Source organism: Hakea prostrata, chromosome 10, assembly GCF_041222555.1.
Source record: "Hakea prostrata isolate BN-2017 chromosome 10, UWA_Hpros_2, whole genome shotgun sequence".
In the NCBI taxonomy this organism is placed as follows: domain Eukaryota; kingdom Viridiplantae; phylum Streptophyta; class Magnoliopsida; order Proteales; family Proteaceae; genus Hakea; species Hakea prostrata.
In genome coordinates this window covers 39,426,574-39,546,876 of record NC_142609.1, presented here as the reverse complement: position 1 = coordinate 39,546,876, position 120,303 = coordinate 39,426,574, and the positions used below count along the sequence as shown (strand labels likewise).

The window sequence follows — 120,303 nt, the reverse complement described above, 5'->3', positions numbered from 1 at the left end:
TGGATTGAACCCTCTAATGGTACACCAGGGAGTTTCATTAATGCACCTCAAAATCAGTTCTTTTAGTACCATATATAAACCCTAATCAGGTTAAACCTGTTCTCATCAACACACCTTCCTTGCCCAAAAGTTAAAATAAAATAAAACACTTCACGTACTTACTGACTTGTTTCATACCTCATGGCATCACGAATCATGAATGCTTTTCAGAAGGAAGAAAGTATAATTATGACATGTACACTAAAAGCTGACCTATTTGTAGGGTACGTACATGACATCAACTACATGGATGTTGATGCGCGTGTACTACCTACTCCTACAGTATACACAGAACTATCACAGTTGGGAATTCAGAGTACTGGCCAACCAACCTGCAACCATTTCAGATTTTCAGAGCAGCTGGTCCTTCTCACGGAATCCCTTCTCCATGTGTAAATTTTATACGTACAAGTTCAGTGGAACTGTGGCTTCTGTGAGAGAGCAATGAGAAAGAGTAACCCACCAACAACAGTAGCATTTAATTAGGTAAGGTGGAGTAACAAATCAAAAGAGAGATGTTGGTTGTTTTCTGTCTCTTGTCCTCTTCTCCCAGAAATTTGAAATACAAAGCCATGGTGTAACTGTGTAAGTCTATAAAAGACTGGCACTGAAAGCGAAAAAAATAGTATTGTAGGGTTAGAATCTGAGACCCAGACCCACGCAACCTTTCTCAACCCATTCCCCTTTACCCGCATTGCTGCTGCACATATGATGCATGTCTGTAGTTTTTCAAAATTTATATTTAAGCTCTTCCTTTGTATTGTTATGGGTTTTTCTATAGATTTCTCACATACGGTTTTGTTTTTGTTGCATGTTTTTGTTGGGTTTGGGTATACTCTTATATTATGCGGGTTCATATAATTAGAGTTCGTTGTATTTTTAATGGAAGTGGATTTTCTGTCGATTACTAGTATAGTGTAGAATACTAATTGTATGGGGATTAGAATTCAGGATCTTCCTTAAAAGAAAATCTCGATGTGTTAATCTGTGAGAGTGGTGAAGTTTTCATAAAATAATGTAATCTCATTCTCTTGGATTCCTTGATAGTGTTTTGTTTTTGTTTTTTTTCTTCTTCTTCTTCTTTTCGGTGTGGTGCAGTCCATCCCTGAAGTTCTTTTTGCTTTATTTATTTATTGATTGATTGATAAGCTCTTTCTTGCTTTATTCGATCTAAGGAAAATCTAAAGACAACCTTATCAAACAACTTAAATCCATTTATGCATTACTTTCATTCTTGTTCTCTGCATTTTAGGGTCATGTCTGAGTTCCGACTCTCAACCCAGTCAGGATTCAAGAACAGTGTATGGGGGCGTGTGGTTCTTTAATTGTTCTGAGGAAGAAGATTTGGAAGTGACGGGGAGTAACAAACCAGTGGCCAAAAAGACATGAGGAATGGCTTTCTGCTTGAACAGTACTTTCTATCCTTTTCAATCTTTTCAAGTATCCAATCAGATCATTCAAATCTATGATACTATGGCTTCTTGTACTGCTCTATAGTGGATCCATCTACAGTACTTCACAAAGTTTTACTTTCTTTCAAATCTCAATTCAATTCCTTCACTCTTTCTTGTGTTGCTTCCGTAAGCTTTCTCTTGTAAGATGATAGGTATAGGTTGGCTCAACTGTGCAGTAGTGAGGAGTGTGGTCCAAAGTCCATTTACTGCTGTCCAGCACAACTAGGTTTGCTTCTTGCTTTCTCTTCTTCTTTTTCTTCTTTATATGGTTGGGTATGGAGTCCCTCCATCCCTTCATGTGAATTTATTGATTGGGGTTTTTCTGGTGCAACTCCGATGGGTTTGTGATTCCTCATATCATGGGTTTCAGGCTTCTTGTCTAGAAATGTGATCTTCAAGCCAAATCTCTCCCTTCCACACACACAGAGAGAGAGAGAGAGATTAATGGGTCAGCTTCTATTTTTCCACAGCTTTCTTGAACTTAAAGACAGCAAAGGCTAAGTCGTCTGCAGTTGTTGACGAGAAGCTTGCATTAGGCTCAAGAAAGCTGCGGAAAGATATGAGTTGATGCAAACCCAGATCTTCTACTAAACAGTTTTCTGTGGTTCTTGCCGTAAACCTCTTCAGAAGCTAAGAGAAAGGAAGGTAAGATCTACTGCTAACACGCATTTCAGTGGTTTCTTATTTCTTATTGCCACTATCCATCTTCTCAGATTCCAGAAGGTATGAAGACTCCAACCCTTCGTCTCCATTTATTTTATGTTGCCATGCACGATACCTGTTCTTAAGGTTTTTATCTGATTCAAGCTCATTTGTTGCAACGAAAGTTTTATATTTTTTGAAGGGATGGAGCCCTTAGATCACTGTTCCAAGCATCTTATGGTATCAAGTAGGCGTAATAATGCTTTTCCAATTATGGTTTCCAAGCATCTCATGCACTTGATTTCTTGATACCCAAAGGTTAAATTTTTACGTCCCTAGCCTCATGAACTGTTTTTCTTTTTTTCTTTTTTTGGGTACAAAGGTGTAATATCCCACCAGCAAGGGTTGAAACGCGACCCCTCTACTAAGAATGAGTTTCTAAATCATTCCATTAACCTCATAAACTGTTTAGATAGATCCTCTCATTGACGGAGAGGACAGCAATGTTGGATGCAAAGGCCAAAACATGATCAGTTTGTTTTCAAAAGGCGTGATTCCATTTATAATGGTTGCCATCCTCTCTGTCCACAAGTCTGCCCATCTGTCTGACAGTCTGGTGGATGGACCAGACGGGCAAGAAGCTTAGATGGAGAGATCCGAATTCGAACTGTTGTGGGTTTCTTTTTCTTGTACTCCTTGGTTTCGATTTGTTGCTTGGTTCACTCTTAACTAAAATTTCCATATGAGAATTTTAATATAAATGTATATCTATTAATTTTGGAAAACCAATCTGAAAATTACAACGCTTTCTTTGCTTGAACAGGGGAACCCAACCGTACACACAAAGGTACGTGCCTCAGGGACATAATCATAGACCAAGGGGGCTTGCAGCGTGCCTCAGGGACATAATCATAGATCAAGGGGGCTTGCAGCTCTTGCCAGAGGTGCAATACTCATTCTGATGCACAACTTCTTAAGATTGGAATGACAGTATAGCGACTATGTATCAGAATATGGAAATCTATAAAGGGAATGATCAGTCTTGAGATAGCTCTAGCTTTTGCATTGTTCCAGTTAGTATATATGAAATCTATCATTAATCCAATATGAAAATAGAGAACGCAATCCTGAAATAATTTCTGTTCTAATGGATCTTTTGGCAAGTATGATTTTGTTCAAATAACAAGTTCCACAGAATCTTTCACTGCAGGAACTGCCGTGAATGATGTGTGGAGACCTGAAATAAAGGAAGTCATCTTGTGGAAGACAAAACGAGCAAATAGGTCATCTGCTTCCAAAAGTTTTGATGTAGCTGGTGATGGGGCTGTTGATTTAATGATGTACCTGTTGGGATTGAAAATTTTGCAGTCAGAGAACAAATAATGGATGATAAATGCAGGACACTCAAGAAAAGGCCTTAAATCATGTAAGAAGGAAATTATGTTCTTACATTTTAATTTCAGTAAGAGACAGCTTGAATAGTATGATCCTCATTCAAGTGACGATTCATAACCATCATACACCGGCGTGTGGCTCTTAAATCTGTAAGGAGGAAATTATGTTCTTCATACTTTTTAATTTCAGTAAGAGACAGCTTGCAGAGTATGTTTGTCTCTTATACATTGCAGCACAAATTGCTTCATGCTATAATGGTCTCTCATGAACATCTATCAGAAGATGAAATAAAAGCAATCTATGACAAAACATCTGTTAATTACCAGTAACAATCCAATACCACCAGTAGCGTTGAAAGAGTTGAGTCAACCTGGCAATAGCTGAGCAATGGCCATTCATATAAACCTGATTTCCATGCAGAAGGAATGACAGCAGAAAGAGCAGAAGATACAATGCCAAATAAGAGCAAACTAATCACTTTGCCCCCTAATTTTGGGATATATAAACAATTGTATTCTGTATGTTACAACAAAAAATCATATTACAATAGTTACAACTTTGATGTAGCAAAACCAGTACAATATGAGTAGCCCTTCATATCATATATTTAACACCAGATGAATAAGCATTTCATATACAGCCCATCACAGCTAGGTTTCCCCACATGAATTTCAAGTTTTGTTAATATCTCTTACGGCAGATCTCCATCAAGATATCAGTAACAGAAAAAGGCATATCCCTCAACATTATGGACTTCTTTTCTCATTTCCTTGCAGAAAATTTTGGAGAAGGCAACCTATCAAACATCCATCAAGAGCCTAATTAACTGCCAGAACACGGATCTGCATGGTTGACTTTCCCGTGTGCTTCACCTTTCTCAAACATCATTCGCAGTCTGCATGATTGTTCCACAATCAGTTTATAAGTAGCTGGGTGATCTGATGCTACAAAGGAGAATTTGTCAGTGTAGCCCCCCACTCCTTCAACAAGTAGCTGCCAAATCAATGCTCCTGCTCCAGCCTCTTTTTTCTTTGCCGACTCATATATTTTATCATAAATAATCTTCAGATAAAAATCCGTATTATTTTTTCCTTTGTTGTATGTGTGCACTGAAGAACCAACCTCTGTGAAAAGGACTGGTTTTTTCAGCAAAGCGTCCGCATCATTTATGTGGTAATCCACCCATTGTGAAAGAAAACGTGTTTTTTCTGTGGAATCTGAATCAACAATCCTGCAAAAGGCTCACTGTAAGAGTTGAGAAACAATGTTAAAAATATTTGATGTTGAGTTATGTAGCCTGCCAGGATATTTTGGGGTTTTCCCTCATAGCCTGAGTAATTAGAATCAAGCTATGAGGGGAGCAGTATTGTAATTTCTCTTTTATTATAAATAAAAAGGCATTGTAATCTTATTAGGCACTCAAGCAGTAGCACCTACTGGCTGTTGATAGTACTTGATGAAACCTACTCAAAATCCTCAATGGACCCTAAGTGGCGCACCAATCCACTAAACCTCCTGTGAAGCCTCCTACATGAGACTTATTATAATATGGAACTACCATGACATTTGCTAGGGCCAAGAAGATTAACTAGTTCACCTGTACCCTGAAATACCTTTTGGGGCCTATCCAAGTTAAGCTCTACAAAGGAAGTCTAAGGTCCTCTTCTATGAAGGGCTGCATCAACTTTAAGTGAAACCTCACCTAATTGAAAAATCCAATCAGCAAAAGCTTGTGGTACATCACCAAGGTTCCTTGGTTATAAAACATCCTTTGAACTGAAATTCAGTCATAAAAATTGGCTCACCAGCTATCAGGGTATGCATGAACAGAAGCAAAATCAATATTTTCAATTGCTGAGTTCTGTATAAAATCTGATCCAAGCAAAGCTGCCCATTCCCCAGGATTGACCCTAGATCTTTCAGTTGTATTCGGTCCATAAAACCCTTCGAGTCCAATAGTCACCAGATGTCTATGGTCCAAACTCTTGATAAATGAGGCCATCTCTGTAATCCACATCTGTTTCACAAAATGAATGGGAAACCAAGCCAAAAATTAATTGTAGCAAAAGGACATGAGAACGTGTGAAGTATCAATAGGTCTAGTATAGAAGGCCAGCCTACTAAAGGGCATGGCAAACACGGGAAGGAGGGATCCACCATTTCCAAGTGCAAGGGTCAAGCATCAACCACATTGGATGACAAATTGTGAAATCTTAAATGTTAACTATGTAGAATGTCCAAAGGGAAAATATGTTGATCATAGTTTAGAACCGTTGGCAGCATTGTCAAATGTCTAAAGGAACAAAATGCCAAATATATATATAAACCAAGACACTGGGGTTTGGACTATTTTGCACCTGAAGAAGAGGAGCAGACGAACTAGATGTGCAGCGTGGCTCATTAATGAGTTCCCAGGCAAATACTGCTGGGTCTTCAGAATATCTCAGCCCAGTTATTGAGTTTTTTCTTGTCACAATTGCCTGAAACATTTCAAAAGAGATAATGTCGACATAAATATATACATATAGGAACCTGCACATCTCATTTACTGACATGAAAAACTGGACTCCAAGTGGAGAACATGGGATGAAGCTGACATTGGGGTCACCAGGATCCAGGATCAACTCAAGAACTGGCTCAAGTTCTCTATAATTTTGTCATTATAAAATAAAAATTAAAGGTCGTGATAGTATGGTATTGCAGTTTAGTTTTAGACTTTTAGTATAATGTAGTTTCTTAATCTAAACGATATTACAACTGATCCATTCATTCTAATAACAGATAAATTGTCTGTCCATAAATTTACTTCTATAATTCACGGACAGGATAATGCAAATCAGGTCACAATTTGATACATCCTAAAGTACACTAGTGTCTTTTCTTTTTCTTTTTTTCTTGGGGAAAGTAAGGCGTCCTCTGAAACAATTTCAGCTTTATCCCAACTTCATGGGCTCAGCTACATGAATCCTTGCTCTCCTTTCAGCTCTATTCAAGGTCATATTTGATAGGGAGTTTAAAGTATGCATGTCTTTCCTCATCACTTCTCTTATGGTCATTTTTGACGTGCTTGACTCTTTTCATTTGTTCAATTTTAATTGAATCACTCCTATATGCTGGAGCATCCAAAGGCCGTCATAGCTATGCCACCTCAAGTTTCCTTCTCCTAGCTTATCACATACCGGATGTACTCCCAAATCAGCAATGATGTGATCATTTCTTACTTCATCATTTCTAGTTTGTGACTCATCCATCTCAACATCCTCATCTCCAACACACTAAGTTTATAGCATATATTTCTTAACTGCAAAATATTCTACACCATACATCATAGTAAACTTGTATCATCATAATAAATGTTGAGTTGATGAGGCTTTCAGGTAACATTCACACCATTGGATCTTGATGAAGGCTTCAATGAATCCAACAATCTAAACCAATATCTCAAAAACTAAATTTTTATCTGAAAGTAGAAATGCTTAAAGACTTTGTATACAATGAAAGAACAGATAGACCTTTGTACATCCATTAATACTATAGAACTGCATATCCTGAAGAAGTACCCAGGGGGTTGGGGTAAAATTGCCAACAATAATGGGACAAAAAGAGAGAGTTTTTTTTTTAATTTCTATTTCGAGCCTCAATGACCAGCCCTACAAAGTAATCAATGATAACTGAGGCAACTTTAGAAAATCATCCAGTGATACAAGGTTTGTCTATAAAGTAATATGAAATGAATTTCTGGTGGCCCAATCTAACTTTTTTCATTTTTGATAGTTCAAGGTTTAACAACACATTAAAGTTTTAGTTGAGTTGATTTTCAATAAAAATGCCTGGATTAGCACAGTAAAGTAACAGAGGGAAAGACAAGTTGGTCAAAGAAATCAAGCACCTTAACAGGCAGGGTCATGCATAAAATCATAAAAAGCACTGCAAGTTGTAATATGATTTGAATCCCCATGCTCAGGACTGGGTTCAACTAAAGCTGGAGAACTATTGCATGGCTGACTTTAACCTTTACCTTAAAACATTAAAAGAAACACATCTCTGAGCATGAAATTTGTCTGATAGAATGCTGACCTGGAGGAAACACTCGTTATCAAATAAGAATATGTTTCTTAAATAAACTTCACTATATGTATCATTTTACTTCATGGTTTTAAAAGAGAAGATTTTAACCTCCTATCAAATTCTTTTCTAGTTGACTGTTTAATTCAGAAACTTGCATCTCTCAGATGTCCCCACATTTTTCCACAATCATTAGCTACTTTTTTCCGGATATTTGATACAAGTGCATTATATTAAAGGATAGAGATCCACTGTTTGATAAGAGCTATCACAGAGATGGCTATTTTAATAATATCATTCCTACCCATCAAAATACTTGCTTACTTTTGGAATGGTCACAAGTATTATGCTAAACTGTTCAAAAGAAAGTCCAGCATGACAGGATTACTAAATTTAGTTTCTAAGCCTCAGTGTCACACATGAACTAAAAGGGTCCATCCAATACTTGAATGTTTGGTACTGAAAATTTTCCATCTACTTTCGGTGCAAAGAAAATTTAGGTCCAGATGCATGAGCCAGAGCAACAAATCTGCTTATGTTTGCCACAATTCCCTTGTGATTACTGGATAAAACTGACAGGATTTTCACATACCTAACTATCAGAATAAGCTCAATGAGTAGGAAATATTTGGAATGCAGATGCTTCTTTAAGCAGAGGAAAAATATATATTCCCAAAAACTTGCAAACTAATGTTCACACGCATACCTTAACATAATCCTTGTAGTACTTCTTTATAGTTGGATGTGAAAAAAATGAATCGGTTGAGGATGAGACATTGACTCCAGCATCTTGTGCCCATTTTACATATTGAGCTTTTCCACCAAAGCCATCCAGGTTGTTTACTAGACTAAGGATTAGCCTGATTCTATGTTTCCTTGCTTCGGCTATCACAAAATCCAAGCCCTGAAAATAAATGGAGTCGATCAGTTATAAACCAAAAATAAGGATGCCTCAAACTCTGTAATATAGTGAAGCTACTAAATTTAAAGCCTGGATATGTCAAATACAAATAAAATGGAGCAGATTATAAAAGATACAATTAAGTTGGGGACAATATGTGCGGTGTATGGAGCTATGAGTTCTCCTTCATCACCATTGGCAATCATATAGAATGGCAAATGCAACCAAAAAGTTGCAAGACTAGCAAGTTTCTTTTGTAGGTATACCACCTCAAGCAGAAAAAGGTATAAGATGCTTCAACCATTCCAAGTTGCGAAAGGTTTAATATGCTTCAACAACTAGTAACGGTTAAGGTGCTTTTCAAATAAAAAGGGATAGACCATATAATTACTTTGGGAGTTTCATATAATACAAATCAGGGCATATATGATAAACAGAATTGCAAGCTTGGGAATATTTTGAGAGTTCTATACATCAATATGTTGAGGATATCAAGTACTTCCTTACATTTTAAAATGCCTTCAAAAAAACCACCCCTTTCCATCATTGTGACCAACATGAAACTCACAAACATTACTTCATCAGTCCAAAGGTTAATAACTCTTATCAGTGAAAATGAAAATGAAAATGGTAAAGCACAGCTAAATGGATGGATAGTTGGATACACCAAAAGGAAATTCCATAAGAAGGGGATGGTTTACCTTTAAATTAAACAGATCCCATGTTTCTTGCAACTGAAAGAGTAAAACCAGTTCACAAAACTGAGCTAAATGGATGGATACACCAAAAGAAAACAGCAAAGTAAAAAGGGAAGTCTGGATGTGCATTCTGTCCCATTTCTATTATTGGCTGTCACAAGTTAGTTGGAATGAGGGTTAGCTGAATTGACTTGTATTCTTGGCCGTCCAGGTGGATAATGTGGTCATCAGCCCAACTAGACCCAACTTCAACAAAGAAACAACAATAAGAAGGGCACAGATTGGACAAATTTCTCCATTTTCTCAGGAGATAAAAACACAGCTATAGATAGTCGACGCTAGTGTAACTACACAGCAATTCCCCTCAATCTCCTTAATGTTCACACCTTTGTCAGCAACAGGAAAAAGGATATCCTAAGTGATTTGGCTAGAGATTCTTCTAAAAGAAACCCCTCCCATCTCCCCTCTCCCCGTTTCACACTTTACCTCCTCATATAGATTGGAAATCATGTCAGAAATTCAGTCATAAATTGGTGAAACCACTAGCTGATAGGCCCCGAGATTGAGAAGTCAAAATTCGACGGTTCCGGCTGACAAACCAGGCACCAATTGAACCTTCTTGACCGCCAGAACAGGGTTGCAGGATTCTGTAATAATTCCTACTAATTTATCTAATTGGGGCATCAATCAGAAAAATCTTTTTGTGCAAACAAAAGCTAAATTTAAGAAGCCAATCTGAAACTGAAGAAAACATGAAATTCATTAACGCAGAACAAATCAGGTCAATTCTACAGTCACTATCACCATTTGGGGGAGGGAGAGAGGAATTGGAAATTGACATGGAAGCTTGAGAAGCCTCAACGTACCTTAAAAACATTTTCATTGAAGAAACCAGGTGCGAACTGAAGAGCATCATCACGATCACCATCACTGAATGCCCATGTTCGACAAACAGTCATACCCATTTGGGATCCACTCTTGAGCATCTCAGAAACCTTATACCTCGAAGTGCTCCACACACTCTCCTCCATCAACCAGTACGAATTCCACCCATTAACATAGAATACAGATTGTTCGCCATTCTCGTCGTTGATGACGAATTGGGTTGAGTTAGTGCTAACAAAACTCATCTTTGGCTGCCATAGAATCGGAAATACAAGCCTGTCGCCGTAATTCAGGTAAAGAAGAACAAATATCGACAGAATACCGAAGAAGGGATACGTTCTTCTCTCCCTCCATAGAGCTTCCATCCCTTCTTGTGACTTACCCAGCCATGGAGACTCTTTCTGCAATTTACATAATAGAAATCTAGTAGAACCCCACAAACCGACACTGCATGTCACACGCAAAACTGCAAGTTTCTTTCTCACCTGAAGGTTAACTTCTTTTTTCTTTTCTTTTTTAAATAATCTTTATTAGGGTACTCTGCCTGAAAGGTACTTGCAATGACTGAGGTGGGTTAGAACTTAGAACCCAGCGGTTTAGAGAGGGTTTGAATGAAGCAGCTTTCGACGTCTTACCTACCCAACAACTAGCAGATATCTCTGCGAGTGGAATCATTGATGCCCGTTGTCCTTTCGATCGGGTTTCTTCTAAACAACTCCATCACTAGTAAAGTTCTACACTTCACCTTCGAAATGTGTATCCATTGGTTTGGTTTGATTTGGCGTTTAAGGTCACTACCAAGCCAAATCATTCATGCTGCGTAGTTTGCTGGAATAAAGTAAGGGTGGCAAAATAGGGATGAGAAAATTCTTGAAAAACAAAGTTTTTCTTTTGAATTTTAAAAAAATAGTTTATTTGGTTGATGGAAGTGGGGAAATTAGAGTTAAGTTTTCTTAAATTAAAAAGATTTGTGTGGTGATATGGCAAGTTAACTTTTCCCGCCCAAAACCCTTTATAGGACTTTGAAAAAGAAATGTAAAAACAAGATTAAACCACAATTAATATTTTTCTACAAAATCTTTTATTTTCCTTTCCTTCTCATTCACCTCATTACACATAGGGCCCACATTTTTTTCTCACCTTTATATTTCCACCCCACCTATGCAAACAATGCTGGCTGAACATGCGTTGATCTGGCTCAATTCCATTTTTATTCTATCAATTTTCTTTGAATGAGTTACATTATCAATTTGTTCATAGCATTGATGTCATTTTTTTTGTTGGGTAAAAGGTAAAATTCACGAAATATCGTCAGAACTTAGCGATATTTTTCGATTTGACAACTACCAAAAAGAACTCCATCAAAATCTCATTTTCCAAAGTTCAGCACTATATCATCAAATGGTCAAAATTTCAATGATATTTTGGTGATTTCTAGCAATATTTTCAACTACTTCTCGCGATAAATTCGACAATAATCTTGAAAATTCTCTAAAAATTTGAAAATACGAAGAGATTCCATGATGAACTTCGGCAATAATCTTCTAGATCAAGGGACAATTTTACAAATTATGTTCCAATGATTAAAGCCTTATAAGACAACAAGCCAAATATAGTTAAGGAAGAAATATGAATGAAATAATTTATGGAAACAATTCAAATTACAAAAGAATTTTGTAGCAAAATTTTCTAAGTCAATGAGCAAGCTTTGAAGGTTATGTGCCCATGGAACAAAATATCACCGAGATTCGGTGATATTTTGTCAAATTCGGATATCGAAGGGACGAATCTCCCCTGCGAGATATCACCGCAAATGAAATCTCTGAGATTCACAAATGGGACTCATGAGGGTTTTTGCTGCGATCTTAACTTCCATCTCTCGTTGCCTTGTTCGTGATGGTTTTGGCCATTGGAAGCTGGAGATCGGAGAACCCATAAGTAGTTAAAGCCGTAGGAGTTCATCGCCGGCTTCGGTGATTTCACCGGCATCTCGAGGTGCGCAGAGTAAAATCCTGAGATAACCAGGCGTCTCTGCATGGTCTTCATCTTCTTCGTCCTCTACTTCACAATGACTATTCTTATCTTCCACGCTAGTTTCAAGTTCAACATAGATAAATGATTGCATGCCATCAAATCATTGCAGCGACACTAATCCTGAAATTCGATTTCCTTTCTAGATAAAGGGTCGGCAAGCAGATCACTATAGCTATCCAGTTTGCAATCCATACGACCCCTTTGGGAATCGCATCCCCAAATACGATTTGATCAAGAGAGCAAAAACCCCCCCCCCCCCCGGGCTTCTTCCCATCGACTCTATTTATTTACAGGAACTTTCCGGCATCACTTCATCGAAGAAATCTCGCCAATATATCGGCAAAATTTCGCCATATCGGCCGACTCACTACTTCCGTTCCTCGAATGTGCCATATGTGGATATGGAAGAAAAAAAAATTGAACGAATTTATAGCCAAACTCGGCTGAAACCTGATCCGAACCTCGCAAATAAAGAGTGGCAGGTGTTGCACTATCAGGTAATTTGCCCACTTTTGTTATGAAGGAAATTTCCTGTGTATGTCGGTTTACGCATGGATAATATCATTTTGTAACCCTCCATTTTTTTTTAGGGATAAGGAAAATTTTCCTCTTTAAAAGAAAAACCCTTTTGATTACACACCATGCCATCAGCAAGAAAAAAAAATGATGACTCTTTAAGTATGAGTTGAGAGTAAAGGCATGGAAAGTAATTCGCTACGCCGGATTTCGCCCCCGGCGGACGGGGAAACGGATTTGTTTAACGCGAAATCGACGATTTTGGCGATCAGCGGTGCGTGGGTTGATTTCCGACGAATCACAAGAAAATGGCCGTGAAAGAGAAGAAGAAAGAAAGAGAAAGAGAAAGAAAATCTCCGGGCTCGCCCAAAATCGGTGAAACCGTGCTCCTGTTAGCTCGAGTCCGGGAGCTCGTCCCAAAACACCGAACTCCATCCGCACAAATGCATTTGCCTTTTCTTTGATCCATCACGCGGTGTCATCTCTCGTCTGAATTCTAAACTTCAAATAGTTTTTATGTTTCGTTTCCTGGCAACATCGTGGTTTTGGTGACCATGGTTCTAGTAATGATAAAATAAATATTAAACTAAACATGAGCTTGATTGGCGTTTGGATTTTCATCTTATTTTATTAATTTTAAATTTTATTGGGTGTGTAATATGAGTGTACGTGGCTTTGTGATGTGCTCGTCATTGGTAGACTGTAAGAGAATATTTAAAATTTTAAGAGGAAATTCAAATTGCTTGTGATAAAGTAAGGGGTTTATGGGATCGAGAATCGGCGTCAGGATTCGGATATCTCTGGTAGGAACCAGGTATCAACAAATCTGACCTTGAGTAAAGGTTAATAATAATAAGATGTAAAATATCAAGATTTTTTTTTTTTTGTAAAAGTACATAAAATGTGGACAAAGACCAGAAGAACCTACAACAAGATACATCAACAGCGTCTCTTACAAGTAGTAAGGGGAGGATCGAAAGAATACCAAAGAATCCTTTAATAAGACAATTTGACATTTAATAAGCGATATTATTACTTTGTTGGTTCAATCAGATAATCATAAAGATCTCTAGAATGTGAAGAATCGGTTAGGGCATTCAATATGGAGGTAGTGTCATCTACAAACTGCTAGGCGAGGGCCGAGGCCACCCACGTAAAACCTTGCGAGTGGAGGCAGAAAATCGCCTCTAGGGAGTTGGATTCAAGAATCGAGGATCAGACACCTCCTAACCGTCAACAACAACCCCTCTTGATAAATAAAGAGTTCAACTTCAAGAACTGAAAATAGCAAGATCAAATTCAATCATATCAAGTTAACCAGGCAGCTCTAGAAGGGATCAACAAGGCAACAGAGGGAAATGCCAGAGCAATAAATCAACGTAATAACTCCTGCTTGACACCCAATTCCATGAACAAATGGGTCACCATAGTCAAAAACACCAATACCTAGTTTTCATTGACCAATAATCAAGCACCACAAGCCCTAGTATTCAATTACACTAGCCTAACTAAACCTGTAGTTGTCTTGGTGATACAAAACCCTTCCTCTAGATTGCTTGGTGACTCTCATGCTTATAGAAATGATTTCTCACTTGCTAAAAAATTAGTAAGTTTGCAGAAAACTGTCCATGCTCACATGGTAAAATTATATCAAATTCCTCCTTCCAACCATAGAATGAGTGAAGATTGAAGGAGACGGACAAAACACAAATTTGCACCCGAATATTAGAAGAACCCAACTAGTCTAATTCCAAACTAAGCCTATTTCCATTAAAGATATTCAACAAGGGAAACAATTAGATCAAAAACTGAAGGAAGAATTTAATTCCATAACACATAGCCCATATAGCAGCACCAGACCACTAGGACACCCATCTCCTTCACAATTCAAGAAGTCTCAAAACAGCTTTTGGCAATTGATGAATATATCAAATCACACACAAAATGCAGAGCAATCATTTTCCAACATCACTTCAACTAGAATTCCAGCTAACCAAATACAACACTGCAGGTTTTCAAGCTAACTGTATAAAAGGGGAAAGATTAAAGATACCTAGAATGGAAAGGATCCTGGGGCGAACCAACCCAATAGCAAGATCAACTTTAATCATATCGTGTTTAACAAACCAAAAGGTGACAGGGATCCGTAGCAAATAGGCAAGTAGACAATCCAATATCATCACTGTGCTCTTTTATATAATGTTCTCACAAGAACGTATTGATCACTGCAATACCAAGATTTAGCTGCTGGAGATTACCACCGAGACAACATGGTTTTTAGAGGAAAGGCATTCAAGGCTCTTTATTTAATCGCTTGTTGGTTGTTCAGAGAGATGAGAGAAACCCAAGTAGCTAACCGTTCATGAGGTTACGAGTCTGTATGACAAGGAACAGACTAGGAAGACAATGCCTTAACCTGGTAGCTCTGCAGGGAGGTCAAAAGGCAACAGAGGGAAGTGCCAAGCAATAAACCAACTTAAATACTCACTCAAACAATAATCAAACACCACAAGCCCTAGTTTTCAAATACATTAGCCTACCTAAACCTGTAGTTGTCTTGGTGATACAAAACAGTTGCCCTAGATTGCTTGGTGACTGTGTGCTTATTGAAATAAGCTCTCTCACTTGCTCAAAAATGAATAAACTTGCAGAAGATAGAGAGTGATACAAATATTACTATGATGAAATGAAAACTTGACTTTTCTCACTGGCTCAAAAATAACTTTGCAGAAGATAAAGAGCTATGCAAACATTACTATGATGAATTGAGAACTATCCATGTTCATATGGTCAAATTTAATCAACTATTCCTTCCAACCATAGAAAGAGTAAGATTGATGGAGAAACACAAAACATATATTCGTCCCCTGAATATGAGAACAACCCTATTAGTCTAATTCCAAATTATGCCTATTTCCTTAAAAGATATTCAACAAGGGGAACACCTAACACAAACTGAGTGGAGAATCCAATTCCATAACCCATAACCCATATAGAAGCCTACCAAACACCTGTAGGATAATCATCTCCTTCCCAATTCAAGAAGAAGTCTCGATTATGAAGAACAGTTTTTGGCATTCGATATATCAATCTCTCAGAAAATACAGTGTCAATTTCCAACATCAATTCAACCAGATTCCCAGGCAACCACATATAATACTGAAAGTTTTCAAGCTAACTGTATTAAAAAAGGGGAAGATAATGAAAAGGATCCGGAAACGAAGATCTGATTTACCGTTATTTTCCTTCCATCCAATCGTATCCGAGAAAACCCTAAATTCCATCGGATTGGATCCGGAGAAACCCTAATTTCATTCAGTGAAATTCTAATAAAACATTTGACATCCGTAAAATTCACACCAAGAGGAGGCGGAAGTGGTTGCGAAGAGCCTCAAAAGATTTTATATCCAACATACTCCAGAAGAGGAAATAACAAAGATAAAAGAAGAAATATTGCAAACCCTAGATTTTATCGATGTCTTCGTCCTCAAAATCAATATAACCGTCACCGGCTCCATCTTCATCTTCGTCAATTCCAGCGGCGATACCCTCGTTGAGACGAGTGTTCTCTGGAAGTTCACCATAGGCCTTCAATAATCTAGCTTCATCGGGCATATACTTGAGAATCACATCAGCCTTATCGTCCTGATAATCACGAAGCCCAACAAGTATGATATCGCCAGCAGCAATCCAAACCTTCTTGTGCATCTTACCTCGAATATGGCATAGACGTTTTGTGCCATCGATGCACATAGCTTCGCATCGACCGTTCCCAAGCATACGAAGAACCTGGGCGTATTCTTGCCCATCTTCCTTGAAAACTAGCTCACGCTTCTCGTCATCGGCTTCGTTCTTTCCTCTCTTTCTGTTCTTACCTCCCTTACCCTTGTTCTTCGGCATAGCTGTTGGCTACTTCTTGCTCTTCTTCTTATTGTTCTTCTGCCAACCCTAACCAAAGAATCAGAGTTGCTTCGACTCTCTCTCTTACTTCTTTTCTTTTATCTCTCTAAAAATGTGAATGGATCCTCTATTTATAGCTTTGGAAACGTAGAACGCGACGCCACTCGTTTTTGGAGAATGCGTGACTCGCACGCGTAGTTAGTATAATCCAACCCTTATTAGAAGTTACTCGCATGGTATTATTCTGGATATTTTAAAGCTATCAACAGATTTTTCCTTTCTTAGGTTCAGTTTTATTAGTAGATCCTTAAATGTACAGGCGGACTATCTTGCCAGGGGCTCTAGGGTCTTTCAGCTTAATAGGTCCGGGTGTGCATCCCCACCAGTTTGCATTGTAAATTCTTCTTTGCTTGTCTCGGGTCTTCGGCTTGAGAGCTTAATATAATTTTAGCATTGTTCAAAAAAAAAAATCCAACCCGAAGTGACCCGAACGAAACTGCATGTAATACGGGTCAGAATATTTCCACGATCCGATTCCAACCACATTCATCTGCCATTTTAAGGTGTTATCATTTCCACTAGTGTGATATGATAATAAGCTAATGTATGATACATTTATACCATTTGATATATGGAATGTATAGCCAAGATGATATGAATAAACTAGTAAGCTAAACTGGCCCAAAATCAATAGGTTCAGTTCAGCTAGTGGTTTAGACTAATTAGCTGAGCTGAACTAGACCAAAATCGATAGGTTCTTCAATCCCAACTTGTACCTTGCTCAATTAGTCTTGGGTTGACCAGGTTAGGCCCTAACGGGCCGATTTGGTTTGGTTTCACTACATATCCTAGAATTGACACCCCTAACCAATATAAGGTAGATGTATTTGACAATATAAGGCTGCGTTTGTTTGCAAAAGTGGGGTGAGAAAAAATGGGTGGGAAAAAAAAATATGTGGGTCCCATGTGCAGTGGGGTGAGGGAGAGGAGAGGAAAGGAAAGGAAAGGGTTTTGTGAGAAAAGTGATAGGGGTGGGTCCCACTTTTTACTTTTCTCAATTTTTCCACAAAGTCCCACCAAATATGTGGGGTTTTAAAATAGTATGGGGTGGGAAAGTTGGGCTGCCACATCATCAGACAAGTTTCCTTCTTTCCCACCCCCAAGCAACCAAACAATCTACCATTTTGGGATTTAAAGGAAAAGTAAGAAATCTACACTGTTTTCAAGAATTTTCCCACCCCACCTTTATTCCAGCAAACAAACGTAGCCTTAGTGTTCAAGTGTTGACCAAAGTGGTTGAAATTTTGACCAGAGTTCAATTTTTTGCCAAACCAAGGTGAAAACCCCTATAGCAAAATTTAATACTTCGGTTTTAGTCCAAGAACAAAGCATCTCCCTTGTTCGACCGAAACAAATCTTGAAATGCTTAAAACTCAACTGAGTTTAGTGACATTTTGTAGAAGTCATTCAAATTTCAACCGAAGTTTCAATTTTTTGCTAAACCAAGACAAAATCTTACGGAGCATATGGTTAGAGTTGTTGTTGGCCCCTTCTTTGTGAATGGTAGGGGAGATTATGGGGGAGTCATTTAATGCAAGTATGTATGCACATGGATATGGGGTTTGATTGGGATTTAATGTATCGTTTGTGGACTCCATCTTGAGAAATCCATCACACTCAGTTCATCTATTGTCATCTTATAGTCATTATGATGACACATTCTCTTGGTTGGAATATTCAACTTATGCTAACAGTGACTGACACCTATAGATTCGCAATTATGAATTACTTGAATAGTTGGTTTGACACCATATAATAAAATATTTTTGTCCACTATATAAAGAAGATAAGATACATGCAGTTCATGAGATGGATCCCCGAATAAATCATCTTGGATTTGAGTGGAGATGTCAACAAAAGTTTGTTCCCCTTTTTTTCCCTTATGATTATTTACTTCATAGATATTGTTTCAATCTACAATTCTTTGTATTTATCCACACAAACACGTATGTCTTACAATTGGAACCATACAAATAACTATTTTTCATTGATTTTTTTTTCTTTTAAGTATATGTTTCATTGTGCATTTATGTTTTAAATAAAAGCAAATTGTACTGGCACCCCAAAATTGAGGCTTTAAAGCATTGATACTCCACTTTATGTTTGAAAAACATAGACACCCCATTCATTAAACATAGTAGCTCTACCAAAAAAAAAAAAATAAACATAGTAGTTCATTCTATTAGTAAAACCATTAACCCACTATTTATTTTTCTTTAATTCTAAAAATGCCCTTACCAGAATCTGAGGAGAAAAAAATGGGCCAAATCTATTCTCTCTCCTCACTCGGCTCTCCGTTGCTTCACCCTCTCCAACTTTGGCTCCAGCAGTGCCAATGCCGCCTCTTCACCCTAGATTGTTCTCCTTGTGCACTATTACTAACCTTCTTAAAGCTGAAAGAAGAACCAAGCCCGCCTAGGTGTGAACAACCATGAGGAAATGAAGAAATATGTAGAAGTAAAAAGCCCTAATATATCAATTCCAATTCTCATTACAAATATAGCGAAAAGATTACAAAGAGAGGAAAGAAAACACCTTTGGTTCCCCGACAAAGACAAGTGAGTCGATGGTGGAGGGATGGTTCCACCACCGCCTCTCCTGCCTCCTGCTAAGAAATTCCTCTCTGTGATAGAGCTCCCAAATCGATTAGATTTTATGAACTAGGACTTGCTCTTCTCAAACCTAGATTGATTAGAGGACATAAATCCGAACCCTTGTTCCTCTGCTATTCTCTGCAACAAACAACCACAAAGCCAAGCCAAGATGCGATCCACCGATCAAACTCATAAAAGGACCTTGCTTTAGTCAATGCACAGGACCATCAAGTGAAACATTTCTGGCCATCGGATCGAAATCTCGACCGAAATTTCAGATCCAACAATCTGAAATTTCGCATGACAGTCCTGCGCATTAAATGTGCAAGATTGAAGCAATTTCCCTCATAAAAACTAACACAACCAAATCCCCAATCAATCAAGAAAAAAAAAAAAAAAAAAAGAAAAGGAAATCCAACATGGAAAACAACCAAAATCCAAGACATTTGACTGAAAGATATGGCGAGAGAGAGAGAGAGAGAGATTTAATTGGTGGCTTTCGTGCACTGCAAGCTTGTTGGGTCAAACCAAATCCAAGTAAGATTGAAAAATCCCATTAATATTTTTGCATTTTAACTTTGGAATGCGAAGTTTCAACCTTCCCGATTGACTAAAGTTCCCGGTTGAAGACTTCTCCGGCGTCAAACGACAGTGGTTGGGGTTGTTACCAGTGCATACTAGTGCAATTTGAAACTCTTTAGGCTCTATAGTCTTCCAGTCCGGAGGCGGTAATGGTGGTGGCGGTGTCACTAGCGCTGCAGGAGCCGAAAGTGGAGAGGGTAAAACAGCAGAGAGCCAAGTGAGGAGAGAGAATAGATTTGGTCCATTTTTTTCTTTCTCAAATTTTAGTAAGGGCATTTTTTAAATTAAAAAAAAAAATAGGTTAATGGTTTCACTAACCGAATGGACTATTATGTTTGATGATTAAGGTGTCCTTATAAGATATAAAGTAAAATGTTAGGGTTTTAAAACTTCCGTTGTAGAGTGCCATACAATTTACTATTTAAATAAAGTATATGCAAAACCTAAGTGAAAAATCCATTGAAACCACGGGTCAAAACTTGCTCTCAAAAGCTCCCAAGTTCCAACCGAGTCGATCAAAAATTTGACTCTGACTCATTAACTCAGTTTCATCAAAACCAACAAACCGAAATTTTGAACACCTCATACTAGAACTGCATCAAATCGACACCTTTATTTCCACCGAAGGATTTATAAATTGATTAAATGAACCAATTAATCAAGCATGAGACTAGAAAGTAGCTTGTAAGTAGAGGATTATTGTACTAATTAAATTAATTTCTCACTATTATACAATTTTGCATCTTCAACTCCACACAAGAAGGAAAATAGCATAAGAGAATCTTATTTTCAGAATCTGTAGAGGATCTTAGCATTACCTCTTCACGAGGGGAGAGAGAGAAGATCAAAACCACATAGTATCTCGTTTGTACAGGATTTCCTCTTCTAGTAGAGGAAAAACGAAATTACGCCCCACGAAGAAACCTCTCAAAGCACCGGAACCCTAATTTCTCCGCGCAAAATCTCTCCATTTCATCTCCTCCCTTTCTTCGACACACATCTTCCTCCATATCTGCAATCATCCGATCCCAACTGCCGAGAAAACACTCAGGATCGCCTACTCTGGCGTCCGCTACTGCATCTAGGATCTCCTGCAACCCCACCACCCGACGGCTCACCGTTCTTCGCAGCTCTCGCACCGCCGGATATATACCTGGCACCGAATCAAGCTTCAGCAGCAAAGCCATGAGCGACTCGTTCATTCGCACCTTCTCCCGTTCGTCGCTTCGGATTGCATCGACGGTTTCCTGCCGCTGTATGAGCTTCTGTAACCGATCTGCCTCTGAATTGACGATTCTGATCCTCTTCACCAGTTTCCGGATCATGAATGCTCGGTAGGCAGATTGTATCTTCACGGCTGCTTCAGATTCCAGAGGTTGCAGAGAATCCGGGACGTGGACATCGATCTGAACTGGAATTGCATCGGAAGAGGAATCCACGGGAATCTCGGTTGTTTTGAAGTGTGTTGGAGAGGCATTTTGGTCATCGTTGTTGATGATCGTGTAACTGTAAGTAAAACTGCTGTATGAGGAGGAAAATCGAGACTTCGGAAAAGATTTCATGGCAGGTTTTCCAGAATCTTAGCTCTTCTGGATATCAAAAGGAATTCTGGAATAATCTTCTTGAACTGAACTAAAATCAAGAATTTTGGCAAGACATACACTTGGTGTCCGAGCAGAATTTAATGGAAAGACAGGTAACCCGGATGATGGAGGTCCCACAAACTTTTTGACAAACCAATCGACTTCAAATTCCCATGATTACTGGAGAAATTTGGGTTCACATCCTCTAAAATTTCCACTCCCTCTAAATCTCTGTAATTCCTTTGCAGGATTGTAAAATGTCACAACAGTTATTTAGGGGTGGCGGCGGTAGTTCAAACCGCCAAACCGGCTGGGTGGTGTGTTTGGGATCGTCCCAAAATATTTAGTTAGGCCTTCGTGGGCCTCCCCCCCCCGGGGCGCCCCGCCGGGCAATTATCCAAGGACTAAGATTTAGAAACTAAATCTAATAAATTTCTAAATTTTCTTTCAATTTCGTCTCACTTTTTTTCCTGAGACTTAAATTCAGGAATTTATTAGATTTAGTTCTTAATTAGAAACTAAACCTAATAAATTCCTAAATTTTTTTCCAATTTCATCTCTCTTTTTATTCTTGAGGCTTAAATTTAAGAATTTGTTAGATTTAGTTCCTAATTGAAACTAAACCTAATAAATTCCTAAATTTTCTCTCAATTTGTATCTCTTTTTTTCTTGAGATTTAAATTTAAAAATTTATTACATTTAGTTCCTAATTGGGTTCTAATCTTAATCATAAAGAAAAATCGAAGGAAACTCAAGTTTTGACAGGGAGAAAATGGAAAATCTATGTGGGAAACTGGGAAATTTTGAGAAAACTTAAGATTTTTTCGTGCAAGTTTCGACATCAAGTTTTGATACGTTTTAGAGAGTATTTTGGGGTAGGATTCTGCATTTAAGTTAATTAGAGTATAAAAAATACATTGGCACATGCATTTTGCTTAAAAAAATCAATGTAGATATGCCATTCAATGTACATAACATCAATGTAGAGTTGCCCGAAAAGTACACTATTAAACTTAACTACTTAAATACATAAGATTCAATATATAATTTCTAACTTCAAAACATCAAATAAAAAGTAATTAATAATAAAAGGAAAATACAACTCAGTGTCAAGAGAACTGCTTCAGTGAATTCATCCTGTGAACTGAGTAGTACTACCTGTAACATTATCTCCTCCAACCAACGAACAGAGACACCTCCAACCAACGAACATAGATACCTCCAACCAATGAACATAGACATTTCATAACATTTTATGCCTATGGTTGTCAAGGTAATCAACAACTGCAACTTTATAAGTCTAGTCATCAATATGCCTAAGATAACCAGTCTGAGGGAATACACAATTTGGATATGGAAGTCTTGATAGAGGGGGGTATTTGTCATGGTATTTGAGAAAACATGAAAGAAAGAAAAAATTGAAAATTTGTGAAAATTATAAAACTTGTAGGAAAAAGTTTCAGGTTTATATGAAATTTCTATGTTTTCACAAAATTTCCCAGATTTTCATGAAATTTCTCTAGTTTCCTACAAAATTTAGGAATTTTTTTTTCTCATGAACCAGTTGGTCCAGCTGAGTTGAACTAGATTTCAACAATTTTCAATAGGGTTCGAGGTTTCAACAAGTTTCTCCAATTTCAATCGAAACTTGGGATTTTTTTCGACCCCCCATTTTTTCATATCAAGATTTTAAAAATGGAAAATTTCGATCAAATTTTGTTCTATGATCCTAACCCTTAGATAATTAACTGCCACATGTCGCAATCCTACATAGGAATTACAGGAAATTGCAAGGTAATAATTATAGAGGGTGTGAACACGAGAAATCTACACTTTTCCCACCTGAGTAATTATCCCTATTTTCACATTTACAACCGATTTGACCAAAATTCATACGGATAAAATAATTTTTTGAAACAAAGAATTGGTATCTGAATCGATCAATTTGCAACTCTAATCGACTAATCAGCGAAATGAACAATAAAATTACTTTTAAAGTTCTATGGGGAGAGAGACGCCCAACCCCCTGAGGGAAAAATACTACATACACCACCAATTTTATGTGTTACAACAATAATTGTAGCAATCAAGGCTATGCAGTGCTACAGCCTTGTTCACAACATTTATTTAGACAATCTTGGGGTCAATGAGCTTCATTCCCAGATTCAAGTTTGAGATGAAACAGAAACAAGGGCAGACAATTTGACCTCATGGCATCATTGAGCCCCACGGAGCATCTCTCTCAGCCCAGAAAGCCCATTGAATCAGAAATATGAAGCAGCCTGGTTCACTTACAAAAGCAATCAAATATGTTATGGATTTACAATTCCTATAACTCATATCTCCCTTGCCAATGAAATCCCAATTGGATACTCCATGTGGAATCTTGTTCTTGTCATCACCACATTTTTGACAGGCTTGCTTTCACTGTCATTTTGTAATACTTTGCTCATCTTTGGACTTTCTACCTTGCCTGCCTCTTTAGCATCAACAATGAATTGTAGTCCCTGGAATAAAATAGATAAGGCACACTATAGAATAGGGAACCAAAACCATCCACACTCAAGGATAGTAAGGAACAAGAGAAGTGGATAGGAAATTAGAATAAATATTTTTCCGGCTTACCTTGAGCGATGGATTCTCTTCATAGGTTAATGGTGCACGTTCTGGTGGAGGCTTGACACTACCATCCTGTGATGATAGAAAGTAATAACACATCACCAACTAAGCAGAATAATTAATTTAGTAACCATCTGATTCTACATGTATCAGTTCTCGAGTGGCTTGCAACTTCTCGGGGGGGGGGTGTTGTGGGTTGAACAGGGATTTTGATTCTTGTTAGTTTAGAAGGAATGAGCGTTCTGATTTGCTAGGTCGCTAGACGTCTTTCTCCTGAAATTAAGTAGTTGACTCAAGTGATTAGGTGCCAACCTTTTCCCCCAAATTGCTTGCCAGCACCCCTCCCTAAGACAGATCACTTTGGCACTTCCCTAAAAAATGTCAAATGTACACCCCTCTATTTTCATGTTTCCAGTAATATCCCTCCAACGCATGAAACTGCACACAGACTTATCTAGCCTCTAGTGAACAAGGGGCAGTTCTGCCAATAACTTTAAGAGAGCCAACCATATGGGTGGATAGGTTTGGTTTTTGACGAAATAAATGTTAGGACTTTGTGGTTGAAAATCATACTCTCTTAATGATATTTTGGATATCAAGGATATGTAGCCTAATCCCTTTGGAGATATGGGATGAATTTCTTAAGATAGGAACTGGAGTCTATAGTCGTCAAAATGGCTTGAAACCTGAAGGAAATACAGGTAATAACAAAGGGATATGATCCCCCGAGTTTGGTTGGTTTTGGATGGTTAATTAAAAGACATGAGGGTTTTTGTTTTGGGGGTGTTTTAGGAAGTACGGAAGTTCAAAAAAACATCGTATCTTGAAATTGAATGGTCAGAATGGGGGTAAAACTAGGATCTAAGGTCACTAGGATTTGAGGGTAATGTACCTAAAGAGTTGACCAATTTGACGGCTACATTGGTGTAAATCTGACCTTAAAATTTGGATTTCGTGATAAGTCCAAAAATTCAAGAGAATTCTAAAAAAATAAAAAGGTGATATGAGAAGGGTGACGGAGTGTAAGCCACCTCATACCTGGATGAGGAGCCTTGTAGAAGTTTGGAATGAATGAAATGGCTTCCTTAAGGCTGCCTATTCAGCCATAGCAAGGATTTGGCTTGATTTCACCAAGAATCTCAATGGACTACTCAAATCTTGGACCTTCTATGACCAACGTTGACATAAACCAACACTTGTAGCATGCTAGCAGCAATGCAGACATAAAAAGCACTCAAGGCTTTAGGGGAAAATAAACTACTAATCAGCTATCGTCTATTATAATCGACAGGAGGCTATTTATAGTGTTACATGAAGTCCTGAAATTAGGAATTAGAAACTGACTTAAACTAGGAAAATAGAAATTAACTGACTTAAGACTTAAAACTAAGATAAAACATAAGGAAAGGACTATTCTGTCCTAATAGCTTAAATTGCACAGAATTTACATAATTAGACCAATTTTACTAATAAATTAACCTGTTTTTGTACTTGGCCTAGATGCTAAACTTGGCCCCATTACCACAAAAACACATTAAACAAAGCCCCAACCCCCCATATCTATCAACCCTATGTTGATTTCAAAGGAAAACAGGCCGATTCGGGGGTGGACCTGCATCACAGTCAGTGTAGCAGAACCTCTCCCTTAAACTTCTAGGAACTTTTACCACCAAAAGCGAAGTCATCCAACGATTGACTCGCTTGGAATAGCTTGCTTATAAGATGCTTAAGGGATGAAGTTCTTTCAGTTCAACTAACAACTTGAAAACTAACACCACTTACAGGATGTAAATACCAAATGACTGAGTCAACATAGTAACTTTGATCTAACAAATAAACAACTTATTGAGCTTCTAAGTAGTTAGTTACCCAATTATTGATAAAGTAGTGATTTAATCTGCAAATGGATTAAGTAGGAATGGAAAAACAAGTGGATGCTTTAACTCAAATACCAACCAATGAGAACTTCTAGCACCACTTAACGCAAAGTTAGTTACCAAACAATTGGGTCAATGCCACACCTTGGATTTGTTATCATTTCCTAAGAAGTTTATAATTCCTTATGTCCTCCACTAGAGCTTGCAGCTAAAGTAACATGCAATTCTTCAGTTGTAATTCTAACCCATTCGGTTGAGTGGTGGTAACCCTAGCGAGTCAAAGCCTCCCAATACTTTGTTTCTCTAAATAAATACTCTCATTTAGCTTGTCCCTTGCTCTTTTGACTCTAAAAGAGAGAGAGGCAGGCCTAAAATAACCACAGGAGAAATGGTGAGACGAGACAAGCTCAGCCTAGGCTTTATATCATGTATGACTTTGAACAGAGCTTTCTGGGGAGCACAGATCCATGTGGCCAACTCCATTTAGTTGGCATAAGGCTATACTGTTGCTGTTGTTTATGCGCTCCAGTTTCTTTATTTCTTTCTTTACCATGGAGGGTTACAAAACAAAATTTGCAGAAGTGATTGCTCTTATGAGGGCCTGGACTTTATTAACAAATGAGAAATTTTCAGAACTAACATCCTTCTGCTCTTTAATGCCAATTTTTCCAAAGGTTTCAGAGAAGGGAATAAGTGGCTGACATAGGGATTCTAGTAATCATGCATGCAGCACGGATTTGGTTTTCTTAGGCTACCTTTATTTTTCATCACATCCTCATATTTATCTGTCGAGGGACCCCATTTTCTATTAGATTGATATTGGAAATTAAAGCACCACGCCACCATCATATTGTGTCTTAAAAGAGTTCCACCAATGTACTTGATCATCCTTACTTAACACACATTGTCATTACAGCCATGTCCTGAAGTTCTGAGGTTATAAGAGAAGGCATGCAACCTACATAAAAAAGAGCACACACAGTGCACACAACCTATATCTGCTTTTAAAACGATAATAATGGTAAAAAGAACCCCATTTCAATATGTGATTAAACCGAAAACAAATAAAATGTCCCTACCTGCAAAGGTTTAGCACCAAAGCCTTCTTTAATGCCTCCAACATATTGACATAGATACCAGAGACCAGAATTAGTAACATCCTGCACAATATTCACAAAAGGGAAACAATCACTTCCTAATCTTTTGGTGGGTGAAAGAAACTGAAAGGAGAAGTGTTCACAATGAATGTAACGTGGCTCATGGAAATATTCACAAGGACTGCAATCTGATTTACATATTACCTGCTTGCTTTCAAGTAGTCCAATCTTTCCTTCCTGCCCAGTGTAACAAAAACTAGATCATCAGTTAGATGCACATCTTATTGGCCTACACTACCTTCAGCATGCTCATTATTGTTTATTTATTTATTTTTTGTATTTAACTTACCAGTCCAGAGACCATTTTCTGGATTGTTTCAATATCATATCCAATTAGAGAAAGATCTGACTTGACTTCAGTTACCTAACAAACAAGTTGGAAATTCATTAGAATCAACTGGTTTAAATAACACTGAGAACAGAAACAGTGAACTTCCCAATTCATAATCAATTCTCAATCTCAAAGGCAGGAACCACACAACTCACACATGCCTATTTGTCATTTCCAAGCAATTATGGTATGTATCACACACCAGGATGTGTATCAATTCTAGCTGGATACTTACATTTATATAGTTGTCTCCAAAGAGAAAAATAAGATCAAGGGGGGAAAAGAAAGGGTAGATAGTTTTTAGAAACAAAACATAGGATAGCTGCAAAATAAGCAACTGCAATTGTTCTTATCATGTTTTCATGCTTGCTGTATCAGACCTTATTCCATGTCAGCTACCAATGTGCATCCATGTCGTTTATAATGAAAGTTTCTGTGAGCACACAACTTCAGCATGTGATTACCAAAGAACCATGCAATCATTCTTTCTGTTTAGATTGATCAACAAGTTTCCTTTATTAACACTCAAATTTTGGGAGTTTTCCACTATACAGGTATGAGATAAAAGTTGTCAAGCTCATAGAATATCATAATCAGCATAATATAATTACACAGTAAATAAGAAGCACATGGGTGTGAACGTGTTTCTAGCTCAAAACAGAAAATTATGTATAATCTACCTCATTCATTATAAGCTTTGATGTTTCCATCTGCTCGTCCATTTTTCCATCCAAGATCTCAAGCCTCTGGGACAGATGTCGTTTTGTTGACTGTAAAGATAAAAGTGAAATTCCTGAGGTTGATATAAGAGAAAGAAGGCAGAAAATATTACTAAATCATAGATCAAGAAGATAAAAGGGAGAAATGATTCTTCAGTTAGTAGGATTATTGGTTTCCAACACATACAGATAAAGCTGCCGATACTTGCTCCAACTGCTTAGACACATTTGCAACAGCATTGGCCATATTACGTTTTGTGACAAACATGACATCAGAAAATGACAAACCCTGCAGAGAAGAAAAAGCATGGAAATATTTAAAGACGAAAAGGAAGTAGCACCCATATCCAAGCCTTAAAATACCGAAAACAGCCTCTTTAAGTCCATAAGATCATCAATAACAGAATCTTGCCTTCCACCACATGTAGCAATATCCCATTGCCCCAACTGCAGCAGCCGGCAGAATGTACGATGCAAATTTCCCTAAGCAGAAGAGAAGATGATAATCATGAAACCACCTGTTACCAATGTCCATTACAATTTTTTATGGACTGCAAAGAATCTATGAAGACATGAAGATTGCGAAACACATACCATGCACGTCACAACAATTGATTTCCACTACCCAACAAAGCGACAGTAATAGAGTAGGTATCGAGTGTTTTTTAATAGAAATTTAAATCCATTAAATATTGGTCTTCCTAACTGCAATATCCGGTGAAGGATGCATAGGAGTGCCTTTTCACAATAAGGCAGAATCCTACAGGTTGAGGCCAGGCCCTTTGCTAATATAAAACCCAAGCCTACCCTCATGAAACCACAACAAATTAGGGGCTAGGGAGGGGAGCTCCAGTTTTAGCCACCGCGTTGCCATCCCAAGTTTACTTTTGTGATGAACCTCATTAGGGCTGAACGGACGAAGATTTTTGAATCAAGTAATCCAGTGCAGCAATGGGGAGATCCTGAGGATGCATAGGAGTGTCTTTGAGAAATGCACCATCAGATGATCATAGAGTCCAAAGCAATAATTTTCTTCACTCAGCCAGACTTGTTTAAAGGGGTAAAGCAAGAATGTAATAATTTGGTTAGCTACTTTCGTCCAATCAAACTGATCAATGTCATGAGTAATCCCTGGCTGCAGCCCCTAGAGTGTTGAATCTCAACTCACACAGGATAAACACCATGAGTGCCAGTTTTCATTAGAAGTCTGCGCACAAAATTCCAGAGTTTTCTGTGCTACTGCTAACAGCAATGAAATGTATAAAATAATTAACATACATACCAGAACCACTAGAATCATCATTTCTGTTGAAAATGGTCACAGGATTAGACAATGTCAATTCCTTGATCTCCTGAGCCAGCTGTCGAATCTGAAAGTGACAGAAAACAATGGAAAAAAAGATAACTTCATGAAGACCAGGGAACTTGTAAATTTACTTAAACTTTCACATGGTATAGAAATGAAACAGCATGGCAAGGCTATGTGTATAATGGAAAGGAATATCAACACAGTGAATATTAATCACACTTGATTGTTCTCTCTCTCTCTCTCTCTCTCTCTCATCACACATGCATGTTCCTTTCTACTGGAACCAAGGGAACTTGGGATTGCATTACTATAGTCATTTAGGTTAACAACAATGTAGGAAGCAGGAGCCAAACCTTCCCCTGCCAAATGGCAGGCCAAGCCTTTGATAGCCTCTAGGTTTCCTGCCCAGCACCTAGGACTGCTGCCCAGTGCCCATCAGCACTTGAATAAATTGACAAGCTCCATCCTTAGTTTCTATTTTATCTTGTTTAGTGTAGTTTGATTGGGCAGTGGCAGTTTTGTAATTCTTTACAATCATAGGGGCAGTATAGTCCCTTAAGTGGTTAAGTTAAAGAGTTTCTATAAAGGCCTAGAATTATGGGTACTGGTCGATTTATGGGTCTGCGTTATAAAGACCGCATTAATTCTTCTGTTTCCTAGTCTACTTCAGCAAGAATCCTAGAGAACTCCTTTACTTGTTTGATAGGAGTGCTAGTCCCACTAGAACCCCTAGTTTTTGCTATAAATACCAATTCTCTCTGAGGCTACCATTCAGATTATAAACAAAATTTCTCAGCTTTAAGTCCCCTTTGTAAGTGCTGCTGTTGCAACTATAGTTTTGCTCAATTTGGGCAAAGATAGGTCCTCAGAATAAGATGATGGCTAGATCCTTGCAGTAGCCAAAACTCGAAAGGACCGTCTTCTACACTATATTTCCATTCAATCCAAGCAACTACAAGGGCCCCCATCAATACACCTGGCAGTGAACCCTGATCCCCCTTCCCTGAATCCCCTCTATTTCCTGTTTTACACCTACCTCAGATTCGATCCATTCTTCGTTCCAAAATCAAGAACCCCCACATCTCCCAAATAACCCCCCCCCCCCCACCTTACAATCCACCCAAACTCAGCCCTAGAATCCCCAACAAAATCCCCACCTATGGTCCAAGTTATAGACAAAACTAACCAGCAAATCCCAACTTATCTCAGTTCTTGATTTAAAACCCGTCCTTGAAATCCCACTAAGAAACTTCATAACTTTCACTCCACCCATCAAAACCCTTCTAAACTTGGAAGGAATAACCTGGACAAAAAAACCCTAAACTTGATCCAAGTTTCACCCAGGTCTGACCTCTTTTGACCAGGTAAGAAAGGGAAAAACAAAGATTTTCCTTCCATCTCAGCCCATAAAAAATTTACACTTAACTTCTTGAACCTACTATAATTACTTTGAATTCAATCAAAACCCCCCCTTTTATACCCATTCAATCTATCACAAACATAGAATAAGAAGTCACCAGCTCCAACCCAACTGAGACTGTACCCAATCATCCATCCCATAAATCATACAAATTTACCTTAACCCCTATTCTTGGAGCCTGGAGTTAATTTTGACCTAGAGATCTTGGCAACTTGGCTCTCATTCAATCGAGGCTACAACAATGTATCCCCCCCCCCAAAAAAAAAATCATACATAAAAATAATAAATAATAAATTTAAAAAAAGGGGAAAAAGAAACAATTTGCCCAGAAGTAAGAAATACTTTGTTTTTTTTGGATGAATAAATAATTAAATTAAATGAAACACCCAACTACAAGAAGGATCCAAAAAAGAGAGGATCAGAGAGAGGGATGGAATTAGGAGTTGAGCCCCCAGGAGACAACAACGAGCCTGTTCCTTGGGAATCAACAACCATGGGATGGGAAATAGAGGTAAGTCTAGCTGAAACATCAAAGTGGATAGCATTCCAAATCAAGTCAATAGAACGGGATTTGGATGACCAACGTTTGAGATTACACTCCCACCACAGATGGTGGATCATGGCACAAAAAACAAGTCTACCAATCCGATCACAAATGGAGGTACCTGAAAAGTTACTCAAAACCCAAGAGCAATCATGATCAAACCCAAATAAGCGACGAGAGCGGGGCCAAATGTAAGCAATGGCTTTTCTCCAGAGGGAACTAGAGAAAGGGCAAGAGAAGAACATATGCTCAATGTCCTCAAAACCATTCCAACACAAAATATAGTTGGGGTTTACAGGGATATGGCGGCTAATAAGGAAAGCTTGGGTGGGGAGAGCTAGGTTAAGGGCACGCTAGAGGGTTAGGGAATGACGGGGGATATGACCTTTGAACCAAACCAGGGGGCCAAGGGGGGGATGGAGAAGGGGTACGAACTAAGTTCCATGCAGAAGATGTGGAGAAGGACATGGTGGAGGAGGGGAGCCAAACTAATGTATCATGGTTGGAGGAAGAAATGGGGGGAAGTGAGTTCCAAACTTGTGTGAGACAATGGTGGGGGAGGTGGTCCCAGGAACCATTAGAGATGAAGGCCGAGAGAGGGGTTGATTTGAGGATGCGGTCTCATAGACAAGTGTAGGGAGGGAAAAGTGTAAAGAGAATACCCATCAAATGCCACAGATCAAGCCAGAAGGATGTTGAGGAACTAGAGGAGACCTGGGTGGTGATGGCAGAAAGAGCTCTAGGTCTTAGGAGGAGAAGCTTCCTCTAGATCCAAGAAGGGTTATAAGGGATTGGGGCAGTCCAAAATGAATTAGATTTGAGGAGAGAGTGGACCCAATCAACCCAAATGGAGTCTTGTTTATAAACAATTTTCCAAATGAGCTTGAGCAAAGCAGCAGAGTTATGCACCCTATTTCCCCAGTATTGAAGCAAGAGAAATTTAAAGCAAGAATTAGAATATAAAATAAAAAATAAAAAAAATAGAATAATAGAAAGCTCATGGAGAAGCTATCTTCTTTTCACATTCAATTTCTATAAAGGTTAGGATTTGCTACAAAATGCCTAACAGTGCAACATAAGATATGAACATGATAGAATTACAAGAAGACACGTAACCCCTCAAACATGTACCATATTCTCCATGACAAGAGTGTTCCAGTAAGCAAGACTCCTGCTACCACTGCAAGTCTAGAAGGGGAAAATGTATGCAGCCCCGCCCTCTGCTTCACAGAAGAGCTGGTTCCCAAGTTTTAAAATAGCAACCAACAGGTAGCAATAAAACAACTTTGCACTAAGGCTCACATGCTATTATATTCTCAAAACACACCCTAATAGATTCTAATCTAGTCATCGCTAAACAAGAGACTTACCAAAACCCTTTCAATGACCCCTAAGGCCATGATGGAGGCACCTATTGGAGTTAGAATCCACTGGATCCATAGTTTTGGACTTTTGGTTGCTTTAGGGAGTCTAAGAACCCTATTTCCTGAAGATATCTCAGAGAGTCTGGATAAGAAACATTGCCTTGGACATGAGGAAAATCCAAGGCTATCGATAAGGGGTCCCTAAGATGTTTTTAATCCATATCTAGACCTTGCTAAAAATCCCAATGACAGAATCAGAGAGGGAAAGAGCATTTTCCTTGTCTGCAAGTCCCTTACAGTTGTGCAGACTTGAGCTCCTCCAAACCTAAGTCTAGCCTGCTCCAATGTCCCTACACTCTTTACAAGGTTTCAAAGATAGGGATATCATCTTTCCTTCCCCAATCATCTGCACTATTTCTATGCGAGGCATAGAGTCCAAAGCAGAACTTGCATGGATGAAAGGATACCAGATATCACCTTCACTGTTCTTCAAACCTTGGCTTGGTGATACAACTTGGACGTCCACAAAATTTAATTGCATATCTGCTCATGCTCAGGATCCAATGCTGTAGACTATAAGTAATAAGATACGCAGAATCTAGCGTATTCTTCATCACCTTCTTGAATATATCACACAGAAACTAAAGATCTCTATAATGAACTAGCTATGCGAACAGCTCATTAATTCTGAAACATAGGTAGCACTGTAGCAGGTTATATTCTAGCCTCGACTGTGAGATGCACTGCTCATGAATTTGAGAAATGCATGCACAACTGCATCCCACGTTGTTTCAGCAACCTTTGCAGTAGAAAAAACTCGTTACATTGGGCCACCTGTGACAGGACATTACAAGGTAGGCTTAACTGCAACCACCATGAACAAGAACTCCAGACACCAATGTGTAACTGACAATTAGGATATACCACATAGCAATACACAACAATTAGCAGCTGCTGAAAAACAACATGGAAAAGGCATAACTAGGAGGAATGAAACATGCTCAAGAGACCCAGCAACTATTACTGAAATCTGGCCCAATTACTATAAAAACTCAGCAAAACAGTCGTTGGCTATAATTATGTAAAGAAACAAACCCCCCAAATTTTTTTTTAATATAAATTAAAATAAAATCCTAGATATTAGCTGGAACAAGTTCCCATAACAATTTGAGTATCAGATTTGGAACTGTTCTCATTTATTACCAAACTGTTGAGTGTTGACAAATGTTCACTCTAGCTGTTTATATCGATGCAACATCACAGCACACCCCCCCCCCTGCGCGGTGTTAAAATAAAGAAGCTCCATTGGGATCCTTATATGCTCTGATATTGATACCAGATCTACTATCTGAAGGAAGAAAATATAAATAAGGTACACCTCAGAGCACAGTAGTATTACAAAAACACGATAAACAGAAAACAGATGACAAACACTCAACCCAAGGGCAGATCCAGGATTCAACATTTGGGGGGGCCGAAGAATGAAAGTCCAAATAATCTTTTCGTTGGGGAAGCACTAATGCTTTTTTGCCACACATTGTGTGGGCCCTTAGAAGACCCATTGGGAGTCCCACCTTTGAATTATTTTATTATATTAAAGCATAGGCCCACATATTTTGTGGGGCCTACACATATTTGAAAAACAAAGGTAAATTATTGATAATGATATTTTTTTTTCCTGACAAAATATAGGTAAATTAAAGCAACAATGCAAAAAAAAAAAAAAAAAAATGACACATGACTTGAACCCTAAAAAGTTAGATGCAAACCAAAATTTTCTTAAGGTAGGAGATGCATTAGTTACCTTACAAACTATAGACATTTTATTCACAATATAAAATCAAATAACAAAAATTGCAGAAGAAATAAAGAAACAGAGAATATAAAATCAAATAAAAAGAATAACAAAAAAGAAAAAAAAAAAAAAAAAAAGAGAAAAGATAAGTAAATTGAGAAAGAGAAAGAATAACTAATTGTGGAGAAGATTTTTTTTTTTTAATTTTCCTTAACCCACGCTTATAGAAAGGGAAGAGAATAGATAGGAAGAAAAGAAGAGAGAGGAGAGAATAAATAGAATTTGAGGAATTAGTTTCTAATTAGGAATGACATTTTGAAAACCTAATAAGATTTTTTTTTCAAAAATTTCTTTAACCCACGTTTATAGAAAGAGAAGAGAATAAATAGGAAGAAAGATGAGAGAGAAGAGAGGAGAGAATAAATAGGGATTAACGAGAAAAATTTTAATTAGGAATGACATTTATACCCATTATTTTACCTTTAAAAATTGTTCTCAATATTGGGGGGGGGGAAATAGTGATATTTCACATGTGGAAAGAGAAAAAATTGGAAAAATTAAAGAAATAATCAAAATTTAAAAAAAAGGGGGGAGGGGCATGGCCCCTTCCGGCCCCAATGTAGGTCCGCCCCTGACACATCGTTACTGCTAGCAAGCATCCACTCCTAAAGAAACATCATAACCCAAGCGTACTAGAGCCTAGGATAGCTCCTAAAATGAATGTAGTAACAACCTTCACCAAAGCACTTACACCTACAGTTGGATATGCTAAATCTTTCTCAATGTAATCCAAATATGAGATCTTATGGGAACTCAGGATGCATGCCTATTCATACTGCAAGGGATTTTAAAAATCATAAAAACAATATCATGATACCACTGGCATTATTGCAATTTGCAACACAGAAAATTCTTCTTCAACCAGGAAACTGAGATAATCAATCATTGGTCAGTAAAGATCAACTATATGACCAACGGGGGTTGGTCCAAGTGGTAAGCAGCTTGGTCCGCTTAAGCAAAGTTCCGGTATCGAAACCTTATGATGCAAAAAATCCCCGTTGGGAGACTCACCCACCACAGCCAGGTGTGCGACCCGGGTCGAACACCGGATTAGGCAGGGCAAAGCCTTGGAAACCGGGGTTCGCAACCAAAAAAAAAAAGATCAACTGTATGAATCATAGAGGAAGCATTGCAACAATGAAATTGAAAAATAGCACATTAGATGCCATAAGGTGTTGTAGATTCAAAACCAAAGCTCCAAATGAGTGGGGGAAAGTTTGGGCTCAAAAGAATTAAGAATCTAATTAATACCTGAGCAGCAAGAAGAGCAGTATCATACCGGTTTGGTGAAATCTCTGCTTCATTTACACCCTTAATCAACTCCTGAACAAGGAATAAAACTCCACTCATTAGGATATACAGATACTTCTAAATAGAACATGATAGTACTGACTACTGAATGCAGCCACATCTATTAAAAATCTTGATTACCAAAAAAGAAAAGGGAGGGGGGGGGGATTTTCACTGCTTATCAAGCCATGTTCACTACAAGACAATAAACTCATAGAGAAGTACATTAAGGAGCCCATTATCCCCTCCCTCGGACCCCCCCCCCAAAAAAAAATAATTAAAAAAAAAAAACCAATAAAGGGCCATAAGCATATAAAGAAAGACAACAATGGCCTTAACGTCTTCAGCGTATCAAGTAAATTAGGGCTTGAACACGTTACAGTGAAGCAAGCTATGTGAAAGTCAAATAGAAGTAGAAACACTGGCCATGTAAGATGCAACTATTTCACTAATAATATCTGTTTCTTCAACAATTACTGGGAAATATCAAATGCCAGCACCAACATGTTCTTGGAAGCATCTCCCAAACTAATTTATAACTTATGTTTTCACAAGAAATGAAAATCTCTTTTTTTTTTTTTTTTTTTTTTTTGCACAATAATAAAAGAACCTAGGTAGATGTGGTTGACTAATTACTTTGAGCAGCTGTCAGCTGTGTCTCGTCAAGACATTTGCAACCAATTAAAACCTTGTTTTGGTAAAGAAGACAATTCTATTGCATTACTTTTCTAATTACTAGGAAAATCTATTAGGAAAGATTCATGAATCCAAGACAAGAGTCCACATAGGTGACAATCCTTATTTCCATCCCATGGTCTGTGATAAAAAAACAAATAGAGAAGATCAGTGCTAATAGTGTAGAGGCAATTAGTTATCTACCAACAAAAAAAGGAGCAGAGAATAGTTCACATTTGAACTGGATGCACTCACCATGGGGCTACAGGACATATTTGTGTTAATGAAAACAATATCAGGGCAAAGAATATGCCTGATACAACAACTATAACAGATACTCGATTAAAAAACTGAATACCAAAATAGCACTGCCTTTCAACAAAACATAATAGATAACATCCTGACAATTTGATTATGTAATATTTTCTGAATGGGACAGGAAATAAATAAATAAAATAAATACAAGTACTTCTCATGATTTCCCCCCCCCCCCTGGGTTTAATGTGAAGTTAACAATATTCAGAAGGTACATAACACATCAGGAAGTATGAAAACAGTAGTTCTTCCTGTGATTGTTGATACTCTTCAATATTGACAGAAATGGATCAATTACCTGAAGTTGCAAAATTACATCAGACAATCGACCACTTCGCAAAATAACAGAACCAGTCAACCCTAAATAACAGAACAAGAGAAATGAAGTCAAACTATGTCAGCTCTCAAACAGAAATGTACGTATAGTAAGAAAGCAAAGGTGAGTGGATGTGCAATTTGTTTTTCCAAATTACAATAACTTAGGCTACAAAAGATTAACCTCTGTTTTGACTCTACTTTGAGAAGTTAAATAAAGAAAAACAGAATCAAAAATATATCACACAGAACAAGAAAGAAGAAATAATAATAATAATGAGCAAAAGCCATTGACAGGTTTTCCTTAAGGCAGCAACAGAAATGGGCAGGTTCATTTCTTTTTAGAGATTAACTTGGCAGCTTTAAAAAGAGCTAATGGAAGACCTCTAATGACCATAAGAGAAGTTGTGAGGAAATATGTGCATAGTTTGGGCCTTGTTTCAAATGAAACATCGAATAGAGCTGATTGGAGGGCTTGATGATCCATGTAGCCAACCTCATTAGGTGGGTCATTTCTGAGCTGTTGATGTTGTTGTGCTCTTCCTATTTTACATCTTTTTTGGTCTTTGCAAGGATCCCTATAGCCAACTCCATTTACTTGGGAGACAGCTGAATTATTGTTGTTGTTACTGTATATTCCTTTAAGAGCCTGATGCAACGAACATGACTACTTGGTATTTCTTTCACTATGGAAAACGAGCAAAGAAATTTATGCCGACTAGCTGGGAGGTTTCACCATTTGTTGTAAAGCAAATCATGGACTAAATTTCGATCGAAATGGTTGAATTTTAACCGAAATGCCTACATTTTTTCAAGTAGAAATGAAACTTCAGATATTTCATCGAAATCCTATGTTTTGACATCCAACTTGTTTTTCCTTGGTTTTTTTTTATTATTATTTTTATCCCATAGTCACCTAATTTCCACAACTGTTTTGCCTTCAAACACCTCTTTTGCTCATCTTTTGCCTCCAAACACCTCTTAAGCCACAACAGCTACAAAGAAAACTCCAGAAGCAATAGAATGTGAAGCATGAGCCATACCCAATAGTTCCAAACAATCCCATTTTTTTATTTTTGTTTTGTTCATACCTTACATTATATTGTGTTGCCTTGAAATTAATATATGTTTAGTCTAGGACTATGTTCTATAATTGTGTATTGTTAAACTTATTTTATTATTATTTGCTACCTTTTTTTTATTTTCTCAGTTTAATAACTATTTTTTAAATTAGGTATTTTCAAAAAAAAAACATATGTATATATGATATATGGGCTTCAACTTAATATATGTGAGACACCATCACTTGATCTAGTTGTTCATTTTATTTTGTTGACTTGTTGTATATGTAACCATTCTGTCAAAAATTTCATGTATGCTGATGATTCTATGCCTGTAGGCAATACAGTTTGTACTTGGAACCAGTTGTTTGTTAGTAACTTACTATACATGAATGATAAACTTTCAATAGGCTAAAAATTAGATGAGATGGAAAATGTAGGGTTGAAATTTCAAAAAAAAAAAAAAAATCATTGGTTTCAGTCAAACCTATAAATCTCGCATTTACCCTAGGTGGATACTTTAGTTTCCATCGAAATTTGTTCCTTGAAGCAAATCAATAATGTAAATGTTAGTAAAGAATGGGTTCACACAGTTGGAACTCAATAAATGATTTATTCAAGAAGAGGAAAGAAGGGAGCGAAGGAAGGGTGTTGGATTGAGAGTATCAACAGTCCAGAATGTTGGGAAGCACTTTGTTGGATATTGCAAAGATATATTATTCCCAATCCATTAGAAATAGTTTGTCTTTAATGCTCAATAATTGGTCTTTCCATGAGTACGTATAAGACTTAAAAAGAATACACGGACAAACTCTGCAACAGTAACTAGGTCACATAGAACTCTGTGATAGGTTTCATTTCGATAAGAGACTAAGTTCTATAATTGCAACCCAAAGGGGGGGGGGGGTTAGCTCAGTTGACAAGGAACAACATTCTACAATTAAGATGTCATGCAGTCATCTCTTCACAGTCCTACCTAAAAAATGAGTTCCGTCTAAAATACATCCTGAAACTAATATAGATGTAATCTTAACATCTGAATACCAAATGACTTTCAAACCATATGAGTTAGTTGGCAATTCTGAAAATCAAAATTGATTAGTTGGGTTACTAGAAATAAATATATATAAAAATTACATAGAAGACCATCTATTTTGATGTTTCTTCTAGGCTGCTAGCTATACACCCCACCCCTCCGTTGATGATTCCCCAAGGAACAAGCATATTGTTGTTACCTGGGGCATTAATTCTTCTTTTCAGTCTTCTGCTTAAAGACCTTGTTCTCTTGTTTCTTGTCGTTTAATATATTCATTTATTCATCCAAAAAACAAATAATGGGAGTGCAAAAGAACAGTATGAATTTGCACATTTGTTTTCTTGTTAATTGTTAATATGCTTTCCTGAGTAATCTAATGCAATGTCATAATTATTAGTTTTTTCAGTTAGTTTGACAACAAATTAACTCCAGTTCTACATTTTTTTTCTGATGTTAGTCTTAATGCATCAGAGCTCTATGTTTTCCATCAGGTGAAGCTTCCTATGAAACTTCTACATGGTAGCGTGAAACTTCATATGATATATCCTCATTATTTATCATTAGGTTGGAGAAATAAAGATTATTAAGATCCTTCAGAAGGATAACACTACGTCAAAATTGAACTGTGGCTTCAAAACCTAACTAATCAGTAGTCATTCTCACCCACTTTTTCGTATTTCAATCCGTACTTTACGAAATTGGAATTTTCAGGTTCTTGATAGCTGACACTCAAGTCGACGAATGACAAAGAAATGAGAAATTTTGGAAAATTTTGCTCGTAAGTTCATTATAGTTTGCCAGAAATTCACCAATCGCTCCCAATGAAATCCAAATAAAATTCGGACTGAAGTGCCAACCCCCAAGTTAATCCAGCATAGAAGAACAAATCAAACGAGAAAGCAAGACCAAATCAAATTCCAACGAAAATCTAAAGCTGAAAATTGAAATCAATGACAAATAATTAGGTGAAAAGGAACCAGACAAAGAGAGACTTATGACCTGCACCGACAAGAATAAGAACTTTAGAAGTTGCAACCCCAGTCTGCATCGCCATTCCCGCTGCCTTCAGCAGAGAGATCCACTGTAAATTGACAAGGAGGGTTGTTTTTTTCGGTTTTTCAATTGCCCTTCGCCACCGCTTCTTGTCTTCATCCTTTCTGTCCGAGAATCGAAATTGAAATACCTAAAATACCCCTTTTCAAATATGAAATGGTAAAGTTGGTTTCGGCTGGCTTGCTTATCGGGACTTTCAAGTTAGGCGAGAATCTCGAATTGAATATCCTTCCCTCTCTCTCCAGTCTCGGTGGCGTCTCCAGTTTTTAAGTCAAAAAACTATTATTATGGACAAAATCCAAGGAATGCCTTGCAAGCATAATCAACTGCATTTTCCTTAAAAATCTGCAAATCTGACCAGCTAAATCTGAGATTTTCATGTTACAGTGATCAGGGGTTTCTTTCCGAATTCGCCGGCGATGATTTCTTCTGAGTAATTTATGTTTATTTCGTGAGGTTCTCCATGGCGGCTGTTTTTTTCTTCTTCTTTCTTATGCCCTTCTTTTTAGTTCCTGCAAGTACTCATTTGCAATCCACTGAAGAGGGCTCGATTGCTACCGTCATCACTGAAAAGGGTCTTCTTTTTTCCAAGGATATACTGATAGAGAAGGCGATTTCTTCTCTGACGCCCCTCAAATTGCCTCAAATCGATGAGTATGTGAAAGTTCCGTTCTTGGGAAGTGTTCATTTTGGTTTATCGAATATCATGATTTATAGGGTGGATGTTCCTTATTCGGATGTCAAGCCTGGTGATACTGGTATGGCAATTGTTGCTTCGGGTGCCACCGCCAATCTGAGCATGAATTGGTTTTATACCTACAGCACCTGGCTTGTTCCTTACACTATTTCGGATAGCGGCCTTGCCTTTGTTCAGGTATACGATTCGAACGTTCACTAACAGTTCTCCACATAAAGATTTGTAGATACTATACTCCATGTTTTAGTTCAACTTCTAATTTGTTTTTCCAAAGTGACTTCTTATAGGTGTTCACAGAATTTCAAGAATATAATCACACCTATGGTTGTTTATAGCATATGATATTAATTCTCCATCCTTGTTGATGCTCCCGTCTTGTTGGATATGCTTCCATTAAACCTTTAAGATGGCTTTGTACTGTATATACACAAATAGGGTTGGGTTGGGATGGGGAGATGGGGGTGGTGGAACCAAATCGTTGGGTAAGAGTAGGGCTGGAACTCTAGGGACCAAATGCACAACCACGAGGAAAGGACTCTCCTCCTCAAAAAGCATTCCTTGTTGCTTGTTAGAAGAGCTTTACTCATGAGGACAATATATAAACATATCTCATACCTTTAATCCCTTTATAACTTTAACCATTTACATGTTATTAACCCATAAAACATGTCCCAATAAAAAATGCAGACCAGTTACAATTATGTGGACCCGCAAGATACAAGATACAAGATACACCCAACCCCAACAAGAATCACGAGTATCTTGCTATGTCCTGACCTAGTATTGATCCTTGATGCGGAGAGTGATTGCAGATGGAACTTGGAAGAGAGCTCAAGATACTTCTCTAAAAGCAGTCACCTCCAAGGACAGCAGTGATGGAAGAATTCTGAGCAATTGGAGAACTGTTGCACTTTTGCACCTTTGAGAAAAGAAGAGAGAGCTGCCTGTTACTGCTCGGTGATTATAGAAGGAAGATCTTATGTATCAAGGCATGGACAGTTTTCTTATATAAACCTTATTTAGTGGTTCTCTATTTTCCCCATAAACATGTATAGACAGTCCAATGAACAAGGCAGCATTTGTCCATAATGTTAATGACCACTGATACTGAATCATCCATCATCAAATGATTCAAACCTACAGTGACTTCTGAAAATTTGAAACCATTCCGCTAGATTTAGCCAAATATTATCTGCTACCTTCTTTTTATGGACTTGTAAATGTAGGTCAAGGGCATTGTAGATTCCCTAATTAAGCCATAAAATGGTCGCAATGCCATATGTTAGTGTTTCCTTTGAAGCGGATAATTTTAACTCAACAACTTAGATTGTTGCATGGTAATTGGATCACATCTAGTTATCTCGACTTATTATTTATGTTGAAAGTTGATATTCTCTAGCCCCCTAGAGATTTAATTAGGGAGCTTCCATGTTCTATACAGTTGGACCTCAGTATGATCAGTGTGCTTGAATTGGTTTGGTCCAGCATATTAGTTGAAATCCTACATTTTTTTTGGTTCTTCTATATTAATGCTGTTGAAGTTTAAACAAAGAGGCATCTAAAGTTAACACCATGATGCGTACTGAATATTTCTGTTCATAATTTGATCTAGTAAGGAACTTCTATTGGTTGGTGGGCATGTAATGATGTTGGCAATCTTTTCCTAAAGCCTTCTTTTCTCTTTCCTCCTATAAAATGTTGTGGTTATATTCGATATCTTTCAATAGAAAACTGATGAGTCATGCTTCTAGGTAAGGTTGAAGGCATAGAAGTTGGACTTACTCTAGGCCTGGAAAATAAGCGGGGAACTCTGGAGCTGTCCAATACCCAATGTGGCTTTTATGTGGAAAATATTTCTATCACCTTGGAGGGTGGAGCTTCTTGGCTTTATCAAGGGTAAATTTGCTCATTTGGAATATGATTTATCCACATCTCTTCTTAGTTTGCTTTTTTTCCCTCTCCTGGAAAAAAAATATAGAAAGAATGCTGTGTGATTTTCATTATTGTGAGAGCCACATGATGATTTTACATGTCTATTGACTTCTGTGAATGGTAAATTTATGAAACAAATTTTAGTAGTGGGAAATTCTCATTGAAATGGGAGGGTAGGTATCTTGGCTAAATTTGCATTACAGGTGGCACAGATCAAAGGTTTCGATGTTATACTCTAACTAAATACTAAAAAGAGCACCAACATGGAGTATTTTGTCAGAGAAATAAATTCCACATAGAAAAAATTTCATAATACAAATCCAATGATCAGATGAACCTGAAATTAGGTCAGGAAATATTCTTAGGGTTAAGAGTTACTGAAAATATCAAATTGATGTAAAGGTTGGACCCAAATTACTGTATCGACCTGCTGTTACTAGGACACTGGTATTTCAGTCAAGACACAGATTAGAATAATCACCAGTATTGATTTCATGACTACCTACCAAAAACGAGACATGTAATCAAGACGGTAATTTAGATGAGTAATCAATGAGAATCCAATAGGATAATCAAGCAAGACAGTTAATTAGATTGGTAATCAGTTAAGGAAAATTGTTCTGAAGCGAACACCAATCATGGGCATCTACAAGAAGTTGGTGATACAGAAATCAAAGAGGCCCTATGAAAGATGAAAGTGAGTAAACACCCAGACCAGATGAAATACCAAAGGAAGCATGGAAGAGTTTACCAGTTTGAGGGATATCTTGGACCTTGGTTAACCAAGTTATTTAACAAGATTTTGAGCACAAAGAAAATGCCGGATGGTTCCAAGGAGAAGCACTATAATTCCTATTTATAAAGGCTATATAAAGAATTGCAATAACTATTGAGGCATAAAACTTATGAGTTATACCATGAAATGAGGGAAATGATCATTGAAGCACATATAAGAAGAAATATGTTTATATCAAAGAGCCAATTTGGTTTTATGCCAATGAGATCCACGAATGAAGCTATTTACATTTTAAGGACGCTTATGGAGATTTTTAGATCCTAAAAAGATTAAATCATTTTTGAACTAGAAAAAGCCTATGACAAAGTACCTAGAGAACTTCTTTGGCATGTCCTAGACAAGAGTATGAGTTCTAGTAACCCCATGGAGATAGCTAGGGGAACATATGAGGGCATGTTTTAAATTGTCAGAACTGCCAAGGGCCAAAGTAGTGAACTAGTGATTTCCCCATTTCAGTTGGATTACACCAAGGATCCACTCTAAGCCCTTATTTGTTTGCACTCCTTATGGATGGCTTAACCTATCCAACATGAGGTCCCTTTGTGTATGCTAATGATATCATTTTTTACAGGTAAAACAATGACAGGGTTAATGCGAAGCCAAAATTATAGAGACCAAAATTGGAATCGAGGGGTTTTAAGCTGAGTAGGACAAAGATAGAATATATGCAATGTAATGATCAAACCATAAGTGGGAATGAAGTGGTAAAACTTTTGGAGCAAGTGCTACCACAAGGTGAATGCTTTAGATACCTTGGGCCAATGTTAACAAAAACATTGACATAGAATATTTTGTCTCCCACCAAATTAACGTTGAACGGTTGAAGTGGAGAGAGTGCATGGGGTGTGTTGTGTGACAAACACATGCCTATCAAACTTACTGGGAAATTCTATAGGACAATTATAATTATTAAACTGGCAATGATGTATCAAGCAGAAGTTGGGTGGTCAAGGACAGTTTGCATAAGATGTGTAGGGGTATCACAGTGTTGAGGAGAATATGCAGGAAGACCATGAGAGGTTGATATGGAATGCATTAGAACAGAACTAGGAGTTGCACCAATGTAAGACATGGTTTGTGAGGCTGCTTGAGGTGTTTTGGTCTTGTCCAATGGAGACCTATGGATGCACCGCTAAGGAAAAGAGACCAGATTTAGTGTGAAGGAACTAAAAAGGTAGAGGCAGCCTTAAAAGTGACTATTGGATAAATAGTAAGAGAGGATATGCTTTTTGTTTGTTTCGAGAAGGATATCAATCAATTTAGATTCTTTCTTTTCTATTGATTTTTTTCCGATTGAGATGTATGGATCCATGGATCTATGTGTCTATATAGATATTGTTCATGGATTAACAAAAATGTGCAAAAGCTCTATTTGCCCCTGCCATTCTATGAGTCTCTTCCTTTTTGTGTATGGAAGCATCCACTAATTCGGAACTTAATTTGAAAGCCATATTTTGACCCAGACGTTTTCAAGATGCCCCTAATAACCAATTAATGGAAAGTGCTTTTCCTTGAGTAGATCCTATTTCAATGGGAACTTGATGAGTTGATCCGAATACACGTCTTGCTTTTACTACTAGATTGGGAGTTAATCCACATATTGCTTGACATAAAACAGATAGTGGATTTGTTTCTGTCTTTTGTTGAATCTCTTTCACGGCTCGATAGATAATTTGATGAGCCAATGATTTTTTTTCCTTGTTTCAGATACAGTTAACCAACATGTTAACTAATCAATTATGATAAATTGGATCGGATTTGCAGTTTTTTCTTCTGCAGTACCTCGACGTGACATGAGCGTGAAAGAGGTTCAAGAATCAGTTTTCTTTTTAGAAGGGCTAAAATCAGTTATTTTGGCTTTTTGACCCCATATTGTAGTGGATCTTGAAAGATATGAAAGATCTCCCTCCAAGCCGTACATACGACCAAGGAACGAAGTTCCGGAAGTTTCGCCCGGTTCGCTACCCAGCGAACCGGGCGAACTGGCGAAATATCGCCGATATCTCGGCGATATTTCGCCCCCCATATAGAAAATTTCGCCTTAATTTTTTTGTGTTTTTTACTCAATAATTTTGATAATTTAATGCCTATCATAATCTTATACAAATGTGGTAAATTTGAATTATTTCCTAAAAATTATTCCATTTAAATTCTCTTACCTAGTCATATTTAATATGTTACCTTATGAGGCCTACATCATTAGGACATAATTGGAACGATTATCAAATCACTCTGAAGATTCTTTTATAAGATTCATGAATAATTTAAATTGTTTCCATAAATTATTTCATGTATACATCTTCTCTAATCACATTTGGCATGTTGACTTTGATAATTTAAATTATTTCTTAATAAATATTTCCATTTAAACCTCCTGCCTAGTCACATTTAACGTGTTACCTTCTAAGGCTTAAATCATTAGGACATAGTTGGAATGATTAACAGACGATTCTATTACAAAATCTCTTCATAATTTAAATTGTTTCCATAAATTATTTCATGTATATACACTTCCCTAACCATATTTGGCATGTTGACTTTTGAGGATTAGATCACTAGAATATAGTTGGTAAAATTGCTCATTAATCGTGAAGATTTTGCTATAAAAAGTTTTACTATTTATAAGTTATTCTATGTAGATTCTCCTCCTAATTACATTTAGCATATTTAACTTTTGAGTTTTGAATCATTGTGATAAAATTGGTAAGATTGTGATAGAATCGCGAGAGAAATCGCCTAAAAAGTGCAAGAAATAGTATAAAATTCACACACAAAAAAATTAAAAATATATTTTTTTCCGAAATATTGCGAAATATCGCGATATCTCGCGATATTTAGCGATATATCGCCAGATATCGCCGATTTCTCGGCGATATCTGGTAAATATCGGTTTCGCCCCTGGTTTCGTTTCGCTAGGGGGCGAAATTTCGCCAAATTCGCCGAAATTTCTTTCCATGCATACGACTTTCATCAAATACAACTTTCCACAGAATTCTATATGTATCTATGAGATTGAGTATGGAATTTTGTTTACTCACTTAAAATTCAGTATATGTTTCCCTCCTTTCCTCTTAGGATTGGAAATCCTGTATTTTACATATCCATATGATTAAGTCCATAGGTTTCCGAAATAGTGTAAAAAGAAGTGCTTCGAATCATTGCTATTTGACTTGGACCCATTCTAAAAAATTCTAGGTATTTCGAATTGTTTGTTGACACGAACAAAGTCAAGGAAACCCTTTGAAATGATTTCAATATTGGACCTTGGACATATAATAGTTTCGAATTGAATCTCTTTAGAAATAAGATCTTTTGTTTCACGGTAGCTTACTCTAGTCCCCTTATGAAACTTCCGTTATTGGGTTAGCCATACACTTCACATGTTTCTAGCGATTCACATGGCATCATCAAATGGTACAAGTCTTGGATAAGAATCTAGAACGCCCTTGTTGACGATCTTTACTCCAACAGCATCTAGGGTTCCTCGAACAATGTGATATCTCACACCGGGTAAATCCTTAACCCTTCCTCCTCTTACTAAGACTACAGAATGTTCTTGCGAATTATGGCCAATACCAGGTATATAAGCAGTGATTTCAAGTCCAAAGGTTAATCGAACTCTGGAAACTTTACATAAGGTAGAGTTTAATTTTTTGGGGGTGATAGTGGAAAAGTTGACTCACCCTTAATGTCACTCTACTGAATCATACATGAGATTTTCACCTCATACAGCTCCTCATTCAATTTTTTTAAAGTCAGTGGATCATTTTCCTCGTTCGAGAATCTCCTCCCTTCTTCCACTCCGTTCTGAAGAGTAACTAGGACCAATTCAGTCACATTTCATGTTCCAATTGAACACTTTCCATTTTTTATTATTCTGAGAGGAGAAGATTATTCTTTTTACCAAGCATATGCGGATCCAATAACGATCTTATAATAAGAACAATAGATCTTTCTCGATCAATCCCTTTGCCCCTCATTTTTCGAGAATCAGAAAGATCCTTTTTGAGTTTGAATTTGTTCATTTGGAATCTGGGTTCTTCTTTCTTTTTTCTTTTCTTTTTGATTTATTTTCTTTTATTCTCTTTCTATTTTCTTTCTCTCTTTTTTCTTTTTACTTTTTATTCCCTTCTATCATTCCTTAAGTCCCATAGGTGCTTGTCCTTGATCCTAGTTTGACCACATCTAGAGCAGTGTGGAGGGCAAGGACCCAGGCTGCTGATACTGTATGGGGGGGGGGTATTCCTCGGATGTCACTTTAACTATTGCTTTGTTTTCTTCCTTTTCTTATTTTTTCTTTTTCTTTTTACTTCATTGGTACTGTTGATGTTTATACTACTAGCCTAACTTCCTTCGGCTTGATGTTACTGATCTCATTGAGTTGAGATAAGGTTATGGTTCTAAAGCAGAACAGGAATTCTAAAGCATATCTAGAACAGCAGGTCAGATTAACAAGAACTTCTGGTTGAAGATTTCTATGTAGATGTTGAATGCCTTAAAAGATGAGGATGTCTGATGGTAGGATCTTCTCAACTTGATTTAACGGCAAAATTAACTTTTGTATGTAAGCCCTCAGACAGATAATAAAGTCGTGGAGAACAGAGACTTACTTGAGCAATGTAGGAGAAGAAGAAGAAAAATAAGGATGAGAATAAGCGCAGCTCCCACACCCATAGTGGGGTGGTAAGAAGGATCAAACATCAACCAGCCATGATCAAGAACAAGAAAAGAGCATACCAAGGTAGACAGCAAAGATAATGCTTTTCATTAGTCAGAATTCATGCTCAGTGCTGGACCCCCTTACTAACTTAAGGACTGAAAGGAAAGGCCTAACCCAATTGTCAAATAATTTTGTAACACAAACCAAGCTGAAATTGAAATAAGAAACGAAACTGACTCAAGACAGGACTGGACTTATGGTGTTATATTTTGGCTTAACTAAAACAGTTGATGACAATCAACATTAAATGAAAATAACAACGACAGTTAAAGTACATATTTGTAGCCCCTACCCGTATTAGAGGCCCGTCAAAGTTTTTGTTCCATTACTTTGGGGGGGGGGGGACATTAGAACAAAGGTTAAACGCATGCATAGCCCAACCCAGTGCTCATTTTTGACAAAGTAAGTTTATTTTGGTGATTATCTGCATCAGGTTTCGGATCCTCAAATTTGATGGATGATCCGTATAGCCAAAACTTAAGTGGATGATCCTATTGCCTGTTGTATTAAAAAATAAAAAATGGTGAATGCTCCTCAAACTTCTGGCATAAAAGTACATATTATACACTCTATGGCACTCCTATAGCTTCCTTGTGTATACCTAGTGGTCTGGCCTTACGCCTTACACAGGGTGGAACAGTGTTTTGCTAATGTAGCGTTCTCCAATACGTGAGTATCTGGGATTAGGCTTTGTCAAGACTGATAGATAAGGAGACCTCATAGACAGACAAATTTTGTAGGAGTTTGCTGATAGTACCCCACATACTGCTTAAGGTACCGTATGCCACAAAAAAGTTGATATTTTGCACCCTTCACTATTGTTGGTTGGTAGAAAGTTTAATTTATCCCTTCCTTGTACCAAGCATAAGGTACACCATATTTATAGAAGTGAACCTCAGGGACATAGTAGCTTCTTTGTTCCACCTCCTTCTCCCTCCCCTCCCCTCCCCCCCCCCCCCCCCCCCGTTCGGGGGGGTTCCCCCCCGCTTTACTACAAGGTGGATACTCACCTTTGATGTTATACATTATCTACCGCTGGTTTCCTGCTCCCAGCTGCTCTCCTCTTCTCTCTTCCTTTCTCTCTCCTCCCCCTTTTTGCTTCTTCCTTCTTTTCATCGCCTCTTCTACTCTTCCCTCTGTTTAACTCTCCTGTTTTTGCTCTTGCTCTCTATCTAATTCTAATACCTTCGGGCTCTTCATGCTTCAAATTTCCTCTTTAATGACTGGACTCTGCTGAACCGGACTCTCTTCACTCTTCAGCTTCAATCGTTTCCTTGGGAGTGCTTTCCTTGTCATTGCTCTTGATATCGGGCTTATCAATACTCCCCTCCAAAAGTTTCACCTTGTCCTCAAGGTGAAAATCTGTGAATGGACCGTATTTCAGCATCAGATTCCCAGTATTTTCCAGGTGGCAGTCCTTTCCATTGAATCAAAACCTCCAGCCCCTTGGTGCGTGTTGGCAGGCTTCGGGTTGCTCCTCCCTTTCCCGTTGCGCTCCTTTTCTCCCTCTCTTCTCGTGCCCGGTGGTCCGTGTCTCGTCGTCGATGCCGTCCCCCTCTGTCGTCGGCCCTGTGCGTGGTGTTTCTCTTGGGCCTTTGGCGTTTCGGCGATGGTTGTGCTTGCTTCATCCCCCACTTGTTGCACTTCCTCGCTTTGTCCGCGGTTGCACATCCTATCTTGGGCCCCCGTTTGTTTTGATCCTCCAACCCGTTGCGCTTTCGGGGCACTCACCTCTCCCTTTGTCCCTCCTCCCCCGGGGGGGGTCTCTCCTCACCCCGGGGGTCTTTTTGTGGCTGTGCTCGTTTGCCTATTCGGCCCCGGTCCTTAATCCGTCTTTCGTTGGCGGCCCTCGTAGGTTTTCGGCTCTTTCCACCTCTGTTTGCCTCCGTTTGGGATGGTGGCCTTCTGCTTGGGTTGGTCCCGCTTTTGCTCCATCCTTCTGCCGATCTCGATCGACGTGGTTCGGGGACCCTGCGCGGATAACCTCCTTGCTGACAGGTGCCACATCCTTGGCGGAATAAGGGTGTGAAAGAGCGATGAAATGCGCGTATTTGGATAGCCGGTCAACTACAACAAGCACGGTATCTCCACTCTTAGTCCCGGGTAACCCACCAATAAAATCCATGCTAATGTCTTCCCAAATGCGATCGGAATTGGTAGTGGTTGAAGGAGTCCGCGGGTTTCATGGCTTGATATTTACTGCGCTGACAAGCATCACAACTAGCCACAAATTCGAGGACAGCAGCCTTCATTCCTACCCGATACCACAGTGCTAATCGCTGTAAGTCCTCAAAACCCCGAATGCCCACCGAATGGGGTAGAATGATACTCGAAGTAATTTGGGAATTAATGGTGACCCATCGGGGATGACTAACCGATTCTTATAGAGTAAGGTGCCCTTTTGAAGCTGGTAGTCGGGTAGTCCTGGGATCCCTTCCAAGGCTTGAGCGATCTTCGTAGCGGTCCGGGCGTGTCCGCTGTATCTAGTCCCTCACTTTCCCCCAAGTTCTTGTTGTCATCGAATAAAGCTGCTTATCATCCTGCGACCTTCGCGAGAGAGCATCGCGGCTTTGTTTTCGCTACCCGACGATACAATATCTCAAAATCAAATCCCAAAAGTTTCAAGACCCACTTTTGTTGATCGGTGCCACAATCGTTGTTCCAGCAAATATTTCAGACTTTTCTGATCCGTTCGTACTTTGAAATGTCTCCCCATCAAGTAATGACGCCATTTTTGAATGGCAAGTACTATTGCCATTAGTTCTTTCTCATAGACAGACTTGGTTTGTGCGCGAGGGACAACACTTGGCTCCAGTAGGCAATGGGATGGCCCTCTTGCATCAAAACCGCACCCAGCCCAAAACCCGAAGCATCGCTCTACCAAAAACTCTTTTTGAAATCGCGTCCCATCCGGAGCGGTTGTCTGGCTGTCTTGAGGGCATTAACGCCGTCGTTGCCTCGTTACCCCACCGAAATGCATCTTTCTTCAATAAGTTTGTGAGTGGAGCGGCAATTTTACCATAATTTCGGACGAATCTGCGGTAATATCCGGTTAATCCTAAAAACCCTCGCAAGGCTTTAAGATTGGCGGTTGGGCCACTCCACCATGCACTTAATCTTCCGTGGGTCCGCCGTGACTCCGTCTTTAGATATGATATGTCCTAAATACTCCAGTGTAGCAACCCCAAACATGCATTTTTTCGGTTGACTACAAGGTGGTCTTGTGTGAGAAGTATAAAGGTGGTTCCAAATGGCCACATGTTCCTCCATGGTCTTGCTATACACCAAAATATCGTCAAAGAACACCAAAATAAATTTTCGCAAGTGTTCTCAATACCTCATGCATTAGTGATTGAAATGTGGCTGGAGCATTCGAGACCCAAACGGCATCACCAGGAACTCGTAATGCCCATTATGTGTCAAACCGTCTTTTCTTCATCACCTTCCGTCATTCTAATTTGGTGGTATCCTGCTTTCAAATCAGCTTGGTAAACACCGTGGCTCGCCTAGCTCATCCAACAGTTCGTCAATTGCGGATGGGAAACTTGTCGGAGCGTGGAGTTTATTCGGCACGATAGTCCACCAACGCCATCCGCCATCCTTCTTTCGAACCAACGATCTTGGTGGAGTAGGACTCACACTAGGTCGTACCAATCCTGCTGTTAACATTTCTGTACCAATCTTTCGACCTCGTTCTTTGAGAATGTGGGTAACGATAGGGTCGAATATTAGGTGGGTTCTCCTCTCGCTAACCGTATCGGTGGTCTTGCTTCCTTCTTGGCGCTTCTTGGTTCCATATTGAGCAAAGTCGTTAATAAATGTGACACTGCTGTCTCTCTTGTACCTCTATATCGTCTCCCGGATCGAGGTTGTGCCGTATCCATCCCCCCTTGAACCCGTGCCACTCTTCAATGTTGTTTCTAATCGCCAGGTTGATCCCCATTTAGTTTCCGTCGTCCCCCCACTCAAAGCTCTGGTTCTCGCGCCAATTCTGCGTACTTCCCCTGTGTCTGCAGCCATTCTCGCCCAAGATTATATCAATGCTACCCAAATTGAAAGGGTAAAAATTTTGCACAAAGACCTCGCCGCCTAGCTGAATCGGAATCTCACAAATCCCCGTACCTTTGCTAATCGTCCCATCGCCCAAAGCAACCTGAAATTTTGTTTTCTGGATTTCCAATCCCACGGCTCCACCAACTCTTGAGCGACGAATTGTGCGTTGCTCCACAATCGTCGATGTGACTTCATAGCCATTTATTTGTCCCGTTAGTTTCGGTGTGTGTGGTGAATCGATCCCCACCAAAGAGGTATGCGAGAGTTCCGTCTCAGCACCGGCTCCATATCGTCATCATTGATCACTCCTTCCGCTGCTGCAACTCGACTATCATCGTCGTGAGTCCCCTTAGTTGCTTCGAGGCATCGTGCCTTTTGGTATGGGCCGTCACACCGAAACATACCCCTTTGTCCATTTTATCTTTGATTTCTTCCCGGGATAACCACGTGCTCCCGGCTCCCCGTCCCTGTAGTTGCTCGTTGTGAAGGAACCGTTCACTTATTTGGTTTGGCCGAACCGAACCGTTAAAGCTTTGGTTCATTCCGGTTCCCTGAACCGTATTGTTCCTTTAATATTGGTGTTGGTGGGCTGGTTATCCGTGGTTATTTTGCTGATTGTGGGCTGGCCAAGAGGTTTCTTATTTTCCCCACTCCATTTTTGTCCTCCACGGCTTGGGCCGGTCCATTATTTGGCCCAAATTGGTGGCCCAAATAATCGAACTTCAGCCCTTACTTCTTCATTTAAACCAGCAAAACACCCCCTTCAACCATTCTCCATCTCCGCTCCCTCTCTGCTAATTTCTCAAACCCTTCTCTATATGCTGAAAACGTTCCACTTTGCTTGTGATTAATCAATGCTTCTTGGGGAGTCTTCGCGTCTGTTCATAGATCATTGATTCTTTCAAGTTTCTCCATGATGACAATGGCTCTGCATTCTCGCGTATCCATCCTAGTGCGCACCTTCAAAACAAGGTTGCTCGTTTCTCTTCATCGCTGTTTGTCATCGTCCTTTCAGCTCGTCATCCATCCCATCGATCTTCCCCCGTGAAAATTGGCATCTCAAGATGTCTGGAAGGAAGTCTCTCGGTTTCTCGTTCTCGTCGCTCTGTCGACTCCATCGTTCTGTCCCTCCGCATTGGTTGCATCTCTGCTGTTTTCCTTGCGTAACATGAACCTTAATTCATCTCTAAACTCGTCATTGGCCTTTTCTCCTTTCTCTATGTTTTGTGCTAGGAGTCCCACTTGACCTTGAATCTCTTTCACGATACTTTCCAATTCCTCTACCCTCTGCTCCATTCGCTCTTGCCATTCCCCTAGAATCGTGCTCGTGCCATTTGTTGTACCAATGAGGTTACTTAACAGGTGGAATAACTCAGAAGAAAACAGACTTTGATGTTGATAGAACATTAATCTACCAACGTGGTGATTCCTCGCTCCCAAGAGCAATGCTCTCCATAAACTTCTCTCTATATCCTTTCTACTCATCCTCCCCCCTATTTATGCAATTCATTCCTATCTTATTAACAATCGCCTACTTCGTGGACTCTTCAAGAACCTCGTTGTAACTCTACCTGTGTATTTGCTCTTGACTCTCTAAATCTAATTCTATAACCTTCGCGGACTCTTCTGCTTCAATTTGCCCGCTGCCTGGCTCCTCCCTCTCTTCCTCTTCCTTCAATCGTTTCCTTGGAGTGCTTTCCTTGTCGAATATAGACTCTTGATAGGGGGGGGCTCACCCTTTTTTTATTTTCCTTATTTTTTTTTTTTTTTTTATTGGGGGGGGGGAAAGGGGGGCGCCGCCCCCCCTCCCTTTCACCTGGTAACCCACCAACCCCCCCCTTCTTTTTTTTTTTTTCTTTTTTTCTTTTCCCCTAGGGGGGGGGGTGGTCCGTAAAATATTTTTTCTAATGGTATTTCCTTTGTTCTTGTTGATTGTTCAATTCCGAATTGAATGTTAGAAGTTGTTGACTCTTAATAACCATCCTGTATGTCTCTTGTCTAAATGTGTTCTGCCGTCAGGTTATGTACTTATAGAAATTTGATTATGTTCTTTTTTTTTTTTTAATTCTGTTTTCTTTTTCCCAGGTTTGTGGATGCTTTTGAAGAACAAATAAGGGCCTCAGTTGAAAATGCTATTACCAAGAAAATTAGAGAAGGGATTATGAAACTAGATTCCTTGTTAAAAACACTTCCAAAAGAAGTCCATGTGGATGAAATTGCTGCTTTGAATGTCACTTTTGTTAATGAGCCTCAATTTAGTAATTCTTCTATCGGACTTGAGATTGAGGGACTATTCACTGCTGCAGATAAGGTTGTCAGTTCTGGAAACTACTTTATGAATTCACAACCTTCAGCTTTTGGCAGATGTCCAACTAAGATGCTTGAGATTTCCTTGGATGAAGCTGTATTTAACTCTGCATCCTATGTGTACTATGATGTGAGTTTGTAACTTTACACTTCACAGATCTTAAACTGTTCCTCTGTGTTTGCTGGAGTATAGTTACAAGTTTATTTAGTATTCTATGAGTCATGAAAGTAGTTTGTGTCTAGTACAGGCTGGTGTGTACAGCCAATATTGGCTTAGTCTGTATCTAGTGTTTTCATCAACTAAAAAAAATGGTAAGCATCTAGTACTCAAATTACTAATATACACTGAAGGAGTGTTATATGTCTATCGGTTATCGTTTGGGTTATCTGGTCCATGAGTTGACCTTGTCAACCTTGAATGTTCATGTCTAATACAGATTGCTGTTGGAACCTTTGGACTAATAATTCTTCTTGGTGAACAGGCAGAATTGATGCACTGGATTGTGGACGAAATACCGAATCAGTACCTTTTGAACACGGCTAGTTGGAAATTTATTATTCCTCAACTGTACAGGATGTACCCGAATGATGACATGATACTGAATGTTTCTTTATCTTCTCCTCCAGTTATAAAGATTTCATCTGATAATATTGACTCTACCATTTACTCAGAGATGACAATTGATGTTTTGGATAACAATGAAACCATACCAGTTGTTTGCATCTCACTGGTAAGCCTAATAGGAGTTAATTGTGCAAAATTCCTAGTTGTTCTGCATTTTTCCCAGTATTTCCTATTCTATGCTGAAGTTGCAAGTATGAGCTCATTCTGTCTTTGTTGTTGGGAAATGTAATTTCATTCAATTATTAGGCATAAGTAGTCCAATAGATGGTATGTATCTCTATCTCGTGCCACTTCATCTTTTTGACTTTCAGCTATCTGTCAAAGTGAAAAAACATCTCGCATAATTGAGTGATGATACTTATTTGCATCCTGTAGACTATCATGTTTTATGGACAAGAACCCAGAACATGAGTAATGTAGAGATAATTTAAGATTAGTTTTATTTCATTCATTCACCCTAATAAGGTATTTATAGATATACATAAATCATAGACTAGAACCAACTGATGTGAACACAAGGACCCCCCCCCCGGGCGCATAATTGGGTCCCAAAAACCGAGATCCAAAAGCTGGCCGAATTCCCCCAAGGGTGTTTTGGTCATTTTCTAGCCCGTTTTTAGGGCCCAGTATGGATCTGTTAGAATCCCCTCGATCCAAGGGGATGGAACTATTTTCAGTTTCTTATTTGAGTCAGTAGTTTGAGAGTTATAATTCATTTTAGGTCAAGTTGAATTGAGTTAGTTGTAGATAAGATAAGATTCCTTATCCAAAGGGGTTCTTATCTTTTAAGAGTTTGTTTTGCTTAAAGAGTTCTATTTTAAAGTTGTTCCAAGTTAAGTGTCATTTCAAGATTCCAATCCTAGGGTTGTGAACTTATAGTAATTTGATTCTTTTTTGAGTGTGGTATTCTAGAGTTGGGATCCTTATCCATTAGGGATTTCCAACCCTTGTCAAAGTCTTTTATTTTAAGCTATAAATAGACTCTTCCTGCATTCCCCCCCCCCCTCCCCGTGTAGATTATTGAATGAAAAGCTACTGAGTAAGGACCGGGATTCCTGTTGTGAGGGGGCGTCGGCGGGTTTTGAAAAGTTTCTTCAATATTCAGCATCTTCATTCAAGTTTCAGCATTTTCTTCATCTTATTCAACCTTGCAACAGTCCAAGAACTTTCAAAATGTCAGCAGCCTTCCAGTGTCCTTCCCCGATCAAGTTCAACCCCAACCCCTTCCCGACCCTTAGACACCCTCCCGAACCCTAAAGCCATGACCCCAATGCCATTATCACCCCTTTTCTAATTATCTGGAATTTTTCTGCAATTTTCGGACTTTTCCTTGACCTAAAATTCAAGGTCAGATCTACAACACTCTAGCCGTTAGATCTGTCCCAAACTTTAGGAACATTATCCCCCTAACCCTAGTGACCGTCCCTCCCAGTTTCAGCCAATTAGACCATCTAAACCCTAAATTCCCTATAGTCTGAAAATTCTGCACTTCATCTTTAGAAGAATTTCTGCAGAATTTTAAAAGCTTCTAAAACCCTAAGTTTAGATCTTCTGGACTTCGTGAGCTCTCTAACCCATTGAACCCTAGTCCTGAAACTGTAGAACCAGCAAAGATGGGTCCCCATCTACCCCAGCTGAACCTGCTAAAAATCCTAACTAATTTCTAGTAAAAACCTGAACCCTGTTCACACTGTGACTTGAGTTTGCGAGTGTAAAAATACCTTCTGAAACCCTAGAATTCTTACTCTTCTTCACTGGAACTTCCTGGGCAACCATATATCTAGGGAGATTACAGCATTACCTTAGCCCTAGATCCTGGTTCACATCACCAACTTAGATAGAAAATAGCAGCACAAAAGATATTAAGGAAGAAAAAAGAAACAACTAAAGAATCCTAAAGACATAGGAGAGGAGAGTCACCCATGCCGAACTTGGTGTAAATAGGATGAAACACCTGTCGAGGTAAACCATTTGTGAAGACATCTGCTACTTGATCTTCAAACTTCACCAACTGGCATATGCATGATGCTACTTTCCAACTTTTCTTTTATAAAATTCCTTCCAATCTCCACATGCTTTGTCCTATCATGTTGTACTTGATTGCGGGCAATGCTTTAGGCAGCCCTATTGTCATAATAAAACACCCAGATCTTCAAAAAGACCACATAACGGTAACAACTCACAATTCCCTTGAGGCATAGCTCGAAATTTTACTTCAGCACATTCTCGCAGCAACATTCTGCTTCTTGCTTCACCAAGTGACCAATTTCCCACCTGCAAAGTTATAGTACCCTGATGTGGACTTTTGATCATGTGATACTCCCCAATCTGCATCAGTATAAACCTTAACTCACAGCAATTCATGTGAGGATAGGAGAACGCCCTTGCCAAGAGAAAACTTTAGATAATGAAGAATTTGGAAGACAACGAACATATTATTGAAATGTGGATCAGTGCATGAATTGACTCACAACACTAACAGCAACAACAATGCTGGGTCATGTATGAGATAGGTAGATCAGTTTTCCCAAAATTTGCTTATACTGGCCTTTATGAACAGGTTCTTCTTCTTTTTCCATGAGCTAGGTAGCAACTCCAAAGCGGTGTCACTCACATGACAACCTAGTAGGCTTGTTTTAGATCACATGTCTATGACATACTTTCATTGGGATAGAAATATGCCTTGGCTGAATGAGCAACTTCAATCCCTAGAAAGTACCTCAGTTTTCCTAGATCTTTTATTTCAACCTCCTAATTCAAAAATTTCTCTGATTTAAGTACTTCTCTACCATCATTACCTATCACAACTATATCATCTACGTAGACAATGAGGATGGTGACTTGAGGACGTGTTCTTTTGATGAAGAGTGTGATCAGCATTACTTTGTTTGTATGCAACTAACACCATACCAAACAAAGAACTGGGAGACTGTTTTAACCCATACAATGTACATCGGAGTCTACAGACTTTACCTTGGGTTTTATTGTGAGAGAAACCAAGAGGATTTTCCATGTAGACTTCTTCTAGTTCTCCATGTAAAAAGGCATCATTCTTTACATCTAATTGTTGAAGATCTACTCCCAGATTGACGACACATGCAAGTAATACCCTGACTATGTTCAGTTTCGCAACAGGTGCAAAAGTCTCATGATAATCAATCCTGAAGGTCTGAGTGAATCCTTCAGCTACCCACCTGCCTTTATATCAATCAACCGATCTATCATTGTAGCCTGTTTTGCTTCAGGAGAAGTATCCATTTGCAACCAATAGGTTTTCTTGCGCGGGGAAGTACTACAGCTCCCAAGTCCCATTTTTGTCTTATGCTTTCATTTCTACCAACATTGCTGCCTTCCATTTAAGATCTGCATAAGCCTCTTGCCACTTATGTGGGATGGTAGTAGAAAGAAGGAAGACACAAAACTATGATAAGAAGGGAAAGAAATCCAACAGAGATAACATGGGATATGACCTAAGTATATTTTCTATTTCTAACACCTTTTTGTAAGGCTACAGATTGTTCAAGAGAAGGATCCTTACAGGGAGGAGGTGAAGCAGGTGAATGTCTAGGTTGTGGTGCTGGAGAGGATTATTGTAATTTGTGCTTTGATAATGGTCTCTTGACGACATCTGCAAACATTGGACTTCAGAATAGGAGCCTGTTGTTCATCTGTCTGTAAGGTACCAATCCATGAGTGATAAGCTTCAAGAAAGTCGTTTGAGGTGGCACGGCCACGTTCAATGGAGACCTATAAATGCCCCTGTACAAAGATGTGATATAATTCAGATTGAAGGAACTAGAAGAGCAAGGGGTGGACCTAAGATAAACTTAAGAGAAGTGGTGAGAAAGGATATGCATAGCTTGGGCCTTGTATCTAACATGGCCTCAAACAGAACTGATTGGAAGGCAAGAATCCATGTAGCTGACCCCATTTAGTTGAGATAAGGCTTCTTGTTGTTGTTGTTGTTGTTGTTGTTGTAAAAGGCGGCATCGTTAATCCTAACGAAGGGGAAAATGGACATTTAACAACCAATCTCAACAGCCTCTTAACACTTAGAAGTGAGGGCAGCAATAGTAATTTCAAGAAGAGCAGGGTTTGGTTAGTAATCAGGCTATAGCTAATGGGGGCAACAGTAATTATCCCATATTTTTAAGTGCTTTAGTTGTGTTGGGTCTGGGCTCTATTAGTCCAGCCGTGTTTTGATTATGTTCTGTTTATTCTTAAGTGCTTTAGTTGTGTTGGCTCTGGGCTTTATAAGCCCAGCTGTGTTTTGATTCTGTTCTGTTTATTCTTCACCTTCCTAGTCAGTTTAAGACATCTTGTTATTTAAAGGATTGGGTTAGGCCTTTCCTTTTCAATGTTCAAGTCAATATTTTGAATCTTCTACACATGGTTTCAAGGATTATGAATTAAAGGCTATTGCTACACAAAGTCACTCATATTTTGTTATGTAACAATCATACCAATCTCAGATTAAACAAGTGGTTTGTCCTACAATTTCTGAACTACATCCCATTATTAACCTAATCTGAACTCTTGTACTGATACTATTTAAAACCTTCCATATCGGAAAGAGATGATGCAGCTTACCTTGATATGACTTCATCTGAATCTGTATTTTTGCCAGAAATTTGGATATGCCACTGTTCTTAGGTATGACTGGGTCTGGTCTGGCCTGGCTGATGAAAGATCTCATCTTTATGATCATATCAGAACTTAGTTCTCCGAGAGAAAGATCTTTTTTATTGGCTACTTTTTTTTAATCCCTCAAATAGAGTACCATGGTACTACCAATCAGTGGGCTGAAGCTTGAAGTCCTTAGCTGAAAAACTGACTCAGCTACCTAATAACAATCTTATAGATAAGGACTCAACCATGTAAAACAACTTAATAGATAAGGTAACCTCCGAAAAGGAGAGTCCTAAACTGAAATAAAAACTAACCAGTGGAAATTATCAGCAAAATAAAAGGAAAGTAAGTCCTTAAGATTACCACAATATGGAGATGATCTTGAAGTTGCAAGCTGTTCAAATTTGCACCAAGGGATAAGGTTTCTGAAATTTCAGGGTCCTCTAACTGCAGGCCATGAGAAGTTCAGACAGCTGTATGAAATCTGATATCTAGAAAAATCACCTCTGGACTAACTTTGGAATCACTAGAGTTGGTTTGAGCCATATGAATTGAAGCAAACCAATTCTGCATTAAGTGTTGTCCAATATGCCAGTCTCAGGGATTAACAGAAGGAAATAGTATGTAGGGTTCCTGAACTGAATAACCAACATTTCATCGGAGTGCTGCCTATATGGGAAGTCTCATGGAAGGATGGTATCTAGGTTCTTTATTCCATTTTTTCCTTGCTACTTGCCCCCAAAGTATATAGGTTTCTGAACTGAAAAACCAGCATTCCATCGGAGTGCTGCCTATATAGGAAGTTTCATGGAAGGAGGGTATCTAGGTTCTTTATCCCATTTTTTCGTCTTGCTCCCAAGTCTGCATTTTTGGTCTGGGTATTGGAAAAGAAGATAGATGAAATTCAGTATTTCAGTGAGAGGAGGAATGCACAGGATTCCTGTTAAACCAAACGATGCTTTTTGCTTCAACTGCATGTTCAAGAACCCAATCTTTTGTACTAACATTAATTCTTACCGAACAAGGATTGTGTGTTTATGTTCTTCACTGTACAATTTCATCTCCTGCAATTTTTTGTGGTAATGAATGAGGTTTTTTCATGGAACAGGTAGTTAGTGCCTCAGGTTCGGTGGACATATCAGGGAATTCCCTTGTTGGTTATGTTGGATTAGTTGATTTCACCATGTCACTGGAATGGAGCAAAGTCGGTAACTTCCACATGTACCTAATTCAGGTATGCTTTGCATGCTCATGCTTATTTAACACCTTGCCTCCCCAACACCTTTGTGTGCACTTCAAAAAAAATTGAAATGGGTGGTTGGGTATGAAGGGGAAAGAAAGATGAGAACTTGCATACATAGAGGTGCAGCTTTGTAAGGTTTCACCAGTAAATACCAAACCATTTCATGAAAATTCCTTCTTGGGGCTTGGGGTCGGGGTGGAGGATTTGTAGCTAGTAGGAAGCTCATATTTTTCATCCAAATGCCTCTGTGCCTCCTCTCAGTGAGTATGCACAGTGGTAGCCACTATCATCAATCTCCCTGCCAATTACTACGGCTGCAGATTATTGTTACCCTGGCACAAGTATATTCACATGAATCATCTCATTCACATTTAGATTCCAACACCCCCCCCCCCCGGCCCTCCTTGTTTAAAAAGCACCAATGCAATTTTTGAACGTCTTCAGTTTTCCAGGAATTGGTTCGAACTGTAGAGTTCATGAAACTGGTGTAAGCTACTGTTTGAACCAACTTATTATTTGTTTATTTACGAGTTACATTCTCTAGAACAATTAAACAGTCAAAATGGCCCTTTCTCCTGATAGATATCCGGTTCAGTTTTCAGGTCACAGGAAAATATGCCAACTAATTCGTTGTAGCCCATTTTTAACTTTGTAAAAATTCTCTGAATCCTTCTATGAAGCTTACCAAGTCATTTGATTTGCAGTCAGTGATGCGAACTCTCCTCAGAACGGTGTTCTTTCCATATGTCAATTTACATCTCAAGAAAGGATTCCCACTGCCCATCATTCGTGGTTTCACTCTTCAAAATGCTGAGATACTCAGTCTCAATTCACAAATAGTTATCTGCAGCGATGTAGTTTTTACTGATTCAAATGAACTGTTACTTACTCATAATCAAAGTCATCCTTTCCTTGGTTTTGGTGTATGACACTTCTGCAGATGTACACACTGTTGTTTTAATAGAAAGTAGAGTAAGATCATGTCGGTCCTATTCTTTTGCCCAAAATGATGGCCCTGCTTCATATGGAGGATTCAGGTTGCTGCATCAGCTTCTTTAATTTGTCAAAGATGAGATGCACCATCAGAGCCTGCTCAGATTATCCAAGATCATTACATCCTGTACACTCAGACCAAAGCTTTGACAGTTAGTGCAGTAGGGGTTACATTGTTTATTTTGTAAATATGTTTGTAAATTGTAATATACAGTTCTCCCTACCCAAACAGTCCCCCCCCCCCCCCCCCCCCAAACAAGAAAAAAAATACCCAACCCCTACCTGCCCCACCCCAATAATGTTTGTTTCACACATTCACCTAGTTTTCTGTTTAATCAGGTATGGTATTTGAAGGTTCTGCATTCTATAGTCTGCCTAATTTCATCCTAAGAGATGAGTTTGGGCTAGTGCTCTAATAAGAATGATAGTCTTTCGTTGTTTCCAAGATCAAAAATAAATATAAAATGTCTTGCTTATACAGTTAATGTAATTGTATTGTTCCAAAAAAGCAGTCAATGTTGGGGGCTTGGGAATATCCCTTACCAAGCACTCTAAGGAAATAATATGGTTGTCAATGGCTATACTTCCCCCCCCCCCCCTCTTTTTTTGTTCCTGTGTGGAGAGTCCTTGGGTACCAGGTTTGCCCTTAATTGAGAGAAATAGGATTGTGATGTGAAGGGTCTAAAGTAGAAATTGAGGGGTCTAATTAAGGTCAAATAGGGACTTAAAAGGAAAGATGGCTTCCTCTAGAGAAGCAAATCTGATTAATAAAACCTAGTGACATATTCAGTGGCAGTTTGGGGTTTTCAAATCGTTTAACTGGAATTTGGGAACTCCACCCAAAATTAGGATTGCCAGAGGGAAGATTATCTAGATGAAAAACCCGTGATCAAGGTAATCCAACATTCCAACCCTAGGTCCATTTTAGAAAGGGAAATTTTCAGTGCCAACCCTGTGAGTCATCCTTAAGTTATCCAATTTTTCAATTAGTCTTAGTTTTTCTATTGCTAAGACCATTAGTCTTAGTTTTTATCTATTAATTTTCAAAATTATCCCAATATTCTAAGGAAAAAAGATTTGCAAAGGAGAGGGGGGAAATATTTGTGTGAAATCATGATGTTGCAAAAATGGAAGAAAAATGATTGTAAATAGTATTGGAAGGTGAAGATAAGTCTAGCATAGAGTTTCTTTTACAAGGCTATTTTGTCTTTTTGAAAAATTTAATTTACTTAACAGTAGCCCGAACTTCGATTTCTTAACAGCTAGGGTGTCACAAATATATCTTTTTCTTGCAGAGGGTCTAATTAATAAATTGAGTAACTCAATGGATGACATTAATTTTAAGAGGTGAGTTAGGGATGATGCTGAAAATTTTCAAGTAAGGGCTGGATGTGCCACACAGAATGACTAGAGTGTAAATGGATAACCGAAATCCGCTTTCAAATTAGCCTCTGCATTCGTTTAGGGGTATTCTAATCCGTCTGATTACTAATACGATGCATATATGGTATACCCCTTTCTTACCGATTATTACCCGTCCAATAAAATTATCTGATATTTAAATTTATTTTTCTTATTTTTATAATTTTTTTACTTGTGAGATGTGACTATTTTTCTAGATTTTTTACTAAAATAGCTACAAAAGTTGTTAAATTCTTAAATTTCAAACCTAAACCTCAAAAATAAAATGGTAAAGATGCAAACAGGTAGTCGAAAACGAATCCGGATCATCTCCCCGTCGGGAGAGCACAGAGTGCTTCCCAATGGCTTCTTGACCACAAAAACCAGTGGGTCCCACTGGTAGAAAAAAAGCTTTTTATTTATTTTTTCCAAAAAGTGTTTTTCACCGTGGGCCCCACTGATCTTTGTGGTCAGGAAGCGTCGGGGTCGCTGATCCGGACTCGTTGAAAACTTGTATTCAATCTGTATTCATGCCTATTTAGAAGAATTTACTTAAGAAAATAAGTATTCAATTTTATCATCCGAATCCGACTAAATCCTTCCGAAAACTGACAGAGGATACTTTCCAAATCCGTTCGAATATAATAGGATGCGGATATGGTATGATCACTATCTGATCCGGTCCGTTTACACCCCATGAATGACCAACTTATCATCACGATTCTATGTATTTCTGGCAGAGAAGTCGCTATCTAAAGTCACGGCTTTTGGTAAATTGTGTCTTCTTGGCGTACTTTTCGAATTTCTGATAAGAATTAAGAAGTACCTTACGGAAACTCTCATCTCCACCTGAAACATTTTAGTCTTGCAAGTTGAAACCTCTCATCTCTTCCAATGCATGGAACATAATTTCGGCAAATTTCGCCGATGCCAATTTGCCCCTGGTGAAACGAAACCGGGGGGCGCGAAATATCGCGAGATATTCGGAAAAAATCATTTTTTTTTTTTTTTTTTTGTGTGGTTTTTATACTATTTCTTGCACTTTTTAGGCGATTTCTCTCGCGATTCTATCACAATCTTACCAATTTTATCACAATGATTCAAGACTCAAAAGTTAATGTGCTAAATGTAATTGGAAGGAGAATCTACATAGAATAACTTATAAATAGGAAAACTTTTTATAGCAAAATCTTCAAGATTAATGGGCAATCTTACCAAGTATATTTTAGTTCTCAAAAATCAACAATGCCAAATGTGGTTAGGGAAGAATATATACATGAAATAATTTATGGAAACAATTTAAATTATGAAGAGATTTTGTAATAGAATCGTCGGTTAATCATTCCAACTATGTCCGAATGATTAGGCATTAGAAGGTAACACGTTAAATGTGGCTAGGTTGGAGATTTAAATGGAAATATTTATTAAGAAATAATTTAAATTATCAAAGTCAACATGCCAAATATGATTAGGGAAGAGTGTATACATGAAATAATTTATGGAAACATATTAAATGTGACTAGGTAAGATAATTTAAATGGAATAATTTTTAGAAAATAATTCAAATTTACCACATATTTGCATCAGATTAGGATAGAAATCAAATTTACCAAAATTATTGAGTAAAAATACTCAAAAAAATTAGGGGCGAAAATTTCTATATTGAGAGGCCATATTCGCCAGATACCCAGGTTCGCTGGGTAGTGAACCGGGCACCCAGCGAACCGGGCGATATTACCCAAACTTCGTTCCATGCACTGAAGTTGAACCCCGCAGAATGACCAACTTACCATCAAGAATTTCTGTATTTCTAGCAGAGAAGTCGCTATCTGAAGTCACGGTTTTTGGTAAATCGTGTCTTCTTGGCTTACTTTTCGAATTTCTGATAAGAAATACCTTCCTAACCTTCCTTCCACCTGAAATATTTGAGTCTTGCAAGTTGCAGCCTCTCATCTCTTCCAATGCGCTACTGAAACTCTCTACCCACTCTAATCTCCTCTGTATAATCCCTTTCTGTATGTTACACAAAAGCCTGACAATCTAAGAACTCTCTCTCTCTCTCTCTCTCTCTCTCTCTCTCTCTCTCTCTCTCCAACACACACGTTGTGCTTTCTGTATTTCTGTGACAACAATTCTCTCCAAGGTGGTCTGCTCTGATGTTCAGTGTTATTTATATGTTCTAAGCCCTAAAATAAGATATGCTGACTTCTCTAAGCATCTCGAGCTCAAAAATTCCTTCATTTCTTCCACATAACGAACCGACAGCTGCATCTCCTTGCAAATTCCCGTTCCCTGTAATTCAAAAACTAAGACAGAAGCTTTCAGCCGGTGGCCATGGCCTTGGATTGTCTGCATTTAAAGGGACTGGGTTTTTATCTACAATCGACAGAGCAATTGAAGAAGAGGAATATAGGAGAGCCAGGGCTGAGGTTCATCGGAAAGGTGTCGACCTGGAGGGCTACTTGATTGAAGGAATTTCGATAGGAGGCCATGAGACTTGCATCGTTGTTCCAAGGTTGAATGCTGCCTTTGATATCGGCAGGTGTCCTTCGAAGGCTGTTCATCAGGACTTCCTGTTCATAACCCATGCTCATCTTGATCACATTGTAAGTTCTTTCTCCATTTCAAGTATCTTCTCCTGTATATGCATCCCTATTGAGTGTACCTTGCAAAATAATGCTCCCATGATAAGTTATATTTTTAAATCATGTATGAGCTTAACCTCTAGAGTTCTGAGGACTTTGGATAGTCCCTTGTGTGCTTTACTTCAGTTAACCTGTCAGTGGCAGTGGCACTCGATTTACTCTGGTTTTGTATACTTAATGTTCTTTATTGACACAGGGTGGACTTCCAATGTATGTGGCAACTCGTGGGCTCTACAATCTAAAACCACCAACAATATTTGTGCCACCATGTATCAAAGAGGATGTAGAGAATTTATTTGATATTCACAGGAACATGAGTCAAGATGACTTGAAATTTGATTTGGTTGCATTAGATGTAGGTATGCAGTTATGATTCTTGCCATGTCTTTGTTTGAGATGCCCATATTTAATTGTGAACCTAATTTTACAAGCTTGATTACAGGAGACACATATGAAATGCGGAATGACCTGGTTGTGAGGCCATTTAAAACTCACCATGTCATACCCAGCCAGGTATGTTCAGCTCATACCTTGCCACCAACAGTGATATCTAGTGTTCTAGTTCTCCCATCTTCAACCTAAAAATCTCTTCAAGTGTGATTCACACCAATGTCTTGGATTTCCCAGGGATATCTCACTTACTCAGTTAGAAAGAAGCTGAAGAAGAAATATGCTCATTTAAAAGGAAAAGAAATTGAGAAGTTGAAAAAATCTGGGGTTGAGGTTTGTTATTTTAAATTTACTTATCTGCACCTCTACCATTTATATTGAAAGATAAAGCTTGTTCTCTGCTAAAGTTCAATTCTATGTTTGTTATGATATTTGACTTTGAAGTTACCTCTTGGCAGATTACAGACACTATACTGTACCCAGAGGTGGCATTCACCGGAGATACAACAGTTGATTTTATGCTTGATCCTCGCAATGCTGATGTCATGAGAGCAAAAGTTCTTATAACTGAGGTAACTGTGTGTTCTCTTTATTTTATTTGTCCCGGCCAAGTTGAAGTAGTACATACAACACAGGCATATCATGAAAATGTAACACCATGGTAACACTGATAGGTTTTAGAGAGGTCCCCAGAGTATGAACCCCTGTCTGTCAAAATGACAAAAGTCTGTGAAATGGTAACCTTTGTTATACATATGATAAATTTAGCGATGTGTGAACTAGAAGAGGAGTTGATATCAAATATATGGCTCCTATGGTATCTCTGAATAGCTTTATTCTGTGTAAACTTACATCTCATAGAGTATGCATAAGTTCTATGGAGTCAAAGTAGCATACACTTACCTCATTTGCTATGTAAATTGAAACAATTTGTACAGAGGGAACATTGACATGGTAAAACTCTATGTTATGATCTTTGTAATAAGTAATACTATATATCACAAGCACCAACTGTTGCATAATACTATAAGTCCTTTCAAGGGAAACAGCCTTGCATCCTTCTTTATTTCGTGGACTAGATCCCAACTCTCAAAGGAGATGCAGCTACTAATACTGCATTCCCTAATAGTCGTATTTACATTCCATGAGAAAAGTGGATAGATAGTCTCCGAGTCCTAGTCAGTTCAGATATATCTACAATAATCTTGAAGTCCTAAGAAAATTGAACTTTTCCACTAGTTGCCACTCAATTTCAATTTTGTTACAACATGGAATTTATCATTTTATTTTATTTCCTATAGCATTTGAACACATAAGGTCACATGGAGATGGAATGACATACTCATCACATATCAAAGAGACGCTAAAAAATCAAAACAAATAACATAGAATGAATCATCATGAGTATGCAAATAAGAGAATAGAAATAAGATCATTTTAGAGTTTCTTTCTTAAGCCCATTCAGGTAACCATCAGAATTATTCAAAATTTCTAGGAAGAGCATATCTACTTCAGGTTTTATGTAGACCATGAAATGAAAATCTAATTACCAAGGCAATTCCAGGAAACCTCTTATCTGTTGGAAGAAATCATTTGAGACCAATATGTGTAAGTGATATGTCATGGCAGTATCTCAATTTTTCCCCCTCAAGCTCATAAATTTCTGAATAGTGTTGCTTTTCTTTTGGCAGGCGACTTTCATAGATGAAGAGCTCAGCATTGATCATGCCCGTCAGAAGGGTCATACTCATCTATTTGAGGTCTGTGCAAGACTGAGTTGCAAATTCTATCTTTCTTGCTTGGTTTTCTGCTTTTCACATTGTTTTTGTTATTTTAGTTGTACTTGATGAGGAATATTGACTCCAGTCAAATAGAGACCCCTCAGGACTAGGGCATGGCATGGAATGGGTCAGATCAGATATTTGCTCAGGACTGGATGCAATTTTTATTGGGTTCCCCTCTTAAATACAATTTAGTTTGGATTCAGGTCCAATCATTGCCTTGAAAATTTTAGGGGAATTAATGGATATTAAGACTTGGATGCATCTATGTGGTTTCAAGTCAAACCTGGACCTGGTAATGCAGGTTTGTTGGATTAAATGGACCTTAAACTTTTCATGTGCAGCCCCATCCAGGTAGTTTCAAACCCACAATTTAATAGTTTTTACATGGAAACCTTTTTAGTGGCTACAAAATGAACAATCTCAGTGCTGTTTGGGATGTGACATCCCTAACAAGACTAGACTGGTAAACCATGAAAACTGATCCTGATAAGGAATAAAATGGTTATGAATGTGAATCACCTAAGCTGCCAAATCTATGGCAAGAATATCTCACTGTTGGGTCCAAACCCCAATCAAAGTGGCTTGTAAACCAAAAAGATTGGTGCGCAACAGTGAGACTTCATCTTGTTGTTTGAGTGCTGTCGTGATTCAAATTATTTTAATAATAAAAGACCACTTGGATGCTAGAAGACGTAAAGGAATTTGAGAAGTAAAATGTTTCTACTGCCCACTTCTAATTTGTGGGTGAGTGAAAAGTTACATTGAAGGTAAAGACAAGAACAACACATCAGTCATGAAGGTTAGACAAGGAGAAAATCCTAAAAGAAACAAACTGATCTTCAAAATGATGATATATCAAATTCAGGGTGTTAAGTACTCTCACACAAAAGGGAGGATTCATCAAAATGCAAAAGGTGTGCTATGGCAACCAGAAATTAAGTTTCCATTCCTTGGGCCAATGTTAATTACAAGGAAAATCTTAGGCGGATAACTCTCTCTAGAAGTATAGCAGCCATGGCCACTAGAATCATCATCTTTTTTGGGCATTTCAAAGATGCATTGGAGTAATGCAGGGAGCATGCTGAAGAAGGAGGAATGCAAATGAGTGGAGATTCCTAGATTGGATCCATAATGGCATCACTTAGCAGACACCAAAAGCTCCTTTAAAGACGCAATAGATGAACCACCAGTCTTAGGATTTACTTCACATTGAGGTGGCACTCCAGACTCAGGAGGTGGGGGAAAGAGTCATGATAGTCTTTTGCAGACAACTGCCAGGCTCAGATCCCAGTGGACATTAGATGCAAAAGAGTTTATTTTTCTTTGTAGCCAGATAAGAATCACAATACCCATCAAATTAAGAACTCAAACTCTTCACCTAATTGATTTTCATTAGCCTCCCAGATCACCTCCTTCAAATCAGCCAACGACCCCATCTTAATTATGGTATGATTGGCATCTAAAGCCTCCGAGTCGGTATTCTTCTCCTCCAGCATTTCCCCTTTCATGGCTTCCTCAGTTAAACCCAAAAAATCAGATAAATTATCCTGTTTAAATCCTCTACTTGTTTTTATTGTTGGACAACCCCATTGTTTTTATTTCAAACTGCCCTACTACAAAGTTCCTCAAGAGATCCATATCCTGCCTTACTCTGTTGGGTACTTGATGAATATAAGTCACTTAGAGGACTTAAATTATTGGAAAAGAAAAAAAGCCGTTATGAGTTATATAGAAATTGGGCCTTTGATTTTTCTTTGTAGTGGTCCACCTTGGGTTAGAAGGTAGGCATGGCTTACAGTGTTAGGCTTAGTTAGCTATTAGTATTACTGTTCCTTTTTCAATTACTTCTTGTACTTAGCATAAGATTTGTTTTTTCCTTAGTCAGATAAGGAGTATTCCATTTTTTATATATATAGTCTGTAAGAGCCAAGGCTTGTGGATGATTCATGAAAAATAAAGTTTGGAATTTTCTTCAATGGATGTGTGATTCAATAGGGAATGAGATATCCCTGGAGGCAGTATGATTATGTACCTTGATGATGGGACGCCATAGTTATCCTTCTCTATTTTTCCTTCCTCAACTAAGTCTTGTTTCATCTGATTCATCATGTCTACATAAACATAATTTGACCTGATTACATACTGTTCATTCTGAGGATCAAACCACAGCAAAGGACTACTCAGTTTGACCTGTTGGATACCTGTTCTCTCCCCCCCCCTCTCCCGGGTCAAATATTAGGTTCCTTTGTAGATCAGATTCCTTCCCTTTTCTATTGTTTTACACTTTCAAAAAGACCTCCTAAGAGGCCTCTTCAGTCAAGGATGGGTGCTGATCTGATTCACAGATCTGTGTTAATTAAATTTCTCCTATTCCTGCCCCTTTTGTGTTTCAGACCTGAATATTTGAAATTTGTTTTGTTCCTACCATCTGATGTTCGTAATACTATGTGGTTTCCGGGGTCTTGTGTGATTGGCATATTCCATTAAAGCTTAAAGGAAAATTTTATAGGACCGTTGTTCGACCAGCTATGATGTACGGTGCAAAGTATTGGGCTGTTAAAAAGAATCATATAGATAAACTCAGTGTAGCAGAAATGAAGATGCTAAGATCGATGAGTGGCAAAACTAGGATGGATAAGATAAGGAATGATCGTATTAGAGTTGGTTTGAGAGTTGCTCCCATAAGTGATAAGCTTCGAAAAAGTCGTTTGAGGTGGCACGGCCATGTTCAACGAAGACATAAATGCCCTTGTACGGAGAAATGATATAATCCAGATTGAAGGAACTAGAAGAGCTAGGGGTAGACCTTAGATAACCTTAAGAGAAGTGGTGAGAAAGGATATGCATAGTTTAGGCCTTGTATCTAGCATGGCCTCAAACAAAACGGATTGGAAGGCAAGAATCCATGTAGCCTACCCATTTAGTTGGGACAAGGCTTATTGTTGTTGTTGTTGTTGTTTTTTGAGGTCTCCACTCTGACATTATTATTTCTTAAATTACCCACAAAGAGCTCATTGGATTTTTCTTGTAGTTCCTAAGGTTCTTATCCTTCTTATTAACTAGTGTTTGCTAGACTTTAGTGTTATTCTGAGAGGTTTAAGTTTTCAGTCAATTTGTGGTTTCTATCTGAGTCAGGTTTTGACTTGCAATCTATCCAGGAGTGTGAAGGGTTCTTCCTACCTACCCCTCTCATCATCACCTGCCAACTACCTTCTTACAATCTTTTGATGCTCTATATAATGGAGATGAAATCCTTCAGCATAACCTTTACTGAAGAGAAGATTGAAGACCACCCAATGCAGGAGAATTGAAAGAATTACTTAGGAGATTGCCTCCACAAGTAGAACAACCAGCATTTTCATGGATAGCTTGCATTGAAGACAGATGTGCCTCAAGCAGGAGAGCAAATAGAATTCCAGGTGTAACCCAAACTGGAAACTCTATTAAATCTCGAGACACCTCAGAAGAAGTGTCAGCCATAATTGGACTGGCCATTTACATCCACCTTATTCAGTACCAGCCTCTGAATATTGGAGAATCTTGTAGCTGCACCTAAAGGTCAGCTTAATAATCAAAGAACCATAATAGCACTTAGAGCATCATTCTTTTCAAAGTAATCAAAGGGGTAGAGTAAAAATAATAATAATTACTGGACTTTGCAAGTTTACAAGTTGGATACATTGGATGGGAAGTATCAATTTTTTATGCTTTGTTTAAGCTTTATACCATTGTACTCCATCTGGTTGAACACAATGTACAGTTGTAACAGAAAGGAAATTTTCCAAGTAACACAGATGACAATCGTGTCAATAACAGAGAACTTAACTTGGCAACCAAATTTTTGTTAGGTAAATTTCTTAGATTTTTGTGGAATATAATGAGTGTCGAATACTTTTGGTTTCTTCATGCTATTGGTCTTTGGTTCAAAATGTTGTACATTAACTTGTCACATTTATATCCAGTTAAAAAGAACACAAGAGAAAACATGTTGCAATATGGTTTTTATCATTCTGATTTGCTTTTACTCAATGATAAATTTTCCTTTTCTGTGACTTGTTACACTGTAGATCATTGAACATGCTAAATGGATCCGGAACAAAGCAATTTTGCTCACTCATTTCTCTGCCCGATACAAACTTGAGGTGATCTCTCTATTAACGAAGTCTTGCCCATTAGTTGCTAAATTTTAAGTATTGGAGGTTTGAGTCCAAAATCTTGAGCTTAGTTAAAAACCCGTCTTTATCCACCAATTTCCTGTCTGTACTGTGTTGCACTTGTACATCCAACCAATGTAATTGGAGTAGCAGATCTTAGAATAGCCCATCCTGATTGGCCAATAGACCTTTAGGGCCTGACCTTGTCACGCAGCTAGCTTGCCAAATTGTCACACCTACTTTCGAAGCCACTACTTCAAGCCTCCGTTCATCAATAAATCCATCGTGGACGGATGTTTCCACATCTTGTATGGCTGCCATGAACCTTTATATAGACTCTGTTATGGACAATTTTGGTTTACAGTAAATTTGCTTTTCAGGAACAAATTTGGCTTAGAATAGTTTATCCAGACTACCTGAATCAGTGCATGCACTTTTGTGCCCCCAAAAAAAAATTATTGCATGAATCATACACCTTGCAGGTCTTTTTCCTTCACCATATTGACTTGTTAACAATTTGTTCTTTTATCCTCAACAGGGCATTCGCCAAGCCATCTCAAAGCTAGAAACGAAGTTGTCTGCCAAAGTAGTTGCTTTAACAGAAGGCTTTAACTCAATGTATTCCGATTCATGAGCAGCCTGATCCTTTTAGATTGCATTGTGCGACCATGTTCTGTACTACAATCAGCAAATATTCCAAAATTGTGTAATTAACCTTGGCAGTAGTATAGAAATGTTATGCAAAGATTCAGTAGGAAAATGTGGCCTCAAATGAAACTAAAAGATAACATTTTGCATCATTCCTTCGGCCAAGGAGGTGAACCCCTTATTGCTGCAATTGTCAATATTCTCAAGGGAGGTGGAAAGATGTCTGATGTATAAGGGAGTTAGGGTGGTGTCACACATGGTGAGTGTCCAATCAGCTTTTGGGGTGTCTTAGGCACGGGCCAGCTCTGCCATGCTGTGCTCCCTGAAGAATAGCTTGGGGCTGGTTTCACCATGAAGGCAGGTAGGTTATGAGATTATGCAGCAGAAGCAGTCTCTTATCCATCAGAATGATGTTATTTCCTCAATCGAAATAAACTCAAATCCACCAGTCAGGTTTTGAGGTAGGTGGCCAGAAATACAAAAGAAACAAATTCAATGCTAAAGCTCGACTTGCTATTTTGAAGGCAATGCAGAATTTCACCTTTTTTCCCCCCTTTTTTCTTTATGGTAACCAAAAGGACAAACCTAATACCAAAAACTTCGGCACAAGTAGTGAGGGATACTACTACTCCTATGCATTCTTATCCTAACAATTTTTGCTAAAAAAATGCCTCAACTTCAGGGCTAAAACTATGATCCACCAACCGTTGTGCTAGTGACTATTTGGGGCAACCAAAACACACTTCACTACTTAGGGGATAACCATTGCATACAAGGATCTAACTTCTTCATTGGTCTTTTGCCAACCTAGCAACCCCTCCAAATTGGGAAATGTTATTTTTTTTTTTTTTTTTTTTTTTTTTTTTTTTGGGTACTGGTGCTTTTTTAATACTTTGGAACATCTTTTTTCTAGTGGATAAATCCTATCCGTTGGATTTCATACATAATTGCATGGAAGTGCAACTGCAACGTAACCCAGCAAGCCATCCTTCATTCAAATCATGAAGGACCACTTTCCACTGCTTGCTCCTCACTGCCTTCTGAACAAGGATATGGTTGACTAAGATACAAATTACCAGAAGAGTACGAGAACTATATTATGGATTATCACTGGACTCTGAAATATTGCAGATTAAACCAAATTCTCGTTTCCTAACAAAAATAAATAATTTTTTAACATGTACTGTTTCAACACGAAAAAAAGCCTCAAATCCAAAATTCCTGGCAATTTTGTTACTCGGTGTCAAAGTTCCTTCTGGTGTAGCAATGTAGTTTCAAGCGTTCTCACATTAGTAAAACTGATACTGAAATGGCTTTACAAAGTATCTCCTAGCGTGCTTTTAAATGATCAATACTAAAAATAGACAGGACTGTTCTACCCCATTTGCACTAAAGATGTAAAGGTGTACAAGAATCACTTCTGCTTTTTAGGACCCTTCGGTGCATTCAGGTCCCACATGAAATTGCCAAAGTCTGGTCGTCTCTGTTTGCACCTGGAGGTGATTTCCCCTTCTTTTGCTTTCAATTCTCACACAATCCCACTAAGGGGCAGCTGTAAACAGCAGGGATGCATTTGTTCCTCCAAATCCAAAGGAGTTTGAGAGTGCTGCTCTTATTGGCATCTCTTTTGAGGAAGTCAAAGGCATGAAACCATCATGAAAAATGGGATCTGGGTGATTGAGATTCAGTGTCAATGGTGCAATCCCCTGCACAAGAAATCAAGCATCCTATGATATGAGAGATTGTACAATATGAAGATCCAGTTCTAATTCTGCACATATGAACAGGATGCGAGGAACTCTCATCGCTACCAGCTAAAAAAATAAATGCAACAAATGTTCACATACGTGGGATGCTAGCAGTACAAAAAAGGAGCTAGAACCTTTAACCTTTTACGAACAACCCCATGCTTGCAGCACAAACAAGTAGGAGCCACAACCTTAACGGCTTTTCCAAACTGTTAGTTTGGATGTCATTAAACCTCAACCAACCCACATGGGAAAAAAACCTCTACGAACTGCTATAGTGCTAGGCATTACAATTTCAACGTTTAAATTTTCAAATTTTGAAAGCCCACGTTCTAAGGCATGGTTGTTCACGGGGGTTCATAGAATTACAAATTCATACCCCTAGCAGACTGTCACATGTAATTAACAAGCAAATGTCTGAGTTAAGTTGAAATGCATTGAACCATGCTGGGGGATGAGAACTCAAAAAAGAATAAAAGACGTCTTACTAAACAACTATTCTCTTTAGACATCATCCAAAGAGTTCAAACCAAATTTTTCTTATATATTCCTTTGAATAGAATGCCACTGCAAAGCAAATGCTAACCAGAAAATGAAAACTTTCTATTCCGCAACTATAACTGGAAGAATAAACAAGATTAGACTATTTACCAACAGTAAATTCTATATCATGGTGGCTTCATAATGGAGAACACAATCAAAGCATTGAGGCAATAGCTAGGAGATGGAGGTTCCCCAAGCAAAGAAATGCCTATGCAGGGAATTATTATTTTTATTAGTCAAACCAAGACAGAGGGATGATATTGGTGTAAAGATAAAGTAAAAGCACAAGAAAGGAAGGAAATGAGACCGTGTTGAACTCTTCCAAAACATGACTGATATACCTCTTTACCCCCTCCTGCAAAAAGGTTAGGTATAACCACCCCTGATTTCTTTGTATCCATTTTCCCTGATATTTTAGACCAACACGGATCATCTACCAGAAACCTTTGATCCTGATGTATGTTCAAGGGTTTCAGGCAGGCAAATCATTCAGTAGAAAGTTGTCATGACAGTACCAAAGGATATCAGATCTAAATCATGCCAATGGCTAAGGCTCTCTGAGGTTTGACTGTTTAGGCCAGCACTCTTTACCCTCATTCAGCTAAAATAAAAATCCTGAAATAGCAAAGGAACTCTTATCAGATTCAGATGACTGAAATTGCTTCTATGTATATCCACCTTGAGAGTTTTGTGAACACATGTTTCCAATGACTCGAAACATGGCCAAACATGTGATTTGCTTTAAAAAGCCCATATCAAGCCCCAATGCATTTTCACTCGTACCTTAAAGAGAAAGAAATCACATCTGATCATCAGAAAACGTAGAGATGAATGGAAATGAAAACGGAGAACCCTATGCTCTCACCCTCTTTCTTTTTTTCTTTTTTCTTTTGCCAATGGTTGTAGGAAGATCCCTCCCCTCCTCTCACTCCTCTTCCATCTCTAATTCCATCCCCTTGACCAAAGTCCTAAGGTGAGGATCCATCACAAATCTAAGAACCCAAGGGAAAAAATAAAAAACAAAAAGAGGAAAACTATAGAGTTTTGCTTTAACTTCATGACTGAGTAGAAGTTAAGGAAATCAGTAACAATTTCCTCTAATCTAGGAACACCTAATAACCCTCCCTTTGTTTGATGACCTGATGATTGTAAGATGAAAAATATGAGATCAAATCAGAATTCCAAAAGTGCTATTACAACTGACATTGTTCATTTCTAACTCAAGTAGCATTTCAGTAGGGCTAAGCTGGAAGCCTGGAACTAAAGCCTTCCAATGGAATATGATTCAAGATTCCAATCCTGCTAGGGTTTGCATTTACGAGAATAGATGTAGAAGGTTGACGAGGTATGGAGTACATGGGGTTGAGGTGGCTGTACAGATGGTATTGGAGGTTAGCACAGAGCCCAATTCTTCCTTACAAAACAAAGATTCTGATATCGGTGGGGGGTGTGCATTCAAGACAAGAAAATGCTGAAGGTTGACTAGGTATGGAGCACATAATTTAATTCTCAATGACCCTTTTTTTTTCTTTTTGTTTTTGAGGGGTGGGGGGTGTGGGGGGGGGGGGGGGGGGAGGGGAAGGAAGGAACAAAAGGATGAAGGCTTGGTGGTGGAAATTATATGTACAGAAAGTAATGGAAAATTGAACTGGAAGACCGCTAAAAGGTCAAACTCTAGAACTATTAAGAGACGGCTGACCACCTGTTTTTTCACTTATTACAGCATTACATGAGTATTCTGACTTCAAGATCAAAAGATTTTGGCAAACTCTTGTCTAGGAATTGATCAGGGATGCATTAGTTATCGAGATCAACAGGTTCTTTCGTCATAGCTAATAAAAAGGAATCTATCAATTTCAATAAAATTTAATGTTCCATTATTGCAGATAAATGAATCTTTCTCCTTACTGAAACTTTGAGCAGAGTTTTTTTTTTTTTTTTTTGGGGGGGGGGGGGGGAAGAGTTAAGAGAATTTTATATTCTGCAAGTGCAAGTAAGGGACTGGATATTGGGAGGAGAATTTGATATTGCTAAGTCATCTATAGAGATTGGGAGGCAGCACAGGTCTGCTGAAAGCATGAAACAGTATACTAAGTTCAATGATGGAAATAAGACATTTGACGTATCACTCCCAGATCTGGCTTTCAGAGTCTAATAATCAAGATCCGTCACACATGGAAGGCTTTTCGTAGATACTCTTACTGATCATTTTATATAAGTGACCCGGTTCTTGGCATCTCTACTAAATCCACCCTAATGGTGGAACAGTCACAACTGAGGAGTGTGCAGAGTTTTTGTTTGAGTAAATCTACTAGAGGAAGACGGAGAGAACTTGAACAGTGAGGTTTCCGGTGATGCTTCCAGGAGAAATGAGGAATAATGAAGTGAAGGCTCTCCATTTCAGGAGGAGCATAAAGAAGATTCTAAAAATGGCACACATGGTGAAAAAGAACAGTCTGAAAGCAATCGGAATTGTATGCAAATTGTTCAACTGCAATAGTTAGACTAAGAATGACATATATTAAGCTGGAGCGTTTCATAATTCATTCTGCACATAACCCAACCAAACCTTTCCCTTTCTAGAACACGTTCTTAAAATAATTAAATGATTCCAATTTCTAACTTAAAAATAATAATAAAATATTTTCAAAATTCATAAACAGAGCAAATATTGAAATCGAAATACAACCAAAGAAAGCCTAAACCTGGAAGGGAAAAAAATTTGTTTCGAAAACAACAGCAAAATAAATCAGGTAAAAGAGAGGGAAGTACAAATTAAACCTCACACGGCTTGTCCTATGATGAGACCCTGGAAATATCCCTGCAACCTCCAGTGATCCTCTCTCTGCTCCCCCTGCGATTTCCGGCAGCAAATCCCTCCTCACCAAAGGACTTTCGCACACTTACTCTATAGATATCGCTAAACAGATTTGGACAAGGAATAAATGATCAAACAAATTCAATGAATTCCCTTGACAAATTATAAATCTCATTACAAGAAGCCCTGCAACTACTAACGCTACCAGACCAATGAACTCACCCCAGTTCACTCACCGCAAGCCAGGCTTGCCCCTCAAAACTGAAATCATCCCCCCCCCCCCTCTTATTCCGTACATCCCCACGTAATTAACCCCCTCAAAGACCGGTCCCTACCACATAGGTTCAATATCCTATGACTACCCTATTGCTACACACTCACACAGAGTCCATCATCCTATTAAGCTAAATTCATCAATTTTTTTCTGCTACTGAATAATTTGTCGAGTCCAACCATCTAACTTAGATGGAAAATTCATGAATACTCTGCCTTCGAGTTATAGAAAATTTTGAATTTTTATGTATTGACTTGTTACTTGATTCATTTAGTTTCTTGGAGATAATCAAATTGAATTTACTTTTGCAAGCTATTACTCTCTCTTTTTTAAGTAAAGAACGGTGTTGTGGTCCATCTTTTTCTTCTTGTAAGACTTCTGTAAAACAAATATTGACCATACTGCAATACATTTCCTGTTCGTCTATAATTTGCCATGATGAAAAGAGACATTCCCTTCTTATCACACACCAAAAAGAAAGAGGGGGGGTATTCCTAACCAAATTTGTAGGGTAAAGGAAAACACTTACATGATATATAGCTAGAACTGAAAATATTGCTTCCACGGCTCCAGCTGCTCCAAGTAGATGCCCTGTAGCACCCTGAAATGAATCTAACGTGTAAAACGCAATACCGCTATGGCAATCTATAGATAATGAAGAAAAATGGTACATTACTGATATATTCTTGGTTTGAATTTATGCAATAAAAACTGACGGCTTAAGGTTTACATCCTGTGAAATGACAAGAATAAGACCTCCCGTTCTTATTACATTTACTCTCCACAGGAGTGCCTGGAAGGAAAAAACTCATCTCCTAAAGTGCCTTTCATGCCACCACTCACTTTCATGCCACCACTCACAAGCAAGGATTAAGTAGGAGGGTTTGTGTCAACTTGTCAACCATCAAAGAAACCATCAGCCAAACCATTTCAATATGTATGGGAAACGGAATGATGTAACTGAGTTGGCTGCAGTTTATCTGACATCAGCGGATGCATCAAATTCATGTGATCAGAGAACATTCAGTTGCATAAGCTGTGTAAGCACTGAGGCAGTCAACAATGTAGGCATCATGGAAGATACATTTATAGAAACAGCCAAAGAGAGACATCCATTTTTGTGTAATAAGATTACTTAATTTATCCATGACGACATAGAGGTCCTCTCTAGTTCTTGGAACAGCTTAAGCTTGATGAGATTGCCAACGATACAAGTTATGTGCCACACAAGTTCTTGGAATGGCTGGTATTGCCTGTTACAGTAGGACCCACCTTTTATGAACACGAGGTCTACTGTAGAGGCAAGATCTATGCCATCCTTGGGGCAAACAATTATTTAATGCCCGTACCCCGAGCATTTCCTGGCTTGATATTGATAGTTCAATCATTTCACATCAAAAACACAACCAACAAGTCATCTACTCAAAGGTGAAAATTTTCTCCTGGATGGTTGCCACTGTTGAATCATTTCTCAAGCAAAAGGAGGCAAGGCTCCCACACAAATATTTTAAGATTTTTTTTCTTCGACAACTCTACTTGTGGGATCAATTTGTCTCATACAAGTAATCCATCTTAGGAAGTCGGCCACCACTAGAATCAAGCGTTTTAGCCAGCTCAGTCTTTTGCAACTTGCAACACGTGTTTAGGGACCAACTGGTAGCAGCCCACGCTTTTGTAAAGGAAGGAATGAGTAGAAATGTAACATAGGACTCCTAACATTAAAATAAATGACAAGCTTTACCTTTGTAGAGGAAAGGGCAAAAGCACATGAAGTTGCATGGTCAGAAAAAATGGATTTTATAGCCTTAGCTTCAACCATATCACCTGTAGAAATGACACGTAGCAGTAACAAGATGAGAACAAGCAGATCATTTCCCACAAATGCATTGGCGAAGGGTCCAAAAATTACCCAGGGGTGTTGATGTAGCATGTGCATTTACATAATCCAATTGATCAGGATGAAGACCAGACTGCAGAAAATGAAAAAGTAATTAATCAAGACGCTTAAGGTTCAAACTCAATACAACTCGGGACTAAAAGATCCATAGTACGAGTACTTGCTGCAACCTCACCAATATCTCGGTAATATCTTTGGGATTCCAAGAAAAAATGTCTTGTGAGTTAATATATATCTCGGAATTTTACTGTAGTTTTACGCTTCCACCAAAATCTGGCCTTGTTCTCAACAATTAAAAAGTACACGTACTCAGTGAGATTCTGTTCCAGCTTTATTTTTGGGAGCACGCAGTTAGCCTCAAAAACAAAGTTCTCAAACTAAGAAAAGAACAAGGTTAGATTATGAAAACCCCATAACTTTCCATGAAGGCACACAACGATTACAGCGACAGATGTACGTCCTTAGGATCTGACACACAACTTGAGGCCACAATGATACTAGCTTCCCTTGCTTTTCTAAAATCATAAATATCTTAATCAGTTGTTCTTCTAAAACCAATTACATACATGTTGTGTCTTTATTCCCTGAAGTAGTAGAGGAGATCCCAATCAGCCTATAGATAATTTTTTAGTCCTTCCCCAACGGTCTCAGATTCAAATCATACTCCCATTTCTTGTTTGGCAACTGCTTTAGGACATTGTATCTTTGTTTTATGAGTCAAATTAGAACACAAGGCAGCTAGCAACCATAACCAGGGCTGCAATATGTAATACCAGAGAAGAAGTGTGTGGGTAGATCTCCACCCACATTAATTTGTTCGGGGTTACTGTGCATCGGTGCACACATATGATTGGTTGAGGATCACAATGACAGAGATTCTTTCTACAAGAGAGTGGAATTTTTCACCTATACCAAAAGGTACACCCAGGGTGCAAGGTTCCCAACACTGCAGGATCTGGAGTGTCATGATAGACACAGCTTTACCCTGCTTCCGCAAAGGAGCTGTCTCCAGGCTCAAACCCCAGACCACTTGTTCACAGTGGAACAACCTTCACCCTTGCACCACAGCCACCCTGTGTCGCATCAATAACCAATTGTCTAAATCTAAAACAAGCACCAGTTTCAGCACAGCAACATAATATTTGCCACAATTTTTGCTCCAGTGAATCCCACGGTCCTATGCTCGTATTAAATTTCAGCACAAACTCAAATTGAGTTGATTAAATGGTCAGATAGAGCTCCGCAAGATCAGGACGATCAAACAATAATCAAAAATACCAGTCAATGTGCATGGACATACAACAGATGCATGTCAATTATGCCCAGAAATTTGACATGATAATCCAACCGATGTCCTCTCTAGACAACAGTCGACATAGACACATTACTCATCTACGTGATACAGATACTATGGCAGCACAGGTTCCTCCCCTCCCCCCCCCCTTTTTTTTTCTTTTGGAGGGCAAGAGAAGAATTTCTCTGCCTTCTAAAGCTCATAATGAAGCTGTTGAAATTCAAAAAACTATAATTACCAGTTCATATTGTTACCACTGCTTCTGGGTTCTACATCACTGATTTTACCCTATTCTTATTACACCATAGATATTTGCCCTTTAGGATTTTGCCTCATTTCCAGTGGTTTATAATTTGAGATCATACCCGAGGAATTCACTTAAGATGGAGGTCATAAATCCAAACTTAAGTATGTTACCTGAAATTTTACATTTGCAACCACTTAGAATATCCATTAGCCAACAGCGCAGTGCTTTTAATTATCCATCTGGTTATGCATTAACTCAAGACTTCATTTTTCTCATTTACGAACTGTTGTTTGAGTGCCTCGTGATTTCTTGGGTAATACTTGTTTTGTTCATGGTGCAACATAAGTGGGTGAACAATAGGTGACATTCAAGAACTGTGAGTTTGGTTTAAGATTTAATCTGTTATAACTTATAAGAAACTTTTTTGTTGTGACCTGTATGTGTGAACTGTAAAAGAAACAAGGTTAGTATTTGTGCATCATTGTTCCATTACTTAATTCCATTAATCTCCTAATAGTTTCACACTTTGAATTACTTCATAATTCAATAGTTCTTCTTTTCATACTCAGACTACAATAGAAATTCACGACGGATATAAATTCAGCAATAAAGAAATGTAAATAACATGCAAAGCCCACACAAAAGCTCAAGACAAACAAATTGAATCAAAATTAGTCATGCCACACAATCAATTAAAGGGAGGGGCGAATAGGGCATTGCATTCACAATAATTTTAAAAAAAATTCAGCAACAATTTATATGTTGTATTAATCCAATAGGGGCAAAATACATAAGCAATGTCAATCAACTCAAACCAAGACTAATACCTAATCCAAGCACCAATGAAATTATAATAGCAAAGCCTGAAATATCATAACCAACAGCCTAAATAATAACAAAGCAGCAAAGGTAGAGCACAAAAAAATATATCAGGCATAAAACAGTACTGCAATGAAGTTTAATGTGGAGAAAAAATAAGATAGCAGCGGAAACAAGATTTATCAGACAGAGGAGAAGAAGCAATAGGTAGAACAAAGGCTAGAAGGATGAGGGAAGGCAATAGGGAAAGTATGCTGGTAGGGACGCCTCTGCCATTAGGGATATTGGAGAGAAGAAGAGAAAAGAACAAGAGAAAAAAAACAGAACCAGCTAGAAAGATTTGCCAGACTCGAGAGAGGGACAGATGACAGAATATTCAGGCTAAAAGGAGATCGATGGGAGGAAGAATGAAGAAAGAAACTACTAGCAACGAGAGTTCCTCCCGTCAGGATGTGGGGATGAGGAGAACAATATTGGAGAAGGGAACAAGGTTTTTTCTAGGGAAAAAAAGAGTAAGAATGGTTGGAATAGGGGGTGAAGGAATTTTCTAGCTAGAAATAGCAACAAAGGAGAAGAGGAAGTGATACCGAAAGGGGGGGGACGAGGAGAGCTCACGCTAGGAGAGAGGGAAGCCTAGCTCAATATTTTTCTGTTATGATTTTTCAATGCTCAATCCTTGGTGCTTGGTTAGTAAAAACTAAGAAAACTTTTCCTAAAATAACCCTAAGAAAAAAATATCCAAAATATCCCAACTGAAATAAGGAACTTTCCTAATCTACCCTTACAATAAAATAAAATCCCAAAAATATGAACCAATGTAACAAAATTATGTAGACCATTGTCCCAAGTGTCCAAATGACCCTTTCCTAGTAGATCTCTCCGTGTGCCATGCCGAACCAAACTGAAAGGTTTTGTCGTCTCTAGCTCCGGTAGTAACAAGGGATGGGTGGATGCGTGAGGTTAGGAGACTCTTGGCTAAGGACACTCCTTTACCCAATTACGTACCCCTGATGCATCACAAGCTACTTCAAAGACCTTGGAGAAATCCAGTAAGTGCAAGACTAGGGACTCAGACTTCAGTCTTTTGATCTCCTGAAAGACCGTAGTAGCACTTTTAGTGCATTTAAACTCCCCTTTTTTTATGCAATCGATGATGGGGGCCATCATGGTACTAAATCTGCAAATGAACCGCTTGTAGAAAGTGGCCAAACCCCATGGTTTGGCTCTGCGAGAGACATGGAGAGATGAATTAGGATAGGGTCATTTGGACCTTAAGGACAATGGTCCACATAATTTTTGTTACATTCGTTTGTTTTTGGGATTTTTATTTTATTGTAAGGGTAGATTGGGAAAGTTCTATTTTAGTTGGGATATTTGGGATACTTTTTTTACTTTAGAAAAGTTTTTTTTTTTTATAACTAACCAAACACCAAGGATCAAACGTTGAAAAATCATAACAGAAAAAGATCAAGCAAGGCTTCCCTCTCTCCAAACGTGAGCTCTCCTCCTCCACTTCGGCAAGACTTCCTCTATTCCTTTGCTGCTATTTCTTGGCTAGAAAATTCCTTCACACCCACTTCCAACTAGTCCTACTCTTTTTTTTCCTCCAAAGAAACTTATTCCCTTCTCCAATAATTTAATTTTCTCCTTATCTCCCCATCCTGACAGCAAGAACTCTTACTACCAATAATTTCTTTCGTCCCATCGGTCTCCTTTTGACTTGAAAATTCTATCATCCTTCCCTCTCTTCAGTCCAACAAATCTCTCTTGCTAGTTCTGTTTTTTCTTGTTCTTCTCTCTTCTTCTCTCCTATATCCTTAACGGCAGAGCCTGTTCCTTTTTTACCGATAGTTTGCTCTTTCTCCCCTCTTTATTTTCTTTTCTTCCCCTTGATATCCTTTGGCAGCACCATTTTGCCAACATACTTTCCCTACTGCCTTCTTTAGTTGCCTCATCCTTCTAACCTCTGTTCTACCCGCTGCTTCTCTTCTCCTCTGGTACAATAAATTTTATTTCCCCGCTATCTTATTTTCTTTCCTCCACATTAACCTTCAAAGCAATACCATTTTATGCTTGGTTTATTTTTCTATGCTCTACCTTTGGTGCTTTGTTATTACTTAAGCTGTTGGTTACGTCATTTCAGCCTTTGTTACTATAATTCCATTGGTGATTGGATTAGGTTTCAGTCTTGGTTTGAGTTGAGATTGACATTGCTTATATACTTCACCCCTATTGGATTAACAACGCATATAAATTGTTGCTGAATTTTATTTTTTTTAATTACTATGAATGCCCAATTCCCCCCCCCCCCCCCTTGACTAGTTATGCGATGTGACCAAGTTTGATTCGATTTTTGTTCATCTTGAGCTTTTGTTTAGGCTTTGCATGTTATTTTTATTTCTCTATTATTTGAATTTACATCCATCATGAATTCCTATTGTAGTTTGAAGACTCTGAATATTTGATGTGCAAACCCTCCCCTGACCTACCTAGTGTCTTAGACAGCCTTTGAATCTTGTTCCATTGCAGAATACCCTAGTCCCTAGGGTTGTCCTACATCAGCAGCCTCAATCATGTTCCTCACCAAGCATGAGTGGAGTGGCATCTCGATTCTTCACCTCTAGATTAATTCCACTGTCTATTGGTTTTTTATTGTTACCTTAACCATTGCATTCTCTTTTTTTTGTAGTTTTTTTTTTCCCTCTCTCCTTCTCTCCCTTGCAAGATTGGTCAATGAACTATAAGAGAGGTTCAAGGAATTTGATTTGAGTACCTACAATATCTCAATTAATCCATTATTTGTCAACAATGTCCGTGAACTAAATAAAGATTCAAGACAAAAAAAAGACAATGCAATGGTTAAGGTAACAATAAAAAATCAATAGAAAGTGGAATTCATCTAGAGTTGAAAACCAAGATACCACTCAAACTTAGTGAGGGTCATAATTAAGGCTGCACATGCAAATTCATCCTGACGCAGAATTGAAGACATATACAAGAAAGAAGAAGCTGGGTCAAGCCCATCAAAGGCCTAAAGCTGCAGAATTGAAGACATATACAAGAAAGAAGAAGCTGAATGGGTCAGGCCCATCAAAGGCCTAAAGCTATCACCCAAATCAACCCATGACTTTCATGGGCTATGACTACTTTGGGCAGTGAAAGTCAGCCCACATATTTTGATCTTCATGGGCTAGACCTAAGGCCAAGTCTAGTTTTTGAAAAGTCAATAAAAATGGCGGATCTTTGAAATAAGAAGAACTCTTTGTCAAAGGAATTTTCCTTTATCAAGAGTTAGGCAGTGCTTGAGTCATTAATAAGTAGGTGTTAGCTAGTGGTTGGATGCTACATTTAATGTTTATGTCTCTTCAAAATGCTATATAAAGAGACACTCATCATCTGAAATCAAATTGCTTTGTTAGTTATTCTTCTCTTTGGAGAAACCTTGTGTTTGATCAAGGCAAGTTGGTGTCTGATCCAATCGATCCACCTTACGGTGTGAAACCCGGGTGTTACTTTGTTGTCTTTGCTGCTTTCTCATTTATGCTATATCATTCCCTCATTTCTCCATCTAGCAATAAGCCCATCTAGTTCTTAATCTTCTATTTCGGTTACTACCCTTAATCTTAAAGTACAAATCGGTCCCTACTATTCTGATGTTATCCTACAGTTATCATTGTGATAGTATCCTAGATTTCAGCTTTGCTTCACATCTGAAATCTATCTCATTCTTAAGTCTGTGAAATCTGAATTTCCTTCCTGTAAAAAGATCATATTTGTGTACTGTTTTGATCAATCAAATACAGTACTACATTACATCCAAACAGCCTGCATAAGGTGGGATCCTCATGCATGGCATATCACCATCTTTGTTCCATAGGACCATAGGACACCTAAACTGACAAGCAAAACTATTAAATTGTGAATTAACTCAACGAGTGAAACTATTAGAGATTAGTGGAATTACGTAATGGGGGAGTATGCTACATGCTATCTGTTAAGAATCGAATATAAGCTATGAGCTGAAGGGAATCAGTTCTTGGCATTGGTTCTCTGCATCGAGTAGTGGCATTAGTAGCATCATCAAGAGAAGGAGCATCAATAGCAGTAGCAAGCTCCGAAGGAGTTGTATGTTTCAGTCCTTCCGGAGATGCATGTCTGATTTCAATGAAAAGTAAGGAATTGATTGATCTGCTGCATACAGAAAACTAGAAGTAACAATTACCATTGCCATGCAGTCAAAATGACACCATACGATCTTTTATTATGAGAGGGGGCAATAATGAATGTCTTAATCATTCTCACCTTTATAGTAGCCACTGCCACTTTAACCCTAGAAGACGCAGTATAATTATATTTTTCTTTCAGAAACAGAACATTCTTTTGATTCAAATATATTTTTGACACAGTAAACAAATAAAAAGAAGAAATTAATTAATACATTTTCAATGGCACAAAATAAAACTATGAAAGTGCGTCCCAGCGAAATAGTATAAACTATAGAAGACTGCACAAGAAGTGTGAAGCCATATTGCATCCCATAAATAGACCCAATCATGGCCACAACAGTAAAACAAGTAAACTGAGTCCTTTTCCCTGACAATCAAAAGGAATAATATAAGGCAGATGGTCAACATCTGAACAAATCAAACATGGCAAAGGATCTCTCACAACTGAGAACCATCCAATAATCATCTGCACCAACCAGCATGAGTAGCAGTACTATTTTGATAAATAAATGATATCTTTCGGGTTCAGGCACAGCAGAGAGGAGCCGGTTTGAAGTCAAACATATCAATTTACCTGCTTTAGTGCACGTGTCATGGCCAGCATGGCACCCCTCCCATCATTGTGTGGTTGAGTAATGTGATGTGCATCACCTGAAGATGTTAAGATTATGCCCAAAGAAAACAACCATCAATCAACTGAGGATTTACAGTAGCAATACAATCAGTGACCACAAAAAAGGAAGGAAATACCTGACATCCCGTAACCACGAATCTCAGCATATATCTTAGCTCCTCGCTTTTGAGCATGCTCAAGTTCCTTCATTCATCCCAAAATAAATAAATAAATAAATTGGCACGAAAACCTCTAACAACAGCTTCTATTGAGGACAAAGACATTGGGAACAAGAATAAATCAGGACAGAATATGGCACAAGAATCTATTCTAAGCATGATATTAATTGTTTGTTTGGAGAATAATGGTCTCATTAACCTATGATCAAGATAAATAGAAGGCTTGCTGGAATTTGAAACTTAGAATTGACACTCAACTAATGAAATCAATGACATACAAGGCTGTCTGCCAAATGGAGGTTATTAAGCCAAACAAAAAGCTTAGGTACTAAGAAAACAGGAATTAATTGATTATTCAAGAAACAGTGGAATTCAACCAGAAGCCTAGGGAAAACAAGGCACCAACATCTGAAAACTTCTTGATTCAGCTGTCTCTAAGGAATGTTCTGAAAGAAAGAGAGGCCACGAGCTGTGTATTTTGTAGCTTCCCGGGTGCTAAAATGCACATCCATAGTAGCTTTTCAGCTGGAATGCACATCCAAGCTACTGGATATACTATGCACTACATGCATCTCTTATTATATGGAAAACAAGCAAAAGAATGACTTGGGGCAGAGAGAGTGTGAATCATGTGTGTGTGCGTGTGCATGTGCGCGTTTGAAAATCAACTAACAAAATCTTTCACAAAATCAACCACAAGGCAGAATCATAGACACAAGACAAGTTTGATGTAAGAGAGCCCTAGGGACCAGGGTATTCTACAAAGAAATAGGATGCAAAGCTAACTAGGACACTAGGAGGGGTTAGGGGAGGGTTGTTTGAACAGCACATATCAAACCAACAATAGAAATTTAATACAGATGTAAACTCAGCAATAGAAAAATATAAATACCATGTAAAATTCTCACCCAAAGGCTCAAGAAAAAAAAATTCGATAGACAAGGGGGGAATAGGGCATTGAATTCAAAATAATTAAAAAATTGCAACAACAATTTATATGCATTAATAATCCATTCAATAAGAAGTAAAGTACATAAACAATGTTTAATCTTAACCCCAAACCTAAACTAACACCTAACAAAAGCACCAAGTAGGATTAAAAGCAGAAAATAAAGATCAAGCAGTTTAAGAGGGTAATTTCAGTAAGAGAACTTGCTCTAAAGGGAAGGAAAGGATGAAGGCAAAGGCTTACCGTAGGAAGTCAGAGATGTACCCCTACAGAAAATAAGGTTTTAAAATAATAAAAGAACAGAAGAAAGAAGAGAACAACAAGAATGCAGTAGGAGGAATGGCCAATGCACTATTTCTTATGTCCTGGAACATATAAATATGACCATTAGTAGAAAGAAAGATGCCACTCGTAGCACAGCAGAATCGGATTTGATTCAGACTGGTATTTGTGGCCCTTTTCCTGTACCTATTTTTAGCGGCATGCGCTATTTCACAACATTCATAGATGATTGGTCAAGATATGGGTACATTTTCTTGCTTTCCAGAAAGTCCAGTGCTTTGGACTCCTTCAAAATTTTCATGGCTGAAATAGAACTCATCCGCTCGAGGAATCAAAGCTTTCAGGTCTGACAAGGGTGGAAAATACTATAGAAGGAGTGGAGACACTAGACAACTGCTAGGACCCTTTGATAACTTCCTACAAAACTATGGGATAACTCAGTCAATATTCTATGCCAAGCTATTCTAACCAAAATGGTGTTTGCAAAAAGGAGAAAGAGGATTTTTTAGGACATGGTAGATCCATGATGAGAAACTCAGTTATGCTAGTGATTGTTATGACTTATGAGGTGAGGCACCCAAGACTACAGCTTATATTCTAAACAGGGCACCAAGTAAAGAATCCGGACTAGTAAAAAGTCAAGCCTTTGACACTTGCAAATTTGGAGTTGTCAAGTGGAGGCCAAAATCTTCAATCCTATTTAGAAGGTCTGGAATCCAAAGAGAGTGAGCTGCTACTTTGTATGGTACCCTGAAAGATCCAAAAGGATCAGATTCTTCTGCTCTAGATCTGGTAAGAATATTATCAAAATCATCCATGCTAAGTTCTTTGAGACTTTTGGTGATCCTTCCAAGCCACACAATCATGTTTTTTATGAGTAGATCCTTGCTTCTGCTCCAACCCCTATTGTGTTTCTACCACCACCTCTTGAAGACATAGCTTTCAAATCTCCTCCATAGTTGGAGGATATTTGATGAGGACATCAGTGGGCAGTTCCAAGTTTACCAGCAGCGCCGGCGTAGAGATCATCCCACGACAGCATCTATGTGGATGGACGAAGAGTTCGGAGGTTATCGGATTGCTAGGGTCCTGGGGTTTGATGAGGAGCACCGCTCATAGGCAGTTTATCATGTAATTTTCCTTAGTTAGTGGGTTGGGTAGTAATTTGCTATTAAATTTTTTTAATTTTATGTTTGAGTCTTTGTGGGTTGGGCCTAGAGTGTATTTTGGCCCAATTTTAGATTAGTTTGCGCTTGGGTTATATTTGCTACTTAAGTTGGGGTTATTTTGGGAATTAAACAACGAGGAATCAATTCTTTCCTATCTCCCTTCTATCTATTTTCTTTAGTTATTCACTAGAGCAATTATGACCTGAATGTCAATCCGGGGCAAGTGTTTGGATCTATTATGACATAGCCCTGAGGCGCTCAATAGACTCTTTCAATCTTGTAAAACCCTTTTCCGGCTTCGGCTTGACACAAAAAAAAAAAAATTTGAAGCAACCTAAACCCAGTTTATTCATACCTCAATGAATTAAGTGTGTGCCTAGATCGAGCTACAGAAAGGGTATTACTATAATACGTAATTTAATTAAAATTAAAAATGAAATTAATTAAACTTAAATTATTACATTACTTTATTCTAAATTCTATTCCGAATCACAGGAGCAATCATCTGGCATTAAATTAATAAGGAAGACCTTGGTAAAAGGATTGGGGTTGGTCGAATGTATTTACCGAAATAACCCAATCCTTTTTTGGTAAGACCTGCGTAGAAATATGCCACTAACATGAGTAAAGCTAAAGCAATTGTAGTATTTATATCATTTGCAAGTGCGGCTAACTCCCCATGAGGTAACTATATGATTTTCCAAGGTAAAAGAGCCCCTGACCAGTTCAAAACAAAAATAAATAGGAACATAGTTCCAATAAAGGGAACTCATGGACCATATTCTTCTCCAATCTGAGTTTTACTCAAGTCTCGACCAAATTCAAGGACATATTCAAAGAAATTCTGACCGTCAAACGGAATGGTTTGTGGATTCCGAACAGCTACAACGCTGAACCTAATAAGATAGCAATTACGACCCAAGAAGTAATAAATACTGGGCATGAACTTGGAAACTTCTTATTTGCCAATAGAAATGATGGCCTACTTCTACACCGGATATATCGTATAACCCTTTTAGTGTGTTGATTGAACATGGCAGAACATTCATATTGCCCTCTGACAAAAATGGAACTAAAAAAGAATTATTTTGATTCAACTATCTCTTTCTCAACTCATTTGATTTGCTTGAATCGTATATTTCGGATACCAAGGAATCACATAATACATTTGTATGGTCGAGCTTTGATATCAATTGTTAGAAAATCTATGGGTATTTTTCAAAACCATAATTGAAACCCATACAAGAATTAGGATAAATATAATATTAGGAAGAAGAATTGCATATACCTTACACCAACGTATATTGAAGAAGATCAATCGCAACATTTGGAATAGAGTAATAAAGCCTTCCCCAATCTCTTCGTCTTCCCTTTTATATCTCTTTCTTGTGGAGAGAAAAGAGAACAAAAGGCTTGAGAGATTAACGGGACCCCATCATAACGATTTATAATAGCAACCCTAGCTACTTCCACAATAGAGTGGTTTGGTTCATCTCAAACCGAATGGCAGTGCATCGGCCCAATGTGTTGAGACCCCCATTGATTATTAACCCTAGTAGTTAATCCACATATTATTTGGATAAAATAACAATATTCCACTTTGGGAAAATTGGTTGAATCTACTTCTTTTAATAGTTTTCATCTACTTTGAAGATTGAACTTATTTACTCATAGTAATATATTTCTATATATGATGTAAGATAACATAAAGTAAGTGAATAAGTTCAATCTTTAAAATAGATTTAAACTACTAGAAAAAACAAATCAACCAATTTAAGCCAAATGGGAGATTGTTAGGTTTATCCTAGATAATATGTGGGTTTGGATTAATAACTAGGGTTAACAATCAATAGGGGTTTCAACACAATGGGCCGATGCATTGCCATTTGATTTGAAATGGACCAAACCGGTCTATAGTGGAAGTAGACTAAGATTTCAGATTGCAACTATAAATAGTTATGATAGAATCCCTTCAATCTCTCAAGTATTTTGTTCTCTTTTCTCTCCGCAAGAAATAGATAAGAAACAGAAGACGAGGAGATTGGAGAAGGCTTCATCACTCTGTTTCAAGGTTGGAGATCAATCTTATTCAACATATGTTAGTGTAAGGTACACGCAATTCTCCCTTTGAATATTACATTGTATCCTAGTTTTGTATAAATTTCAATTAGTATTTTAAGAAAAAAACCCTGGATGTTCTAACAATTGGTATCAAAGCTTGACCACACAAACCTAAAATCATATTTTGTTTAATTTTAACCGATTAAAAAAATTGGATGATCTCTTTTTATTTCAAGTTTTAAATCGTTACCTTTACATACGAACTTTTTCGTGTGATTCGCCTCTTAATTAAGTTTTGAATTGGTGGAGTCGTAATCTTTTATTCTTGAATTATTCCGGTTGAGTTCCTATTTTATGGAGATTATAATTATGCATTCGTATTACTTGTGTCTAATACAATCTATAACCCTAGAGAAATGAACTTTTATAGAGTTTTGTTAGGACCCTAGGGATGAGGCCATGTGGAATGAGGGTTAGTTAGGGTTATTTGAGATAATAAATAGAGGGAAAGAGGAAAGAGAGAGAAATGGAAATATTTTGGAGAGTCTTGTGGGCAGTTGTAAGCTAAGGGAACACCGTGAGGTGGGGGGTGGACTGGCACCATAGAAACCAGAGTCTATCTTGTTATTTCTTGCATTCTTATATGAATTTTTGGAAAATATTATTAGGGTTTTATCAATTGGCATCAGAGCATTCACGATCCCAGGGAGGTAATGGCACTGCCTTCATTTTCTAGCAAAGGAGAAAGTCAGAGATGGATTCTAGAAATTATGTTGTTTTGCTGGGAGAACCAAATCGAGGAAGAGCAGTGGCTAGGAGTGGCGATCCAACATTTGGAAGGAGAGGCACTCGACTGGATCTATGGCAAGGACTTGATGGAATTTACCTGGACAAACTTCAAGAAGGCGTTGGTTAACGATTTCGGTAACGGGAAGGTTGCAACGAGTCCTCCTATCGAATCTGTATTGGTTCTTGGAGAGGAAGAATCGCAAAACCACTTTGTAAAATCAATAGATAAAGCAGTGGAAGTTGCAGCCAGTTGGGATGTGTCTCGCCAAGCATGGAGAAGAGAGAAGAGAGAGAGAAGTTCAGGTATCGATGCCTACCAGCCCAAAGTTGAGAAGGAGAGAAATCATGCCGATGATTCGAAGAAGAAGAAGGATCAAAGGACTCCAACAAAACTCGCTGGAAAGCTGCAAACGGTGGCTGAAGTTTCTATCCCCAAAAATTGGGGAAGACAATGGTGGAGTTGGAGGGTTTTTAGGGTTGGTTTGGTTCACCCCAGACCGGGTTTTGGGTTGGTTTCACCCCTTAAGAGCCTAGGTTCTTCTCAATTGGGCCCAACTCAAGTACACTTATCCTCCCACATAGGGCCCAAACGAACCAAATATAAAGAGGGGCCGCTTGGTTCCCAAAGAAATCTCCTTGGGCCCAACCTATCTCTTTAACCCCAAGCCCATCACATTTTATTAACCCATATTTCTTAATCCATTTCATTTTCAAGACCCACAGCCCAATCCAACCCATCAAACCAACGTCCCACCCATTTATCATTAGCCATAGTTTGTATTTGGACCCCATCCATTTAACACATCTATCATGGGCCTGGCCCGTTTCGTTACCCCAAAGTCCACTTCTTTTGATTTTTTAATTTGGGCCCAATTAACTCAAATTGACCAAGGTTCAACCCAAGGCTCAGTTCAAACCAACGATTCACCAAACCAGCGGTCCGACCGAGCCAAGAAGAGGAAAATCCATCGTCTTCAACCTCTGGACTGCAAAATGGAAAGGGAGGCGGCAACGATGGGGCTGCAGCGACTGAAGGGGAGATGCAATGCTCCATTACGACAAAGGGAGAAAAAAAATTCCGACCAAGCGCTTCGCTCCAAGTCTGATTTTGAGCAGTGGATGTGTTATTCAGCCTGGGAGGATGATATTGAATTACTACGGTTATGCGGCACCATCATATGACTAAACTTCAACAATTCCATCACCTTGGGGACAAGGTGATTTTCGAGGGGTCGGTAGTGTTAGGACCCTAGGGATGAGGCCATGTGGAATGAGGGTTAGTTAGGGTTACCCTAGGGATGAGGTCATATGGAATAAGGGTTAGTTAGGGTTATTTGAGATAATAAATAGAGGGAAAGAGGGAAGAGACAGGAATGGAAATATTTTGGAGAGTCTTGTGGGCAGCCGTAGGCTGAGGGAACACCATGAGGTGTGTGGGGGGTGACTGGCACCATAGAAACCAGAGTCTATCTTGTTATTTCTTGCATTCTTATATGAATTTTTGGGAAATATTATTAGGGTTTTATTTAATATTCTCCCAGCAAAACAACATAATTTCTATAATCCATCTCTGATTTTCTCCTTTCCTAGAAAATGAAGGCAGTGCCATTACCTCCTTGGAATCGTGAATGCTCTGCTACCAATTGATAAAACCCTAATAATATTTTCCAAAAATTCATATAAGAATGCAAGAAATAACAAGATAGACTCTGGTTTCTATGGTGCCAGTCACCCCCCACACACCTCACGATGTTCCCTCAGCCTACGGCTGCCCACAAGACTCTCCAAAATATTCCATTCCATTCCTCTTCTTCCCTCTTTCCCTCTATTTATTATCTCAAATAACCCTAACTAACCCTCATTCCACATGGCCTCATCCCTAGGTCCTAACAAGTTTCATTATATTGCTTTTACATTCCTACGATGACATCATTGTTTTTTAATCCATTAGAATGCAAAAGAATTCCCAAAAAACTGAGCCAAATTGAAACCATTGTTCTACCAGACAAGAGCGTTGAAAAAAAGATGTTTGGAAGATGAAGTTTGCGATATGACAAAATAAGCAAAACTGATCAACAAGAAAATATTAGGAAATCCTTTTGGAAATTTATTTAAAGTTTTAAAAGGAGGAAGTTTCCTTCCCCAGGGAATGTCAAACCAAAGGAACTTTTCTTCTTTCGGAAGCTTGAATCTTTTCAAATTTTATAGTTTTAACTTTTAAGTGAAAAAAAAAATTTTAAAAAAACGTAAAATCCCTTTAGAATTTTTTTCCCCAGGGAAGTGACTGATCCAAACTGATTTCTCAAAAAAAAAAAAGAATCAATAAAGTTGATGGTGATCCTACTAGCACCCACCGGAGATCCCGGCGAGATGACCGGTTGATAACCCACAATGATAAATAAAGATTTAAAATAAAAATTTATTTGGTTTTATTTTTGTGATTTCATTTTGATTTTATTTTTAAAATTTCTATTTGTAAAATATATCTAGAAACATTTTTTGTTTGATTTATAGCTTTTGTTTTCTTAAATAATAAAATAGGAAGAATTTTCTAGAATGAACTAGCAACAAAAACGTTCCTAAAAACGGTTTTGTGCTATAGAAACAATATTAGAACCTATTTTTGGGCTACAGTATTATTCCATAACTAAATAAATTAATCTCTTGGGTTTTCTATGTTTTAGAATTATATTTTTATAATTATTATGTAGTAACACCTCTGACGATGGAAAATCAGTTATATACGGTACTATATATTATAGTGTGCGTACTTCCGCACCCTAACTGCAAATGTTGGATGAGGATAATTAAAGGAGGGGTGTAATGCACCAAAGTGGCATCATATTATGCTCTTGTACTCTGCCATAGCAGTCAAAGTTCATTGACAATTGCCCAAAGGTGACGTCATCCAAGTTTGGTAGCACATGCACACAAATGGGAGAGAACAATAAACTAAGGAGTTTCATATACCAAAGGTAATGAGATTCTCGAGGATCCTTGTTACCTTCAATATAAAAGGTGGGTAATACATCAAGATAATTGGGATGCATAAATATGGGTTTCTTATCACCCAAGTGTGCAAGGAATTTCCAAAATTTGTTACTATCTCACAGTATTTGCAAGATTACATATTAAGGCCATGTATATTTTAACCCAAAGGTTAAAATGTTGCTTGGTTGACTCATGTTGGCTAAAGTTTTATATCTTCAGTATGTTCTATATGGTGTGATTTCTCATACATGCATATCTGATGGTGGCATGTGTTTATTATTTCATATGATTATGATATAATTGCTTGAATACCTTAGGTGTGCTCTTACTTATGCTACTTGTTTGGATCTTTTTATTCTCCCTTAAGAATGTCTACCCAAGCTAATGCTTTGACCTCAATCCCTACTCTTTCTACGGAAAACTATAAAAGATGGGTAGATGAACTAAATGCTACACTGGGGTTATTTGACCATGTTGTGGCTTTTAGAGAGCCAAAACCCGTTGATCTTACTAGTGCAAGTACAAATGAGGAGAACATAAAGCACAAAGAATGGGTGCTAGCCAACAAGACAAATTTAATAATAATGAAAAAGTACATCACTGAGTCCATCGGTGACAATGTGGGAAATGAAGAAGATTGTCGTAGAATATCTTGCAGAGATAAAATAATAATGAAAAAGTACATCACTGAGTCCACCGATGACAGTGTGGGAAATGAAGAAGACTGTCGCAGAATATCTTGCAGAGATAAAAAGGGTGTTTGAGTTATCATAGAAAGGTGAGAAAGGAGAACTAATGTCCAAGTTGACTTCATCTATATTTGGCGGAAGAAGTGCTAAAGAGTATCTTCTAGAGATGTCTGCTACAGAAAATAAGATAAAGGATCTTGAGACAACGATAGATGACGAATTTCTTGTCCATTTTGCTACTAAATCTTTTATGGAGTCATACGCTAACCTTAGAACTTCACTCAATGCACAAACAAAGGAAAAGACAAAGGAAGACCTCATTTCCATATGTGTTCCAAAAGAAAGTCATAAAAAAAGGACAATAATTGAGAATGCAAATCCAGTTGAATTTTTCAAAAAAAAACAAGCATCACCCATATAACAAGGAAAACAAGCACCTTGGCTATATGTGTTATTGGCATAATCAAAAAGGACATTTTAAAAAATATTGAAATGCACACAAATCTTGGCTAAAGAAGAAAGACACAAGGATGCAAAAAAAGAGCGATCCACAAAATGAAGCCTTGGTGAACCTGTTTCTTTTAGTAGCTTTTATCTATCTTGAAATTGAAATTTGAACTTATTTACTCACTTTATTGTTATTTGGTAGACTTTAATTGATGTTACAATTCATTGAATTTATCCTTGTTTGGTGGCAGCTAATAAATTGATGTTGATAATAAATTTTACATTTGACGAAGAAATTATTTTCTTATGGATATTTTAAAGCATGCATGTATTTAATTGTTCATTGATTGTTATGAAGTTTTGGAAATGGAGACTTTACCATTATCCAAATGTAGTTTTAGCCATAATTGACGGATTCGCTATTGACCATGGCTTTGGCTTATATGCGTGTTTAACCTTTCAATGTGACAATCTTCAACGGAACCCAAAAATATAATCCTATTCAGGGGTATGATGAAGCACCTACAAGGAATAACGTTGTTTATAAGACAACAATTGTTGGAAATTCCTGGTATATTTTTCTGATTTCGGTTTAGTTACTAAGTAGACCCTTGTCGTGACTGATAAAAGATATATGTCCTATGATGAAGCATATATTATGCTATTGTCTAACATTGGTAAACTTGTTAACTAAATCAACGATTAATAGCAGACATTGTGGTTGAAATTTCATGGCCACATCGATTTATCGTAACAGAGTAATTAATCTAGCCCAAGTGGGAGATTGTTAAGTTTATCCAAGATAATATGTGGACTTAGATTAATTACAAGGTCAACACATTGGGCAAATGCACTGCTATTTGGTTTGAGATGGATTAAACCAGTCTTCTGTGAAAGTGGACGAGGGTTTGGGATTGCTATTATAGATAATTATTATGGCGTCCCTCCAGTCTCTCAAGCCTTTTGTCCTCCTTTTCTCTCCACATGAAAGAGGTACTAAAGGGAAGATGAGGAGATTAGGGAAGCCTTCATCACTCTGTTTCAAGCTTGGGATCAATCTTCTTCAACATATGTTAGTGTAAAGTATGTACAATTTTCACTCGAAATATCATATTGTATCCTAGTTTAGTGTACGCTTGAGGCAAACCCATGGATGTTCTAACCATGGAATAAGATCTCAATAGATCTCAGTTTTTTTAGATTTTGGCAAAACTCTCAAACTATCCCAACTCGACAAAGATCTTAGTCCATCCAGCCACTTAAAAACCATCCTCTCGAGCGAGATAAGTCAAGATCTCGACCTATCTCACTCTCTCTCGTTGTCTCTCAACTTTGAACTTGCCGAAACCACTCCAAAGCCTCATTTTTGCTGGATTTTTTACGGATCGACACCGAATCATCACCTACAAAAATGTTTAGCACATCTACATCAAGAAAGGAAGATGAAACAAAGCCATTTAAAGGAGTTTTTCAACCAAGGCCACAGCAATTATTCATGGGCACAAGCCCAAACCGCAAAGGAAATCCTGAGGCAACAAACTGTAAAGTACGAGTCATACCCAACACTTCTATTATGAACTTAAGATTTATATGGAATTTGTGATGGTTGTATTATTGTACTCTCAAAGAGTCAAGAATGTGATGTTGCATTGTACTCGTATGCATGGAACTCTGTTGGTATTTAAGTTATTTAATGTATCTTATTACTTGCTTTTCATTTATATGTTCTAATGGTTCTATATTTCATGTTTTATAACCTTGCATGTTCATTTATGCATCATTTCTATTTCACACTTACGATCGAGTTTGAACTCATACTTAGGATTGTCTTCTTACAAATCTAAAACCACCACCATGTTTAGAAGGCCTAAAATAGGTCAAATACCAGACCCTCTGAGATGGGCCCTCGAGTTAAACTCGAGTTGGCCCGGGAAAAATACCAAATCTCAAGCAAGATCTCACTTTTTCTCAAAGGCAAGTTTGCCCTTGAGAGTGAGATCTGGTACCATGGTTCTAACAATGGCAACCAAGGCTGTTGTGTAGGAGGCAAGAAGAGAAGAAGACAGAAGAAAAGGAATAGCAAAATTCTAGCAAAGAGGGTATTGCCACAGTCCAAAGGATCCAGGTGAAGCCGAAAGCAACCGAGGTGGTCACCTCCGTCTCTGGTAGTAGTGGATGATGGATGGACGTATGACGTCCCCAACAAAAGTCCAGATTTTTTATGTTAGTCATTAAAAGATCAGATGCAAATCATGCACCCCAATTTCTGGTTAATAAAAATTAGAAGACAGAACAGAAAATCAAGAACATATGCTATTCAAGTGAGCAGACCTAGAAATTTATACAAAATTCCATTTCAGAACAAAAATCAAGAACATGTGCTATTCCAGTGAGCAGATTCAGAAATTTGAAAAAATTTCCATTGCACAAGAAACCTCAAACAGATCAGGAATCTAGAATAGGAAAAGAACTAATAGAAAACAGACCCGAGAATTCAGATCCGACTCAAAGTCTGGCCGAACACTATGCTTGAGATAGAGAATGGTAGGCTAAAATCAGCGTCTAATACAAAAGGTTGAAAATGGAGATTCAGCAGTCTCCCACCATATAGAAAGATAAAAACAATAACATTTACTACCCACTGCATTTAACAGTTGCAATCACCACCAACCAACTGCTGATACACCACAAGACTGTTGAATCACATCAATAATAGAACTGCAACATCAGAGAACTCGGAATAGCCATAGCTTTTTGAATGAACTCTAGTCCACTCAAGTTACTTCTCTGAGTGCCCTTTGATCTGCATCAACTATTGTTCCAGGTCTCATGAGATACTCAGTGATTTTCTCAGGTTGACGAGGGTAGAGTCAAGACCACATGTGATACCAAACATTACATGGTTTTTCAACCAAAATTTTGGCATCTTGGCCAAATATCTCATTTTGGCAAACAAGTTATCAACTCACTGACAAGATTTGGTTAAAAATTTAACCACTTCTTGGAAGCTTTTGACTATGGACGCAAAAGAAACTCCCCCACGCCCCATCCCAAAAAAAAAAACACTGCTGATTTTGTTGTGAAACCTTACACAACCAAGGTTGGCAAGTGAATTTTTAAAAACTAAGGGTTTCACTAGAATTATAGAAAGTTTATTCCTATTGAGTAATGTGGTTTTACTTCAATAATGTGATCTAATACTAAATATTATGAGACAACTTTGTCTATGTTTTTGAGAACCACCTGAATCAAGTGCCGATTCAAATGGTTCTCAAAACTGTCAAAGGCATCCAACTACAATACCAATTCACTTCGTTTTCTCACTCTCTTGATTCTTTCTTTCCAATTCCACAATGTTTTTTCACTCAGGCGCTCCCATGGTCTTGCATCATTTTATTATCAAAAACTTCAGCTTTATCATGGCTCCGATTACTGAGTGGAAATGGTTGCTGGTCCATATTGAACCAAAACTGAGTTAACCCAGCTGCATTACCGAGTTCAGTTTTTCTTTTACTCCTTTGGTACTTCTTTGAGTACCTTTGATCTTTATTAGAGAGATGCCCCACCAGCCCGCGCTGGGGGGAGGACATATTATACACAGTGTCATGAAGCGGAAGCAATATAATTGCAACTTGGTGATTGCCCATGGGAAATACTTAAACATTATACACATACATAGACATGCTTGCTTGTCAAGAATTTAGGAATAATGTAGTGGACACAGTCAGTGAGACACACCAATCTCCTTGTGACCCCATCTGAGGAAGAAAACAGCTTTACTCTTTGGGACCTATAGTAGCCAATTAACCATGCAGTGAACATCTACAACTTTATTTATGTTCCCTGCAAATGCCCTAGGATGACATATATTACTCCCCAAATTATCTAAGGAGTTCACAGTATTTTCTTCAAAGACATCATATAACAGGAAAACCATAGATTATAGGAAGCAGGAAATTTGAATTCCTACTCCATAGGACACCACATTGGAATGGGGATAATCTCTCTCTAAAGCTTGTGTATAAAGCCTAATTTATTTCAAGAATATCTAGATTTTAAAAATTGATACACATATATGTTGCCATCATCCGCAATTGTTTCTGCAAAATGAACTAACCCTAAACCTAATATTCGTATTAATACATTACTAGATGGTTAGAATGTTGATAGTTCCTGAGTGCCTCCAGGCTAAACTGAAAATTCAATTAAAACTTCACAAATTAGAAAACATATGGAGTCCCACTGATGAAAGGGCAAAGAAACTAAGAGCACATCTGAATATGAAATGCTAACATAGAAATATGATACAAACAACTTATGGACAAGTAAAAGTTTTCTGTGACACCTGAGTTTGAAGAAAACTGATTCATAATTACCTAATGAAAAGCACATCATGAGTTCATCACTCACCTCTAACACCATAACACCGGATCCTTCACCTATCCTGTAATGTTAATGCAAGAGATTTCAACTAACAATATCAAATATCAAATCAAGTTGAAGAAAATATAATACAAAAATTTGATAACTTTTTCTAATTTCCCTTATTTAGGGTGGAACAGGAGGACAGGGAGGTACAAGGGGATTCAGAACTGAGATCCAACCCCCCAGAGCAAACCCATCACTTCAATAACCCATTTAGGGCTGATTCATGAATTGAAACCCATGAGATTAGAATTTGAAAACCAAATCTAAGAGGATACTTCCTTGAAAGTTCACAAATCAAACACACTCATCCAAAATTGAAGCTAATTCACAAAGAGCTTATATTACCATCTTTTCAAAGAAGTCAGTTTAAATGGAACTCAATCCTAACAGTGTTGGTTAGGGATAGTTTGTAGATGCATGAAATGTATCAATATAAACTATTAACCCTCCCAAATAAAATAAATAAGTCCTGAACTAGTTCCACTATCCACAAGTATCAGTGGGGATAATAGAACTTATATAGGTAAACCAGGTTCAAGTTGAAACTTCAAAATATCCCTAACTATCAAAACAATGTAAAGAGTGATATCATGGGCCAATTTGATATCAGTTTACTGGGAAACCAAGATCCTGAACCATGATCCAGTCGAACAAAATCAAATAATTTTTATCATTGGACTTGATATGACACAGAAAAAATGCCAGTGGCAAAAACGAAAGCTGTACCATAATGAATGCTCCAGATATATGGATATGGTGTAATGGAGAGAAATAACAGATGCTCAAAACAGAGAAATGGGCTCACCCAAAATTAGAATCATCACAATTTCCTGCAAGGTTATGGATGTCAAAATGAGAAAATTTTGGGATTTTGTGATCAAAGTGATGAAGATCTGGCACCAAATTGGCCAACATCCCTTTGAAATCCTATTAGGGTTGATAGAAATGGGTGTTGGGCCTTTATTCAGAAGATTTGTTTGGTCACACAAGGGTCCATAAGTTCAGTGTTCAGGCCAAGTCCGAAAATAGGTTTTTATCTTACTTTAATTGGTCTAATTATGTAAATTTTACACAATTTAAATTATAAAGGCAAAATAGTCTATTTATGCTTTATCTTAGTTTATGTTATGTTTGATTCAGCTTAGGATATGATAAGGAGTCCTTTTTAAGTTAGTTATAAGAGTGCTACTTTAAATAGATCTCAAGATCATGGTTTTTATCCATGTCGAGACAAGACCCTAGTCGAGTCCAAAATAATAAGTCTTTAAGGCCTTTTGAACACATTGGTGGCCTTAGAATGTGGAAAATAACCCTAACTTGTCTTCTAAGTCAACCCTATGTCCAGTAGAGATATCATATTCAGTTTGACCATCAAGATCTCAAGATTGAACCTTTTACAACCATATTTTATTTTTACATATTTCAATCTGAGCATCCACAAGTTGTGAGTATTACAATGTCATCTCAACCCACGATCTCAGGCCCATATGACTCCCAAGTCAACTCATCACTATAGAGCACAGGTTTAATGTCACCTTCAAGTTGGTTTTATTGTTTTCATCTCAACCCCATTTTAAATATTCTATTTGAAAATTCAAATTGGGGAATCTTACCTTGTTGTAATCTTGACCTGAGATAATTTATGTTTTAAGATGTTAAGGAATCCCAAAAAAAAAAAATGTATGTGTGTGGTGGGGGGGGGGGGGGGGCGCGCCGCCCCCCCCCCCCCCCCCCCCCCCCCCCCCCCCCCCCCCCACACCCCCCCCCCCCCCCCCCCCCCCCCCCCCCCCCCCCTCCCCCCCCGCCCCGCCCCGCCCCGCGCCCCGCCCCAACAAAAAAAAAAATCAGACCCCCCCCCCCCCCGCCCCGGGGCCCTCCCCCCCCCCCCCCCCCCCCCCCCCCTTTTTTTTTTTTTTTTTTTTTCACACCCAACACGGGGGAGAGCCCCAACCCCCCCCCCCCCCCCCCCCCCCCCCCCCCCCCCCCCCCCCCCGCCCCCCCCCCCCTAGGGGGTTTCCCCCCCTTTTTTGCCCCCCCCCCCGCTCTTCTCCCCGCACCATCCTAAGCAAGGTTTAGCACATCTACAACAAGAACGGAAGATCAATCAAGGCCATTTGAAGGAGTTCTTCAACCAAGGTGAAATTTTTGCCCAAATTTGAATTTTTTTTTTTAAATATGTTTTAGAGTAGGTCTTTATATGTGGATAAAACATACGTTCGACATCTTGCTCTGATCTCCACTTTCATGGGGAAAATTTTGAATTTTCAGTTATTAATTTATTGAGAAAGTTATTAATTTATTGAGAAAATTGCACCAGCACCTCAAAATGAAGGCCTTAAAGCAATGACACCCACTTTATGTTGTAAACACAAACACCCCAAAATTGGATTTTCATTGGACACATTAGTCCAATTTGTCATTGAAAACCATTAAACCGTTAAATCATTGTTTATTTCTTTCAATTCCAAAAAATCCATATCAAATATGAAGGGGGGGGAATTCACTATTTATTTTCTTTCAATTCCAAAAATATCCATATCAAATATGAAGGGGGGGAAATAGTGATTTAACAATTTTTAGTGACAAATTAGACTAATTTGTCCAATGAAAATCCAATTTAGGGGTGTCTATGCTTTTCAAACATAAAGTGGGGTGTCAATGCTTTAAGGCCTCCATTTTGGGGTGCCAATGCAATTTTCAATTTGCTCTAATTTATTTGTTGAATTTTTGCATTTAAAAATACATTTTCTAAGAAATTAAAATTAAAAAGAAAATATCAAAAAATATTGTTATGAAACTTATTTTAATATATGTTAGATTCCATGGGAGGGCTACAACCTCATGGAGTCAAATTATTTCTCCTTTCTATTTTTCTCAATTTTCAAGTTTAATAATTAATTAAAATAATTCCAAGAAATAGCTTTATGTATAAAAAAATTATCAGTTTTTTTAAATGTTTCATATGTGTATTTTAAAAATACAACCATTTAATATAAGCATTCTATGTTTGTGTTCTTAAAACAAAGTGTGTTATTTTTGTTTTATAAAATTATTTCTATATGTATTTAATTAACCTAAAAATATTTTTTAAATGATTTAGTGTTTTTAGATGTTGGATATGTTATTCTATCAGTGTAATAGTTTAGAGTTGAATATGATTACCATGGTGGAATGGTTTAGTTGTTTACTTTGATTAACCAAGTTTGCTAAAGTGCCTTATGAAGTACAACAAACAATTACAGCCAATTTAAAAGAAGGAAGACAGAAGAAGGCAGCGAGAGTAAAACAGCAGGGGAGTTTGAGGAGGCAGCCTTACAAAGACCTTTTGAAGATGTTGATGAGGAGTCAGATGACGATGAGGACCCAACGAGTATAGGTATAGAGTCAGCAGCGGAGGGAGACAGGTGAAGGCTGCATCTAAAGCTAGCAGACAGTCCTTGCATTTTGATATTGTGAGGTACTATGAGCAGGCCAGAGGAGCAGGTGCATCTGGGTCAGGATCAGCAGCTCCATCTAGATTTCAGGAGTGAGGTGAGAGGTGAGAGAAGGAAGACCTGACATGGGAAGGAGCATGCCTACAGCAGGGTGGATCCTACACTTGAGCAAGAGCCCACCACCTTCAAGCAGCAGGACTTCTACCAACAAATCATCCCTCACATGTTTGGTAGAGGTAGTAAGGAGGATTAGGCTAGGGACGTAATCAAAAAGTTCATGTTCTACAACAACATTGCACCTAATGTAGACAAAAGTCCATATCACCAAGGGATGATTGATGCTACTGCTCAGGCAACTGTAGGGGTGAAAGGCCCAATAGCATGGGAGCTAATGAACAAATACGTGCCTAAGCAAAAGAAGCTAGAAGAGTACATAGAGACACTGAGGCCATAACGGTAGACATACGGTTATGTCATGGCTGATGGATGGAATGGTCTTACTAGATAGTCCATCATTAACTACATGGTGAACTGCAATGGCAGGACAATGTTCTTGAAGCCTATGGATGCTTCAAACAAGGTGACAAATTCTGACTACTTGTACAAGCTTTTGAGGCAGGTGGTCCTTGAGATAGGGGCAAGCAACACTATCCAAGTTATTGCGGATAACAGTGCTACCTACAAGAAGGCTACGGAAATGCTTATGAACAAGAAAAGCAGCAGGCTTCGGCTGCTGTTTTGGACACCATGTGCAGCACCCTCCATTGTTCTTATGTTAAAGGACTTGGGCAAGAGGAAATCGATCGGCAATGTGGTTGAGAGAGCAAGTCATGTGAGCAATTTCATATATAACCACGGTATGCCTTGCATATAATGAGGGATAAGTGTGGTGATCTAGTGAGGCCTAGTTTGACTATATTTGCCACCAACAACATGGCATTAGAAAGCTTCGGAAAGAAAGTGGTGGGTCTTCAACAGTTGGGAGCAACACAGTAACTATTCTTTCCCAGTCCACCACACACACATACAGATATGGTTAAGGACAACGAGTTTCAGTTAAAAATAAAAATTAAAAAAAAGAAGCTAAATCTTACACAAATCCATCTCTGTCACAATCAAACGGCCGTGATGCTTCATGTGGAGAAGAGTTATATTTAGTAGTCAAAGCTCTTGACCTGCATATGAGACAAACATTACCCCAATTAACAACCAGATGAACTTCATGTCCCCCCCCCCCCCCCAAACAAAAAAAAGAAACTCAAACCCCCTGAAAAAGATCATACTCATGATAAAAATAAGAATGCCACTAGAAAGGAACCAACTAGGCATGATGCAGCCTTGAATTTAGCACATTACAAGAGTTGTATCATGGGCATAAAAAATAGTTCAACAACCGTGAAAAAATTGCATCAGCAGCTAAGAAAGAATGCCAAGCCTTTCTAAATCAGCAAACTAACATACAAACTTACTGATGATTAGATAATGTAGTTCTAGATTGGAAAGGATCCAATTAGAAGCCAGTAGGTAGGATCTAGAATGAATTGGTAAGTTTGTGATGTGAACACAAAACTGTCCCTTGGCCGAAACAGTAAGTGAGGCCCACAAGAGGCATTCAAGAAGCCTCCCTAGGTAGGCTGAACCCTCTAAGAGGGGTATTTTGGCATTTTCAACCCTATTTAGCGGCAGGAGTTCATTCCAAAAAGCCAGTTTTAATTTTAGAGTTCAATTTTGTTAAAAAGTCATAATTTGAGTTAGTAGTTTGAGTAAGAGTCCTTGGTTCAGCACATGTCAACTAGAGATTTAATTAAATAAAATTTAGCATGTGCTAATTAGAGTTTCATTTCAGTATGTGCCAATTTTGGCCCATTAGATCTTTTAATTTTTATTTCAATGGTTGTCATTTATGTGGTGAGATCCTGATCTATAAATCCTACTTAGTGTTAAGTTCTTTAAGTAGGCTATAAATTAAGGCCTACTCTTTCTTTGTAAGTGAAGTCTGTTATTGGATGAAAAGTTATTGATTTGAGGCCTGTGGTTCCTGTTTGAGGGGGCCACAGCAGATTTTAGTAAGTTCTTCAATATTCAGCACCCTGCTTCAAGCAAGGTCAAGTTCTAGCATCTCTCCACAGCTTTCAACAATTTCCAGCAGCCATTGACAACCACAGCAGCTTTAACAAATACAGCCTCGCCACACCATGCTCTTGCCTCCCTACCCCATCACAAGCCCTAGAAGACCTCTCCCCTACCATTGCAGCCCTCCCCCACTCATTCCCCTGCAGGGACAGCAGCCCTTACCCCTATTTCACCTACATTAAAGCCCCCACAAGTCCCTCCCCTTCGTCCAATGTTCTGTGCAGGAATTCCTACCCCCTCCCACTGCTGCTGCATCTTGGCAGCAAGCATCCCAAGCCCCTACGACAATCTCAGCCCCCTCTCCCACCCCCTACAACCACTCTAGCCCTCTCCATCACCCCTCTCAGTCCTATGGCACCCCTCTCTCTAAGGGGTGTTAGGAGTCATTTGGGGGCTTTTGAACACACTGGTGATCTCAACATTACGAATAAATAGGGTAAATGAGAGTTCCACTAAGGACCTGAAGGTGGAAAATGCTACAGTGGAGTGGCCTATTCTACACATCATACACTCATTCAAAGTTAAAACAAGTCTTGTAAATTACATGTGTTCATAGTTGAATGGTAATCCAAACATCAAAGTTACAACTCAAGAGTCAAAACTCAAGATCCTATGTTCTAAGCATATCAGCTAGTCAAGTTATTGTCCTATGGGCGCACATCTAATTTCAACCAAAATCAGTACTCTGCTGGCTCATGTTTGAAATGAGATCTTGAAGACAGGAAAGTTTCTCTTCAAAAAAGAATTTTGTTATATTGTCATGAAGAACTCTACAGTTGTGTCTTCAACCTTCTTTGCTACAAACCCAAGCTTTTCACATCCTCCCTCGTCCTTCATTATCTCTTCAATGATTTCTTCTTGTTGTGGAACCATAATCACATCAACTGTCTCTTCCTTGACAACTCTAGCATTAACTTCCTAGTTCCTTGGAAGGATCCTAGATAGAAAGTCAGCCTAACATATTCAGGATATCTTTCACCGGCATAGTAGCATTCAGAGGAGGGGAACGGTAGTTGGAAATTGGAATAGCATTCAATCTTGAATGTCGTTTACGTTCTTACACAAAACATTTCAACCATTTGTGACATAGTTAGAAAAAGATACATCAATAATTAGAATGCTGTAGACCAAAATAACCACCAGGATGCACTCAAAATTGAATCATGTAGTGGTCTAATGATGGTAAGGCTGTCTATGAAGTTTGGTTAAGTTTTGATGACTAGAATGATGGTTATGAAGGTGGACAGAAAATAAAACTGTATGTGGTCATAGGCAATACAGAAGGTGAAGCAAATGAATGGATGGATTGAATGAAGGAGGTGGTGGGATGGAATGATCGTCTTAATAACCCAACAGAGTTAACAAATGGATGAAGGGCAATGAATTAGAAGGTTGCTGCAAGTACTCAACTCACAAAACAGTGGCAAGACACACTCAATTGGGAATTTGGGAGAATCAGCAACAAACATCCAGCAGTCAATGACTTGAAGAATCTGCAACAGCCTTCATGTTTTCTTTATAATAGCAGCAGTGTCTTGGTTCAACTAAAAAAAACTGCAGGACATGCTTTCACAGTTGCAGTCACAAACACAGTAATCAAAAGGAATCGAATTCAAGAGAAAATACAAGAAGAGAGCAGGTATCGGATGGGCTAACTGAGCCTTGGACCTCTCATCCATAGCTACCTTAGCCGTTGAAACAATTCTTTCTCAGACCAAACACTAGGGAGCAACCAATTGAAATTCCACTAAACAAGTCTTAATTTAGTATAATGGATGGGTCTACTTATAGCTTGGCTTAAGCTTCACATAATAGAAAGTGCCAAAATGACAAAACAAAAGCTAAGCAGCTAAATAGAAGCTTCACATAAATCCAGCTGCCAAACATCAAAAGAGAAACTCCTAAAGAAAACAAAATAGTAACTAAACTGAAAATAGAAACCACATAAGACTCTATTGCAGTCATATAACATAAACTTTCTTAAACTTCAAATGTAAAATAAAATATGGCATTACAATGGAATTTTATCCAGTTGATGCCTAATGGTCCCACAAGATCTCAAAAGAAAGCACCCCACAGAGGCGGTGAGTCTGTGACCCTGTTCATGTGAACAGTGTTTTGGGGTTTTATCTTCATATCCTGATCTACATCAGGATACCATCATGCCCTACTCTCAATCAATTTATTATGCAGTGATTTTTTGCTGGCAATTTTCATATGGACCAGCAAAGTTAATCTTTCTTTTTTTTTTTAAAAAAAATCTAAAAAGAGTTAGATGATAGTCAAATTTTCTTTGTCAGATTGTCCATCCATGATATTTTCTTATTATTGTGCCGAGGTTTCTAAAATAGTATGTGAAGATCAAATGACCTGGAAAGGTTATAATTGATTAACTTCAAGAACATCAAATCTGCAGCAAAAACTCTCAAAGGCATCAAACCTGATGAAAATGATGAAAATTACCTACAGAATCCTGCTATTGATAAAGCATCAATGCTAGACTCTGTTCCTCCAGCTACCACAACATCAGCATCTCCGAACTGGATCATTCTTGCGGCATCACCAATAGAATGTGCACCAGTAGCACAAGCTGTTACTGCAGCATGGTTTGGTCCCTAGAATCATGCTTTAGACTTTGCAACAATTACTTAATACTGGACATAACATATTGAAGTGCTGACAATATTGAAAACATATGATGATCCCAGGTTTGTTAAAGAATATAAGAAATAAACCAAATCTCCAGCCAATAACTTGTCAAGTAGATGATCCGACTATTCCATTGGTGGGTCAAACCATTTAGGAGGTACAATCCTAACTCAACACAAGTCTGACACAACAAACCACTTCGTTCATGGACCTTCCACAAAGTGATAATCTTTTTTCTTCTTTTCTTTTGATAAAGGGATTCTGGTGGATAAAATACATCATGCTCAAAAATATGAGCAATACAAGAAACGAACACCAACCGATATCAATCTCAATAAGTTTTACAAGTATGAATCACCAATCAACTAATGTAAATATTTACTACCGCAGAACATACTACGTAACCCACGCACCTGGAATCCATATTTGATGCTGACATGACCAGCTGCCATGTTGATCAATATACGTGGGACAAAGAATGGACTAAGTCGGCGTAATCGCTGCAATGAGAAAGCAAATTAAAACCCATTTACATTATTTTAAGAACTATATGACATACGCATGCAGTGATTAAGACCAACCAACCTTCTCGCAGATCATCTGTGCTGCATCTAAAATGTCACTAATGCTTCCAATACCCCCACCAATGGAAACGCCCTGAAGATTTTTACATTAGCAATTTCTAAAGGTACAGAGACTACCGAACAGCTCTGACGATATTATCATGTAATAGTCCAGCAAGTGAGCGCTCACCGTCCGTTCTCTCTCATCCTGTTCAGTCGGAAACCAATTTGCATCTTTCAGAGCTTCATCAGTGGAACACAGTGCATAGCCAATGAACCGAGCAATGGGTCTATCCTGAGTAATGAGGCAAACGAAGCTTGTAGTTTATTAGAATTGAGTTTTGAGTACTAAATCAGAAACATTCAACTGAGAAGTTATAAAAATGCATACAATGCAACAAGCTAAGATTGGTAAACAAACAAAGATAAGTAATAAATCTTGGGGAGGGGAGGGAATGAGCAACCTTTTGATTTTGCCACAAGTCCTCGTTAAATTCACACGGACCGGTTCCACAAGGAACAACAGCAGCAATTTTGGAAGGCAACTGATCAAACGTATGAACCTGCATTTCCTTATCGAACCCATTCATCTTAAGATCTTCAGGCGACAGCGCCCTGATTCCGCAATCACCCTGTACAAGTCGCTTCCATGTAGTTTCCACTCCACAACCCAACGGTGTGACCATTCCTAACCCTGCAAACTATGTTTCTAAAATCACATACAACTCGATCAAATAACATAAAGTTCTGATTCAATGCCGGGACTAACCAAGAGACCGGGGAAGATGGGAGGAAGTAGAAGGGATTACCAGTAACAACAACTCTTCGTTGCGGAGCAATTGGAGGTGGCCCAAACTTTTCAGAAGCAGAGGAGAAGCGACGACCGATGTGGATATGCGAGCGGATCAAACGAAACAATGAAATCATCGCCATGGCGAGGATGACCCTAGGTGCTCAAACGCCGAGCACTCTGTAGTCTGTTCTAAACCTACAGAGATGGTATCCATACGTCATGCCAAAAGACACAAAGTGTCCATTCGCACGTACAAACTTCCTCCAAAATTACCGGGTTCCCCAATTCCAAGAAATCTCAAAATTAACCCTTCTTCTTCTTCTTTTTTCATATTAGCAACTTTTTTTAATACTATAAATGAAATTCCATCCACAGGAGTGGAATCCACTACCTCTTCACTAAAAAAAAGTATGAATCTTACCACTCAATCAACCCGCACAGAATAGTATCTAACCATTAATTTTAATTCTTCATGAAACTTGACAAACGAATTAACAAAATGTGAAAGGGAAATAAAACAATTACGCTATAAATAGCAGCATAAACAGCAAAAGGGGATCTGAAAGTTTGATAATGCTGCACCCGAGCATATATTGGTGATGGTGCCTTTCTTCCTTTTAAGCATACCCGGTAGGATTGTCTACATAATGTTGGTGGTGGCTTTAATGTTGATTTGAACCAAGTTCTTTAATAGCTCTTCATCCAATTCATGGAAGAACTTCACATAGGGGTAGCAAATGCCCACGTTGTCTGATCAAAAGCTAACATCCAATACTTCAGTGGTTTCCTGAATCTGTCGTATTCCCTCAGAAAGATCACTGGATAAATCAACCACCACATTCTTGATCTGGGTTTTCCTCAAACTTACTCCTAATAATGTTTGAGACATCTTTCTAACTTGTCAGGATTGCAATCCACCAGTATCAAGTTGAGGCCTTTCCATGCCAATAGAAAGGCGAAACCCAAGTGGGTAGTTCGTTTCCAGCAGGGGGAGAGGGGAAGAGTTAAGGTGGGGGTTGTGGTCATTGGCAAAGGGAGGGGTGTGGTGGTTTTCGGAGGTGGGGATAGTTATCGGCGGCAGGGGTTGGAAGAAGATCAAATGTCTAACAGTGGATAACTAGCAATTATGGAATTTGTTGGAATTGGGGAACTAGTATTTTTTTGCACTCAACTTCCAGTTTTTTGGGTTTTGAAATAATGTTACAGGTTCAGGTTTGTTTGCTTCTTTTTTCCTGTAACTCGTCCCTTCTTGTTGGCTCGTTGAGTGATGCAGGTGTTGATCTTTTGTCACTCGAGAAGTATGTTTGGTGTTGCTCATCCTCTTATTCCAACTCCAACCTTCTCCTACCATGGATGGAAGAAAGAAGCTTTAATACAATTGAGAGGATTTTAATAGGGTTGTCATGTTTAAAGTGCCAAATTCCATAAATACACTTTCTAAACTTATTTTACTTAAACCCAACTTGCATCCAAATTTTGCTTCGAAAAAAGATGCAACAACAAATAGTTGTTACTTCAAAAGTGTTTATTGAAACAAGCATTTTTATATATTTCAATCTATGTTGCAAAAATCATGCAACACAAAATGGTTTTCGGTCGATTTTTCTGATTATTGAAGCCAAAAGCATCATAAACTATTTTGTGGAGAGTTATCAAACGAGTCCTTAGGCAACAGGGAGGTGAAGGTAACAATAAATGGATGCTTTTGAGGTGCTTTTGATGTTCATCTGCTTCCACTTAATGGGTTTTGAAACTATATCATATTGCTAATCAAGTATTTGCTCGAATTGGATGAATACACTCTTTACCTCCCCCCCCCCACCCCAACCAAAAAAAAAAATGGTACAATTCATACATATATATTTGGTAGGTTTTTTAAAATTACATAAAATGCCTTATACTATGAGTTGCAAGTGTTTAGTCTATTATGCATGTATGAATTATCCACAGATCATGCTCGTTTATCTTCTAGAATCCATATCAATATCTTTGTATTTTTGTGTACCAAGATGAGATGTCATGCAAGATAAAAATGTGACGTGCCTTTATCGTCCAAGATCTTGTTTTTATTGATAAGAGTCATTATTGCAGAAAAGGTATGCTAAACGTTATTTTTTTGTATAGAATCAATTTTACCTATTGTTTACCAAACATTTGTTTTCATTCGACAACGAATGAATTTTAATATTAACTTTTGAACTAAAAAAAAAAGGTAAAAATGAAAAATGAAAACCATACCAAAGTGATTTATCTACTATACAAGTATACATTGAGATGATCATACCAAAGTTTCTCACTGTCTTTCTTTTTTGGTAGGAGGTTTCTCATTGTCTCTTTTTTATTTATTTATGTGTGTGTGCTTGGGGGAGGGGGGTAATGTGTTTCTCATTGTCATGCTTTTGGGTTTTTCAATATTGTATATCCTATAATTAGCCCTACTACAATATTGACATTGATACTGCTTGTTAAGAATTTGGATATGCTTCTCAATATTGTGTATTCTATACTTTGCAATTCCTCTCAATCTTCTTTGATTGCTGTATTGTTATTGGACTGGTCTTTTGTATTTTCACAAGGCTTCCTACAAAACTGAGATCTTACAAGTTACAATCACTTTTCTGCTTGACTAGAACTCTTACTCTATATTTGTTTATGTCTTTTTTTTTCGAGTTATATTTCTAAATGGGTCTCTTTTATTCTTATATTGCCTTTGTGTTTCATAACTTTATTTATTACATGTTTTTTTCTTTTTTTTCCTCTCTCTATTGGGTTTCAGCCTTATCTGCACCTTGCTTTTTACCCTATTATATTCATTGTGTTACGTCACTTTTAGTAGGGATAGGGATTTTGATATTTTTTCACGGTAAAAAAATATTATCTCTTTGAATATTAGAGGGTTAAATGGAAATTTCACATTACAATGCATCTAAAAAATTGTCAGCAAACATATTTTTTTGGGTGAAATGAAATGTCTTCTCTTATCCTTCTCTTTTTTAAAGAAAAAAAGAACACGGTCTTTAAAGGGTATGGATTTGTAGCATTGGTGGATGGTCAAGCATTTAGATGTCTTAAGTGTAATTTATGGACTTTGAGATTGACTGATTGTGAAACCAAATTTTATCGCGGTTGTGACGTCCAAAATCCCCCCTTGGATCTCCCGTGGTGTCCGAACAGCGTCGGTGTGGCCCGCCGCGGGGTCGGGTCCCCTCCGGGCTGTCTTGATGACTTAATCCCGGCTCGCGGCGCTTTTGGCGGGAGGTGTCTGTGCGGCGATGTGGGTCTTCGTGTTCGCTGGTCTCGTGTTTCTCCTTGTCGTCGTCCGTCCCTCCCTTGTTGGTGTGGGTTTTGGTGTCCTTCGTCTCCTTCGTTGGTGCCTCGGCCTTGTGTCGTTGGTCTCTTTGTCCGTGCGTGCTTCTACTGTTTGGGCTAATGGACTCCGAGTCCGTTGGTTTGCGTGTTTCCCTTTGTGTGTTTTCGCGTGTTGGTGGTGGTTACCCTAATCCATGTGTTGCCGCTTGCGATTCTTTCTTCTTCGCGCCTCTTCGTCCGGTTCCGGGGTTGTTTTCTCCATCTCGCCGGGGTCGGGGTCGGCGGTATGCCCGGTCGTCATCTCTCCATATCAGGTTGAACACTCTTTTATGGCTATCAATTGTATCTTTAACAGGAAATAATGGATTTAAATCTTAATCTACGTCCCTCCATCAGCAACAAAAAGGAAAGAATTATGGGGGTGTCTTCAAAACTTCATCTTAACCTTATCCAAACCCTTTGTAATTGTGAGGGATTTTAATGAGGTTATGTCTCAGTATGAAAATTTGGGAGGCTTTTTTAAACCTTCCACAGTGTTACCCCAGGTTCAAGCAATATGTTTTCACCTAGACCTCCAAGAAATCTCAATGCTAGGCTCACCGTTCACCTACATAAACCTCCAACTCTAGTAAAAAAAAAACTTGATAGGGTTTTTGCATGTCCATCTTGGATAACCCTTTTTCTAAATGCAGCCTTAAAGAAATTACCAACTATTGGATCTGATCACGACCCCATCATAATCACCTATGTGCTTACACCTATGCATGGCCACAAGCTTTTCCATTTTCAAAATTCTTTGCAATTTGACCCACTATGCATGTCAGCAATAGAATCAGCATGGGTAAGTGAAGGTAATGTACCCTTTGAATGCAAACTCTCTAATATTTCTTGGTTTCTTCAACATTGTAATAGATCAACTTTCTTTTGGCAATATTGATAATTTATTCCACTACACTTCCGCTAAAGTCAAGTGTTTGGAGAACTTGCCTTAGCCTAATTGGGGTCTCAACACTTCCAATAAGCAAATCCCATCCTGGGCTTTGATGGCAGAAGAGCAATATTGGCTCTAGAAATCCCGAAGCCATATACTTAGTTGATGGGGACAAAAACATAAGATCCTATCATTTAATCTTATAAAATTCACATTCATAAGAAAAAAATTGAGACTTTGGAACATAGTGGTAAGTTTGGTTTCATTTCCTTTCGAAATTACTTCTACCTTTTATGAGTTCATACAAAATCTGTTTACTTCTTCCAACCATTTAGATCCATCATTTATTGAATGCTTATTCCCATGTTTACCCTTGAGAGAAACGTTAGACTGGGATCTCCCCCCCCCCCCCCCCAATCCATGGAGAAATTAAAAAATGTGGTCTTCTCCCTAGGTCCACATAAAGCTCCGGGTTTCAATGGATTTACAACTTGGTTTTACCAAAAACATTGGGATATAATTAATAAGAAACTCTTTGATTTTGTCCCCTTCTTCTTTCTTCTTTTTTTTTTTTCAATTTGTGCTTTGCCTTTTGGAGTCAATCATTCCCTCTTATGTTTCATCTAAAAAAACAAATAACAACCCAAGATTGTGACTAATTTTAGGCCAATCAGCCTATATAGGGTCAATTATAAAATTGTGGCAAAACTTTTGCCCTAAGATTGAAACTTTCTTAAAAAAATTAATCTCTCCTTGTTAGTGAGCCTTTTGGCAAATAGACAAATAGACAATTTTCTAATAATATTTTGGTGGCTCAATAAATTGTTCACTTTATAAGGAACACAATAGGAAAAACTAGCTTTGTGACTCTTAAACTTGATATAGCAAAAGCCTTTGACAGAGTTGAATGGGGAGTCTTAATCAAGTTATTCAAACTCTTAGGCTTCGACAAAAAAAATGGTGCAATCTTATTGACTCTCTAATCTCATCTACTTGTTTTTATTTTAAGCTTAATGTCAACCTTAACTTGGTTCTTTGGTTCTCGAGGTCTGCGCTAGAGATGCCCTCTCAATCCTTACATTTTTCTAATGGTAAGATAAAAATTTCTGAAGATTGTTGAATGAATATATGGTCCTTGACATCTTTAAAGGGATTAAGGTAGCAAGAAGGGCCACTGAAATCTCTTATCTTTCATTTGCTGATGACACTTTTATATTATATCGTAGAAAAAATTTGATACATTGACATTACAGGCCATTTTATATCTATTTTATTATATTATAGGACAATCAATTATTTTTTACAAAAGTGAAGCTTTATTTAGTTGAAATGTTTCACAGCAAGACAAAAAAAAAACAATCCTTAAATAAAGCTTCACTATCAAGACAAAAAAACAATATTTTCTACACTTGGCATCAAGGAAATGAAAAAATATGCGGTATATATGGGAACAAATCTTTTTCATGGAATAACGAAAAGGACAACTTTGCAATTCATACTTTGACAGAATGAGGAAGAAGATGGCATATTGGAAAGTGACCAATTTTGTCATATGTTGGAAGGGGAGTATTAATACAAACAATTTTTCAGTCACAATCTCTTTATTATATGCAGTGTTTCAAATTCCCAATCATCTTTTGTAGAAAACTTGATCCCCTTCGCCAAAAATTATGGCTCGGGAACATTGAGAAGCAAAAACAGTTTATTTTGATTTCATGGAATTGGTGTTACCTCCCTAAAGAACATGGAGATATGGGCTTTAAAAAAAATGGAAGATGTCAATTTGGCACTTCTCCTAAAACAATAATGGAGAGTGCTCACAAATCCTAAAGCACTATGGGTTTAAACGTTCAAGGCAATATAATTTTCCAATACTACCCCTTTCGACCCGAAAGTTCAATTGAAAAAGGGTCATGGACATGGAATAGCATTCGCAACGTCCTCCACTTACTAGGAAAAATTGTGGTAAGGAAAATAGGCAATTGAATGGAAACATCTTTCTAATTCGATTCATGGATACAACACAACAATGCTCAATAGAATTTCAATCAAATCTAGGAACCTCAAATTATGAAGTATGGAAGATAAATGCCACTGTGCACAAGTAGCAACCTCGAATAGTAACCTACTAGGGGAGTATCTTCCTACTTGTAATTTATTTTTCCTTAATTTTCTTAAATCTCTGCACCCTCCTTCTTACTCGAACTCTTAGCAATCTCTTGTTTCTAGCAATTGAAGTTTATTGGTCAAGTTGGAAAGAAAAGGAGTTGTTAAAAATAATAATTAATGTGCAAGATACCACCCTAAACCCATGGTGGAAGTTTTTCTGTAAATTAACTCTACATCCTAATAGACAACATCATATGTTAAATATGATTTGCATGAAAATGATGTAGAATCACTTTGGCATACTTTCATTTAATGTGATTGAACCAAAAGAATTTGGGCTGCAGTTCCAGTAGGTTTGCTAACGGATTGACTACATAACAGTTCATTCTACACTTATGCACCTCTTTTTGCACCTATTTCCTATCACTCTATACTCTTGATAAAAAAAACTTCCAAACAATTGTTGATTTTTGTGTTTATGATAACATGTTCTTATGTGTGGCAATAACTTTCCTTAAACATGCACCAATTCCTTCAAAGTTTTACACTACATGTTTGTTTGGAGTGGTACCCTACATCCCACTCTAAGAATGACCATTGAGCCTTCCACAACTTATGATGATACAATGGATGTTTTGAGAAGACTCACTTGTTTTTGACAAAATATGCATTTCATTAATTTGTTTCAATCACCCATTTTATTATGTGTAAGGGTATGTAATCCACCACTAAGGTCTATAGGATAGAGTGTGGGTCTATTTTGGGAAGGCTATACTCAAGTATATCAGCATAAAAGGCATAGGGAATAGAGATATTGTGGAGGCTGTAATATTGAACTTCATATAGAAACAAATCAAGCCAATAGTTTTCTGGTCAAGCTTACTAACATATGATGCAATTTATAATAAATATTTGATTTACTTCGAAATTTGAAGAAAACTAAATGGTTGATTACTCATGTCCCCTTTTTGGCAAACTTAGGTTATTTTATTAACCATATAGAAGTCAGTAGCTTCAAGAACCCCACTCTCCAATTATGTTTTACTTCCCTAGCTCATCGATCGTCGTTATAACTAAATCATGTAACTGCCTTTCTTAGCGGTATAGTTTTATATTTAAAAAAAAAAAAAAAGAAGAAGAAAAAAAAAGAAGACAATGCAAATAAGCTTGTCTAACTCAACATGATTGGTGTGGAACTATTTTTTCCTTCCTAATAATTGTAGCCCGTGTGAAACATCAACAATCTGCTGGTATCATACTCATTCTCTTTATAATTATTCCCATACAATTGATTTATAACTACCACTATCAATGTTCTTACCTTTCTCATACAATTTGATTTTAACCACCAGGCTATTGTTCGCTTGTTTATACCTTTTGTAAGATTTTCACTCCTGTTCTCTCCTTTGTCCTTTTCGACTTTGATCCCATTTAATTTCACTTCAATTATTTGCACACTTGTTGCGATGCCAATAACAAAGTATGGACCTTAGATTTATAGCCAATTTGGAAAGAGATCCAAGAGGTCGACATTAGCAGGTGCATGAAAGGGATCCTAATTAAATTGGGTATTCGTCTAACCTCTTATCTTCAATTATAGGATCATGCAACATTGGATCCAGTACTTGAAGCTGTTGTTGGTGGTGGTTGGTACTCTCATAAAGTTTTGGTCTTGCCATGTTTTATATTATGTAGTTACACTTATATAAAATTATATATTATACTTACAGGAAAAAAAAAATTAATCCAAATTAAAGAAAAAAATTGTCATATCATTAGCCCTCAACCCAGTTATAAATGGTTATTCAAAGTGATTTAGGTTGAATCTACTCACAGAATCAGGGTAACCAAACAGTTTTTCAAACAGATTCACTTTTAGAATCAGGGTAACCAAACAGTTTTTCAGACAGATTCACTTTCGAATCGGGGTAACCAAATGGTTTTCGAGATGATTCACTTTCCATAATCGGGGTAACCAACGTTTTTTACGAATATGATTCTACGAACCTAATTCCTACAGATTCATGACTCCCACAGAAGCGAATTTCAGGGAATTGCGGAACCAAACGCCACATGAAGTTTTTTACGTGTGGGTCCCTTTAATGGACATAAACTAATGTTGGGTCCATTTAATACAATATATTACGTGTGGGTCACTAATTTTACGTCCCTTTAATACAATATATTACGTGTGGGTCCCTTTAGTGGACCATAAACTAATGTTGGGTCCATTTAATATAATATATTACACGTGGGTCACTAATGTTGGGTCCCTTTAATACAATATATTACGTGTGGGTCTCAAACAAGATTAACACAATTAGCCACGGTTAAGTGTATTTAAATTTCAAACGTCGAGGGACCAAAGTGTCTCTCAAGTTATTTAATACATTGTGTTAATATATGGTTTCAAAAATAGATAATTGGTCATTAAGCGTTAATTATATGGTTAAAAAAATATATACATCTAAAAACAGGGGGAAAAATATAATAACATAATGTATTAAATAACCTGAAGGGTATTTTAGTCCCTCCATGTTTGAAATTTGAATATACTTAACGACAACTAACAATATTAGTCTGGTTAGGACCCACACATAATATATTGCACTAA

At 38.1% G+C, this 120,303-nt stretch overlaps 7 protein-coding genes across 8 annotated transcripts; 2 read left to right on the top strand and 5 right to left on the bottom strand.

The window, feature by feature from the left end:
- Positions 1–3,545: 3,545 nt before the first annotated feature.
- LOC149002881 (mannan endo-1,4-beta-mannosidase 6-like) lies at positions 3,546–10,634 on the bottom strand. Its single transcript, XM_089137685.1, has 5 exons — positions 10,061–10,634; positions 8,302–8,499; positions 5,888–6,010; positions 5,336–5,547; positions 3,546–4,761 (listed from the first exon to the last, which is right to left on the bottom strand). The coding sequence occupies exons 1-5, from the start codon at positions 10,442–10,444 to the stop codon at positions 4,353–4,355; spliced, it is 1,326 nt and encodes a 441-aa protein (XP_088993811.1). The 5' UTR covers positions 10,445–10,634; the 3' UTR covers positions 3,546–4,352.
- A 5,231-nt stretch (positions 10,635–15,865) lies between these two features.
- On the bottom strand, positions 15,866–16,647 carry LOC149002880 (Nucleic acid-binding, OB-fold-like protein). The gene has a single exon (XM_089138476.1). It carries the CDS (start codon positions 16,527–16,529, stop codon positions 16,092–16,094), a length of 438 nt encoding a protein of 145 aa, XP_088994602.1. The 5' UTR covers positions 16,530–16,647; the 3' UTR covers positions 15,866–16,091.
- A 3,739-nt stretch (positions 16,648–20,386) lies between these two features.
- On the bottom strand, positions 20,387–21,416 carry LOC149002879 (BAG family molecular chaperone regulator 5, mitochondrial-like). Its single transcript, XM_089137867.1, has one exon. It carries the CDS (start codon positions 21,325–21,327, stop codon positions 20,671–20,673), a length of 657 nt encoding a protein of 218 aa, XP_088993993.1. The 5' UTR covers positions 21,328–21,416; the 3' UTR covers positions 20,387–20,670.
- Positions 21,417–23,098: 1,682 nt separating this feature from the next.
- On the bottom strand, positions 23,099–40,367 carry LOC149002878 (golgin family A protein (DUF1664)). The gene is made up of 12 exons (XM_089136626.1): positions 40,235–40,367; positions 37,122–37,183; positions 35,795–35,866; positions 29,334–29,421; positions 28,464–28,534; positions 28,239–28,340; positions 28,013–28,102; positions 27,291–27,365; positions 27,146–27,178; positions 26,924–27,004; positions 23,974–24,039; positions 23,099–23,855 (listed from the first exon to the last, which is right to left on the bottom strand). The coding sequence occupies exons 1-12, from the start codon at positions 40,287–40,289 to the stop codon at positions 23,685–23,687; spliced, it is 966 nt and encodes a 321-aa protein (XP_088992752.1). The 5' UTR covers positions 40,290–40,367; the 3' UTR covers positions 23,099–23,684.
- A 131-nt stretch (positions 40,368–40,498) lies between these two features.
- On the top strand, positions 40,499–62,521 carry LOC149002877 (lipid-binding serum glycoprotein family protein). The gene is made up of 6 exons (XM_089136750.1): positions 40,499–41,162; positions 42,742–42,881; positions 54,572–54,923; positions 55,276–55,524; positions 61,156–61,281; positions 61,995–62,521. The coding sequence occupies exons 1-6, from the start codon at positions 40,752–40,754 to the stop codon at positions 62,217–62,219; spliced, it is 1,503 nt and encodes a 500-aa protein (XP_088992876.1). The 5' UTR covers positions 40,499–40,751; the 3' UTR covers positions 62,220–62,521.
- A 3,074-nt stretch (positions 62,522–65,595) lies between these two features.
- On the top strand, positions 65,596–73,952 carry CPZ (Metallo-hydrolase/oxidoreductase superfamily protein). The gene is made up of 8 exons (XM_089137649.1): positions 65,596–66,290; positions 66,526–66,688; positions 66,772–66,842; positions 66,957–67,052; positions 67,178–67,291; positions 68,411–68,479; positions 72,571–72,645; positions 73,196–73,952. The coding sequence occupies exons 1-8, from the start codon at positions 65,883–65,885 to the stop codon at positions 73,289–73,291; spliced, it is 1,092 nt and encodes a 363-aa protein (XP_088993775.1). The 5' UTR covers positions 65,596–65,882; the 3' UTR covers positions 73,292–73,952.
- Positions 73,953–74,321: 369 nt separating this feature from the next.
- LOC149002875 (Beta-ketoacyl synthase) lies at positions 74,322–111,579 on the bottom strand. 2 transcript variants are annotated; one of them, XM_089138902.1, is made up of 14 exons: positions 111,357–111,429; positions 111,012–111,256; positions 110,738–110,842; positions 110,570–110,641; positions 110,398–110,484; positions 109,799–109,950; positions 106,297–106,377; positions 101,751–101,784; positions 87,922–87,988; positions 87,746–87,822; positions 80,598–80,658; positions 80,430–80,512; positions 79,218–79,289; positions 74,322–75,011 (listed from the first exon to the last, which is right to left on the bottom strand). In XM_089138902.1, the coding sequence occupies exons 2-14, from the start codon at positions 111,231–111,233 to the stop codon at positions 74,847–74,849; spliced, it is 1,278 nt and encodes a 425-aa protein (XP_088995028.1). In that variant the 5' UTR covers positions 111,234–111,256; positions 111,357–111,429; the 3' UTR covers positions 74,322–74,846. The 2 variants fall into 2 exon arrangements, with proteins under 2 accessions (XP_088995028.1, XP_088995027.1); XM_089138901.1 differs by having other exon boundaries at positions 74,325–75,011; positions 111,012–111,241; positions 111,357–111,579.
- Between the last annotated feature and the right edge of the window lie 8,724 nt (positions 111,580–120,303).

What these genes read in the sequence shown, in the direction of transcription:
- LOC149002878 (XM_089136626.1), bottom strand. Translation starts at nt 40,289, where the DNA reads ATGGCGATGCAGACTGGGGTTGCAACTTCTAAAGTTCTTATTCTTGTC. An exon ending in TCTTATTCTTGTCGGTGCAG is followed by an intron (nt 37,184 to 40,234) that starts GTCATAAGTCTC and finishes TCTGTTATTTAG; the next exon opens with GGTTGACTGGTTCTGTTATT. An exon ending in CAAAGCTTATAATGAATGAG is followed by an intron (nt 27,366 to 28,012) that starts GTAGATTATACA and finishes CTTGTTTGTTAG; the next exon opens with GTAACTGAAGTCAAGTCAGA.
- CPZ (XM_089137649.1), top strand. Translation starts at nt 65,883, where the DNA reads ATGCTGACTTCTCTAAGCATCTCGAGCTCAAAAATTCCTTCATTTCTT. An exon ending in TTTGGTTGCATTAGATGTAG is followed by an intron (nt 66,689 to 66,771) that starts GTATGCAGTTAT and finishes GCTTGATTACAG; the next exon opens with GAGACACATATGAAATGCGG. An exon ending in CAAAAGTTCTTATAACTGAG is followed by an intron (nt 67,292 to 68,410) that starts GTAACTGTGTGT and finishes TTCTTTTGGCAG; the next exon opens with GCGACTTTCATAGATGAAGA.
- LOC149002881 (XM_089137685.1), bottom strand. Translation starts at nt 10,444, where the DNA reads ATGGAAGCTCTATGGAGGGAGAGAAGAACGTATCCCTTCTTCGGTATT. An exon ending in ACTACAAGGATTATGTTAAG is followed by an intron (nt 6,011 to 8,301) that starts GTATGCGTGTGA and finishes GAAATGTTTCAG; the next exon opens with GCAATTGTGACAAGAAAAAA. An exon ending in CATGCATACCCTGATAGCTG is followed by an intron (nt 4,762 to 5,335) that starts GTGAGCCAATTT and finishes AGCCTTTTGCAG; the next exon opens with GATTGTTGATTCAGATTCCA.
- LOC149002880 (XM_089138476.1), bottom strand. Translation starts at nt 16,529, where the DNA reads ATGCCGAAGAACAAGGGTAAGGGAGGTAAGAACAGAAAGAGAGGAAAG.
- LOC149002875 (XM_089138901.1), bottom strand. Translation starts at nt 111,480, where the DNA reads ATGGCGATGATTTCATTGTTTCGTTTGATCCGCTCGCATATCCACATC. An exon ending in AGGATGAGAGAGAACGGACG is followed by an intron (nt 110,642 to 110,737) that starts GTGAGCGCTCAC and finishes AAAAATCTTCAG; the next exon opens with GGCGTTTCCATTGGTGGGGG. An exon ending in TGTGACAGAGATGGATTTGT is followed by an intron (nt 101,785 to 106,296) that starts GTAAGATTTAGC and finishes TTAACATTACAG; the next exon opens with GATAGGTGAAGGATCCGGTG.
- LOC149002877 (XM_089136750.1), top strand. Translation starts at nt 40,752, where the DNA reads ATGGCGGCTGTTTTTTTCTTCTTCTTTCTTATGCCCTTCTTTTTAGTT. An exon ending in GCGGCCTTGCCTTTGTTCAG is followed by an intron (nt 41,163 to 42,741) that starts GTATACGATTCG and finishes CTTCTAGGTAAG; the next exon opens with GTTGAAGGCATAGAAGTTGG. An exon ending in GCTTCTTGGCTTTATCAAGG is followed by an intron (nt 42,882 to 54,571) that starts GTAAATTTGCTC and finishes TCTTTTTCCCAG; the next exon opens with GTTTGTGGATGCTTTTGAAG.
- LOC149002879 (XM_089137867.1), bottom strand. Translation starts at nt 21,327, where the DNA reads ATGAAATCTTTTCCGAAGTCTCGATTTTCCTCCTCATACAGCAGTTTT.